This window comes from Lynx canadensis, chromosome C1, assembly GCF_007474595.2.
Source record: "Lynx canadensis isolate LIC74 chromosome C1, mLynCan4.pri.v2, whole genome shotgun sequence".
NCBI classification, from domain to species: domain Eukaryota; kingdom Metazoa; phylum Chordata; class Mammalia; order Carnivora; family Felidae; genus Lynx; species Lynx canadensis.
In genome coordinates, this window is record NC_044310.1 from 43,879,406 (window position 1) to 44,020,973 (window position 141,568).

Below are 141,568 nucleotides of genomic sequence, written 5' to 3' on the forward strand. Positions count from 1 at the left end.
GTCCCCTCCAGCTTTCCCTGAGGCTGCCCTTCCCCCCCTCCTTCCCCAGGGGAGCTCATCAGAATGTGGGGAAATGCAGCCTTGAGGTTCCCCAGCTAGGAAGAATGACTGATTGTTCCTGAATCCAGCTCACGAATATTCAACTCGCACTAGCTGGGGCCCACTGGACTTTGGGGAGAACAACGTGGACGCTGTTTCTGAGGCGTTTAGAATCCAGTTGCCGTGTTAAGGACGCGGGAGCAGAGAGAAGGCCCCTGGCCAAGACAAAGCTGTCTGGAAAGCTCCCTGAGGGAGCCGGTGGTTGATATGGACTTTGAAGGGTGGGTAGGATCTCTTAGAGACAAAAGGAAAGCTTATGATCTTCCCCCTTATAGAAGTGATATAAGAAAGATGTTGGAAAATTCAGAAACATGGAAAAAGGAAATTATTTGGAAATGAACAGTGAGATCCACTAACCAGCTGTAATTTGTCTTCATTTTGTTGAAGCTCCTTCCAGTCTTTTCAATGCACACTTATTATTAGTATTTTTGCTTTGTTTCGCCTTTTCTAGTGGGCGTATTAGTTTCCTATTGCTGCTGTAACAGCATGGGGCAGGGAGGGAGGCAAGAGAGGCCAGGGTAAGAATAAGACTCATTTCTGCGGCAAACACCTTCTTCTGCAAAGACCTTGGGTACCAGCTCTGGGCCAGGCTTTGGGTGCCAGGCAAGCAAAGATGAAAAGACATCATCTCTGTCCTTAAAACATCCTTGCTATAATGAGGGAAATAAGCAAGTGACTAGAAATCTACAGCATGCTGTCATAGGTGTTCTGAGCTATGCTGCAAGAGCAGAGGAGAAAGCCTTAACTCAGCTGTGGGGAGGGCATCATGGAGGGCTTCCTGGAGATGATACCGCTTGCATTTTGACAGACAGGTAGGAGTTATACAGGTGAAGTGGGGAGGAACTATCCGCAGAAAAGGGGGCCCCCAGAAAAAGAAAGACAAACACAGCTTTCTCGACAGAAGAAAAGGCACTTTGGGTCCTCAGCCGTCTTGTGAAAGAATGTAAAACAGCCGCCTCCAGGTCAGGACCTAGCCTCACCATATTCGGAAGTGACGACTGACCTGATGCACATTCTGAGTTCTCTCCGCAGGATCTAAACCCCTCTGAACACTGAGATACCGGACCGACCGGAGCCAGAGAATCGATGATGCTGACCCTTGCAGGTTCTTGAGATTTTGACCTGGACTCAGTCACCATCAGATGACTTTTGCCCCAGTGCCATGCTGTATTCCCCATTACACAAACCCTTTCATGGATTCCTTAGCTGAAGAGCTCCGCGATTTTGTTGTTTGAGGAGACACTGCTTTGGGAAAGGTCCCTGGTGGCCTCCTTCTCTTGTGGCAGGTAAAACCCTTCCTTTTCCTATTCTTTGCCTTGGCTGTGTCGTTGGGCTCAACACCAAGAGGTGAACCCAGTTTGGGGCAACAGAATGGAAGAGAAAGGAGACTCCAGATGGAGGGAGCATCGTGAGAAAAGACACCGAGGCAAGGATCATTACCATGAGTTCGGAGATACCACCGTGTTGCTAAAGCAGAAATTGTGGAGGAGGAGACGGTGGGAGATGAGACCGGGTAGCAATCCGAGCAGTGTAGTGAGCTAGACACGCTAGTGGACAAACCTCCCGTGAAAACAGCTTAAATGCTGGATGAAATATAATAATCTTTTAAAGTGTATCTCTAAGCTGATGAAAAATGACACACAAACAGGAACAGGAGCTCTAAGAGGCAAGCAACTGTGAAGGCTGACTTTTGTCCCGAGGAATTTGGCCAACCCCTGGTGATGCTGAGTTTCCACTCTGGTGGCTGTACAGATGGGGTGACAAGGGATAAAGCCTAGGGCCCCCTCCAAAGTGAGGATTTTAGTAAGATACATGAAAATGGAATCCAAAGGCTGCACTCTTGGTAAGGGTGCACCAAAACTGGTGGGTTTGGCCTTTGGTGGGTTAAAAATATTCCTCTGGGGGCTCCGGGCTGGCTGAGTCAGCAGAGCGTGCGACTCTTGATCTTGGGGTCATGAGTTCAAGTCCCACACTGGGCGTGGAACCTACTTAAGAAAAATAAACTCCTCTGAAAATTATTAACCACAGGCTGTCCCTCACACTGGTCCTTGGTCCAGATTCATACCGCCTAAGTGGTCCAAAACCACTAAATGGTGGAATTTAGTTTAAGGTAGTCGGTGGTGCCCCAAGGCAAGTAGCAGAAGAAAAAACAAGTCTTCTCATGAGGAACATAGCTTCAACCAGGACTTAAGGAATTCCCAGGCAAAGAGTCAAGGAAAATGAACAGCTCAGAGTCTGCAACCCCCAAAACTCATAAGAAAACAAAGCCCCATGAGTGAAAATTGACAGAAAAGCAAACAGCAGAATCAGACCCACAAAGTCTTTAGAAGTCAAAACGACCAGACATGGGATAAAATAATGTGTTGAAAAAAATTAAAGCTGGCTTGAAAATATGAACAAACAATAGTAGATTATATAGAGTGACCAAGCAGATTCAAGAGGGAGACAAACAGAACTTCCAGAAATGAAAAAATACAAATAAAATAAAAAAGCTTAATGGGAAGACTTAACGTAATTTAGACATAGTTGATTAGAGAATTAGATAAGATCTATCCAGAAATCAGCATAGAAGAACCAAAGAGATAGGAAGTATGACGGAGAGAAGGACTAGCATGCATGTAATCAGAGTTGTAGAAGAATCGAGAAAGAACAAGGGAAAGGCTATAACAATAGCCTATAGCCAGTAGCCTATAACAATTTGTGGAAAAGCCTCCAAATGATTGAACACCAACCCCCAGATTTAGGAATCACAATGAATCCCAAGTAGGAAAAAATACAATCAAAAGCAATCCATAACTACATACGTCATAGAAAAATTGCAGAACACCGAAGTCGAAGATCTCAGAAGCAGCCAGAGATAATAGGTCAATCACTCCATGGGGCGCCTGGGTGGCGCAGTCGGTTAAACGTCCGACTTCAGCCAGGTCACGATCTCGCGGTCCGTGAGTTCGAGCCCCGCGTCGGGCTCTGGGCTGATGGCTCAGAGCCTGGAGCCTGTTTCCGATTCTGTGTCTCCCTCTCTCTCTGCCCCTCCCCCGTTCATGCTCTGTCTCTCTCTGTCCCAAAAATAAATAAAAAACGAAAAAAAAATTAAAAAAAAAAATAGGTCAATCACTCCAAAGCTGGCAAACTGACTTCTCAAAGCATTGATGGGATCCAGGAGACAGTGTACTATCATTATTACTCTTGATAAAATGAAATAAAATAAAATAAAGTAACAGACACGCTAGAATTCTACATGCAGTAAAAATAGTTTCAAGAAAGAGGATAAAATAAAGTTGTTTTTCTCTTAAAATTTTTTTAATGTTTATTTATTTTTGAGGGGGGGAGGGGCAGAGAGAGGGGGAGACACAGAAACCAAAGCAGACTATAGGCTCTGAGCTATCAGCACAGAGCCCGATGTGGGGCTTGAACTCACGAACCGCGAGATCATGACCTGAGCTGAAGTCGGATGCTCAACTGACTGAGCCACCCAGGGGCCCCAAGGTGTTTTTTTTTTTTTTCCAAACAAAAAATAGCTTACCACTAACAAACTCTTCCTAAGGAAATGATAAAGGCCATTCTTCAGGCAGAAGGAAATTGATCCCAGATGGTGCATCCGAGATTCGATTTAAAAAATGGTCAGCCAATGTACTGGTTAAGCCTAAACAAACACATATCACATAAAACAATAATGTCTAATTGGTAGGATTGAAAAGACAGACCCAGACTAAAATAAAGGATGACACTAGCATAGAAGTTGGTAGGCGGCTGGCTGGACTGAAACTTGCGGTTTTCATTTGTTGTTTTTTCTGAAGCCGGATAACACTATTAGTTAAGTTTAGACTTTGCCAGGGAAGTATGCATGTTCACATGGCTAGTGTAACCCTGGGATAGGGAGCTTCCACGCAAGCAGAAGAGAGAAAAGCAGAGTGAGAGAAGGAAGGCAAATTCAGTAATCCTAAAGTGAGTAAGAAAAAAGAAAAATAAGAAAAAAATTTAAAAGGAGAGATTCTACCTTTAGTAATGGCAAAGTGCTCCTATTGGACCAACCCTCCTGGACATAACAACTGTGAACTCTGGACAAAATATGAAAACAGCTACCTGGGGGCGCCTGGCGGGCTCAGTCAGCAGAGCATGCAACTCTTCATCTTGGGGTTGTGAGTTCAAACCCCACATTGGGTGCAGAGATTACTTAATTGAAAGAAAGAAAGAAGAAAGAAAGAAAGAAAGAAAGAAAGCAAGAAAGAAAGAAAGAAAGAAAGAAAGAAAAAGAGAAAATTGTACAAAGAAAAGCAAAATACAACTACCTGAAGATTCTGGAAAGAGATAAAAAGCAGGAAGAGACAAGGGGAAACAACATTTGGAAAGAAGCTACCACATGCAAAAGTATGTGAAATCTCACAAATAGTATTCAACCAAAGAAGCTAGAAACAAAAGGGTATGCGCTGTATAATTCTACTTAATGGAGCACAGAAACAGGCAACTCTAAACGATGGTGTTAGAAGTTGGGACAGTGGTTGCCCTTGGTGGGGATAGTGACTGGAAGGTCTCTGGGGTCCTGGTAATGTCCCATTTCCAGGTCAGGGTGCTGGTTACATGTGTTCATTCACTGGACGAAAATTCATCAGAATGGGCATGATGCGTGCAGTTTCCTGCATGTATATTGTGTTCTAGCACGAATTAACAAAATCAAAAGGGAGCAGAAACACATAGGCAGGAGCAGACTGAGAAGGGGCCTCCACGCCAGACCCAAGAGCTTGGACATGACCTTGGGGGTGGTGGGAGACACTGAAGGCGTGGGAATGAGTTGTCAGGGAGGCTGCAGGATGGTGGTGGCTGTAGCTCGTGGGAGAGCTTGCCCTATGTGACATGATTTAGAAGACTGGCCAAAATCTGGGCTTCCAATGGTGAGGACCTGAGCCAGAGCAGGGGTGTGTGGGGTTGGCTTTGGAGACAAAATTGGAAGGACCTTTGGTTAACTGAGTGCCCGAGGAGAGAGGGACTCAGAGGTGGTTCTTGGCAGAGGCTTGTCATTGCAGCTGGAGAGCGGGTGAGGGGCTACTGGGGCAAGATGAGAGTTCCTGCCCGAGGAGGATTCTGCTGAGAAAGAAAACTTGGCCATGTTGGTTGGTAGGTCACGTGGAAGAGGCGGCAAGTGGGTGGGACCTCTAGACGGCACAGGCCCCTGCAGCAGCAGGTGGGTGGGTGGCACAGGGCCCCGAGAGGGCAAGACAGCAGGATGCAAGGCAGCGGGGTAGGGGCGGAAAAGGAAGATCTGAGGTGGACAGGAGGGAATTCACCGTAGAGCGCTAAGGCACCCGAGGTGGGGACTTGGGGTGATGAGGCCAGATTTAATGACCTGGGTAAATGGGAATACAGCTTAGTGGATAGTTCTATTACAGCTTTTTAAGTGGCACCCAGTGAAGTTTTTCTATGTAGTCACTGGTAATCTTAATCAGCTTAGGTTTTGCTCGCTACAAAGCTTTTCTTTAGCAAGATAATGGTTGCTCTATTTCCTTATCCTGGAATCTGGGTTTCATGGTCTGGGGCTCCTGACCCAGCCCTCATCCCTGCCCTACTCCAAACTGTTATCTGTGCCTTAGGTGAGGAGGCAGGGTGGAGTAGGGCAAAGATAAGGGACTTGCACAGTGTCTTAGCTCTTGACCTTGGGCCAGGATTTTCCATCTGTGGGTCTCAGTGTCCTCAACGTGGACTGCCTGATTCCAAAGCCCTTTGCATACGCCCCGCTACCCACAGGCTTCCCTTTCAGGTCTGCTGTGCCCCAGACCTGCAATGCTCCTCAGAACCAGGCTGTCACCCCAAGATAAACAAAGGCGTAAGATCATATGGTAAGGGGCTTTATGGGGAGGCTTGAATCCTGGGCAAGGGATTTGGCCTTCATTTGACTGAGGTCATTTCTAGGCAGTGGTTGAAGGTCCTTCTATGAAAGGATAGCTCCCTGCTTCTATCTACTGTGTAGCATGAGCAGGGGCCTCATTGGCTGGGAACTCCTGAGTCATGGTGACCTCACAAAGACCACAACACGGGCCTGGGCTGGGGGGAGACTAGGTAAGCTGAGGGGTGGCTCTGGGAAAGTCCCAGGGGTGGGGGCATCCTCCCCAGCCTGCACAAGGCAGTTACCACCTTGACCCCTCCCCCCTGGGGAAAGGTCTTTCCCTTCTGGCTGTAATTCCACAGTTAGAACTTCTTATCTTTGGCTTAAGGCTGAATTTTCTGTTGCCATGTGGATGCCCCAGGTGGAGGTAACACATTGAACTTTCCATCAGCAGCTCAAGTCTCATGGAGAAAGAGTTTAGGCTTGTTCTGAGAGCATGGCTGGTGGGAGTTGGGGGAGGTGAGAGGGAAGAGGATGCGGAGATGAAGGAGGAATGCCATAGATGGGGTGGTGGGGTGGGGGGTGGCGGGGGAAGAAGGCAGAGAACCTGGAAGCCAGACTTGGTCTTTATCTCAAGTCCCCCTACCATATCCTCACCCAAGAGATGATAAGGATGAGCATTCACGGAGGTACCATTGGGGGCCAAGTGCTATGATGATCATTATGTCCGTTATCCATTTTATTCCCTCCACTAATCTTGTGCACTGAGTATTTAGATTGATACAGAGCATGTTGAGGTTACCTGCCCTTGCTCACACCACTGGTGAGAGACAGAGTGGGTTTCAAATTCAGGTCTAGCTGACCACAAAACCCTAGATTTGTGCATTATAGCTGGGCATCAGGAGGTTGTGTTGTTTTCACTAGACTTTTCTTCTAGGGTTGGGGCCTAAGTGGCAGAGGGAATGGAGAATGGAAAACAGGAAGATGTGGCTTCACTGAGTGATTCATGCCTCAAAAATCTCTGGGGTGTTGTAGAAAAAGCTGTCAGTGGAGAGGACCTGGGTTTGAATTCTGGCTGCCATTTTCTGGGGCTTTGCAAACATTACTTTGGATTCCTGAATAGTCTCACTTACCACACCAGTAAGTGAAGATAATGATACCTATCTTGAAGAGTTGTCATCCACCCACCCATCCATCCATCCACCCATCCATTCCCTCACTCCATGAGCATTTCTAAACCTCCCCTGTGTGCTAGGTATTGTGCCACATGCTGGGGAAAAAAGAATAACAAGACAGCCAGAGATTGACCAAGCTCATTTTTTAGAGTAGAGACATACGAGTGAACTGAGTGATACACTAGAACAGAGTGATCACAGAAGGAGGGCACTTCACCCATATTTGAGCGTCCCAGGAAGACTTCCTGGAGGAAGGGACACCTAAGCTGGCATCTAAAATGTCAGATGTTAGGCATGCCTGGGTGGCTCAGTCGGTTAAGTGTCTGACTTCGACTCAGGTCATGATCTCACGGTTTGTGAGTTTGAGCCCCGCCTTGGGCTCTGTGCTGACAGCTCAGAGCCTGGAGCCTGCTTTGGATTCTGTGTCTCTCTCTCCCTCTGCCCCTCCCCACTCTCTCTCTCTCTCTCTGTCTCTCTCTCACTCAAAAACAAACATTAAAAAGAATTTTTTTTAATATTAGATGTTAGCCAGGGGAAGTGATAGAGGTTTGGTTGAGTAGTCTTGGAGAAGTTTGCAGGAAGTGGAAAGAATATTTACAAAGTCAAGAAGGAAGCCAACATATTTGAGGCACTGGGAGAAGTTGAGAGTGGTTCAGGTATGGGGTGGGGAAGGGAATGTACGTAGCTAGAAAGGTGGAGGGGCCAGGCCTGTGGGCTGAGGGCCCTGGTAAAAGAAACACAGACCTCAGACTGTAGATGAGGATGTCTCCACCCGTGGTCTGCACACCAGCTATGTGATAATCACAGAGGTGGTAGGGGGAGAGCTCAATAAAAGTCTAATTCCCCTCAGAGGTGCAAAGCAGAGGCCCAGAAATCTATCTTATAAAAAAATGTAAGTTTTGCCTACACCCCATCATGTGAAAGCCCGTGAGAAGTCACAGAGGGAACTTACAGGGGAATAACATGGTTTGATTTGCATGCACTTTTCCTTTGTCTGAGAATATCTATCTCCTCTTCATTCCTGAAGGATAATTTTGCCAGATACAGAATTTGCAGTTGACAGGGTTTTGTTTTGTTTTTTTTTTTTTTTTTCTTTCAGTGCTGGAAAATGTGTGCAACTTCTTTCTGGCCTCCCTGGTTTCAGATGAGAAATCCTCTGTCATTCGAATTGGTGTTCTCTGATAGATAATGCTTTCTGGTTGCTTTTAAGTTGCTTTTCATTGTTTTTAGTTTCAGAAGTTTAATCATGACGTGTTTGGTGTCAATTTCTTTGGGCTTATCCTGTTTGTGGCTTTCTCAGCTCCCTAAATTGGTATGTTTATTTCTTTCACTAAGTTTGGAAAGTTTTCAGCTATTACTTCTCTGAATATTTTCAGCATCTCTGGAACTCTGATGATAATAGTGTTAGATATTTTGTTTTGTACCAGGTCTGTTCATTTTTTTCAGTCCCTTATCTCTGTTGTTCAGGTTAAGTGAGTTTCATTGATCTGTCCTCAAGTTCACTGATTCTATCCTTTGTCACCTCCACTCTCTTCTTGAGCTCATCCAGCAACTTAAAATGTTTTTAGTTGTGCCTTTAAAATAACTTCTGTTTTAATTTCAATTATTGTATTTTCATAACTTCTATTTCTTTGCTGAGATTTTCTAGTTTTTCACTTGCTTCAGGAGGATTAGTAATTGCCTGTTGAAACATTTTTAATGGCATTTTTATTTATTTTTAAAAATTTATTTTTTAATAAAAATTTTAAAATGTTTATTTTTGAGAAGGAGAGGGAGACAGAGCATGAGCAGGGGAGGGGCAGAGAGAGAGGGAGACAAAGAATCTGAAGCAGGCTCTGGGCTCTGAGATGTCAGTACAGAGCCCAACGCAGGGCTTGAACCCATGAGATCATGACCTGAGCCAAAATCAGATGCTCAAACTGACTGAGCCACCCAGACGTCCCTTTAATGGCATTTTTAAATGTTTATTTATTTTGAAAGACAGAGAGAGAGAGAGAGAGAGAGAGAGAGAGAGTAGGGGAGGGGCAGAGAGACAGGGATAGAGAGAGAATTCTAAGCAGGCTCCATGCTGTCAGCGTAGAGCCCAACGTGGGGCTCAATTTCATGAACAGTGAGATCATGACCTGAGCCAAAATCAAGAGTCGGATGCTCAACTGACTGAGCCACTCAGGTGCCCCGAAGCATTTTTATAACAACTGCTTTACAATCATGATCACAAATTCCAACGTCAGATTCGTCTCAGTGTTGGCATTAGTTATCTTTTTTCAAGATGAGATTTTTTTAGTTTTTGGTATGATGAGTAATTTTTGACTGTGTCCTTGACATTTTGGACGTTATGTTAAAAGACTTTTGATCCTACTTAAACCTTCCCTTTTAGTTGGCAATCAACCTGTTAGGGCTTAGAATGTAGGTTCTGGCCTGCTTTTATGGACTGTAGTTCTAATGATAGTTTTCAGAGACTTGGTATACTTTTTTCTGCTGGGCCTCTTGTTCATTCCTGGTGATGCTGCCTGCAGGGGCAAGAAGGTGCTTCCCTTGATGGCTACCTGTTGCCACTGGGATGCCAGGAGCTGTGGGACCTAGTATATTCTCTGCCACTGGGTGGAGAGCCCCGAGATCCAAGGCTCTGCTAACACTCCTCCTGCAGGTGAATTGGCTTGCCACTGTCCTGGATATGGAATGGGGATTAGGGCTCCCCACTGGGGGCCCATCTCTGTTGGGCTTCCCCTTTCCTAGTCTTTTGGCCAATGGGAACAGGCTTTTCTTCCTCTGCATCTGTGTTGTAGTCCTCTCTGGTGCCCAGTTTGGGATATATGGGAGATAAAAAGAAAACCCTGGGGAACACACCAGTGTCATCCCTCAAGTCCTGAGGTTCATAGCTAGTCCACTGCCTTCTTTCTAGCTTTAAAAGTCTTCTTATGGTTGTCAGTTGAATCATTTCCAGGATATTTAGTTGTATTTGGAAAGGAGGAACAGGGAAAAATGAGTCTATACCCTCTTGCCTGTTACATGCATTAGAAAAAATTGTGGTACAATATACATAGCATAACACTATTAGTGACACTGAGTAACTTCATAATGTTGCACAACAACCATCACTGTCTAGTTCCAGAACATTTTTGTCACTCCAAAAAGTAAACCTGGACCCAGTAAGCAGTCACTTTCAATTCTCCTCTTTCCTCGGTCCCTGGCAACCTCTTTCTGCTTTAATCTGCTTTCAGTCTCTCTAGATATGATTATTCTAGATATTTCACATAAGTGGAATCATACAATATGTGGCCTTTTTTCACTTTGTGCAATATTTTCAGTTTATCCTTGTTTAGCAAGTACCAGCATGAGACTCTTTTATGGCTGAGTAATAGTCCGTTGTATAGATGTACCACTTTTGTCTATCCATTCACCAGTTCATGGACAGTTGGGTTGTTTCCACCTTTGGCTCTTGTGGGTATGCTACTGTGAATATTTTTGCACAAGTTTTCGTTTGAACACCCATTGTCAATTCTTTTGCGTGTGTGGTAGGAGTGGAATTGCTGGATCAGATGGTAATTCTGTTTAACTTCTTGCAGTACCACCAAGTTGGTTTTTACAGAGGCTACACCATTTTATATTCCTAGCAGCAGTGTTTGAGAGTGTCAATTTTCTATGTCCTTGCCAACACTTGTTATTTTCTTTTTAAAAATTTTTAAAACTTAAAAAAAAAAAAACATAACCTCTATGCCCAACGTGAGGCTTGAACTCTCAACCCTGAGACTGAGAGTCACATGCTCCACTGACTGAGCCAGCCAGGCACCACTTCTTATTTTCCACTTAAAAAATTATAGTGGGTATAAACTGATATCTCATCATGGTTTTGATTTCATTCCTAATGACTAGCGATGTTGAGCATATTTTTGTGTGTTGTTAAATATTTGTATATCTTTGGAAAAGTGTCCTATTCAAGTTATTTGCCCATTTTTAAATTGGATTGCTTGTTTTTTTGTTGTCCAGTTATGAGAGTTCTTTATGTAGTCTGGATCCTAGACTCATCAGAAATAGATCTTACAAATATTTTCTCCCGTTTTGTAGGTTGCCTTTTCACTTCTTGATGGTGTCTTTTAAAAATTTTTTTAAAGTTTATTTTATTTGTTTTGAGAGAAAAAGAGCACAAGCAGGCGTAGGGCAGAGAGAGAGAGAGAGGGAGAGAGAGAGAGAGAGAATCCCAAGCAGGCTCTGCAATGTCGCGTGGACCCCAATGTGGGGCTTGAACTCACAAACCGAGAGATCATCCCCAAGCCAAAACCAAGAGTCAGATGCTTAACTGACTTAGTCACCCAGGTTCCCCAATACTGTCTTTTGATGCACAAGTTTTTAATTTTGTTAAGGTCTAATTTACTCTTTTCTTTTGCTGCTTGTGCTTTTGGTGTCATATCTAAGAAACCATTGCCAGATCCAAGGTCGTGAAGATTTACCCCTATGATATCTTCTAAGAACTTCATAATTTTAGCTTTTATGTTTAGGTCTTTAATCCTTTTGAGTTAATTTTTGTATATGGTGTGAAGTAAGGGTCCAACATTATTCTTTTGCATGTTGAACCTAGTTGTCCCACCACCATTTGTTGAGGAGACTATTCTACCTCTATCGAATGGAATTGGCATCATTGTCAAAAATTAATTGGCCATATGGGGCACCTGGGTGGCTCAGTCAGTTGAGCACCCAACTTCAGCTCAGGTCATGATCTCAAGGCTCATGAGTTTGAACTCCGCATCAGTCTCTCTGCTGTCAGCACAGAGCCTGCTTTGGATCCTCTATCCCCCTCCCTCTGCTCCTCCCCCACTTGTTCTGTCTGTCTGTTTCTCTCTCTTTCAAAATAAATGAACAAACTTAAAAACATTAATTGACCATAAATGCATGGATTTATTTCTGGACTCTCAATTCTATTCCATTTGTCTGTATGTCTATCCTTATGTCAGTACCACACTGTTGAATGAAGTTTTGTTTTTTGTTTTTTGGTTTTTTTACTTTTATTTGCATTTATTTTATGCAGAATTTACTTCCGGGCCATAAGTTTTTGTTTCTTCAGTTTCTTCTGGGATATCTTTTTCTTCTGTGTGACTTCCTCTTCTGGTTTAGGAATAATCTGCTCTTTTTCAGTCAGGATCATCTCAGGGTGGCAGGGAGCACTCATGTATGGATTAATCCAACAGTGAGACCTGTAAGTTCTATGACATATCTTGGGGGCTTTGTTCACCTGGATGTGCTCAACGCTGAGAGAATCTGCCTCTAAACCCTTAAGTTCCGCATTACTTTCTGCATTTTTAAGTGTGTGCAGTAAAAATTCAGCACCCTTTGGGCCACCGACCCTGTGTCCAGCCCCACTATTTGGCCTGGGCACACCTACTAATTCCACGACTGTAGTTACAGAATGGCACACATTGCTTCTACAAAGTGACATCTTTCAGATACTTGGTGGCTTTTTGGATATGCATACCTTGATGGTATGAGTAGTTTCATGTATGTTCTTAAAGTGAACACGATTTCAACCTCCTGATTTATATGATTTTGTTGAGTTTTCTGGACCAAGTGAATAGTGAACCATTTTCAGAGATCACCTCAGGTCACTCTTGAGTGCACTTTTAAAGATAATTTAGCTCAGTTTGGATAATGGTTTGTTGGGAGCAGTCCTTAGATACAGGAACCCTTGTTTCAAGTGCAATTCCAAGACCCAGACTTAAGCAATGGAAGCTGCACTAGGGTCTGGCAGTGGAGATGGAGATATGGGATGGTATTTGGGAACTTTTCTGGAGCCAGAATTGGCAGAACTTGGCCAAAATTGGGTACAGCAAATGAGAGAGTAGTGAAGGATGATATCATTTCTGGCTGTGGTAGTGCCAGTTCCTGGAAATGGAAGAGAATAGGAAGGTCTGATTTAGGAGAAAGATAGCAAGCTCTGTTTTGTATTCTCTAGGTGTGAGGTGTCCCAATATCAGATGTGTGTGTGTGTGCACATGTATGTGTGTGAGTGCATACTCATGATTGCCTAACATATTCCAGGCCCATGCATCTAATAAACGTGTTCTGAATGAGGAGCTGGAAGATTCACTGATAGTTACACCTCCTGAGGGCTCCACCAACCCTTGTTCAAGTCCTGGAAGGGTTCAGTGAGAAAGGATGGGAATCAGTCAATGATTCTCTCAGTCTTGGACAGGATTCGCTAGCTGTTTTATGGCTGTTCTCTGCACTCCCTACTTGGGGCCCAAGGCTTGGAAGCAAAGGCCAATAGGTAGCCTGTGGCTGTTGAGTCAGTAGTGAGCTCCTTTGACTCCCTGTGTCCCATCAAAGCCCCAAGAATCCCACTCTTCCCAATGCACAACGTCCCTTTGGTGGAGGGTGAGGCATGGGCTGCCCCAGTCACTGGGGCATCTGCTGTGTCAGGGAGGTAGAGGTTACTCTTTTCCACAGCCCAAACCACTCAGGCCTTCCAAAATCCTACTCACAGCGTCATACGCTGCACTTGATGCATATTTTTCCAGGTTGAAAATGCCTGTCTTTGATAACTATGGTATGTGTGTGTGTGTGTGTGTTTGCAAGCACGCGTGTGTGCATACACACACACACAGCATGCACACAGGTGGGAGGGGTGACGAAGGGAAGATCTAGGGTTTTTGGAACCTGAAGATTTAAAAAAAATGTTTTTTAATGTTTTTATTTATTTTTGAGACAGAGAGATACAGAACATGAGCAGGGGAGGGGCAGAGAGAGAGGGAGACACAGAATCCGAAACAGTCTCCAGGCTCTGAGCTGTCAGCACAGAGCCTGACGTGGGGCTCGAACTCATGGACTATGAGATCATGACCTGAGCTGAAGTCAGACACTTAACTGACTGAGCCGCCCAGGTGTTCCAGAACCTGAAGATTTTTTTTAAGGCTCTTCTTTAAGTAAAAGAAGACAAAAGTGTGAACACAAACTTAAGTGCAGTACCCTTAGTAAAAGACTGTACAAGCAAGGAGTTCTGGATTTTTAAATTTCAGGTAGTATGTTTCAGGCCATATGTTCTGTGCCAGGCACTGAAACTATAACCACTCTAGGTGGCAGGCTTTACACTTTCCATGTTAGAGAATAGCAGGATGAGGGCCAGAGGGGGAAAGTCTCTTGCCCAAGTTCACTCAGACTAGTAAGAAGATGAACCCAGAACCATCTGACTCCAAATCTCTGGTCTTTTCAAAGCCAAGCGATAGATGCACAGCAAAATTTGTAGAGTGAGTAAATGATTTCGTGAATGGGTTAGTGTATGAGTGAATAGGAAATGAGTAAGTGACAAAATGAGCAAGTGAAAGAATAAATGAGCGAGTAAAGAAGAAATAACGAGATGAAGTAACAAACTTATTCATTGAACAGTGACTGTGTGCCAGGGGCTGTGTTAGACTCTTAGAGATCTTGCTGCCTAGTGGGGAAACGTGTGTGACGGGGGAAGTGGACCAGATACCATGAGAACTTACAAGTGGACCTCACCTGTCTGGGGGACCTAGAAGGCTCTTAAGCTGAAATTTGAAGGGTGAAGCCACAGGTGCTGGCCAGGGGAAGGAGTCTGGAGAAGGGTACGCCCAACCTTTGGAAGGCCCAGACCTAACCCGGGAGCCTGGCTCTTTGGAGACACACAGAAGAGTTGAAGGGTGGTGGAATGGAATGGGGAAGGGAGTTGGAGGGGCAAGAAGGGTTAAAGGGGAGTTAAGGCCAGACACAGAAGGGCCTTTTAGGTCCTGCTGAGGATTGGAGATGCTGTCCTGAAGACGATGGAAAGCCATGGAGGAGTTTAGGTAGATGGGTGGCCTAAAGAGATGGTCTTGGCTTCCCTGAGGGCCAGTAGGATGGGTGGCCTTCCTCTCCTTGACCTCCACTTCCTTAAGTATGTAATGGAACAATAGTATCTAACTTCCAGGACTCTGTGTGTGTGTTGAGGCGGGGCGGGGGGGGGCAGCATTTGGTTAGCAGGAGTCATGGCTGGCTTGTAGACTTTTCTCAGTAAGCATTGAGAAAACATATTTCACCTGACTCAGTCTTCTTCTGTGTCTCCTCCCAGGGGTCCACTCCTGCTTAAGAACACCATGAATGCAGGTGAGCTGTCCCAGTGAGTCCCACAGGGAGAGGAGCCCAAGTGTGGAAGTGGGGTAGGGTGGGGGCACCGGGGAGCTCACCTGGCAGGCCAATTGCTGGGGTGAGGCAGGCTGTGGTTTTGAGGATTGTCCTGGGTTCTCCTCCATGTGGCCTGCCTCACCCAGAACAGGCAAACTGTCAATGGCAGTGGGCAGCTCTACCAGGGCCGTTTTGGGAATCTAGTGTCACAGCCATTTGCAGAGTAGTTCTAGAAATTTAGGCTGGAAGTAGGGTAACCTGTAAGGAGGCTCCTCCTTCCCCTTTTCTACCTTTGATGAGTGAGGCCTCATTTGTCTAGTATTTGTGGACTTCTACTCTATACCTGGCACTGTGCTAGATGCTGGGGATGTCCCAGGGACTAAGGGAAGCACAGTCCTTGCCACCTCTAGCACAGGCTAGAACACTAAATGGGTCATTGGAATAAAGTAGGGTGAATATTTTGCTGGGAGGAGTGTGCTTGGGAAAGGACAGTGACACAAGGTTCCGAGCCAAGGGAACTGTATTTGTTAAGGGCCCAAAGCTGAGAGGAAGCAGGGTGTGGTCAGAGAAACCCAGGGGATACAGCTGGCACTGAGAGCACGAGGGGGAGAGCTGTGTAGATGGGGCTGTAAAGGTGGACTGGGCATGGTCACAAGGACCTGGGAAATCACACAAGGGCCTTCATCCTAAGGATAGTGGGGAGCCGTGGGAAGGTTTTAAGCATGGCTTAAAAGGTGAAGTGTGGCTGAATTTGCTTTTCTTCCTCTCAGGAGAATTGTAGAGAGTTCAACAGTTGGCTTTTGGAGAGAAGGGGCAGTGGCATTGAGAGACCTCCAGACCAGGCCTGGCTCTGAGCCCAGGGGCTAATCTGGTCCTCTGTGAAAGCTCGAACATGACTCCCAGTCTCAGCCTGGCAGAGGCCCCAGATTCAGGCTCCAGCACTATCTCTGGGCCCCACACAGACATGGGCCTTGTTCCTCTCTTGAACCCACCCTTGAATCCTGGCTCAGATCTTGTTCCAGACCTCAATTCAACTCTGAGTCCTGTCTCAGAGGAGGCCCCTGGCCTGGTGTTTGGTAACACCCCCAGGCCTGGTGACAGCCAGACTGTGCCCCCAGTCCCCCTCCAGATCACCACTTCCCACTCTGGTGAAGCCCTGGGCCTGAATTCAAATCACATCTCAAGGCCTGACTCACAAGGGGCCCTGGGTCCAGCCCCAAACCTTGTGCTGAGCCCCAGCTCTACTGAGGCCCAAGATCTGAGCTCAGGGAAGCACTCTGGGCTCAGTTCTGAGGAGGCTTTCAACTCTCTCTCAAGCAAGATTTTTGATGTGGGTCAGAGTAACTCCAGTCCTTCCAGGACTGATGCAAACCCATTTCTAAGGCCCTGTTCAAGAGAAGCCCTGGTGGTAGGCCACTGTGTCTGTAGGTCAAGCTCAAAAGCTCTCCTTATTCCAACCTCAAATTCTTCTCTGGATTCTGACTCCAACCAGCTACACAGTGTGGGCTCAAGAAACACCTCCAAGCTGTACCTCAATGTGGGTCCAGGTTCTTGTGGGACCCTGATCCCAGATGCCGAGACCATCACTGTGGTTTCACATAACAGCTCTGGGTCTGTCTCAAAAGGAGTTTTGGGTACAGCCTGGAACACGAGTTCCAAGGGAACCATCAATGTGGCTTCAAATAACAATCTCAGGTCTGACCTGAACATGACCATCACTCAAGCCTCATGCTTGACCCTGATTCCTGGCTCCAGCAATAGTAACAGCTTGCATTCCAGCACCCGTGGACCCAGCTCCACCCTTTCTCCACCCTCGTGTATGACTCTGATCTTGGGCTCCAATGAGACTCTCAGCCTGGGTTCCAGCCTCATCTTCAGTGACACCTCTACCCTGACACTGAGCAGCCAGCAGGATTATTTTGAGGACAATAGCATCCATGCCATACCCTTGGACAAGAATCTGGGGAGCTGGGATGAGATGGTTGGCACTGAGACAGGCCAGTTCTCGCTGGGGTTCCCCACCTATAATACCATGGACAAGGACACCACAGCCTTCCAAAGCATCCCAGAGGGTGAGTATGGCAAGGGTGATGGCCCCAGAGAGGGCAATTCCCTGGAAGAATTTTGTATTCAGTCTTGCAGGGCAGGGAGTTGGGGGGAGGAGAGGAGAGGAGAGGAGAGGGGAGAGGAAGGGAACAGCATACGATGGACAACATGCAATATATTAATTACCCACAAGAGATCCAGTGCTGAGACTCTGCTTGCTATGTGACTTGGGACAAACTACTTTCTATGAGCGTCAATTTCCTTAACTGTAATATCCCCATGTCATAATATTTTTATTATGTCCGAATTATGTGTCCAATAACTAACAATACATTTCTTTTGAAATGTATGCCTCTTTCTTTCTAGTTAAATTTCAGACCTGGCTTCTCGGGTTGCTAAGTTTGACGAGTGGAGGGGCTCCTGGGTGGCTCAGTCGGTTGAGGGTCCAACCTCAACTCAGGTCATGATCTCATGGTTTGTGAGTTTGAGCCCTGTGCTGGGCTCTGTGCTGACAGCTCGGAGGCTGGAGCCCACTTCCGATTCTGTCCCCCTCACTCTTTGTCCCTCCCACGGTCGCACTCTCTCTCTCTCTTTCTCTTTCAAAAATAAATAACATTAAAAAAAAGTTTGACCAGTGGCGCATGCGGACTCTGGGCTCAGCTCACTTCTGTTGAGTGTTTGATATTCCAACTTGAGCAAAGACTTGAAATCCTGTCTGGAGCCTGTACCTCACCTGTGATATGCAGGAGTTCTATAAATTAATCCCTTATCAATTTTTGATGTAAAGATCTTTTTCCAATTATTTATATCTCCAAATATTTTTGTTTGTTCACGAGCCAATTCCAGATTGTGATTTTTTAAAAAAATACCACGGCTTTGTAAATATGTCTTTATAAAGATATAGTATGTATCTGGTAGGGTGAGAATTCCTCTTTGAAGTTCTTCTCAAAATTATTCTGAGGACAACAGCATCCACACTGTGTCCTGGAGGTTATTAGTAGACCCCCTTTCTTCCATATACACTTTATTATTGTCTTTAATTATGTTATTTTTAAAAATTATTCATTTATTTATTTTTAAATTTTTATTTTCTAAATTTACATCTAAATTAGTTAGCATATAGTGCAATAATGATTTCAGGAGTAGATTCCTTAGTGCCCCTTACCCATTTAGCCCATCCCCCCTCCCACCACCCCTCCAGCAACCCTCAGTTTGTTCTCCATATTTAAGAGTCTTTATGTTTTGTCCCCCTCCCTGTTCCTATATTATTTTTCCTTCCCTTCCCTTATGTTCATCTGTTTTGTCTCTTAAAGTCCTTATGTGAGTGAAGTCATATGATATTTGTCTTTCTCTGACAGGCTAATTTTGCTTAGCCTAATACCCTCCAGTTCCATCCACGTAGTTGCAAATGGCAAGATTTCATTCTTTTTGATTGCCGAGTAATACTCCATTGTATATATATACCACATCTTCTTTATCCATTCATCCATTGATGGATATTTGGGTTCTTTCCATACTTTGACTATTGTTGATAGCGCTGCTATGAACATTGGGGTGCATGTGTCCCTTCGAAACAGCACACCTGTATCCCTTGGATAAATACCTAGTAGTGCAATTGCTGGGTTTTATTTTATTTTTTTAATGTTTATTTATTTTTGAGAGAGAGAGACAGAGACAGAGACAGAGCGTGAGCAGGGGAGGGGCAGAGAGAAAGGGAGACACAGAATCCAAAGCAAGCTCCAGGCTCTGAGCTGTCAGCACAGAGCCCGATGCGGGGCTCAAACTGCGAACCTCAAGATCATGACCTGAGCCCAAGTCATTTTTATTATTTTTTTAAGATTGTTTTTAAGTAATCTCTACACCCAACATGGGACTTCAACTCACGACCCCTAGATCAAGAGTCATATGCTCCACTGACTGAGCCAGCCAGGCTTCCCTTCTGTATGCATTTTATAGTATATTTGTCTAGGTCTTCAAAAAGCCTTTCTGGAATTTTTATTGGAATGTTATTAATTTATCCATCTATTCAAGTTCTTCTTTATGTTGGATATATCTTTTGCTAAAATTAAAAAAAATTTCCATATAGATCTAATGCCTTTTTTTTTGATAGGTTAATTCCTAGATACTTAAAAAATTTTTTTTAACATTTATTCATTTTTGAGTGGCAGACAGAGACAGAGCATGAGTGGAGAAGGGGCAGAGGGAGGGAGACACAGAATCTGAAACAGGCTCCAGGCTCTGAGCTGTCAGCATAGAGTCCGACACGGGACTTGAACTCACAAGCTGTGAGATCATGACCTGAGCTGAAGTCAGACGCTTAACCAACTGAGCCCCCCCAGTGCCCCTACATATACCACATCTTCTTAATCCATTCAACTGTTGTTGGATATTTGGGCTCTTTCCATAATTTGGCTATTGTTGATATCACTGCTATAAACATTGGGGTGCATGTGTCCCTTCAAATCAGCATTTTTGTATCCTTTGTATAAATTCCTAGTAGTACAATAGCTAGGTTGTAGGGTACTTCTATTTTTAATTTTTTTTTTTTGAGGAACCTCCGTACTGTTTTCCAGAGTGGCTGTGCCAGTTTGCATTCCCACCAACAGTGCAAAAGTGTTCCCCCTTCTCCACATCCTCACTGGTGTGTCCTGAGTTGTTAATTTTAGCCATTCTGACCGGTGTGAGGTGGTATCTCATTGTTGTTTTGATTTGTATTTTCCTGATGATGAGTGATGTTGAGCATCTTTTCATGTGTCTGTTTTCCATCTGGATATCTTCTTTGGAAAAGTGTCTGTTCATGTCTTCTGCTCATTTCTTCACTGGGTTATTTATTCTTCAGGTGTTGAGTTTGGTAAGTTCTTTATGGATTTTGGATACTAACCCTTTATCTGATAGGTCATTTTCAAATATCTTCTCCCATTCTGTGTCAGTTGTCTTTTAGTTTTGTTGATTGTTTCCTTTGCTGTGCAGAAGCATATCTTGGTGAGGTCCCAATAGTTCATTTTTGCTTTTATTTTCCTTGCCTCTGGAGACATATCAAGTTAAGAAGTTGCTGCAGCTAAGGCCAAAGAGGTTGCTGCCTATTTTCTTCTGTAGGATTTTGATGGTTTCTTGCCTCATATTTAGGTCTTTCATTAATTTTTTAATTTATTTTTGTGTATGGTGTAAGAAAGTGGTATAGTTTCTCATTTTTCTGCATGTTGCTGTCCAGTTCTCCCTACACCATTTGCTAAAGAGACCGTCTTTTTTCCATTGGACACTCTTTCCTGCTTTATCAAAGATTAGTTGGCCATATATTGGTGGATCCATTTCTGGGTTCTCTATTCTATTCCACTGATCTATATATCTGTTTTTGTGCCAATACCCATACTGTCTTGATGATTACAGCTTTGTAATACAGCTTGAAGTCCCAAATTGTGATGCCACCAGCTTTGGTTTTCTTTTTTTTTTTATTTATTTTTTGGGACAGAGAGAGACAGAGCATGAACGGGGGAGGGGCAGAGAGAGAGGGAGACACAGAATCGGAAACAGGCTCCAGGCTCCGAGCCATCAGCCCAGAGCCTGACGCGGGGCTCGAACTCACGGACCGCGAGATCGTGACCTGGCTGAAGTCGGACGCTTAACCGACTGCGCCACCCAGGCGCCCCTGGTTTTCTTTTCCAACATTACTTTGGCTATTTAGAGTCTTTTTGTGGTTCCATACAAATATTAGGATTGTTTTTTCTAGCTCTGTGAAGAATGCTGGTGTTATTTTGAGAGGGGTCTCATTGAATGTGTAGATTGCTTTGGGTAGTAACGATATTTTAACAATATTTGTTCTTCCAATCCATGAGCATGGAATGTTTTTCCATTTCTTTGTGTCTTCCTCAATTTCTTTCATAAACTTTCAATAGTTTTCAGCATACAGATCTTTTACATCTTTGGTTAGGTTTATTCCTAGGTATTTTATGGGTTTTGGTGCAATTGTAAATGGGACCAATTCCTTGATATCTCTTTCTGTTGCTTCATTATTGGTGTATAGAAATGCAACTAATTTCTGTACATTGATTTTATATCCTGCAACTTTTCTGAATTCATGTATCAGCTCTAGCAGTTTTTTTTTTCTTCTGGTGGAGTCTTTGGGTTTTCCATGTCAAACATCATATCATCTGTGAAGAGTGAAAGTTTGACTTCTTCTTTGCCAGTTTGGTTGCCTTTTTTTTTTTCCATTTTGTTTTCTGATTGCTGAGGCTAGGACTTCCAACACTATGTTAAACAACAGTGGTGAGAGTGGACATCCCTGTTGTGTTCCTAATCTCAGGGGGAAAGCTCTCAGTTTTTCCCCATTGAGGATGGTATTAGCTGTGGGCTCTTCATATATGACTTTTATGATGTTAAGGTATGTTCCTTCTATCCCAACTTTCTTGAGGGTTTTTATCAAAAGCGATGTTGTATTTTGTCAAATGGTTTTTCTGCATCTATTGACAGGATGATATGGTTCTTATCCTTTCTTCTATTAATGTGATGTATTATGTTGATTGATTTGTGAATATTGAACCAGCCCTGCAGCCCAGGAATGACCACTTGATCATGGTGAATAATTTTTTTAATGTACTGTTGAATTTGATTTGCTAGTATCTTGTTAAGAATTTTTGCATCCATATTCATCAAGGATATTGGCCTGTAATTCTCCTCTTTAGTGGAGTCTTTGTCTGGTTTTGGAATCAAAGTAATGCTGGCTTCATAGAATGAGTCTGGAGGCTTTCCTTCAGTTTCTATTTTTTGGAACAGTTTGAGAAGAATAGATAGTAGCTATACTTTAAATATCTGGTAGAATTCCTCTGGGAAGCCATCTGGCCCAGGACTCTTATTTGTTGGGAGATTTTTGATAACCAACTCAATTTCTTTGCTAGTTACAGGTCCGTTCAAATGTTCTTTTTCTCTTTGTTTGAGTTTTGGTAGTGTGTGAGTGTCTAGAAATTTGTTATTTCTTCCAGATTATCCAGTTTGTTGCTATATAATTTTTCATAGTATTCTCTTATAATTGTATTTCTATGGCGTTGGTTGTGATCTCTCCTCTTTCATTTGTGATTTTATCTATTTGAGTCCTCTTTTCTTTTTGAGAAGTCTGTCTACAGGTTTATCGATTTTGTTTATTATTTCAAAAAACCAGCTCTTAGTTTAAAAACCAGCTCTACTGTTTTTTTTTTTTTTTTGGATTCTATATCACTTATTTCTGCTCTAATCTTTTTTGTTGTTGTTGCTATTTAAAAATTTTTTTTAATGTTTATTTTTGAGAGAGAGACAGACAGACAGAACACAAGCGGGGAAGGGACAGAGAGAGGGAGACACAGAATCTGAAGCAGGTTCCAGGCTCTGAGCTGTTAGCATAGAGCCCGACACAGGACTCGAACTCATGGGCTGTGAGATCATGACCTGAGCTCAAGTCGCACGCTTAACCAACTGAGCCACCCAGGTGCCCCAATTTCTGCTCTAATTTGTCTTACTTCCCTTCTTCTGTTGGCTTTGGGCTTTACTTGCTGTTCCTTTTCTAGCTCCTTTAGGTCTAAGGTCAGGTTGTGTATTTGGGAACTTTCTTGCCTGAATCATCCTCTTAGGACTGCCTTTGCTGCATCCCAAAGGGTTTGGACTGTCGTGTTTTCATTTTCATTTGCTTTTATGTATTTTTAAAATTTCTTCTTTAATTTCTTGATTAACCCATTCATTCTTTAGTAGGATGTTCTTTTTAAATTAGTTTTCTTTATTTTTGAGAGGCAGAGAGAAACAGAGCACGTATGGGGGAGGGGCAGAGAGAGAGGGAGACACAGAATCTGAAGCAGGCTCCAGGCTCTGAGCTGTCAGCACAGAGCCCGATGTGGGGCCCAAACTCATGGACCGTGAGATCATGACCTGAGCCGAAGTCGGATGCTCAACGGACTGAGCCACCCAAGCACCCCTTTAGTAGGATGTTCTTTAGCCTCAATGTATTGGGGGGCTTTTAAAAGTTTTTCTTGTGATTAATTTCAAGTCTCATAGTGTTGTGATCTTAAAATATGCATGGTATGATCTCAATCTTTTTGTACCTTTGGGGGCTGTTTTGTGACCTATTATGTGATCTATTTTGGAGACTGTTCCATGTGTACTCAAGAATAATGTATATTCTGCTGCTTTAGAATGTTCATTTATTTATTTTTGAGAGAGAAGGAGAGAGAGAGGGGAGACAGAGGATCCGAAGCAGGTTCTGTGCTGACAGCAGAGATGTATTCTGTTGCTTTAGGATGAATGTTCTGAATATATCTGTTAAGTCCATCTGGTCCAATGTGTCATTCAGACCTGTTGTTTCCTTTTTGATTTTCTGCCTAGATGATCTGTCCATTGTTGTAAGTGGAGTATTAAAGTCTCCTACAATTATGGTATTATTATCAATAGGTTTGCTTATGTTTGTGATTAACTGGTTTATATATTTGGGGCCTTTCATGTTGGGGGCATAAATATTTATAATTGTTGGCTCTTCTTGATGGATAGACCACTTCATTATGTTATGATGCCCTTCTTCATCTCTTGTTATAGCCTTTGTCCTAAAATCTAGTTTGTCTGAAGATAGTATGGCTACTCTGGCTTTCTTTTGACATCCATTAGCATGATAGATGGTTCTCCATCTCCTTACTTTTAATCTGCAGGTGTCCTCAGGTCTAAAATGAGTCTCTGGTAGGCAGCATAGAGATGGATGTTTTTTTTTTTTTTTTTTTTTTTAATCTATTCTGATACTCTATGTCTTTTGATTGCGACATTTAGTCCATTTACATTCAGACTGGTTATTGAAAGATACGAATTTAGCGCTATTGTGTTATCTGTAGATTTCATGTTTGTTGTGAAGTTCTCTGGTCCTTTGTAGTCTTTGTTGCTTTCCACTCAGAGTCCCCCTTAGGGTCTCTTGCAGGGCTGGTTTAGTGGTCATGAACTCCTTTAGTTTTTGTCTGTCTGGGAATGTCTTTATTTCTCCTTCTATTTTGAATGATAGCCTTGCTGGATAAAAAATTCTTGGCTGTATGTTTTTTTCTATTCAGTACTTTGAATATTTCCTGCCACTCCCTCTGGCCAGCCAAGTTTCAGTGGACAGGTCTGCTACTTACCTTATGTGTCTACTCTTGTAGGTTAAGGCCCGTTTGTCCCTACCTGCTTTCAGAATTCTCTCTTTATCTGTATTTTGCCAGTTTCACTATGATATGTCATGGTGTTGACTCGTTTTTTGTTGATTTTGAAGGGAGTCCTCTGTCCCTCTTGGACTGGATGCCTGTTTTCTTCCCCAGTTTAGGGAAATTCTTAACTATAATTTGTTCAAATAAACCTTCTGCCCCTTTCTCTCACTCTTCTTCTTCTGGAATTCTTATGATACAGATACTGTTTTGTTTCATGGAATCACTTAGTTCTCTAATTCTCCCCTAGTGATCTCGTAATTTTGTTTCCCTCTTTTTTTCAGCTTCATTATTTTCTATAATTTTTATCTTCTACTTCACCTATTCTTTCCTCTGCTTCTTCCATCCTTGCTGTCACTGTTTCTAGTTTATTTTGCATCTCAGTTATAACATTTTTAAATTCATTCTGACTAGATCTTAGGTCTTTGATTACTGCAGGAAGAGTTTCTCTGGTGTCTTCTATGTTTTTTTCAAGCCCAGCTATTAGTCTTAGGACTATTATTATAAATTCTTGTTCAGATGTATTATTTACATCTGTTTTGAGCAATTTCCTGGCTGTGATTTCTTCTTGGCTTTTGGGGAGGATTCCTCAGTTTTGTCATTTTGGCTAAGTTTCTGGTTTTTGCATGTTTTGAAGGCTTGTTATGTTTCCTGCACCTGTAAGTACTACTGTATTAAAAAGGGGTCATACACTGTCCAGGACCTGGTGCTTCAGGAGGTGTTTTTGATATATGTGGGATGCATTCTGTTGTTGCATTTTCGCTGCTCTATCCCACTGGTCAGTTCTCTGCAGAGCTCCTCCTTGCTTGTAGTGGGGGTGGTGTGCTTTGATTTGTTCATGGAAGTAACCCTGGGGGAAAATAAGGAAAGCAATGGGGAGCCTTATCCCACAAAAAGAGAAACATGAAAAGAGAGAAAAGAAAACCAAAAAGAGAATAAAAAAACTATAAGGCTAAATCCAGAGAAAGAGACAGGAAAATAAAGAAGAAGAAAGAGAATAGGTGGAAAAAGAAGAGAATAAAAATGGTCAAAAAATTATATATTTATAATTTGATCAAAAACAAATCAAGGGCGCCTGGGAGGCTGTCAGTTGAGAGTCCGACTTTGGCTCAGGTCGTGATCCCAGTTTGTGGGTTCTAGGCCCTTGTTGGGGTCTGTGCTGACAGCTCAGAGCCTGGAGCCTGCTTCGGATTCTGTGTCTCCCTCTCTCTCTGCTCACCCCTGCTTGCGCTTTGTGTCTCTGTCTCTCAAAAATAAATAAACATTAAAAAATTAAAAAAAAATAAACTATGAGCCTGATTCCCAAAGAAAAAAAAGAGTGAAGAAAGAAAAAGAAAAGAAAAGAAAGAAAGGAAGAGAAAAGAAAAGAAAAGAAAAGAAAAGAAAAGAAAAGAAAAGAAAAGAAAAGAAAAGAAACAAATAGTTGTCTGTTGGTGCCTGGGACCTGTGGTTGTGCTGGTCTGGAGGAGAGGCTGGCTGCCTTGAGTCAGTAACTCTGGCTCCAGTAGATAAACACTTACCAGGTGCGGAGGGGCGGGGTTTGGTGTAAGCGGGTCTGCCTCCACTGGGGGCTGCTGTGCTGCTCTCTGAAGTCCCACCATATTGGTGTTGGGGGGAAAATGGCGACACCCCAATCTCTCCCCCACTGAACAGTTATCTCAAACCATGCTATTCAGGCAGCCCTCATTGGGGCAGGCGGCTTGCCCTGCTCCACAGTTCTCCCTCACTTCCCAGGCGCTCAGCTGGGATTCAAAACCCCAAGCCTTAAAGGGCCCTGCACCGTGTGGCTCCTCTTCCCTGTTCCGGAGTAGAGGCGCTCCGCCCTTCTGATAAAAGGCCTTTGGGTGGCACCTGCAGAGTCTTGGAGGCAATAAACTCTTCCCAAAGTACCTTGGAAGGGGACTGTTCTCTCCCAGTGTGCCCCTGAGATCCCCACACTGTGCTCTGCACTCCCGGGCCTTCTCCCTCCTCCCCAGGAGCGTGCACCATGGCTCCAAGCTTTGCTTCGGAGAGAGTCATGCACTTCTGAACCTCTGAGTTTCAGCTCATAAGGCTGTTTGCAAAAAAGAAAAGGGCACTCTCCATATTTCTCGTTCCCCAGTCCATGGTACAGAGAGGTTTTCCTCTTGTGCTAATCCAATGCTGCACTTTCACAACCCCTCTTTCTTTTTCTCCCTTTTGTCTCTCCACAGAAAGGGTTCCCTCCCCTCTGTGCCTATACCATTATATCTCTCCCAATTCACATACATGCACCTCGATCCTGCCAGGCTGTTTCCCTTCAACTGTGGAGATCCTCCTGCCACTCTAGAGATCAATTTCCTGGATGTTCCAAGTGATCTGACCTCAATACAGCTGTGTTTGAGGGATGAGGAAAATCTTGGTCCCTCTACTTCTCTGCCATCTTAACTCGCTCTATCATATGTTATTGTCCAACACAATTCCTATTTTGAATATTGATGGTGCTGATGATATAGAGGAGCTTTAGGCAGGTTGGTTTTTTCTTTAACCAGCTTTATTGAGATATAATTTACATAAAATTTATCTACTTGATGTATACAACTTAATGGTTTAAAAATATACACGGTGTTATTCAGCCATTACCACAATCAATTTTAGAACATTTTCATCATCCCAAAGAGAAACCTTAGACTCCTTAGATGTCATTCCCAACCCATGACCCCCAGCCCTAGTCAACCACCAATCTACTTCCTGTCTCTATAGATTTGCCTCTTTTGAACATTTCATATAAATGGAATCATACAATATGTAGTCCTTTGTGATTGGCTTCTTCTACTTAGCCCAATGTTCTCAAGGGTCATTCATGTTGTAGCATGGATCAGTAGGACTTCATTCCTTTTTATGACTGAATAATATTCCACTGTATGGATATACCACATTTTGTTTATCCATTCATCAGTTGATGGATATTTGGGTTGTTTCTGCCTTTTGGCTGTTTTGAGTAATACTGCTCTGACCGTTCATGTATAAACTTTTGTATGGATATGTTTTCATTGTTCTTTGGTATACACCTAAGAGTAGGATTGCTAGCTCATATGGCAACTCTGTGTTAAAGTGTATAATTCGGCGGCATTAGTCCCATTCACAATTTGTACAACCATTACCACTATCTAGTTCCAAAACTTTTTATTACTGTAAACAGAAGCTCGTACTATAAAGCAATAGCCCCCTTGCCTCTCTCCCTAAGCTCTGGTGAACTCTAACCTATTTTCTTTCTCTGTGAATCTGATCTATCTCTAGATATATCATGGAAGTGGAATCATGTAATATTTGTCCTTTTGTGTCTGGTGTATTTCACTCATCGTAATGTTCATCCATGCTGTAGCATGGATCAGTACTTCATTTCCCTTTATAGTTGAATAAAATTTCAAATGTGTATTACATTTTATTTGTCCATTTTTACCCATGGGTGGGCACTTGGGTGTTTCCACTTCTGGGCTATTGTGACTCAGGCTGCTGGTATAGAAACACCAGTGTGCAAATATCTGTTTGAATCATTATTTTCAATTCCTTTAGATATACCTAGGAGTGGAATTGCTGGATCACATGGTTGTTCTATGTTTAGCTTTTTGAGGAACTGCTAAACTATTTCCCAGAGTAGCTGTACTGTTTTGCATTTCCCCCAGCAACGTACAAGGGTTCCAATTTCTGCACGACTAATCTCCCCTTGCCAACACTTGTTATTTTTCAGAAACATTTTTATAATAGACATCCTAAAGGCTGTAAAGTGGTATCTCATCATGACTTTGATTTGCATTTCCCTAATGACTACTGATTTTGAGCATCTTTTCATGTGCTTATTGGCCGTTTGTATATCCTCTAGAGAAAAACAGCTATTCAAATCCTTTGCCCATTTTCAAATTTGGTTGTTTTTTGTTGTTGAGTTTTTCTTATATATTGTGGCTATTACTTCCCTATCAGATGTGTCATTTGCAACTATTCTCTCCCATTCTGTGAGTTGTCTTTTCTTGGTGGTGTCCTTTGATGCACAAAAACTTCAAATTTTGACGAAGTCCAATTTGTTTGTTTTTCCTTTACTGTCTGTGCTTTTGGTGCCATAGTTATGAAATTATTGCCATGTCCAGTGTCATAAAGTTTTCCTCCTATGCTTTCTTCAAAGCGTTTTGTAGTCTTAGCTTTTAAGCTTCGTCTCCGACTTAATTTTTGTATGTAGTGTGAGGTGGGGGTCCAACTTCATTCTTTTGCATGTGGATGTCCAATTTGACCAGAACTATTTCTTGAAAAGGCCACCCTTTCCACACCGAATGGTCTTGGCACCCTTGTCAAAAATCAATTGACCACACATATGAGGGTTTATTTCTGGGATCTCTATATAATTCCATTGGTCTATATGTCTGTCCTTATGCCCAAACCACACTGTCTGGATTCCTAGAGCTTTGTAGTAAGTTTTGAAATCAGGAAGTGTGAGTCCAGCACCTTTTTTTTTTTTTTCAAGATTGTTTTGGTCATTTAGAGTCAATCTTTGCTGTTTAATAGGAACGTTTTGTTCATTTGCATTTTAAAAGACAATGTACTTTCAAATTGTATTAGCCTTTTTTTTTAATTTTTTTTAACGTTTATTTATTTTTGGGACAGAGAGAGACAGAGCATGAACGGGGGAGGGGCAGAGAGAGAGGGAGACACAGAATCGGAAGCAGGCTCCAGCTCTGAGCCATCAGCCCAGAGCCTGACGCGGGGCTTGAACTCACAGACCGTGAGATCGTGACCTGAGCCAAAGTCGGACGCTCAACCGACTGAGCCACCCAGGCGCCCCTGTCTTAGCCTTTTAAAAACTTTTCCAAGATGGGGCGCCTGGGTGGCTCAGTCAGTTAAGTGTCCGACGTCAGCTCAGATCATGATCTCATGGTTCGTGAATTTGAGCCCCCTGTCGGGCTTTGTGCTGACGGTTCAGAGCCTGGAGGCTGCTTTGAATTCTTTGTCTCCCTGTCTCTCTGCCCCTCCCCCACTTCACATTCTGTCTCTCTCTCAAAAGTAAACATAAAAGAAAAAAAACTTTTCCAAGGTATATAACATGTATCAGTAAAATATGTAAAGTGTGCTACGAATCTCAAGCGTACAGCTTGGTGAATATTTACATCTGTATGCATCTTGGTAACTATCACACAGATCAAGACATAGCTCTTGGGTCGCCTGGGTGGCTTAGTTGGTTGGGCGTCCGACTCCGGCTCAGGTCACGATCTCGTGATTCGGGAGTTCAAGCCCCACTTCGGGCTCTGTGCTGACAGCTCGGAGCTTGGAGCCTGCTTCGGATTCTGTGTCTCCCTCTCTCTGTTCCTCCCCCACGCACACTGTCTCTCTCAAATGAATAAACGTTTAAAAAAAAAAAAAAGACAACCAATTTGACAATAAATTTCATAAATTAAAAAAAAAAAAAAGACGTAGATCTTTTCTGGCAGCCCAGAACCTCCCTTGTGACCTTTTCCATTCGATACCCCTTCTTCTGGGGCAGGGTTTCTCAACCCTGCTGTTATTGACATTTTGTGTTAGAGAATTCTCTGTTGTGTGGATGTGGGTGTGGGTGTGGGAGGGCTGTTCTCTGTGTTGTAAGATATATCCCTGGACTCTACCCAGTAGATGCTATTATTGTGATGCTCATATTGCCCCCAGTTTGGCCAATGGGATCCCCTTTAAGCAAGCTTTTGTGTCTCTCTGACATCTCCCCATCATTCCTTAAGTAAGCTCTCTTCCTTGTTTTCGGGTACAAGATGTCTCAGCCTTGTTCTGTACTTTTCTGCCCAAGTCCCAGACTCAGCCATTTCTCCACGGAGCCTTGTTCCTTTCAGTGGAAAATGGTACCTAGGAGACAAGATCTTGGAGGAAGCTGTGTTCACTATGCTTGGTGACTCTGCTTCTCCCTATTGGCTCCTCCAGAAGCCTCTAGTGGCCAAGGTGGCCCCGAATAAAGTTCCACGCACTTAAAGGCCCTCAGAAGGAGAGAGTCCATTCTCTTTTTGGGTTTTTAAAGCTCACCATTTCTTTTTAATGTTTATTATTTTTGGGAGAGAGAGAGAGAGGGACAGAGAGCAAGCAGGGGAGGGGCAGAGAGAGAGGGAGACACAGAATCCGAAGCAGGCTCCAGGCTCTGAGCTGTCAGCACAGAGCTTGACGCAGGGCTCGAACTCACAGACCGCGAGATCATGACCTGAGCTGAAGTTGGCCGCTTAAGGGACTGAGCCACCCAGGTGCCCCCACCCCCCTCAGTGTTCTTAAATAAAGGGCTCTAGTGGTCCTGTTCAGCTAAAAGCCAATCCCTGGGCCAATCACCATGGCTGGGGGCATGGGATGCTTTTACTGGCCAAGCTTGGGTTCCAGGCCCACCCCTATCTGAAGAGGGGATGATGGGTGGGCTTGCATAATTCATCACCTGGCTACGTGGAAGGGGTAGCCCATGGGGGAGAAGGGCCTCTTTCACCAGAAGAACAATGAGGAAATCCAGGGCTGACAAAACAGGGTATCTACTCTCACAAATCAGAGTTTAATTACACATTGCGATAACAGCCAAAAGAAGAGAATAGGATGATGCACAAGAGGACCATAGTGAGCCCTCCTTTACCCTGCAGGTCAGGGAGACCTCTCTGAAGAGTGGCAGGCCAGCAGAGATTTGAACAAGAGCCCTAGCTGGCCAATGGGTCACGGTAGTCGAGTGGCACCGCGTGGGGTGTGGGAGTAGAGTGACCACTAGGGCAAAGGCCCTGATGGGGAAGCTTTCCCTGGTCTGGAAGGAGGATAGTATGGCGAGAGCATGGCGAGCAAGAGGAGAGCAGCAGGAGGTGGGCTGGGGAGGCGGGACAACAGCGGACACTGAGGGCTTGGAGGCATTAACAAGCATGGCGGTCTCAGTCTCAGTGGAATGGGTGCCCCTGAAGCCTTTTAGGGAAGGGAGCTCAGTCTGGCTGCTGGGGGACTAAAGATTGGAGGGGCCCAGCGGGGGACGGGAGACAGAACTGTGGCACCAGAACTGCGCCGTATCCTTACTCTCCCTCTTATCTCCTCGTTGAAACTGACGTTCAGGAGCCTTCAGTGAAGTGGCCTCATGCCTGGTGGACATGCCGGGGAAGAGAGACGATGGCACCAAGATGGCTCTGGTATGCTTCCTGCCCACCCCCCAGATGACTTTCCTGGGATGCCCCTCCCGCATTCTTTAGCCCCAGCAGACCCCGTTTCTCTGCCTGGCTCTTCTTTTCTCCATGGGACTCATCACCATCTGATGTACAATATGCTTTGCTAGTTCATCTTACTTTTTGTTAGCCTATCACTCTGGAATGTATCCTCCATAAATCGGGGATTTTTGTCTCCTGGTCACAGCTCTATCCCCCAAATCTAGACCAGTGCCGGGCACATCGTAGGTGCTCAATAAATGTTTTTTGGACAACTGAACCAACTGAGAGAGGGTCTCTAAAAGGGGAAGAGGGGCGCCTGGGTGGCGCAGTCGGTTAAGCGTCCGACTTCAGCCAGGTCACGATCTCGCAGTCTGTGAGTTCGAGCCCCGCGTCGGGCTCTGGGCTGATGGCTCAGAGCCTGGAGCCTGTTTCCGATTCTGTGTCTCCCTCTCTCTCTGCCCCTCCCTCGTTCATGCTCTGTCTCTCTCTGTCCCAAAAATAAATAAACGTTGAAAAAACAAATTAAAAGGGGAAGAAAGGCTAGAAATGGCCATTTTCAGGCCACATTCCCAACCCAGGTCTGGGCGTTGGGAGGCCAGAGAAAGCCAGCATCTGCAGGACTTGGTGAGGGCCAGTGGAGGCAGACTGGACAGGTTGGTGGACGCGAGCGTGAACACATGCAGTGTGGGGGAGGGGGAGACTGGCTGGCAGACAGAAACTGGAGGTGGGGGATCCACCCAGGCCGGGCCATGGAAGAGGGAGGCCCTGCCCTCAGGCTGCTTCAGAGGCAAGCTCCAATCCCTGGGGTGGCACGGGGTGGGGGATGGAGAGAGGGTGACAGGACTAAGAAAAGGTCTTGCATTTTGGGAGCATTGGTCTTCATCACATGGCATTCTTCCAGTTGTCTACCTTACCACACTGGCCCTTCTCTCTTCCTCATTCTTGCCACACTCAATCCTGCCCCAGGGCCTTTGCACTTGTTTCTGCTGCCAGGAAGTTTCTTCTAATCTACGAAATGGGTGTAATAATGTTTTTTTGTTTTTGTTTTTTTTTTTTTTTGAGAGAGAGAGAGACAGAGCATGAGCAGGGGAGGGGGGGAAGGGGCAGAGAGAGAAAGGAAGACGCAGAATCTGAAACAAGCTCCAGGCTCCGAGCTATCAGCACAGAGCCCGATGTGGGGCTCGAACCCACAAACAGTGAGATCGTGACCAGAGCTGAAGTAGGACGCTTAACCGACTGAGCCACCCAGGCGCCCCAAAACAGGCATAATAAAGTTGAAGTGAGTGCACAGCACTGAGCATGGTGTCTGCAACGAATAGGGTTGATTATTGCAGTCATTCAACAAATCTTGTTGAGTCCCTACTATGTGCAAGGCATTGTTTCAGGCACTAGAGACGCTACAGCGAAGTAACATTCTAGTTTGGGGAAACAGGTGATAAACCTAGCTACCCCCTGTCACCACACAAAGTTGTTACAATATTGTTAGCTATTGCCTATGCCGTACATTGCATCCCTGTGTCGTAATTATTTTATAATGGGAAGTTTGTGCTTTTTAATCTCCTTCTCCTATTTTGCCCATCCCCCCAGCTCCCTCCCCTCTGGCGGCCACCAGCATGTTTTCTGTATCTGTGAATCTGTTTCTGTTCTCTTTCATTGGTTCATCTGCTTTGTCTTTTAGATTCCACATCTAAGTGAAATCATACAGTGTTTTCCTTTCTCTGACTTCTTTCACTTAGCATGTTGCCCCTTAGGTCCATCCATGTTGTCGCAAATGGCAAGATCTCATTCTTTTTGAGTGTGTGTGTGTGTGTGTGTGTGTGTGTGTGTAAATCCCACACATCTCCTTTATCCATTCATCTCTCGATGGACACTCAGGTTGCTTCCATATCTTGGCTGTTGTAAATAACGCTACAATGAACACGGTGTTGGCACATCTTTTAGAATTAGTGTTTTTGATTTCTTCAGCTAAATACCCAGAGGTGGAACTGCTGGCTTGTATGACAATTCTGAGATTGTCTGGGCTCAGTGAGGTGGCCCTTCTGCTCTGAGTGGTGTAGACTGAGGTCACTCGGGAGCAGGGGCCCTAACATCCAAGGTGACCCTCATCTTCCAGAGTCTCTCTCCACACAGTGTCCTCATTCCATATCTAGCTGGGCTTGCTTATAGCATGGCAGCTGGCTTCTGGAAGGAAAAGGCTGCCAGTTCCCTTAAGGGCTAGGCCAGGAACTGGCACGTCCTCACTGCCATGGCATTCTATTGGTCCAAGCAAGCAGTAAGATGAGCCCAGATTCAAGGGCTATCTGTCCTCTTGACTGCAGTGGGAAGAACTTGTGGCATCTTTCACCCACCACACCGCCCATCACGTTCCCTTGTTTCGCTTTCTTACTACATGAAGGTATTTTATCTATTTCGCGTCTTTTTTTCTTCTTCTACCTGAAAAGAATAAGAACGAATAGATTAATTGGACACTGGTAAAGGTATTCCCTCTCTCAGGTGGCAGAATGCCTTGATCTGACTAGGACGTGCCCTTAAGAGTGGATACTAAAGGGGGCGCCTGGGTGGCTCGATCAGTTAAGCGTCTGACTTCGCTCAGGTCATGATCTCACGGTTTGTGAGTTCGAGTCCCGCAGCAGGCTCTGTGCTGACAGCTCGGAGCCTGGAACTTGCCTCGGATTGTGTCTCCCTCTCTCTCTCTGCCCTTCCCCGCTCACACTCTGTCACTGTCTCTCTCTCAAAAATAAATAGACATTAAAAAAAAAAAAGAGTGGATACTAAAAAGCCCTTAAAAGGTTTTAATAATCGTGGGATTTCAGCCGGAAGTTCTCCGCACCTCTTCTGTTCCATCAACTCCTGCCTCTTCTCCCTCAGTTGACTGGAGAGGCGGAGTGCTGTGCACTGAATTCTGGTTCTCCTGCAAATGCTGCCCTTCAGGGATTATCCAACCCCCTAGTCCTCACTCTCATGGTCTTCTCAAATCTGCACCCCCACCGCGATTTCTCATTCCTCTGGAGCCCATGCTTAGGGGCTGGCGGCTGGGGCTGGGGTGGCGGTGGCTGGTGGGAGTGCACGGTGGTCCCTGAGGGCGGGGGTCAGCGTGCCTCTCACCCTGTGGCTTTGCCCTCTGCTGCCTCCGAGGTGGAGAATGTCATCACCCTCCAGGAGAGCCAGGATGCGCTCGAAGTGGACGTAGAGAAGAGGACCTTGATGAAGAAGATGATGGTGTGGGAACCTCGTGCGGGTCTGGAGAGCTGGGTGGGGAGGAGGTGGACGTCCCCATCCACCCACTGATGAGACACGGCTTGAGGTGGGAGGAGGACAGTGGAGGAGGCAGGACGCTTGGCCTCGAGCCTCAGTCCACCTCTAACTGCCCTCTGCCACCCTGAGGAGCTTGATGGGCCATTTCCCTTCTCTGAGCCCTGTGAGCCTTCTCACCTCATAAGTACCTGTGGTAATGCCTGCCTCACTGGCTTGTTTGTGGTGAGGACACAACCAGTGGTGAGTTCCCTGGAGAGCCTCGGGCGCCTGGGGCAGTCATTATTATTCAATACATTCTTTCCCCAGAAATTCCTCCTGGTGGGAAACTTCCAAGAGCTTCTTATCATCTTGCTAAATACAGTCCCTTCTCAGTTGTCCACCAGACTGGTTTAGGCCACTGAAGTCCCCGAAATCATGTTTAGCTTTGGGTCCTTTACATAAAATCCTCGCCCTTGATAACTTCATTTAACTAACGTTAATTGAGCACCTACTGTGTGCCGATGCTAGATCCAAAGTGAGGAGTCATTAGGACGTTTTTAAAGGAATCCACCTCGATCCCCCCACCCCCCAAGAGACATTCATGGTATTTTTTGCTTTGGGCCGGTCGGGCGGCCCAAATATACCTCCTTACCACGCGGCTGCCAAAGCAGTTCTTGCTGACCTGCTGAGCGCCACGTGTGAGGTGTGGCTGGTTAGGGTGCGGGGTGTTTTTGGTGGCCTTGACCTGAGAGCTCAGGACAGGGTTTGAGCAGTGAGCTGGCTCTCCCTGCCGGAGGCCCTGTGCGGCATGGAGGTGGGGAGTTCTGTCCAGGCTCAGGGGCTCCTGCGGCCTGAGCCCCCGGAGGAGAGGTGGCCTCGGTCCTGGGGGCCTGCAGTGGCCTTGCCCCCTCATTGGCCCCTCTGTGGTCTCCTGTCCAGAGGCAGATCCAGGAGGAGCCACTGGATTCCCTCTCGAGCACCGTCCGCTGGCAGGCCATGGAGACGCTGACCCAGCTGAGGTGTCCACAGCCCTCTCCCCGACCCCCAGCCCTTTCCTCACTTCTCTGGGCTCCGTCTGTCTCTCCTGAGGCCTGTCCTTGGTGCCCGCCCGGTCCTGTGACCTTCCCTCCCGCCTCCCCGAGGCCCTCCCCTTTCCCTCCTCCCCACCTCACCGTGCTCAGGCCAGGCCCAAGCCCCCAGCTAGGCGCCCTCCTCCCAGCCCTGCAGCCTTAGCTTCCCGCCTCCCGCCCAGGGGCCCCTCCCTCACTCCGCGCCCTGGTTTTCTGTCTCTCCCCCACCCCCCAGTCACACCCAGCCCGTGCTGGGTGTGCGAGAAAGGTCAGAGCTGGTCAGCACATGCGTGAGGAGCGTGTTCTCCCTGCCCTCTGTGCAGGCCATGCAGGAGAAAGACGAGGCCAAGGCGGAGGCCATACAGGTGAGCCCTCCGGGCTATCAGTTTCCTTCGAGCGAGGCGCGTTTCGGAACTCCCAGTGGGGAGAGAAAGGGCATTCCAGAAGGCAGATAGGACTCTTCACACTCCTGCTGAAGCTGCCTGACCTTGGGCAGTGTACCTCACCTCTCCTGGCCCGAGCAAGCCCTTGATAACCGTTTGGTGAATGAGGAATCGCTCACCGGGAGCGCTCTGTCCACTTCCGGGCCCTGCCCTATGAGGGGGATGTGAGCATGTGTTGCCATGGCCAGAGGAGGTGGCCACAATCGGGAGGAGGGGGGCTGAGGACGGGGTGAGCTGGGGTGAGGTCTAGAGAAGTAGAGAACCTTGAGGGGGGCTCGTGTGAGCGTCTTCCAACCTCGGCAGGGTTGTCCCAGGAGGAGTGGGTGGAGGTGACCCTTAGGGTAGGCGATAGGGTCAGTGGATGGGGTTCAGGGGGAGGAGTGTTAGCCCAGAGGGAGGCAGCCCATTTAGCCTTTCATTCAGCAAATATGAACAATGCCCACTCCCAAAGTACCACGGGGTGGGGGACGCAGTACAGGGGGGCGGGGGGGGGGCGGGGGGGGATGGACCTTGTCAAAGAAGCACACACATAAATGCAAACTAGCAACAGTGGTAAGTGTTGCAGACAAGAAGTACTCGGTGCTATAAAGAGCCTGGAATGGGTGTCCTGGCCTACGTGGGGGTCGGCGGTCCCGGTGTTGCAGCTGAGAGGTTAAAGAGAGCTGGTTAGCTGAGAGGGATGCCAGAAGGAAGGGCCTGCCAGGCAGAGGGAACAGCCTGTGCGGTGGCCTGAGGAGAGCAAGAATATGGTGACTGCAAGGATGACAAGGAAGCAATGTGGCCGGAGCCCCGAGGTCGGAAGCTAGAGCGCTGGGAAGCGAGGCTAGAGAGCAGTGGGGGCCAGGCCTCGCTGGCAGCATGAGGGCTCTGGGTCCTGGGAGGTGGGGCACTGAGAGAAGACCCAAAGGAGAGGTGGGGAATCCCTGCTGCCCAGGAAGAGAGCAGGCAGCCCTCTTGCAGTACCAGGCTCAGACAGCAGAGGTCAGTGCTGCACAGGGATGGGCTGCAGATGGGAGGGAAGGAGGAGGTAGTCGGCAAGTGAGGCTGGCTTGGTGGTTGTGGTGTAACCCGGCTGTGCACAGACTGGGGAAGCCTGGACAGTGGCAACCTGGGAGGCAGATGTGAGGAGCTGGCAGAAGGAAAGGAGGCAGGGGACAGAGGGTCTTCCCAGAGTGGCTCAAACCCACTACTCAGCCTTGTGTATGTGTGATGCCTGCACCTTCCTAGGACAATCCTGGGACTGTGGCGCGGCCAAGGGAAGAGGAACCTGGGGAGAGGTGTCCCTCTGAAGGGGCAGCCTGGAAAATCTATTTGGGTCTAGGAGTAGCACAGAAAAAAAGCATCGGAGCACTTCCCAGAGACAAGAATAAAAGCAAGGCTGGCCCTCCTGGTTACCTGGCTCCTACTGTCCTAGTGCCATTTTCCTACCCAGCCTCTCATTTGCTCCTCATGACTTGAAACCACCTTGTTGTGTGACGTTGGACAAGTGTTTCGTCATTTGTAAAATGAGAAAACCGCTTTGAGGACAAAGTGATATGGTGGTTCAAATCACCGGGCACTGAGTTGGCCCATGGTAGAGTCTCAGTAATGGTGGGGAGTTCTCTGCTTCCTCCTTGAAGGTAGGAGTACATGCTAATAATTATTAATTTGTTGGTAAGGAAATCGTAACCCATGCGGGGGTGGGGGGAGTAATTCTTCCCATATCGCACCTCAAGTTAGTCTCAGAGGTGGGACCAGAAAGCGGCTCTCATGGGTCCAAATGCCCCTCCACCCCTCACCCACAGGAGGGGTTGCCTGGGGCCGGGGTCTGCTCCAGAGACCCCCTAGTGGCTTGGTCCTCCTCCTGTCCCCACAGACACTTTACCGACAGACCCTGGATGCCCTGCAGACACTGCTCAAAGCCCTCTTTGTCGAGGACCCCACTCCTGCTGGGCTGAAGAGCATCTTGGAGGTGTGGGGGCAGGGAGGAGAGGAAGGACAGAGAGGAAAGGAGACCTGGCTGGGGAGCGGTGGGGAGGCTGTGGCCAGAAGGAGGGGTTTGAGTTCCGGGTGTCATCTCGTGCCAGTGTTCTGCCTCCCTGTCGCTCGTGCAGACCCTTTTCCAAACCCCTTCTCTGTCACTCTCTCCCTATCCCCCGTGTTCCTGTTCTAGCTGCCCCTATCGCTTTGCCTTCTCTACTCTCATCCCTGTCTCTCTCTTTATCGTGACTCCCCACCGTTCATCTCTCTCCCCACTGGCCTTCGTCCTCCCTCTGGTCTTTCAGTCCTGGCCCCCGTGCCTCCCTATGCTCCAGGAGGAGGAGGAGGAGGGCTGTGGACAGTTGCCTTTATGCCCTCCCTGGAGGCTTCCTGCTGATTGGTGAAGGTCGACCTGCCCACCCAGGCAGGAGAGACTGGCCTCCAGCCTGTAGCTCTGAGTCTCGTCCTTGTCCTCACAGCCCCTGGGGCCCTGGATGAACTCCGGGAGGACCCATGAGCGAGCACGGGCTGTGAACAGCAACGTCTCTGTGTTGAACCACATGTTTCTGACCCTGCCTTTCTTTGTGAGTGGCCCCTGGGAGGGGAGGACACTCATAGGGAGAATCTTCCTGGCTCCAAGGGAGCCCATGCATCTGTCCAGAGATTGCCAGGTGACCCTTGTCATCCTCAGAGGACTCTGCTATCAGGGCCAGACCATCCAGCTCTGGTCACTATTTACTGTATAGTATCATTGAACCTTTAGGACCCAGTCCCTAAAGTTATGACACAAACAGATGTCCTCGGGATTTCCGGCGCTGGGGCTTCTGCTGGGGAGGCTCATCCTTCGCATTGGAGATCCTGATGAGGAGATTGGCCGGAAGGCTCTAGACGGCATCATCATCCTCTACACTATCCTGGAGCTCCAAAAACGTAAGCCCTTCGGCGTGCCTCTGAGGCGAGGCTTCTGGGCAGGTGCTCAGCCTGGGAATCTGCTGGAGCCTCCCGTGGGGTCTGCAGAAACTGGTAGGAAGTCTCAGTCCCCACAGAACCAGAGGGGAAGGGCTACAAACAAACCTATTTTGATTTAAGCAATCCTTCTATCCGAGCCCCTCTTCGCCTTCCAGTGTCATTTTTTTTTTCCAACGTTTTTTATTTATTTTTGGGACAGAGAGAGACAGAGCATGAACGGGGGAGGGGCAGAGAGAGAGGGAGACACAGAATCGGAAACAGGCTCCAGGCTCTGAGCCGTCAGCCCAGAGCCCGACGCGGGGCTCGAACTCCCGGACCGCGAGATCGTGACCTGGCTGAAGTCGGACGCTTAACCGACTGCGCCACCCAGGCGCCCCTCCAGTGTCATTTTTAACAATTATTTTTATTTACGAAAAAATTTTTTGAGAGAGAGAAAATGAATGAGTGGGGGAGGGGCAGAGGGAGAGAAAGAGAATCTTAAGCAGGTCTCACTCTCAGCGCAGAACCCGATGCGGGGCTCCATCCCACAGCTCTGGAATCACGACCTGAGCTGAAATCAAGAGTCAGGCACTCAAGCGACTGAGCCACCCAGGCGCCCAAGTGTAATTTGTGACTCCCATTTGCACAGCCCTACGATGGCACCATATGCCCACTCGGGCACGGTAGCCCTCATGTGCTGAGAGCCGGGCAAGGCTGTGTCTTAATTCACCACCGCATTCCGAAGGCCCGGCCCTGGGCCTGGGCACGGGGTGGGTGCTCGGTGAATCTTCTATTGAACGAATGAACAAAGAACAGGTCCCATGTTAGCGTCTGGAGTAGCTAAGACCTGCAGGTGGGAGAACAATGCCGGATCCAGCTTTAGGGAGCCGGTGACGTGAAATGAGCTGACACAGGCACCCAGCTGGCACTGAACCTAGGGGCACAGAGTCTCCGCTGTTACCTGCCCTTTCTCCACAGTCCCGACCTTGCCCAAGGGACTTCGGCATGTTGTTTCAACTTTCCTGGCTCTGGAGGCAGAGTGACCGGGCAATCTGAAATCACATTTAACTGGGTATCTTGTATTTTCTCTGGTGACCCCCAGACCCGCACTGTTAGATTCTCAAGGGTGACGTGGTTTGTCCACGCCCACTGAGGGTAGCCAGCAGCAAAGCTTGGCTTTGAACCTGGGTCTGTCTGATTCCAGGTGTCAAGCTTCCTCCCTTTACAGACAACCCACACATCTGGTCCATATAGTCCCTCTGCCTCGACGGCCCTTTCTTCTGTTTATGTCTTGCATACCCTGGGGGGGATCCAGGTAGGACCCAGGCTGGGCCACAATAAGGCCTTAGGAAACGAGCCTGAAATATGTTTCCTTCAGCAAAAAACATGCCAGGTCTATTCTAGACACCAAAAATTCAGCAACGAAGTTAAATAATCCTCCCTATTGAACTTAGCTTCTTGTCGTCAGGAGACAACCAAATAAACAAGTAATACATAAAGTCAGATGATGATGGGCACTAAAGGGAAAAAAGGCAGAAAAGGGAGTGTGGGAAGGCCAGGGTAGTGTAGAGGTATCGCTACACACGCACCAGGACAACAAACGGGAAACGCACAGCTCGCTTCATGGGATGTGCAGCCACGGGGGCCCTCGTGCCCCGCCCGTGGACGCATGTCTGGTCCCCACCGGAACACCATTTGTCAGCATCCCCTCAAGCTGAGCCTAGATCCACCCTAGGGCCCAGCAGGTACACCCCTAGCTACGTACCTAACAAATGTGTGCCTGACATTCCCCAAAAGGCACGGACTAGGCATACCAGAATGTTCGAGCAGCACTACCGCTGGAGACGACCCAAATGTCCGTCGGAAGTAGGAGAGAGAAATAAATGCTGGTGTCTTCACACCGTGGAAAGTGACACGGCACCAAGACATCTAACCTGTGGGTTTAGGAGCCAGGACAGTGGTCACCCCGGGTAGGGGAGGGGACAGAGGACTGAAAGGGAGCCAAGAGGTGCTTCTGGGGCGCTGACCACATTCTGTTTCTTGGCCTGGGTGCCGGCTTACATGAACGTATTCACTACGTAACAATGGGCCAAGCTGGTTACCTACGATTTGCGTACTTCCTACATCTATGTTTAATAAAAAGTTAAAGAAAAAAAGGGGGGGGTGGTCGGGCCTTACGGAGCAGGCTTTCTTCTTGCAGGAGCCAGAGATAAGGAAGAGACCAATAAGAAGGAGCTGTATGAGAGCAACAAGCGATTCCTGGGGCCCTACAACCCTGTCTGCCCATGCCAGAATATTCTGCGTGTGATCGCGGTGACCGCCTGCTGCCCATCAGCCCCGGGGCCTTCCTGGGAACAGCCCGCCCCAGTGCCTTCTCCCCGCCTTCCCTCTTTCCAAGCTCAAGTCCCCTTTAAGGAAGCCTTCCCCAACCACATGGGCCCCACCCCGAGTGCCCCGACCTCCCCTGGTCTGTGCCCAGAAGCATACCCCCTCTTCTGGGAGCAGGGGCCATGTCGCCCCTTCTTTTGTAGCTCCTCCCCAAAGGGTTGGACACCCACAGATGAACGGAGTATGCGTGGCCTGCCTGCTGACTTCTGCGTGCGTCGCTAGGGGTCTGTCCATGGGTGTCAGTGCCTCTGTGCCTGTTTCAGGAATTTGGAGACTTCCTGGGACCCCAGCAGGTGAAGGACCTGCTGTTAGCAGCCCTGGAAGGCTTGAAAGGCAGCTCAGAAGCCCGGGAGAAGGACTTGGGGGAGATGATGCAGCTGGCCTCGGAGGTCACCATCAGCTCGGTGCTGGAGTGGTACCACCACAGGGTGGTGGAGGTGGTAAGGCCCCCTGCGGGCGGGGGCTGGGCAGGGAGACCCCGCAGGGCCTGCTCATCCCTTGGGACCGGCCATCTGGCAGTGGCAGGATGGGGGGTGCCGGAACCCCAAGGCACCAGGGCGGGGCAGGGGTGGTGGTGGTGGTGAGTTCTAGGTGCCTCGACTTGCAGGTGAGAAAGAACTCACTTGATCCGGTGGGGGTGGGGAGGGCAGTGAGGACCCCTGGCTGTCTCCCAGGGAAGGAACAGGCATGCCGCTCCCCCCTCTCTCCCCTCTCTCTCCTGGGGCCCTCCTCTCTCTCTCTCCTCTCCCCTGCCACTCTATCCTGTCACCCCCACTTCCTTCCTCCTCTCATCTCCATGATCTCCCCATGCCTGCCTCGGGCCTTCTCCAACCGGCCACCCGCCTGCTCACGGCCGCCCCCGGCTGTGCCCCAGATCCCAGAAATCATGCAGGCCATCTACATGCAGCTGAACCACATCCAGGAGCCACGGGCCCGCGAGGTGGCCCTGCTGCCCGTCTCCCTCCTGGCCAGCTCCTCCATGACCGAGGTGGTCGTGGCCCTGCTCACGTGTCCCCTCCCGCTGGACAGGTACCGACTGAGGGGTTCCCGCCACCACTCCCAGGTTGGAGCAGTCCCCATCCTGGGCTAGGAACCTGTCCTTCCACCCAGAGAAGGCCCTTGCCCTCCCAGCTGGTCGCTTTTCCGTAAGATCTGTGGTGCTTCTGACAGCCATTCAGCATTTCCAAAGCACTGGATATGTCCGTGCAGGGCGCTAATACCTTCTCTCCTTGGTACAACAACCCCATTCTACAGATGGGCAAACTAAGGGGAGGTCTCTTGTCCTCGGCACCCAGTGAACAAGCAACAGGATGAGGACCTAAACTCAGATTTGACCAGCTCCAAGCCCAGAGCTCTAGGGGTGCCATAGAAAGGAGGCTTGAGTGTTGGTCCTGCCCCTGCCTCCACCTGCTGTGTGGTCTTGGGTGGTTTACTTGCCCGCGCTGGGCTTCAGTTTTCCCCTAGAGGCAGAAGGGGAACCACTCCCTGCAGAATTCCCACCCCAGATGGCTGGCTGTGACAAGTAGTGCAGCCAGCTGAGCTAAGTGCCTGCCCAGGGCTGGACGCTGCAAGGGGCCTGAAGGGCAGAGGGGACCGTGGCCAGAGAGGCCAGACTGACTGCTCCAGCCTCCCAGTCCAGGAAACATGCCCACGCGTTTCTGAATGAACAGAACAAGGCAGCAAGTTGTGGGACCCACGCCTTAAGATGGTTGTTTGAGCATGAGGGCAGAATTGTGCAGGGCTGTGTGACGAGGTGTGTCTAGTGGGGACAGCTGGTACCATTCACAGAGGCCAGGGAGATCAGTTAGGAAGGTGAGGGCCAGGGTGATACATCCCCCTCCTCCCACCCGGAAGAATTTAACCCTTTTTGGCCACCCCACCCCCACCCCAGAGGGTTTCTTCTTGGAATCACTAAACCTTCAGACTCATAAGACCGGCGGTGGCGGGGGGCGGGGGGGAGGGAGGGCACACCTGACATCGGAGTCACTCAGGATATAGGACAGAGCAGTGACAGGGGCTCCTCTTCCCAGGAGTCCTCGCAGCAGCCCATGCAGCGGGCCAGACAGCACTGGGACAAAATTTAAGGTGGCCTGGCTCTCAGGGGCCACACCTCCACTTGCATGAGCCCCAGAGAGAGGGTCTCCTTACATCTTGTGCCCTGGAGGCCTCACATTCCCCACTCGGGGCTTAAGAGCTGGTCTCTTGGGCCTCTCTTGGGTATAGGAGCTGCCCTGGCTTAGATGGCTCAGGCCTCCTGGGAACCACTGTCTCTCACAAAAGCTCTATAGACTTGGCTTCTGGGGTCCCCACGGGGGGCGAGCCCCGTCCCAAGAGCCACCGCACCCCGGGAAGCTCAATGCTACAGCGTCCTCATCGGTTCTTAGAGTTAATTTATAGTTCCTCCCAGCCCAGATGCAATTTACCAATTGGGTCATTTTTACTATAAGCGATGTTGCCTAGCAACATAGTTGACATACTATCTTTATCATGTTTCCAGGGGAACAGAGCTGGAAAGTTAATGGAAGGTTCACATGCTCATGCAGAAGGGGGAAAGGGTTCTGTTAACCCGTTAGTGCACTGGCCGGTCAGTGCTTTCAGCTCCCCGTGACAGGAGTGCTCACAGGCTGGCCCAGATGCTCTCCCCTGCCTGGAGTACTGACTTCTAGGGGACAGGTGCAGGCACTCCTTGAGATTGTGTGACCAATGCAAGGTCCAGGTCCTAAGGGGCCCCCCTGGCATAGAGGAATGATCACAGGTTTTGAAGGCTGGTCACTTCCTGACTCTGTAGCTCATTAGCTGTGTAGTCTCGGACTGGTGATTTCACCTCTCTGAGCCTCAACTCCCATCTGTAAGATGAGAATAACAACCCACCTCGAGGGTCATTTGAGAATTCAGTGACCTTGAATGTCTTGAATATCTCGTTCACGGCTATATGCCCAGAGGTTTGCTTAGTGCCTGGCGTATAGCAGGTGCTCCATATTTGCTGAATAAGTCGTGTATAAAGCACCTGATACGATATGGGAAATAGGGTTTTCAATAATTGTTAGCCCCCTGCCTCTTAGAGAGTGTTTTCTGGACCATTCCTTGCTGACTCACCCATGGGTGCCATTTCGAGGGCATCTTGTCTTCTTCCCAAAACTGCTGAGAGGCTGGGTGGGGCTAGTGCCCTGGTCCCCACTAACCATCTCCCAACCCCTGACCTCCCAGCAATGGCGCAGAGATGTGGAGGCAGCTGATACTGTGCAAGCCCAGCTGTGATATCCGAGACCTCCTGGATCTGCTCCTGACGAGCCTGAAGGAGAAGCCCTTCACCAAGAAGGGCCGGGCCTCGATCGTGCCCTTAGCGGTGAGGACCCACCTCGCCTACCCCATGACTGCCTGGTCCTAGGCTCCTCCCTCCTCCCTGCCTGCTGAGCTGAGCTCAGCACACCCAGCTTCTAGTGCCCTGCTCTGCCAGGAACTAGTTGTGCACCTTGGGCACACTTGTCCATCCCTGGGCTCTTGTTTGTGACCCACTGGATGGCCCAGTACTGCTGCTTACAGGGACAGCAGCAGCCTGGGAGGAGGAGACCGAATGACCTGGGACACACAGACCTGAGTCTGAGATCTGGCTTTGCTGAGTTAGTATTTTGTGACCTAAGGAAGTCACTTCACCTCCCTGAGGCTCAGTCTCTGCATCTGTAAATGGAAATGATAAAGTCTGCTCCCTATGGTGGCTGAGAAGGTGGCTGCCAGACTCAGAGGTCAGCCCTGAGAACACAGGAGGCAATGCGACTGCAGGAAGGTGACTGGGTGGGAGGATAGATTTCTCTCCGCTTCTATCATTGGCACCTTGGTCCTAGCCAGCTAGATAATACCCCTGCTCATTTCCCTGCTTCCACTCCAGCTCCTCCTACAATCTGTACCGCAGCCAAAAAATCTTTGAAAATGCACCTCTGCTCTTCTCAATACCCTCAATGCCTTCCCATCGCCCTTGAGAATAGCACGGTGTCCCTACCTGTGCTTAAGGCCGTGCACCCTTTGCCAGCCTCACCACACTCCGTGGTCCCTCTTACTTAAGCCCAGCCTTGTTGTTCTTCGTCAGAAGTTCATACACACTATGCAATCTCTGTCACAGGGCCTTTGCACATGCTGTCTCTCTCCTGAACTTCTCTCCACTAACCTAAATCCTACTTATCCTCCAGCTCTCAAGTCAAGCATCACCTCCTTGGGGAAGCCCGCCCTTATCTCCCTGACATGATCAAATCTGTGCATCTTATACTTTGCTTCACATACTTTATCTTGGGAGAGTTTACCCCAGTTGTGATTTGACAATAGTGTGTGGAGTCCTTTGAGTAATCTGTGAGATGCACGAATTCAGTGCCTGAACCTGTTTTGCCCACCGGGATATCCCTAATGTCTAGCCTATACCGGTACATAGTAGACAGTAAAAAAATTGTTGAACTGATTCATTTAGTCAACAACAGTAATTGAGCACCTACTGTGTGCCGGGCACACATAAATTCTGGCGATTCAGCAGAGAACAAGGCATGCTGGTGGAGAGAAGCAAAGACATGGTGGGTGGAGGGGTGGGTGATGTTACCCCTTAACAGAGGAGGACAGTGTTGCTCGATGACATCCCAGGTCTTAGCCAAGGTCACAGAGCTAGTGAGTGGTGGGGCCAGGGCTTGGACCCTGATCTCCTAGCTCTGAATCCTGCGTTTTGCCACCGTGTCCCTTTGCCCCTCTCCCCCAGCACTGAGTTCTACGAATAAGGCATGGGCACCCGCTCCTTCCCTGATTTGGTCATTCATCGTTTCCTCTCTCAGTCGTTGTGTGTTAGTGTATTCTTGAGTCACCCGTTTGTGCTTTTTGTTCAAGCGTAGTCCGAGCATGGATACAGTGCGGACTCATTTTTATCTTACGGTGTTGACAAACCATTTGAGCAAGACTGAGCCAAGAGCAGAGCCCTGTAGCACATCACTAGAGACTTCTCTTTATCCTGCTGACCGTGTTCTTTGGATACAAGCATTATCTTTGGTCTACTGAAAAACGTAAAGGCTCTGAATCCCAGAAGCTTAGCTTAGCTTGCCGCTCCCTCACTATTTAACCATCTCTAGCCTTGGTATTTAGATCTGTAAAATGGGCAGTAATAGCTCCTGCCTTGTCTATCTTACCTGTTCGGAAAAGTGAAATAGTGTGTGTGGAAGGGCTTTCCGAGCTGTAAAGTACAAACTGCCATTCGTGGTCCCCACCCAGCCCTCCTTGTGTGACTTGTTTCCCTGGGAACATGCCAGCTTCACAATCCAAGGCTTCTCCCTTGGGCGGCTTCCTGGGGGTATGGATCTTGGCCATTTCTTCGTAAAGAAGGCTTCTTTCCCACCCCTCCCCTTATTCACCCTCCATCGCCTGTGGGGCTGGCGGGAAGAGGACCAGAGACCCCAGTTTACAGAGGATGAATGAATCTGAGGCCCAAAGAGGGCTAGGGAGTGGTGGGACCAGAATGAGCCATCCAATCTTGTGACCCCCGCCTGTCACCTCCCCCTGCCCCTGCACTCTCCTCCTGCCGGTTAGGCCTTAGTGGGCCGAGTGGGAGGTGGGCTCAGGCCAGGACAGATTGGATAGCAGGCGGAGAAGTTGGAAGGTGAGCACCCGTCAGGTCCCAGGGAGCATCGTGGGTCAAATACCAACAAAACCAAGCTTCCGGGACTTTGGCGGGCTGGTGTGGGGAGTCATGGATGGAAGGGGCAGGGGCGTGATCAGTAGGCGTGGAGTGACAGAGTCGAGGTCTGGGCCTCGCTGGCTCCCACTCAAGGCTGGGGTTTATTTCTCTTGGTTGCTGGGCACCAGGGGATCCAGTGAGGGTGGCCTGGTTTAATGGGCCAAACTGAAGGGGCAATGGGTGCCCCCTCACGGTCTCTGTGCCTGTTATGAATGAGGAAGAGGTAGGGCATCCTGTACCTGGTGTCTGAGTCCCAGACACCTGGGACTTGAGTCCCAGCCCTGCTCCCAAGGGCTGGGTGACCATGGGTAAGTGTCTTCTCCCTTCTGAGTTTGTCTCCCCACCTTCACAACGGGATCAAGACCCCGCCTGACAGGGGCACCTGGGCGGGGCTCAGGCGGTTAAGCATCTTAACTTTGGCTCAGGTCATGATCTCAGGGTTCATGAGTTTGAGCCCCGAGTCCGGCTCTGAGCTGACAGCTCAGAGCCTCGCATCTACTTCTCGGGTTATGTCTCTCTCAAAGATAAACAAACATTAAAAAATTTTTTTAAAAGTCTCCACCTGACAAAAGGTGGGAGAGGATCCCTCTACCATGATTGTTCCAGGGTTGTGTCAACATCAAGGAGGCAGGCTATTGTTCTGGTGTAGGGCCCACCCGGAGAGCCAGGAGTTGGGGTGCAATAGGGGGCGTAGAGAGCTGGGCTCTCCCAATTAAAAAAAATTTTTTTTTTAATATACTTAATTTGAGAGAGAGACAGAGCAAGCAGGGGAGGGACAGAGAGAGAGAGAGGGAGAGAGACAATCCCAAGCAGGCTCCACACTGTCAGCACAGAGCCTCATGCGGGGCTAGAACTCATGAACTGTGAGATCACGACCTGAGCCGAAACCCAGAGTCGGAGGCTTAACTGACTGAGCCACCAGGCGCCTCTGGTCTCTCCCAATCCGAGCCTGAGAAGAGCAAAGGTCCAGGTCCAGCTTGCTAGTGAAGCGACCCGGGCCCCTACCGGAGCCTGCAGCCAGCCTCCCCTCCGCCCCCAGGCAGCCAGCGGGCTGTGCGAGCTCCTGTCGGTCAGCAGCTGCGTGGGCTTCGTGAGGCGCGTCTACCCCCAGCTGCTCCTGGCCCTGCTCATTCAGGTCCATTACCACATCGGCCTCAACCTGCCTGGCCGCGTGGCTTTGCGCAAGGACGCCAAGAAGGACGCCCAGCCCTCCGTCTTCGTACCCGTGCGGTATGTCCACTGGGGGGGAGCCACCCAACGAGGGCCCTTTCGAGCGTCTTCAGGGCGATCGATCAGTAGAAATTAGCTTTGGGACTAAAGGAGAAAACAGAAGCACACTTTTACGAGAGCCAGTACATTTCTTCAACAACTGTTTGGGAGCACCTGCTGTGATGTGTGGGCCAGGCTCTGGCTGACACTGGACAACGGCAAGCAATCAGCTCACAGTTTCGTTTCTCCCCCGGGCTCTCTAGAGATATTATTTGTATTAGAGTTGTATCCACGGCCCACCATTTTATTTTCTATTTTTTAATATAGTACCTTTTCAAACGTTTATTTTTGATAGAGCAAGCCCACGTGCAAGTGGGGGAGGGGCAGAGCCAGTGGGGGACAGAGGATCCCAAGCAGGCTCTGGGCTGATGGCAGAGAGCCCGATGCGGGCCTTGAACTCATGAACCGTGAAACCATGACCTGAGCCGAAGTCAGACGCTTAACCGACTGAGGCCCCCAGGAACCCGCCCCCCCAGCCACCATTTTATTTTTAATTATTAACCGGTGTAGGTAATATACGCACATGGGTAAAAGTCTCAAAAGACGTTGGAGGTGAGTCTCCTTTCCTCTCCTTACCCAGTGACCCTCCCCAGAAAAACCGGGTTCTTTCATACCCTTCCCCAGCTGGTTTATGCAGAGATAAGCACACATTTAGATTTCTGTTTTTATACCAACGGTAGCGGACTTTACAGTTAGACATTTTTGCTTTGAGCAGCTACTATATCTTGGAGATCATACATATAGAGCTGCCTCATTATTTTTAACAACTGCATAATATCCCTATAAGTGCAGTTTCAAGGTACCATAGTCTATTTAACCAGGATCCTCTCGATTTAGGTACTTTGCAGCCCTTGGCACTTACAGACGGTGCTGCAGTGAGCTCGTGTGTATGTCTCTAGGCGTGACTGTACATGTAGGACGAATTCTTGAAAGTAGAATGGGCGTGTCCAAGGGTCCCTGCATCGAAATCTCGAGCTGGAACAGGCATGCGCAGTGGAAAGTGCTGGTGAGCAGTGAGTGATGAAGGGGAACACGGCAGCACCCCCTGCGGCACCCAGTTTGCCGAAGCGCCCTCCCAAGAGGGCACGGAGTACAGCCGTGTGTGAGAATGACTGTCCCACGCCTTTGCCGGCACCAGGGAACAGACACGTTTGTCTCTGCGGATCTGAAAGTTGGAAAAAACGCTGTGATTTTCATTCGCGCCCCTGTTATTTTGAATGAGGTGGAAGGTGAAATGCCGTTTGTGTTTCCTGTTCTGTGAGCGGTGTTTGCTCCGTTTTATACGGGACTGCTGGGGATTTTTCTGGTGAGAGCGTTTTCTGTGCTGAGGACGTTAAGTCTTTGTCACTCGTGTTCCAGTTTGTCACTTAACCTGCAACATTTCATGGTCGTTTGCCATCCAGAAGGTTTACGTTTGTGTGTAGTTGAGTTTATCAGTCTTTTTGTTTTTAATGTTCATTAAAAAAAAGTTTTGTTTTTTTTGAGAGAGAGAGAGGATGCAAGTGAGCAAGGGGCAGAGAGAGAGAGAGAGAGAGAGAGAGAGGAAGGGGCAGGGGGTGGGGAGAGAGGGAGAGAGAGAATCCCAAGCAGGCTCCACGTTGTCACGTGGGGGTCGAGCTCATGAACCATGAGATGGTGACCTGAGTGGAAATCAAGAGTTGGACGCTTAACCTATTGAGCCACCCAAGTGCCCCCTGTCAGTCTTTTCTTTTTTGGCTTCTGTTGTGTAATGCTCAGAGGGGTACACGTTGAGGGGCCGAGGGCGAGCCCTTGTGTGGCGGGACTTAAAGTTAGAGCACCTTGGATTTGAGTGCTGGTTCCATCATTTAGGCTGTGTCCGCTGGGTAAACTGCTTTAGCCTCTTGGCGGCCTGGTGTTCTTGCCTACGAAATGGGGGCAGTCTTCCTGCCCCACAGGTGTGCTGGAAGGACAAACAGGACCGCATCCCAGCGCGACACCGCGTGCCAAGGCCGGGCCACCCATGCTGACTCCGCTGGCACTCGTGAGGCCGGCACCCCTGACTCAGAAAGCCGGCGGGCTCCGGGGCAAACAGAATCAGAGGAAAGCAGAGGAGGCGCTGGGTGGGGGAGGGAAGGGGAGCACGTGGCAGAGAAGTTCTCGACTGTCTAACGATGAAGAGCGTGGCCTCCCTGAGCCGGGCTGTCCGGGGAGCGTCCCCCGCCCCGCGTAATGAAGTCCACTTCTGCGCCCTGCGGCAGCCCCGCACTTGGACCCTGCTCCGCCTTGGGTCGTTGCCCCCCCCATCCCGCTGTAGGGTCAGGGCAACACATGCTCCGCTTTGCTGGGAAAAGCTGAGAACCTTCCAGGGAGGTGACGCTCGCGGAGTGGGTGTTTGGGGGAGACAAAGGAGCCGCGCCACCGTCCCCAGACTTCCTCTTAGGGTCGCCTCCCCTTTTTTGCAAAGCAGCACAGACCTCACTTGGGGGCTCCTAGCGCTGTATCTTTGGGAGGGGGTGGGGAGGAAGGAGGAAGGGTAGCGGCATTTTTGTTAAAATTTGGAGGCTGTTGGAGGAAACGGTGGAAGCGTGGAGAGGCCGGACCAGGCCTGACGCGCCGCTGTTTCCGGGTCGGGGGAGGGGTCCTTCAGTGCCTCCAGGTTGGCGAATCACTCCTTACGTGCCCTGAGGGGGTGAAGGACTCGGGGCCAGCGCAGGTGACTATACAAGTGAGCAGAGAGGACTGTCCTGCAGCGCGCTGCCGGGTCATGGGCGTGAAGGAGTGGGGACGAGTGAGGCAGGACACCGGGGCTCAGCTGGGGAGGCCTGGCCCCCACCTCTCCCTCTAGGGAAGAGGCTCAGGAGAAACGGGAAGATAAAGCAGCATTTCTGAAAGGAAGGGAATTCTGCTTCTGTTTACTCTCTTTCTCAAAGCTAACAATCATTTTTAAAAAGCCTCTTTGTCTGGAGACACCAGTTATCGCTATCTAACAATCAGCATGGCCCAGAGATGCGGGTCTGGCCAGATGGGAGCTGCTGGGAGGGAGTCCCGGCCTGTGGGAGTAGGTGGCGGGAGATCTCAGCCCCCTTGTCTTGGCAGCTGGGTGGTCAAAGTGGTGAAAACCCTGCTGCTGAGGATGGGCTGCTCATACGAGGTCACCTTTCTGGAGGACCAGGGCGGCTGGGAGCTCATGGGGCAGGCCGAGAACCACCACCGCGGAGTGTCCCTGCTGGCAAGGTGAGGCTGGGGCTCCCTGGGGCAGGGGGTACAGGGAGGCAGAGACCCCAGCATCTTCACACACACGTGGCTTCGCGTCTGTCTCTGGGCCAGACCCTTCCCTCGGTCCATCACCTGTTTTCTGAACGGCGGGGTATCGCCTATCTTGGCGGGTGGATGCCACACACATGAATAATGGCACACGGTCCGTGGAGGCTGTGGCTATGACAGTGCCCGGCAGTTGTGGAGCACTTAGTATACTTACAAAGCACCTCTTCTCGCGGTCTTGGGACATCGGTGCCCACGCTAATACAGAAATGGTGGGGTGGTCTAGTATTTCCGTGTGGGGCCTTGGCGTCGGTCTGCCTGCGTCTGAGTCCCAGCTCATCCCCTCCCCGCTGTGTGTCTCAGGGCAAGTTCCTTCCCCTCTCTGTGTCTCAGTGTGCCCATCAGTAGTGTGGAAATAGGAATAGGACCCATCTCCAGGGTTTGGGATGAGGGTTGAATAGAGTACTTTGAACAGCCCCTGGTAATGGCAAGAGCTCAACACAGGTTAGCTTTCACTATCATTATGCTGACCAGTGGGCAGGGATTATCAACGCACATTTTAATTTTTTTTTTTTTCAACGTTTATTTATTTTTGGGACAGAGAGTGACAGAGCATGAACGGGGGAGGGGCAGAGAGAGAGGGAGACACAGAATCGGAAACAGGCTCCAGGCTCTGAGCCATCAGCCCAGAGCCTGACGCGGGGCTCAAACTCACGGACCGCGAGATCGTGACCTGGCTGAAGTCGGACGCTTAACCGACTGCGCCACCCAGGCGCCCCTCAACGCACATTTTAAAGAGCAGGATGCCAGGGTGCAGAGAGGGACAGTTATGCACCAAAGGTCACACAGCTAGGAAGTGGCAACGCTGGGAGATGACCTCCTGATCCAGACCAGGCTCTTCCCTTGCAACCATATACAGCCTCGCATAAGGTTGGGAAGGTGTACCTCGATTTCAGTGACGTGGCTCCTACAATCTGTTCTTTAACCCTGCGCCCTGAGTGCCCAGGATGGTGCGGTCCCCGGGGGTCTCATGATACAACTGCATTTATTGAGCACCTCCTGTGCTCTAGGCATCATGCAAAGGGCTGTATGCTCTGTGCTCTTGGGCGAGCTTTCTCACTCTGAGCCTCGGTTTCCCCATCTGTAAAACAAAGCAGTTAAACCAGGTGGCCTCTGAGAGCCTGTCGGGGTGGGAAATCCTGGGAACACAGGCCCCCAGGTGCCCCTGACTTGCCCAGAGTTTAGAGTGCCAGGCCAGACCCCGCCCAGCAGGCCCCCGGGGCTGGAGAGCCTGAGAGGACTGCTCGCCCCTCCTCACCCCCAGGGCCATGGTGCATTACTCCTGCCAGGAGCTCTGCCGCATCCTCTACCTGCTCATCCCGCTCCTGGAGAGAGGCGACGAGAAGCACAAGATCACTGCCACCGCCTTCTTCGTGGAGGTACCGAGGGGCAGCGGGCACCGGGCAAGGCTCCCCTGGGCCTCCCGGAGCACAGACCTCAGTTCACGTGACCAGTCATTTCTCCTGTGCAAACAGTACTTAACAACTGAGAGTTTCATGAGCGTGATTGCTCTAGAATACAAAGGCCTCATAGAATTTCCCTTTGGTCCTCCTCTTTCCACCCCTTCACCCCATTCTACTCTCCCCCAGACTCCCCTCATGCCCAGGCAACCCCAGCCTTTGCTGGGCAGTGCCATGTGCTGGGCACCAGACCTGCAAGGTTGGAGGTACAAATATGAAATTGACTCTGCCTAGCCCTCAAGGAATTTTCAATGCGGTAGGGAAGCCGCAGGACACTGTAATTATAACATGGGGTGCCATGGAGTGACCTGTGCTATGATGGCGGAAGTCCAGGCTGTGGCGGAAGAAAGGAGACTGGAGGTGGTGGTGGTGGTGGGAGCATCAGGGAGGACTTCCTGGAGGAAGTAACATCTAAGCTGAGTTGAATGTGTGGAGGGTACCAGGGGGTGCTGGGGGAGGTGAATCAGGAGGTTGGTTAGGGTCAGATCCAGAAGAGGACACCCACCAACAATTATAGCTAACATTTGCCTACTTATTTGAGGATAGATGGTTTTATTTCTTTATTTCTTTTTTTTAATAGGTAACATTTATTGAGCACTTATTATCCTCCAGGCACGTTCTTAGTGTTTTACACATATATTTGATCCTCATGATAATCCTGTGGTGCAGATGCTATTTCATCCCCCAGTTTAGAAGGGGAAACTGAGGCACAGATTTAAGTTAAGTTTTCCGAGGCCACACAGCTCGTAAGTGGCAGATCCAGGATTCAAACCCAGACACAAACCCACTCTCTCCCTCCCTCCCTCTCTTTAGTTTAAAAAAAATTGCGGTAAAATATACATAACATAAAAGTTGCCCTTTTAGCCATGTTTCAGTGTAGATCCCAGGGGCATTAGGTGCAGTCACATTCTTGTGCAGCTGTCAGCACCATCCACAGAACTGCTCGTCGTCCTTCCTAAATGCAGCCTCTGTCCCAGAGTGAAACCGTATTCGTTAAACACTATGCTGCCGTTCTGCCTCCCCAGCCCCTGGCAACCAGCACTCTGCTCTCTGTCTATGAACTTGGCATTGTAGGTTTCACATAAGTGGAATCATACAATGTCCTTTTGTGTCTGGCTTTTTTCACTCAACCTTATGTCTTCAAGGTTCATCCATCTTGTTAAAGGGGCTCAGAATTTCATTCTTTTTTAAGGCTGAGTAATATTCCCTTGTGTGTATATACCACCCTTTGTCTATCCATTCATCTGTCGATGGGGCTCTAGGCTTACCCTTTCCTTAACATTCCCCTGGAGCACTGAGCAGTGGCTCTCCACCCTGGGGCAAGTGTCCTCAGCCTGGTCCAGGCCTTCTCCTCCTCCCCAGAAGACGTGGGCTGCTCTCGGCCAGAGCCGGGCCCACCACGTTCACTGTGGCACCTTGACGTAGCTCACGTGTCCCTCCCCGGCTTCCCCAGCCACCTCTGCTGTGACTGTCTATGTGCGTGCTTGCTTCTTCCAACGGCAGGGGAGCCGTGTGACCCTGGCAAGTCCCGGAACCCCCCTGTGCCTGGGCTTCCTCGCTTATTGTATGGGGATAATAAATTGCCCACCTCATAAGGTTTTGCTGAGGATTAAATGAGTTCACGTGAAGCTCTGAGAATAGTGCTTGCACCTGGGAAGCACTGTCTGTGAGTCAGCTGTATTACTGCTGTTATTATTATCATCACCATCATCCTCATCAATACGCTTCCCTGCATCTCTAGCGTGTAGCCTGGAACCTGGTACAGAGCAGGTCTGAGCATCAGTTGGGTGGATGGGTGGAGGGGTGGGTGGAGCCTTTCCTGCCTCCTCCCCCTCTGATCCACCGCCCTGCCCCTCTCCCCAGCTCTCTCTTTTCATCATACAGACACAGGGCCTCAATAGTTACAGTGGAGGTAAGGCCAGGGAACGGATGGGAGAAGCATTCCTGAGGCTGACCAGGCAGGGGGCTGCCGTGGGTGGGAGGGTGGTGGAGAGAAGAAGGAGATGAGGGTGATGCCCAGTTTAGGGTTGGAGAGGGGAGGGCGGTGGTGCTAACCCCTGCCACGGGAACATAGGGGAAGGGTAGTTCTAAGGAGGAAAGGAACCGAATTTCGTGTTGGACCTGAACTCATGCACCGAAAGTGTGCTCTAAGCACATACTCTACCCCAGAGCTTGTGTTAGGTAACAGGGACCCAAGGAGAGGCACTCAGTTTGTGTTCTCAAGGAAGCCCCAGAGGGCAGAGGGGTGGCAGGAGGCAGACACATAAGTAGATAGGGGCACTGGGGTTTCCCTGTTCAGGGCTCCCAGAGAAGGGGGCAGTCCACCCAGACGAGGCCTGGGCACAATGTGAACCATGGCTTCGAGGGGGAGCCGAGTTTTAGTCGGAGCCATGCAAGGTGCTTGAGTGGAAGTGGGCGCCCTTGCAGAAGGGCATCCTGCCAACACAGAGAGGACAAAAAGCCTGGGTCCTTCCACAGACAGCGGGCAGCTTAGTTAGCAGCTGGTTGGCGGTCAGAGTGTGAGGATGGGCATGGCGTGAATGAGGCCCCAGGGGCAAGTAGGGCCCGATGGTGAAAGTCAGTGGGGGGCACAGGGGCTCTGAGCTGGAGAGTGACACGTTCAGCCTCTGGCAAACTGTTTTCCAAGTCAGGAGCTCTGGACGGCGCCATAGGCTAGAGACGGTGCCTTATGTGTTATATGCCTAGGGCTGGCAGTTAAAATCCTGAGCTGAGGGGCTCACTGAGGACGGTGGGCAGAGGGAAGCCAGGCAGAGAGGACAGAGTCTGGCGTCACCAACACTGATGGCTGGGTGGGGACAGGAGCCAGTGGCTGGTACTAACTAGACCAGCACTGTCCAATATGATAGCCACCAGCCTCATTGGGGCCTAGTCAGCCCCTGAAATGTGTCTGTCTGAATCGAAATGTGTTGTGAGTTTGAAATTCACACCGCATTTCAGACTTGATTCAAAAAAGGTCTTAGAGACTAAAATATGTCAATAATCTCTTTATTGATTACATGCCGAAATGATAAGACTTTGGATATATTGGGTCAAATAAGATGTATTACTAAAATTGACTTCATCGATTTCTCCTTTGCTTTTTTAATGCGGCTTCTAGAAAATTTAAATTTACGCACGTGGCTTGCTTTGGACAGCGCTGACCAGATAGCAATCGTTCATGCCCCACACTTAGCCCCTGGTCATCCAGCGTGCACTTCCCGTGCGTGGGGAGACGGATGGCTGCACTGGCCCTCGGCCCAGGGAGTAATTACCATCACCCCTGCAGCTTCTCCAGATGGAACAGGTGCGGCGGATCCCTGAGGAGTACTCTCTGGGGAGGATGGCTGAAGGCCTGAACCACCAGGACCCCATCATGAAGGTGCTGTCCATCCGAGGCCTGATCATCCTGGCCTGCAGGACTGAGAAGGTGAGCAGAGGACAGAGGAGAGCTCGGCCAGCCAGGCCCCGAGCTCAGGAAAGGGTGGAGCTTGGCCATCACGGACTCTCAGATGCTGGAACCCATTTCTGCCCCTGCCTCAGTTGCCCCATCTGTAAAGTGGGTAGATAGCCCTTAAAGATTCCCCATACATTTTATTCTTTTTGAAATAGTTTCCTTTTTAAAAAAATGTTCGTTTATTTATTTATTTTTGAGAGAGAGAGGGCATGTGAGTAGGTGGGGGGCAGAGAGGGAGAGAGGGAGAGAGAGAATCCCAAGCAGGCTCCTCGCTGTTAGCACGGAGCTCGATGGCGGGGCTCGATCCCATGAACTTAGAGGCCATGACCTGAGCTGAAATCAAGAGTCAGATTCTGAATCGACTGAGTCACCCAGGCACCCCTGAAATCGTTTCTAATCCAGATTTTTCACAATGACCCTGAAGGTAGTGTGTATAGGAGGGGTTGGGGATGGCAGTAATCATTCCCGTTTTACAAATTAGGAAACTGAGTCCCAGATTGTTGGTGCACCTTAGCATTTTTTAAAGAAATGTTTGTTCATTTTGGGCAGAGAGAGAGAGAGAAAGAGGGTGTTCACACATGAGCACAAGTGCGGGAGGGGCAGAGAGAGAGAGACAGAGAGAGAGAGGGAGGAAGAGAGGGAGACACAGAATCCAAAGCAGACTCTGGGCTCCCAGCTGTCAGCACAGAGCCCGACACAGGGCTCGAACTCACGAACCAGGAGATCGTGACCTGAGCAGAACTCGGATGCTCAACCGACTGAGCCCCCCCCCCCCCGGGCGCCCCCATCTTAGCATTTTAAAAAGTGCTTTGTTTTCCTCTGCCTGGTGCCGTTGCAGCTCAGGGTCTAGAGGGCCGAGGGGACAGGATGTAGACTGCAAGCTAACTAGCAACACAGGCCATCTACCTAGTGCCAACAAGGGGGTGGCCACAAAGGGCCTCAGGTCTCCAGGAAGGAGTGAGTGAGGACACAGAGGACTTTGGGGACGGGAAGAGCTTGAGTGAGGGCATTCCAGGCCGGTGGGATGGCATAACCAAAAACCTGGAGGGGTATCATCTCCACCAAGTTTATCTCAGTGAATCAGAGGCTGGGGCTCTCACCTGTCAGCCCAGGTAGGAGCCCCCATCCGAGATGGTCCTGCCCCACAGACTGCCAAGGTCCAGGCCCTCCTGCCCTCTATGGTGAAGGGCCTGAAGAGTATGGACGGGCTGCTGGTGGTGGAGGCGGCCCACAACCTCAAGACCATCTTCAGGGGGCAGGACCGGAAGCTGATGGACAGCTCGGTCTATGTGGAGATGCTTCAGGTCCTGCTCCCACACTTCAGTGATGTAAGGGATCCCACGGGGGTGGAGGGTGAGAGGGTTTGCGGGGGGGGGGGGGCTCTTTACTACTCTGGGGGATGCAGTAGCTGCCACGGCCTTCTGGGGGCAGGGCAGACCGGAGTCAGCCCAGGGGGAGGGGCCCCTTGTTCCAACTGGCACACTGTTTGTGAGTGGTTTGCATGGAGAAAGTTCCTTCTCTAATTGGTTCCCACAGAGAGAGCTCTTTTGTAATGAAGCCTCCCCAGACATGTGCCTCCTTGCAATTGGCCCACCTGGCGGGGGTGCATTTTTTAATTGGTTCCAGCAGAGGGGGACGTTTTTTTCCACTTGGCACTAAGGCACCTTTTAGGTTAGTGGGGGGCCCTGGCTGGGGAGAGAGGGCAGAACTCTGGACCTAGGCTTCAGTGAGGGGGATGCTGGCCCCAGATCAGCCCCACCAGGTGGCCTCCGCTTTTCTCCGTCCATCTCCATGCTTCTTGTGCCTGGAGGGCCCCGCCCCACCCCCCCAGAGTGAGTGGAAGGAAGGCTGATGCCTCTGCGGTGGGGCTCAGAGGCCCAGGCAGCCTCTGGGAGGAGGGGGCATGCCTGAGCCTCCGGGTCTGCCCCAGTCACGAGAGGACGTGCGCTCCTCCTGCATCAGCCTGTACGGCAAGGTGGTCCAGAAGCTGCGGTCGCCTCGCACCCCAGCCGTAGAGGAGCAGCTGATCGGCACCTTGGTGCCCCTGCTGCTGACCATGCAAGACGGCAATGCCAAGGTGAGCCAGGTGAGTGTGCGTAGGCCCCGGGCCCTGCGGCCGAGACTCCCATTAGGGAAATGAGGCCAGAGTCACTAACCACCTGTCATGGACAAGCCTGTTTCCCAAAGGCACCGTGGTGGAAGTCCTCCTCAAAAGGAACAACTGCACTTGTGCATTTCAGAGTGGTTTTTTTTTTTAATTTTTTTGACTAAAAAATTTTTTTTGAGTTTATTTGAGAGAGAGAGAGAGAGAGAGAGAGAGACAGAGCATGAGTGGGGGAGGGGCAGAGAGAGAGGGAGACACAGCATCCGAGGCACCTTTTAGGTTAGTGGGGGGCCTTGGCTGGGGAGGGCTCTGGCTGGCTCCAGGCTCTGAGCTGTCAGCACAGATGCGGGGCTCGAACCCACCAACCACGAGGTCATGACCTGAGCCGAAGTCAGACGCTTAGCCGACGGAGCCACCCAGGCGCCTCGGGCACTTGTGCATTTCAAACAGGATTTGATTTTCCAAAAGTCAGTTTCACCAAACTGTTTCTCTGGAGTATGTTCTGGCTGTCGTGGAGTTCCCCAGCGCTGGCATTGTCCTCCTCTTGGTCCCCAGAAATGTGTGAAGACCCTGTTCCGCTGTTCCTGCTTCATGGCCTGGGAACTGCCAAAAAGAGCTTATAGCCGGAAGTCCTGGGACAACCAGCAGCGGACGGTGGCCAAAATTTGCAAGTACCTTGTGAGTGCTTTCGAGACTGAGTGGTTCCTGATGCGTGTGCTGGAGGGGGCCAACTCTTCCCTTTTCTCTTCCTTCTGTTCGCCCAAGCATCCTGCCTGGCAATTCCACGACCGCCCACAAGTTGTCGGCTTCTGAACGTGCATCTGTATTTCTGGCTTCTCGCTTCTAGTGTCCCTCTCCGGTGGCTTACCGGACACCTCCCTGGTGAACCACATGCACTTCAAGCTCAGCAGGCCTCTCTGAGCTTATGGCCTTCCTTCCCATTTCAATTCTGTTCTGTCCCTCTAGACCCCCAAAGTAGACACCTAGAATTATCCTCGACTCTGTATCTGTCACCTTCCACATTTGATCAATCTTTAATATCCTAAATATCTCTGCATCTGGTTTTTCCCTCCCCATCCCCACTGTCCTTGCCCTTAGTTCAAGACACGGATGTCTCCCAGCTGGGCTCTGGATCCAGCCATCGCCTGGCTCTTTCAGCCTTGAATCTCATCTCTTCTGATCCCATCCCCACTCGGGCCACCAGAGCGGTCTTGTTCAAACACGAGTCTGTCTGTCTTATACCCCTGCTTTGAGAGCTTCAGCGGCTCCCTTTTCTGCATCAGCAATTGCCAGGGTGTATTCTCTGTGACACATTCCCACGAGAAATACCCCCGAGGGGACAAAAGAGGTTCTAAGATGAGTAAGTTTGGGAAACACTACCTCGTCATCTTCCTCTTGGACGGTTGTCGTGCCATCAGGTCATTAAAGGCTCTGAGATGTTCGGTGCTGAGATTTTTCACGGTTGTTGAATCTGTGGATTCCCCAAGTTATTTATTTATTTGTTTTATTTATTAATTTATTTGTTTAAGGTTCTCTGCCCCACATGGAGCTTGAACTCACAACTCTGAGATCAAGAGTTGGCTGCTCTACTGACTGAGCCACCCAGGCACCCCTTCCCAAACTTATTTAACCACAGAACCCCCTTTCTAGGTAACACCTGACGGCATCCTGAATTAGGAGCAGGCCACAAACACCCAGTTAGAACGGTAGAACGCGTCCTGCAGGATGCAGCCCTGTCCCTCCTCATAACATTTGGGAAGCTTTGCCATCTAGTCCCATCTACCTCCCCTGTTGTCACAGGCCAGGCTCCCCAGGACGCAGACTCAGAGACAGAGATTAGCATGCAGGAGGTTTATTAGGGTGCACCCTTGGGTTCAACACCTGCGGAAGGGAGGGCAGGGGGCAGGAGGAGAGGTCAAGCTGCAGCGTAGCTTTGGGAGAGATCTCAGCCAACACTGCAGTGAGATTCCCCAAACTGGGGCCAGGGACCAGGGCTCTACACCCCTGTGTCCGTTTGTTACTGGAAGCCAGCCACCCTGGGAAGGGACGTGACCTTGGGCCAGCAGTTCTCTTCCGCGGAGGCGTTGCTGGGGCAATAAATGCTTCACACCAATGTGGGCGGGGCAGGCCAGCACCCTCCACACCAATCTAGCGAAACGTGCAGAGTAACAGATTCCAGGATTACGAAAAGGGCTGGATACGACCCTTATCGGTAATGTTCAAAGCCTCCACGATGCAGTGCCTGATATTATTACTATCATATCCCAGTGGGAAAAAGAGGTCTGGAGGAGGCGTTTGGCCAGGGTGCTGGTTCAGATACCTACAGCGACCAGAGAATGAGCATGTGCAGGAGTGGTGGGGGCTGGGGGCAACCCAGAGGGCCCGGGCCCTCTTGAAAGCACGAGTGGGTGCTCCGCTTCACTGTGCAGGCTGTTCTTGCCAGGTCCTCCGGCTTCAGGAGAAAAGCTAGAAGCCCAGATTTTTATAAGACATTAATTAGCCATCAATTTAGCTTGTTTAAAACACTGCTGGTCACTGTTCTGCCAATGACTGTGGTTTGTGGCTTGTGACCTCTGTGTTAGACCCCTCTGGATTCTGTTTTGTTTTGTTCGTAGATTTTATTTATTTATTTATTTATTTATTTATTTATTTATTTATTTAATGGCGGGGGGCGGAGAGAGAGGGACAGAGAGAATCTTTAGCAGGCTCTGCGCTCAGTGCGGCGCCTAAAGCAGGGCTCGATCCCACGACCCTGGGATCGTGACCTGAGCTGAAATCAAGAGTCAGACGCTCAACCGACCGAGCCACCCAGGCTCCTCTAGATTCTGTTTTTGTTCTTTCAGCATCAACAGCGTCGCTCGTGTGAAGGTCAACTTCTAGCCGTAGCTTTGAGAAAGGACCAGTAACCCATTCATTCATTCATTCATTCATCCATCCATCCAATGCTTTCTGGGATCTATGCCACACCAACCTTTGTCCAGGGTGCTGAGGACCCTGAGCTGAGTGAGCTGGCCCCTTCTCTTGAGGGAACTCTGGACCCAGTGGGGGAGACATAGATATAAATAATTACAGCATGCTGTCATAGGTTGCAGAAGCATGAAGAGTGGCGAGAGCAGCTCTGTCTGAGGGTTGTGGAAGGCTTCAGGGAGGAGGTGGCTCCTGAGATGAGCCTCAAGGGATGAGAAAGATTCATGAGATGAAGAAGAGAGGGAAGGGCACTCCAATCAGGAGCAACTGCTAGTACCAGGCACAGATCCGGAGATAGCGGGGCCACTGGCACTGAAGCAGAGTGTGCATAGCAGGGGGGGCGGTGGTGGAAACTGAGGCAGAGGAGCATGATCATGAAGGCTTTGATGCCAGGCCCAGAGCAGACTGTCAACAGGAGAGTAATCATATTAGATTTTTCTTCATGTTTCTCAGCAGCCCCTTAGCAGGATGCCTGCCCCCCCATGCCCCCTAGTTTCTACTTGATCGAACTTGTCCTGAACACCACTCTCAGACTATTTTGCCCAAAACATTGCTTTGTCATTGCTCTATCAAGAATGGATGTTGGCTTCCTATTTTCTAATGCATAGGTAAGTCTTATTCCTGTCCGGCTTTAAGACCTTCCTGACTGTCCAGTTTATTCTTCACTGCTCTGTAACTCGAATCCTTCACGCTGATCAGACCTGTCTTTTTATCTATCATGTCCCTTGCATGCCGTGTCCATTCTCACTAGGCTGGACTTTTATCTTTAGAACTTTCCTTTGAGCTGTAGCAGGGGGTGGACTGGAAGAGGATATACCCAAGGCAGGAAGACCATGGAAACGATCATTGCAATCTGTTAAGAACAGATGAGGCCTGGTCGCTGGGGGTCTCAGACAGAGGCCAGGATGGTGGCAGAGACATTTAGGAGGCAAGCTGCCAGGGCTTGGCTGCCTGATAGGGTCACCATCCCTAGCTTTGGGAGGACTGGATGGGTAATTAGTGCCTCTGAGGCCCCAGCACTCTTGGGCTTTCTCTTCATCCCAGGTGACCACCCACCAAGACAGCGCCTTCACATTCCTCAGCCAGAGCCTGGAGTATGCCAAGAATCCCCGGGCCTCCCTCCGGAAGTCCTCAGTCACGTTCATAGGTAACCTGGCAGGGCTAGACTTGCACCTGGGGCGCTGCCTGCCCTCTATTTTGCTTCCTCCCCTTGGAAGGAAGCCGCCAGCCCTCCTGGCACCTGGGAAATGCCTCTCCTTGTGTGCACAACTTGGCCAGCAGATGGTCATGGTGCGAATTAGAAAGGTGTTTCTTCCTCTAGATCCCTGCTTGGGAAGTGGGCCACAGGGTGGATCCAGCCTGGAGTCCTTGTGCAGGTCACAACCTTGGCACCTGCACAGCGGAACTGCTGTTTCCCCCCTCCCTTCCCCAGTACAGCACGGGTCTGGGCCCAGCAGGAGCCTACCATTGACTGTGGCAAGAGAGGCGAAGCTGTGCGGTAGAAAGTGTGAAGTAGAATCTCAGCTCCATGAGCCCCTTTCTGTGTGACCCCAACTGAGTCATCTACTCCCATGGAGCCTCAGTTTCCTCACCTGTAAAATGGGGATTAACTCCTTTTTCACAGATTAGACGAGAATATTTTTTAATAATGTGAAGACTGGCTAGTCACGGTGCTCCCTCAACATCAGCTCACTCCACACTTCCCCGAAACAACTCGATTCCCCTCATTCAGAATCCCCTTCAGACCCTTCCGATGGCAGGTGGGAATGTCTCCTCCCAGCCACGCCCCTCCCCTCCCTCAAATATCCACACACTCCTTCACCAGGACCAAGAGACCCTGGTGCATAGGAGCTCAGACAGGATGATGTTCCCAGCCCTCACTTTGCAACATTTCTTTTAGTTCTTTCCCCCAAGTCACTTGTGGTTTTCATCCGTCCAGTCGTCCGTGCACCCATTCACTGGCTCATTTAGCAAACGTTGTATGATGCTCCCCTCTGCATCAGGTACCATCCAGGCTTAGTCTAGAGAAACAGAGAACCCTTCTGGAGGCGATGTGGATGGCAGGGGTGGGGGTGTGCCTTGAACCTGCTCTGTGCAGGGACAGAGGAGCCAAGCCCAGGACTGGGGGCATCCCTCAGAACGTGGGGGCCTGCTCAGAGGGAGCTTCTCACACAGAGTGACATTATTTGCCAGATGCTGACTTCCCTAACTCTTGCTCCAAATTAACCACATCTAAAAGTATTGGTGTTCAACAGCCTCAGGGGTGTTCTCTGTGCCAGGGATCTGTGCTGGGGAACCAAAGCAGGGTAGAGGCTGCATCTGCCACAGACGACCTCTGGCCTGGTACAGGGGTCCCTAAATTCTTGCGGGTTTGGGAAACCCTGAAAAAAGTTATGAACACTTCCCCCAGAAAAAATGCATACACACGTACAATTGTGCGTGTGATTTAAGATCCTCAGAGACTGCCCTTCCCACTTCCCCACTCCGAGCGGATCTAAGCTTGAGACCCCTGGTCTGGTGGGCGATATTCATGAGTCACAAAATTCATCACAGTGTGTACAGATGAGAGAAACTCAGATACTCTGGGAGCCCAGAGAGGCACGTAACCTAGCGTGGGCGCAGGGTCAGGAAGGATTTCCTGGAGAAGTAACCATGTTAAGCTGAATATTCAGGGATAAATAGGAATGAGCCAGGCAGAGAAATGTGGGGCGGGCCCAACAAGAGGTGAGAGGTACAGCCTGACCCATTCGAGGACCTGCAGGTACTCTGGGGACCAGGCATGTAGGCTGGGAGCCGGGGAGGGCTGAACAACGTGGCTGAGGAGCGGGGTCTCATTCCCTCCAGGACCCCACACTTGCCTGAAAGGGGTGCAAGGCGCTCTGTGTCCTTTACATTATTACCGCTCAAACACCCCGGGGAAGGGGCCAGCTGAGGCAGCAACCTCCCTGAGTCTCAGGTGAGGACACTAAGGGCCAACCTGGGTAAGGGACCACCTAGGGCCACACTGTCAGCGTCAGCTCTAGCCCAGATCCTGTCCCTGTCCCGGTGCCATTCCTGCCCTCCGGACCTGCCATCTCTCCCAGGACTCCTCTTGGGGAATCTGTTCCAGGGTCAAAATGAAGTTCTCTGTTTATGTCCTCCTTTGTGGGACTCAAGGAGGGCGGGAGAGCTTCAGAAGGTCTGGTCTGAGGGCGGGGGCCCTAGTCAGGAGTTGGATGCACTCACCTCTTGGCTTACACTCAAGGGTCCCTGGTCCCCTGCATGGAGAGCATGATGACAGAAGACCGGCTGAATGAAGTTAAAGCGGGTAAGTCCTGCCCTGCGTCTTTGAGATCTCAGGGGCCAGGGAGAGAATGAGTGGGCTCGCAGTGGGTGACAGAAAACAGAAGGACTAGGTCCCAAAGCAGGGGGCATCAGCTCAGTCCAGCTGTGCTAGTCTTCATCCCTGGCGAGCAGTGTTAAGTACCACGGGGTCACCAGGACACGGAACACACAGCCCCACCCTAGGGGAGTTTACAGTCTAGGAACCCCGGCTAGAAAACAAGCCCTAAACCATTTAGTACGGAGCAAGTGGTCCAGGCTCTTCATCGGGGCGGGTTAATTTTGTAACTGGGGAAACTGATGAGGTTGGGGCAATCCAGGAAGGCTTCCTGAAGGAGGCAGATTTTAATTCAGGCTTCGAAAGGCAGGCACAGTTTGAAGGGCTGGGAGGAAGATGAAATGAAGGGATGTTAAACAAAATCCTAAGCCGAGACACGGGGGTGAGAAGGGAGCATCCGCTGTGAGAACTTTGTGGGGGACCCGGTCTTAACAAGCGGCCTTTCTCCTCCCCCTGACCCAGCTCTGGAAAACCTAAGACACGACCCAGAAGCATCAGTGTGCATCTACGCGGCCCAGGCCCAGGACCACATCTTAGCCAGCTGCTGCTGGAACTCCTGGCCGCTGCCACACGGGGACTCGTGGGTGTGCGACCCAGCCACCACGCACCGCTGGAGCCCTAGCTGCAAGAGCCTGCCCGCTTCTCACCAGCGGTGCTCCTGGATCGTGCAGGCACTGGGCTCCTGGAAGATGGCCTTGAAGCAGTGATGTGCCTGAGCCCCCGGCCCTCCCCAGAGGCGGCCGCGGCCACAGCCATGCCCACTATAAATGCCACGTGGCTTACCTCTCCCCCTGCGTGTTTCCTCCTGGAAGACGCCCCGTGCCCTGGGGCAGCCATTGCTCCATGTGGCACATTTGTGAGATGAGTGTGGCCTTCATTGAGGACTCAAGGCCATGGAAAAAGTCCACCTTGTGCCTCGATGTCCCCTCCCCCACAGAGAGGGAGGAAGAACAACAGGAGATGATGATTGGGGTGTCTTTGGGGGAAGGAAAAGGACAGACTCCCCTCCCTCATGACGTCATGCACTTCCTGGAACTCTGACCTCTGAGTCCCACCCTCCGGTCCTTGCCCAGAGGTCAGCTGGCTGTCTTTCATTTGGGTAGCATTTACTGAGCACCTAACCGGGGCCAGGCCTGCTCTGGGTGCTGGAGGAGAACAAGACCCAGTCCCTGGCCTTAGTAACGCATAGTCTGATGCAGTGGTTCTCAAAAGGGGTGATTTGGACATGCAGGGAATATCTGACAATATCTGGAGACATTTTTGTTTGTTACAACTTGCGGAAGGGGATGCTATTGTCATCTAGCGATTAGAGCCCAGAGACGCTGCTAAACATCCTACAGTGCACAGCACGGCCCCCCACAGTGAAGAACTATCCATCCCAAATGGTTAAAAGTGCTGAGGTTGAGAAACTTTGGTCTAACGGAAGTATCAGAGACATGTAAAGACATCCGTGCCCAGCAGGGCGGTGCTGTGATGAAGGGGCTCATGGGAGCTTGTGAAGTTCAGGGGGTGTATGTAGGCCAGCCAGGAGTAGGGGTGTCAGGGGCAAGACCCCCCACTAGAAGGTTTGGAAATAGGACTACATGGTGGGCGTGAATGGAGGAGAGCAGGGCACACGGGACTGAGGACCAGCTGCTGATATGTAAGTTCAATGGATCCTAGAGTGTGTGTGTGTGTGTGTGTGTGTGTGTGTGTGTGGATCAGGGCCAGGGCCAGCTTGCCATGGTGGTGGAGGCAGTGTTAAGGGAGCAGCGGGAAGGCGTGGTGGGGTGTTAAGCAGGGGAGAGATGTGGACAGATGTCAGCTTTAGAAAGCTCCTTCCTCTAGAAGATACAGGAACCCTGCAGGCATTGCTGGTGGGAGGGCACATGGGTGCAGCCATTCCAGACACAAATCCATCATTATTCATTCCTATTAAGCTTATGCATGCCATGACCTGGCAGTTTCACTCATGGGCACACATCTCGGAGCTCTTCTCAGAGGTCCACAAGAAAAGATGTATGAGGAAGTCCCTTGCAGCATTATTTGTGGTGCCTGGGAGAGGAAGCCGCCTGGGTATCCGTCCTCAGGGAGTGAACGGGCACCACGGAGTCCCATGCAGCACTTAGAGGCAGTGGGGGTACGTGTAGCACCTTGGATGGGACCTAAAACCTTGTGCTGAGGGAAAGAGGACATAAAAAAATGTCTGCACAAAAGAAGTCACACTTTGCAAGAACACTTACAAGCTGAAAATACACATTAAAACACAGGCCGGTGGGAGGGAGTAAGGAGGAGGGCTCTGAGGCCTAAAAGGGGAAAAATGATAAAAGGGAGGGGAAGAAAGCTCATTCTGTGGTGGAAGGAAAGAGGGCTGGTGAACAAAAGCACAGGCAGGGAGACTTGGCTGGCAGCTCGTGGGGAGGAATGGAAGCCTGGATGGCAGGGCAGGGTGGTGAGGGAGGACTGGACCCTGGGGAGACAGAGGAAGGGGAAGTGTCAGAAGCCGGTGGTTGACAGAATGGAGGAAGGGGAGGGAGAGCAAGGCGCTGAGGGTGGTGCCTGCATTTCTGGGTGGATGACCTGGGTCAATGGTGTCCCCCACACTGGTTGGTCCCTTAGGATCAGAGGCAGCTTCACAGAGACAGGAGTTGAGGCTGGATGTGGTGAGCTTGAGAGGCTTGGTGTCGTGACAGTAGAGACATCTGCCAGGTGGCTGGCTGGCTGCACAGTGGGGAGTTCGGCAGAAGGACCCGGGATGGAAGCATGTTCGGGATTCCTCGAAGACAGGGCTGAGGTGAGATTCCCCAGGGCGAGAGTGTAGAGTACATTTAAGCTGCTGCTGGGATGAGGAACCCGGGATGCTGACCACACAATCCTCTGCCAATAAATGGTAGGCCAGGGCCATCAGGATTCTGGGCCTAAGAGAGAGCAGGAAATGGGAGTGCTCCTTGTGCATAACCTCTTTCATTGCCAAGAATGCTCACAAGCATGGCCTCCTTGGAGTGTCGCGGTAGCCACATGGAGTTGTGGCGAAGGCAGGCTGGCTTCACTGCCCTCATTCTACAGATGAGGGCAGGGCTCCAAGATGAGTGGGCTTTGTGCAAGGTCACCCAAGAGAATCAATAGAAGTGTGGGTCCCAAAGGTCTCCCAATTCCCGTGGCTCAGCCCTTTCTACCCAAAGACACTGCTGCTTTCATTGGCCAGAACCCAGGTCTGGGCTGGCCTTGACAAATGACAGCTGCCACATTCTGATCTGGGTGGCTTCGAAGCACAACAGAGGCCGACAGGGACTCAGTGATTGGCCAGCGCCCCCAAGTCATCTGGAGTCAGAAGGATCAGAGAGCGCTTGGCAAGTCACTTCCCTTTTCTGAGCCTCCCCCGACATCACCTGTAAAATGAATTCTCACCTCACGGAGTTTTATCGGAATCCAATAAAAAAATGGAAGCCACAGGATCTGTAGGCTCTGTACCCAAGAAGGGAAAAGATAATGAGGAGGAGAGTGAGAACGGGAACCATTAGGGAGCAGGCTGGAGGATGAAGGCAGAAAAGGAGGTGCTGAATTGGAGGAGAGGAGGCACTTGGACCAGGTGTCCTGCTGGGCATGGGCGGCAGCTAGAAGGGAAAAGCCACAGGCCCGGCCCTGGAAGCCGCAGCCCTCCGTGCATCCAGCCTTAGCCCTGCTATCTCTTTGGCCTGAGTATGAGATAATGGCTAAGCCTTCCAGCTCCACTGCTGTGCCTCCAATCTCTTCTCTTCCCTAGTCTCTCACCAGCATCTCCTCTCTTAATCCAGCCTCCTCCCATCAATTCTTCACCTGGCAACCCAGGCCTTCCTAAAACAAATCTGTCCTTAGGTCTATCACTGGCACACTATCCTCTGCCAGATAAAGGCCTGACTGCCCTCTGGCCCCCATCCACCTTGCTGGCCTTTCCTCCTGATTCGTGGCATGTACCCAGCATGCCAGGCTCTTACACACCTCCATGCCTCTCTGCACAGGGGCTCCCACTGCCTAAGATGCTCCCCTGCAGAGCCCATCCATCTGTGGAGACCTTCCTCTTCTGAATCCCCGAGGTAACACCCACTCTTCTAGGCCTCCACTGTGCAGACTTGTAATCGGCCCTGGTTTAGGTCTGCTGCCTGTCCATCTTTCCTTCCAGACCAGGCTGTGGGCTTCCTGAGGCTATAGCACCCAATGCAGGGCCCGGGTAGCCATCTGTTGGGTAACCCTGTGGCTGTAGGAAGGCACACCTCCCCTGAAGATCCTGTTTCCATCTCAGCTGGGGCGGGTAGGGAGGTGGTTAACCTCAGAAATAGGCATGTCTGATTACATAGCCCCTTTTCTCAAAACTCTCCAGAAGCTACCACCGCACGCTGAGGAAGACCCAAGTCAGAATCACTACTCATCATCCCTCTCACTTCACCTACTCACCCTACTTCTCATTCTGCACCAGCACCCCCTTCCCCCAACTCCCCTCCCTGCGGCTGGGCCCTGCCAATCCCCTCCATGGAGAGTGCTCTCTCCGCGCCCTCACCCCCCCAACAGGCCCTGGCCACTTCCGGCCTCCTCCTTTGCTTGCATGCCTGTACACCCAGTTTGAAACTTTCCCCTGATAGCTCTTGCTAGCACCTGACAACCTCTAACAAAGTATATGTTTACCGTCTGTCTCTCCGCACTACCTGATCAGCTCCTGGAGAGCAAGGGTTTTATCTGCTTTTTATCTGCTTTCCCCACTACTGTATACCCAGCCACCACAATAGGCCTGAACACACAAGGAGCTTGGGGAACACATGTTAACTGGCTGAACAAACGAGTTAACGGAGTGATAAGGGGGCACTGCGGGGCGCTGGGTTTATCCACCATCCCAAACACTGGGGGGGCGGGGCTGCGGCCAGCTGAGGGGAGGGCGGGGCGGGGGTGGTGCCGGCCGGGAAGGGGTGGAGCCGGGCCGGTTGTGTCCTGAGTAGGGCGGAACCCGAGGCGCGCCGGCGGGCGCGGGCCCGGAGGACTGAGGGAAGAGCACCCGCGCTGCCGGAAGTGGCCGCGCGTTTTTAGCCGCTGCGACCGTGGCGCGAGAGCCGAGGGGTCGCCATGGAGCAATGGGAGCCGGACGCCGACGTTGACGCCGACGATGCCATGGACGCGTTCCTGGAAAAGTTCCAGAACGAGCCTTACAGTGGCGGCTTCCACGAGGACCAGTGGGAGGAGGTAGGCGGCCCGGGGCCCCGCACGTGTGTGTTTTGTGTGTGTGTGTGTGTCGGGGGTGGGGGTGGGGGGGGTCGTCGCGACACCTGGGGCTCCCGGGCACGGAGACGCCTCCCTCATCCCCGGGCCTGGCGCTGCCAGCGGGTAGGTGGTTTCCACTTGGGAATGATAGAAAATCGGCCTCGAGGTTTTGAGGGCCTTCTTCAGCTGTCAGTACATTTAGGCGCCAGACCCACCTGTGACTCTACCACTTACTCGCTCGGCTACTTAATGTCTCTGAGCCCGTGGCCTCGTTTGTAAAATTTCCTAAACTGTAGCCCACAGTCTCGTAGGATTGCGGCGAAGATGAAGGGATATGGTGGGCACAGTGACGGGGACGCAGGAGCGCTCAATTAGCGGTGATTACCGCGGCCCTTGTAAAAACGCGAGAACCGAAAGAATCTTTAGAGGTCGTTACCCCGCGCTATCATTTTACAGATGGGAAACTGAGGCCTGAATAGGGAGAGAGATAGCTAATCCTGATTTGCAAAGCATGATGAGGAAGAAAACTCTGACGTAGAGACACGGAATTGGATCTGCCCAGTGGAAAATCTTATTCCTACAGTTCGTTCTTGTCTTAATCTCCAGGAATTTGAAAAGGTCCCCCTATTTATGAGGAAAGCGCCATCCGAAATTGATCCCAACGAAAATCCTGACTTGGCTTGCCTCCAGTCAATTATTTTTGATGAAGAACGATCTCCAGAAGGTATCTGACATGAGTCTAATATTTGTTTTGTGTCTCCGTTGGATTCAGGTAAAGAGCGTGTCAGAAAGGTTCTGATTGATAACAAGTAGTTAACCTGGTCTAACTTGTCACTATTTATTCCACGCATACCCCCCCCCTTTTTTTAAATTTTTGATACGTACTAAATGCTAGGCATTGGGAAATACAGGGGTGAGTGAGATGGCCCTCAAGGGTTATGCTCCCGTGGATGTCCAGATTGTCCTACGTGTATCTGGTAAGTGCCAAGACGTAGCTATATACTATGTGTTGCTGGAACACTGAAGAGGGGGAGGTAGGAATGGGCTCACAATGGACTGGAAATTTGAACTGATTCTTAACGATTTTGTAGGCTCTTACTAGGGTGAGGAGGGGAATTTGCACTCCTGGGATTAAAACATAAGCAAAAACAAAAGTAGAATTTCCCCCCATTTCTTCAATAATTAAAAAAAAGTCCATTCTTCAAGAGGTAGGATAAGTATACTTTTTTTGTAAGTACCTAATAATCTACCTCGTAAGATATTTGGAATTGACTGTAGCGTTAAGTATGCATGACTTATGTCTCTCCATGTTGATACCCAGTTTTATAGCATTAATTTTTGAGTTTTCTTTTTCTATTGGTTTCTTCTATTTGATTTATCATATGTCACATTATTGTATGGTTTGGAATCTATTTTTAATGAGCCTTTAAAAAAACAGGAAACAGTGATTATTTATTCTCTTCTTTGCAGAACAGGCCAAGACCTACAAGAATGAGGGCAATGATTACTTTAAAGAAAAAGACTATAAAAAAGCTGTGATTTCGTACTCTGAAGGATTAAAGAAGAAATGCACAGACCCTGATTTGAATGCTGTCCTTTATACCAACCGGGCAGCAGCACAGTACTATCTTGGTAATTTATTCTATTATTTAGTGCTTTCTAAAGAATTAACTTATGGTAAAAGCCATTATGTTGGCTAGTGCAGAGTTTGAGAGTGTCAGAAGCAGAGCTGCTTGTCTCAGAAACCTAGGCAAGTTTAACTGAACTCTGATCTTCCAGGTGGACTTGGTGAAAAGGGAAACCAGATAGATTGTATAATTCTTACTATCTGTTTTAATTTTTTTTTAAGCTTATTCATTTTTGAGAGACAGAGAGTGAATGGGGGAGGGGCAGAGAGAGAGGGAGACACAGAATCGGAAGCAAGCTCCAGGCTCTGAGCTGTCAGCACAGAGCCTGATGCGTGTCTCGAACCCACAAGTAGTGAGATCGTGACCTGAGTTAAAGTCGGATGCTTAATCAACTGAGCCACCCAAGCGCCCCATCTTACTATCTGAACCAAGCAAGTGACCTGCCTTAATAAATGAGTTGGTATGATCTGAGATTTGTTTTAGTCCAAATGCTTCTCTCTCAAAAAAAAAAAAAAAATGTGTTTTGTTTTTGGCCTTTTATCCTATTCTTAAGGATGCTAGAAGGATTCAAGAAATAGAGATTTTTTTAAGTGACAGAACTATATAACTCAAAGGGAGAATTTTTCAAAGAGCATTCTGTGGGACCTTTGATGTGACAAATACTCTTTAGACAAGGAAATTTGGAACTTGCTGCTGCTTTGTTGCAGATTTGCAGTTCACATTAGTATGTTCAGGATGCTGGGATGACCTACAGCAAAGAACCCTACCTTACGATTCTTATGTTTTTGTAAGCTCCTTTTCAAGTAATGCTTATTACCATGCAGGACTGTTGAGCAGATGTGACTTTGGGAAACACTGGTTATTCGGTAACATTATTGCTGGTGACTAGTCTTGGTCATGTTAGACCCATGTTTCTTATCATAGAGTTGAAAGACGACCTGGGGCCTTGGGCATTTCTGAGGGACTGGTAGAGCATAAGCCTTGCAGTCTAGCTGGGATGAGTCAGGTGGGACCATTTGAGCAGTTTCTCCCCAGTCATAGTCTGCTCCAACTGTTGTCTCCTTTAGTGTGTTTCATTATACAATCCTAAATAGTAAAAGTGGTATAGAACTTAAGAGATTATTTGGGCCAACCAACCCCTCGTTTTACATAGACCCAGAGAGGGACCCTCTGGTTGGTGTCAGAACCAGGACTGGAAACCCATTTTTCTAACTTCTGGAGGAATACATTTTCTTCTTCAGCGGACAAACTTGAGTTCTTGTTCTGTGCTAGGCATGGGCATTGCAGAGATGGGTAAGACCTGGCCTTTCCCTGAGGAGTTTCATTCATTTCCTTAGTCAGTAAATACACATAAAGCATTTACTGTGTGCTATGCATTTCACTGTGATCAATAGCTACATGTTCTTTGGGCAACTTTAAGACTGTCCTGTATAGGGCCAATAAGACCAGAGGAAGCACCTTGCAAGAAGAAAACCGTGTGTGTGTGTGATGCTAGAGGAGTAGAGGCTTGATAATCCCTGCTGTTCCTTAAATGATACCTCACTGGTACACCTCACAGAGCACTTCCACATTTGTCATCCCTCTTGACCTCATAGCAACTATGTAACGTAGGTGAGCTTGACTGCTTTTTCCCTAGTCAGAGTAAGAAATTGTCGTAAAATACAGTAAATGTAGTAAAATGAATTGTGTAAGGGTACACAGTGCTAGGATTAGTATGCAGAATCAGGTTTGATTCAAAGCGCACTAAATGGAAGACCCCTTTACCCACACTTCCAGAAGTACCTGGTGCTGTCAGTTTCTTAGTCCTGAGTACTTTTAGGTTCTGCAGTACCACTCACTAGCTTTGGGGCTTTCCCTTTGCTGGCTTAGAATTCAGTTTTCTTAGGCCTGATTGGTCATTTAGCCCTTGTCCCTTTGTTTTCTGGCTTTAAAATGTGTTCTGTATTCTTACTCTTTTTGTCTCTGTGGGTTTATGGCATCTTTGGGGGAAAGGGGAAAAGTAGTGGAGGTTGAGTTAAATCCTTATCTACCTTATCTAAAGGTTCAATCTACCACCTTTAACCAGAAGTCTTTGGATCTCTTATATATATATATATTTTTTTGTAGTTAATATGCTGTTCTTCCAATATTGTATTCCGTTCTTTTCACTTAATTTTATAACATATAAACAGTTTTACCTGTCATTAAAATTATTTGTGAATATTATTTTAATAGCTACATAAAGCTGCATCATTTGGACACACCAGTGTTTACACTATTGGCTTCACTGTTTGCTGTTATTAAATATACAGCTGCTTTTAGGTGTTTTAAAATAATGCAATAATGAACACAGTGTTAAAGTTTTCCACTAATTCTGATTCATCTTAAGGCTAAAGCAGGATTTGGCAGACTATGGCTCACACGCCACATCTGGATCCTTGGCTTCTTATGAGCTAAAAATGTTTTTTATATTTTAAAGAATTATAAAACAAGCAAAGACGAATATGTAACAGATCATATTTGGCCTAAAATATTTACTATATCTATATGGCCCTTCAGAAGAGGGTCAGAAAAATTTTGCTGACCCCTGTGCTAGAATTTTTAGAAGTGAAAATAATAGGTAAATACCAAACTGTTAAGTAAACTAGAAAGTGAAAATCTACTTCATGCCCTCCTAGTTTGGATAACCAGTGTGTGTGTGATTGCAGACCGTTTTTTTTTTTTTAATACATTTATAAATACATATGTGTGTGTACATATGCCTGTATATTTAGATTGGTTAGTTTTACAAAATCATATTTGCATTTTATACATTGACATTATACACATAGAACAACCACTTACAACTACGTAGTACAGGCATCCTATCATGTGCAGATCCTTTCACATGCAGATCTATCTTACTCTTTTTTTTAATGGCCGCATACTATGTAATAGTATGGATTAACCATAGTTTGTTTCCCAAATTTTTATTTAAATTCTAGTTAGTTAACATATAATGTAATATGGGTTTCAAGAGTAGAATTTATTGGTTCATCACTTACAATACCCAGTGCTCAACACAAGTGCCCTCCTTAATGCCCATCACCCTTTTAGCCCATCCCCCCACTCACTTTCCCTCCAACAACCTTCAGTTTGTTCTCTATATATAGTTAAGAGTCTCTTATGGTTTGTTTCCATCTCTTTTTTTTTTCCCTTCCCCCATGTTCTTCTGTTTTGTTTCTTAAATTCCACATGTGAATGAAATCTCATGGATTTGTCTTCCTCTGCCTGCCTTATTTCCCTTAATGTAATGCATTCTAGCTCCATCCACATTGTTGCAAATGGCAACATTTTATTCCTTTTTAAAAATTTTTTTTTTATGTTTATTTATTTTTGAAAGAGACAGAGCACAAGCAGGGGAGGGGCAGAGAGAGAGGGAGACACAGAATCTGAAGAAGGCTCCAGGCTCTAAGCTGTCAGCACAGAGCCCGATGTGGGGGTCGAACCTACGAACCATAGGATTGTGACCTGAGCTGAAGTCGGACACTTAACCGACTGAGCCACCCAGGCGCCCCAACATTTTATTCTTTTCGATGGCTGAGTAATATCTATGTGTGTGTGTGTGTCTTCTTTATCCATTCATTAGTCATTGGACACTTGGGCTCTTTGCTATTATTGATAATGCTCTTATAAACATTAGGGTGCATGTGTCCCTTCACATCTGTATTTTTGTATCCTTTGGATAAATACCAAGTAGTGCAATTGCTAGGTCGTAGGGTAGTTCTATTTTTAACTTTTTGAGGAATCTCCATACTATTTTCCAGAGTGGCTGCACCAGTTTGCATTCCCACCAACAGTGCAAACCCTTTCTCCACATCCTCACCAATATCTGTTGTTTCCTGAGTTGTTAATTTTAGCCATTCTGACAGTGGTGACATGGTATCTCCTAGTGGTTTTGATTTGTGTTTCCCTGATGATGTGATGTTGAGCATCTTTTCATGTGTCTGTTAGCCATCTGGGTGTCTTCTTTGGAAAAGTGTATATTCATGTCTTCTGCCCATTTCTTAAGTGGATTATTTGTTTTTTGGCTGCTGAGTTTGATAAGTTCTTTATAGAATTTTGGATACTAATCCTGTATCTGATATATTATTTGCAAATATCTTCTCCCATTCCGTAGGCTGCCTTTTAGTCTTGTTGACTGTTTCTTTCGCTTTCCAGAAACTTTTTATCTTGATGAAGTCGCAATAGTTCCTATTTGCTTTTGAGACGTATCTAGTCAGAAGTTGCCCTAGCTGAAGTCAGAGAGGTTGTTGCCTGTTTTCCCCTCTAGGATTTTGATGGTTTCCTGTCTCATATTCAGATCTTTCTTCCATTTTGAGTTTGTATATATGGTGTGAGAAAGTGGTCCAGTTTTATTCTTTTGCATGTTGCTGTCCAGTTTTCCCAACACCGTTTGTTGAAGAGACTGTCTTTTTTCCATTGGATATTCTTTCCTGCTTTGTCAAAGATTAGTTGACCATATATTTGTGGGCATAACCATAGTTTATTTAGTCATTACCATATCGAGGATAGTTAGGGTATCACCAGCATTTCACAATTAAAAGTAACACTGCAGTTAACATGCGTTTACATTTATCCTTGCACATTTGTCCAAGTATTGTTTTTTAATGTTTTTATTTTTGAGAGGGAGCGGAGGGGCAGAGACAGAATCTCAAGCAGGCTCTGTGCTGTCAGTGAAGAGCCCAGTGTGGGGCTTAATCCCACAAACTGTGAGATCGTGACCTGAGCCGGAATCAAGAGTTGATGCACACTTAACTGACTGAGCCACCCAGGTGCCCCTGCCCAAGTATTTTTAAGGATAAATTCCCAGAAGAATATTGTTGGGTGAGAGTATACACCCAAAGTACATGCTAATTTGCTAATTTATCCTTACACGAGTGCCCTTTTTCCATGTCTTCACCGATACGGGATATTATCTGTCTTTAATTTTTACCAGTTCCATGTTAATTTCAATTTCTTCAGTCATTGGTGATGTTGAGCATCTTTTCATGGGCTTGCTAGCCATTTAGTTGTTCTGTGAGCTTCCAGTGTTAGAAATATTGCTAAGACTCTTGATGAGCTCAACTATATTTTTTTCTAAAAACCATTGCTCTTTTTTATATTCCTCCAAGACTGTATAAGACTATGTCTCTACACACAAATTTTTGCAAATATTCTGATCTCAATCTTGTTTTCTCTTTTACTAAATGGTGACTATTAGGCAATTTTCGTTCTGCTCTCAATGATGTGACAGCTGCCAAAAAGCTAAAACCCTGCCACCTCAAAGCAATAATAAGAGGTAAGTATCATAGAACCACAGTATGATTGTCATCATGGAAAAGTTGGCACTTACTGCACCAAGAGTTGAGGAATTTTAAGCTTTAATATTAAGAGTCTGATATACTAATGAAGTCACCTTATTTTTGCATTCTTGATATTAAGTTCCTGGTTATTATCAATAGCAGCATGCCATTTTTAAAAGAATTTTCCAGAGAATAATATAACCCTTTATGGTTTAAGAATTTGTAGAGAAATTGAAACTCCTCGTTTTAAATTAATAATAAAATTAATTAAAATAAAGCAGTTCCAGAAGCTGCATTCTAATTTTTTTTCCAAATTAGCTGATTGAAAGGTGAGATTTTCAAATGCCATGTTAATTAAAAGGTAAGTTATTGGACCTTTGCTGAGAACTCTTGATGCTGAGATGTTCCCAGATTATATTTTCTTTTGTGGTCTGACCTTTCTATGTAATAATAGTGCTATATTACTTTTATATTTTACCTTTTCTTTGAGAAGCTCAAAAGTGCTTTGTAAACTTTAATTTATTCATCACATATTAATCTTCCCTACATCCCCATGGACCAACTGCTTTATCCTAAGCCAAATGCTTTATCAAAGTTCTGCCTCTTTAGATATGTGTAGTTAGGGGGTGGTAGGTAGATCCGTGTTCCTCAGCTGTAGGGAAAGAAGGTACTGTTCAAAGATTAGCAAGTAAATTCACTCTAGTCCTGTGGAATTGGCTCCAAGCTGGAGTCTAATCCTTGACTGAATTCAGTTTTACCTCAGCATGTGACCATGGCAAGACATCCACTCTTAGTATCAGTTTGCCTATCTCTGGAAGATGAGGTTAGATTCTGTGGACATCGAAGTCCTCACAGTTCTGATATTTTGAAATTCTGTGGAAAGTCTAAAGGGGCTAACTGGAGAAGAACAAACATGGCGAGAGGAGAGGCAGCTGCCTTTGGGCACCGTTTTAGGAGAGATCATTGTCTTTGGTCTTGCCACTGCGTTGATGAATGACTAATGTCAATTCTGCTTTCTGTCTCCGTTTAAAATATCATCTGAGATGGGCTTTACTCTGATTTGCAGATGAGGAACCTGAAGCTCGGAGGTGCTCAGTACCTTGTCTAATGTCTAGTTGGTAAATGACAGAGCCAGATTTCTAGCCCATATCTGTCTGATTCCAAAGTCTGTGCTCTTTGCCATTAAGCTGTAGCTTTCCCTACTTTAAAAGCCCTTAATACCAGGAATGCTTACAGGAGTTTTGAGCTGAATGGGCCCTAGAGATCTTTCTGATCTAAGATACACAAAATATTCTTCCTTGTCTGGAGAACGCAGTACAAGGGGCTTTAATCATGTTTTCCCTTCAGAATGCTGGCTGGTGGAGGTGGGGGTTCTTGTTTAAGGAGGCCTCTTTCCATGCATATTGTCCACGTATATTAAGGGTTCTGGGTTCTACAGGTGCCTTATGCCATTTGGAGCTGAAAAATTTTGCTGAGGCTGTGAACTGGTGTGATGAAGGGTTGCAGATAGATGCCAGAGAGAAGAAGCTTCTGGAAATGAGGGCTAAAGCAGACAAACTGAAGGTAGGTGGCAGAATCAGTAGCCAGTTGGCATTTGTTACTTTGCATTAATTATTTAGTATTTCCCAGATTGTATCTTTTGGGTTGCTGTAAACTTTTTCTTATTTTTTTTTAAATGTTTATATTTTTTTTGAGAGAGAGAGAGAGAGTGTATGCGCTTGCAAGTGTGCATGAGCAGGGGAGATGTAGAGAGAGAGGGAGAGAGAGAATCCCAAGCAGTCTCCTTGCTGTCAGTGCAGAGCCCAACATGGGTCTTGAACTTCTGAACTTCAAGATCATGACCTGAGCTGAAATCAAGAGTTGGATGCTTAACTGACTGAGCCACCCAGGTACCTCAACTTTTCTTCTTGAAAAACAAAACCCAGGGTGCCTGGGTCATGAGCTCCTGGTTTGTGAGTTCGAGCCCCACATGGGGCTCTGTACTGAGAGTTCAGAGCCTGGAGCCTGCTTCAGATTCTGTGTCTCCGTCTCTCTCTGCCTCTCCGCTTGCGCTCTGTCTCTCTGTCAAAAATAAATAAACAGGGGCGCCTGGGTGGCGCAGTTGGTTAAGCGTCCGACTTCAGCCAGGTCACGATCTCGCGCTCCGTGAGTTCGAGCCCCGCGTCGGGCTCTGGGCTGATGGCTCGGAGCCTGGAGCCTGTTTCCCATTCTGTGTCTCCCTCTCTCTCTGCCCCTCGCCCGTTCATGCTCTCTCTCTGTCCCAAAAATAAATAAACGTTGAAAAAATTAATTAAAAAAAATAATAAATAAATAAATAAATAAATAAACATACAAAAACAAAAACCAAACCCAGAACTATTCCCTATCTTTGGAACTCTGGAGAACACAAATAAGTTTATTGTTTATAGTTATAATGTGACAGAGGCAAGCAAGAATATATAGTATATAGAGTAGTAGTATGTAACTCTGCCCTGGGTGAGAGCAGGGCAGCAATGGGGATGGCAGAGAAGACTGGCTGAAAGAGGTGATGCTTCTGTCTAATCTCTTGAAGATTGAGCAAAAGTTTACTCAGCTGGAGGGTGGGGTGTGGGGAGTGGAGAGCATTCCAGACAAGAGAGAGCATAACTATGGGCAAGTTCTTGATATTTCTGAAACTCAGTCCCCTCTTTGAAAATTGTGGACATAACATATGCCTCAGGCTTTTATGAGGGTTGAATGAGAATGTGTGTGTTAGTACATTCTAGACTTATAAGGAGTTGATAAGTTTGTGGCTATTATGATTTGAATAAATAAGAAATGGCATAAGACTGCCATAATGTAGTCTGCACACTGGGTAAAGCTCTTGAAAGAGCTTTTGTTGAACATTAAACAAAACCTTAAGCTTCTGCCAGCGTTGTATAACTCCCAGCTTTAAGACACCTATAACTTGCTGATGAAATGCTATTTCTGGCACGTAGTAGCAACAGTGATGATAAAACAGTAATACTGGCAGAATACCATCAGTATGAAAAATAATGTCCAGCATTTAGATAGCATTTACTGGCTGTATCTTCCAGGTGCTATTTAAATATTTTTACTTAAATGAATTCATTTAAACCACACAACAACCCTACAAGGTAGGAACTATTCTGATTCACCTTTCAGGAGTAGGTAGCTAAAGCATAGAGATTTCCTAGGAACCTGCCTAAGTCACGTAGCTGTGGTGAAGCTGGGCGTCAGAGTCAGGCAGTCTGGGTCTAGAGTCCACGTGCTTAGTCCCTATGCGTCACTGCCTCGCATGTCTATTAATACAAAGCCGGAACTGGACTTCAAGTCTCCTGATTATTGTTCTAGGTCTGTCTGCACTGCTTATACTATGGAGGGGGAATTCTCAGTGCTATGGGAGCCTTCAGCTGGCCCTACAAAGGGGTAGGTTTTAGTCAAAGGTCATTCTGGACATATAAAATGATAGAAAAAGTAGATATCTGTTGACTCACATGGCTCAGTGACAGAATTCTGAACCTAGGTAACTGAGAGAATGTCTCGCAGGCTACTGTGTAAGGCCATAGCCAAGCTAATCCACAAAAAAACCCATAGTGGACCTAAATGAAAGCTGCAGGCTCTGTAGCACAGGCACAGTTAAAGGAAGATTTCAGGGCTCCAAAGCCTGATATTGGGTATAGGTAACACTGCTTGCTGAGTATCAGGATTATTCTATATCTGAGTATAAACTAATTCTGGATTCCTGTGTGCTTGGTGTGTGTACGCAACAGACCTCATATGGTGATGGTAAAATCAGACAAAACAGCCATCAATACCATCTGGTATTTATTACCAGAAATAAAGTATGGAATTTTTTAAATGATAAAAGCTTATCAAGAACATTTAACAATTCTAAATATGTATGTAAAGTAAGAAGAGCACTTCAAGATGCATGAAGCAAAAAAATTGATAAACGAGACAAATCTACAAATAGGTATAGATGTCAACATCACTCAGTAATTGATAGAACAAGTAGATAAATTGGCAGAGAGAAGTGACATCAGCAAAAATGGCCAATTAAAGACCTGCTAAAATTCTTTACTTGATAAAAATGTATGGAAAACTGGCAAAATGGTCCATCAACTTTTTCAGAACTCTGAAATGAGCCAAAGGCTTGCAGCAATCAGGGAGTGTTTATTCAGGAAAAGTGTCTGAACCTCCAATAAGCAGAGCAAGCTTTGTGACATTTTTACTTACCCTGTTCCCATCTCCTATTCCCTATTTCCATTTCCCTACTACCACAGTAGCCTTGAAAGAATCATGGTGAAAATGAGCAGCTTGGCAGCCACCAGAGGAGGCAGATAGGATTAGAGCCCTTTCAAAGCCCCGTTCCTAGAGAATTGTCATTATTTGACCATCTGGGTGGTTTCCAAGAAGACCCCACTCACCAGGCTGATTTAATTTAACTCATCTTCGAGCTATCCCAGTATGAAAAGCTTTTGGGGGTGGGGGAGCTGGGTGGGAAGAAGGGGTGTGTCAGAAATAATTAGAAGGAATTAGTTAAGATTGCCACTGCCTGAGATAGTGCATAACAGGGCAAACAGTAGGCTTACCAGAATACTTAAAAGGAAAAGCTGGGAAATGAGATTCTGCAGGGGCTTTGAAAAGCTCCAACATATTCCTGAAGATCTGCAAGGTGACATGTGTGTCCAGGGCTATGCATGTGCTCAGGAAAGATCTAAGAAGGCCCTTAGCTTTTACCTCTGGCTGACTTGGAGGCTCTGTGAAAGCTGTAAGGGAAGGCTAAGGCTGCATTGTAAACAGTGGGTGAGTGTTGAAGGTGTGCCACAATATGCACAGAGAGCCCTCCAGCAAAGAGTGGGAGACTTTTTGCCTTCAGGCGTTTAGGGAAATCTGTCCAATCATTGGCTGACCACTAAACTAACTATTCAGGGACTTTCATGTCACATAAAACAGAATACACGCTTTATAGAATTAGTTCAGGAAAGTAATTAAAACAATAGGAGAAGCAATATCAAAAACTGGAGGGGAAAGAGAGAGGAGAATGCAATTTCCAGAGTTGCCATATTGTATTATTTTAAATGTCTGGTTTTCAATACAAAATTACAAGACATGCAAAGAAATAAGAAAGTATGATCCATACACAGGAAAAAAATCAATAGAAAATGTCCCTGAGGAAGCCCAGACATGAGACTTATAAAGACTTTAAACCAGCTCTTTCCAGTATGTTCTAGAACAAAAGAAAGAACTAAAGAATTAAAAAAAAAAAAATGAGAACAATGTCTTACCAAATAGAGACTATCAATAAATTATAAAAAAGAATCAAATAGAAATTCTGTAGTTGAAAAGTATAACTGAAATGAAAAGTTCACTAAAGGGCTTAACAGCAGAACTGTGAAGATAGGTCAGTTGTGATCACCCAGCGTGAGGAACAGAAAGAAGAATAAAGAAACATGAAGAGAGACTGAGCGGCGTGTTGGATGCCATCAAGTATATCATCATAGACGTGGGAGTCCCAGGACAGGAGAAAGAAAAAGAGACAAAAGAATACTTGAAGAGATAAAGCCAAAACTTCCCAGATTTGATAAAAAGCAGTTATCTACCCTTCTAAGAAGCTTAACAAACTCCAAGTAGGATCAACTTAAAGAAATCTGTACCTGGACATAGCATAATCAAACTGTTGAAAATCAAAAACAAGAATGTTAAAAGCATCAAGGGAGAAGTGACTCTTCATGTATAAGAGAGCCTCAATAAAAGTAACAGCTGATTTCTCATCAGAAGCCACGGAAGCCAAAGGGTTCCATGGATTGTCATTCAAAGTGCTGAAAGAAAGACTGTCAACTAAGAACTCTATATCCAGCAAACCTATCCTTCAAAAAAGAAGGAACACTCTTGATTTACAAATGATACAATCTTATATATAAAAAATCCTAAGGAATCCACTAAAAATCTATTGGAACTAATAAATTAGTTTAGCAAGCTGTTGGTGAACATTCCAAATATGAAATTAAGAAAACAATTCCATCTATAATAGCATCAGAAAGAATAAAATATTTAGGAATAAATAAAGTAGCATAAAACTTATAATCCGAAAATATAAAACATTGTTTAAAGAAATTAAATATAAGAAAATAGGAAGACATTCATAAATCAGATCTTTTTTAAATTTTTTTGTTTATTTTTGAGAGAGAAGAGTGTGAGAGTGGGAGGGACAGAGAGAGAGGGAGACACAGAACCCGAAGCAGGCTCCAGGCTCTGAGCTGTAGGCACAGAGCCTGATGTGGGGCTCAAACCCAACTAACCGTGAGATCATGACCTGAGCGGCAGTCAGATGCTTAACCGACTGAGACACCCAGGCGCCCCTGAATCATCTTAATATTGTTAAGACGACAGTGCTCCCCAAATTGGTGTATAGATTCAACCCAGTGTGTATCAAATTTCTAACTGGCTGCTTTGCAGAATATTGACAGACTGATTCTGATATTCATATGTAAATTCGAGGTACCCAGAATAGCCAAAAACAATCCTAAAAAGCATTAAGTTAGAGCACTGACACTTCCCAATTTCAAATCTTACTAAAATTTCAATCTTACTACTGTAGTAATCAAGACATTATGGTACTGGCAGAAGGACAGACCTATAGGTGTAACAGAATTGAGAGCTCAGAAGTAAACCCTCACATTCATGGACAGTTAATGTTCATCAAGGGTACCTGAACTATTCAATGGGGAAGGAACAGTCTTGTCAATAAACGATGCTGGAACAACTGTATATCCCCATGCAAAGCATGAATTTGGACTCCTACCTCATTTCGTATGCAACATGGATCAAAGACCTAAATGGAAGAGCAAAGCTACAAAACTCTTTTTTTTTTTTTTTTTTTTTTTTTTTTTTTTTTTTTTTTTTTTTTTTTTTTTTTTTTTTTTTTTTTTTTTTTTTTAGAGAGGGCATGGGGAAGGGATGGGAGGTGGGGGACAGGGAGGTGGGAGAGAATCTCAAGGAGGCTTGGAGCTGTCAGCACTGAGCCTGATGTGGGGCTCAGTCTCATGAACTGAGAGATCACAACCTAGCTGAAATCAGGAGTCAGACACTTAACCAATTGAGCCACCCAGGCACCCCAAAGCTATAGAACTCTTAAAATGTTGGCATTAATCTTCATGACCTTGGATTAGGCAATGGTTTCTTAGATATGACACAAAAAGCACAAGAAACAACAAAATAGATAAACTGGACGTCATCAAAGGTAAAAACTATTGTGCTTCAGAGGCTACCATTGAGAAAGTGGAAAGACAGCCCACACAATGGGAGAATATTTGAAAATCATGTATCTGTTAAGGGTTGTTTTTTTTAAGTTTTATCTGTTTTATTTTTGAGAGAGAGAGCGAGCAGGGGAAGGGCAGAGAAAGAGGGGGAGAGAGAGAATCCCAAGCAGCCTCCACACTGTCAGCACAGAGTCCGATGTGGTCTCAAACTTATGAACCATGAGATCATGACCTGAGCTGAAATGAAGATTTGGATCCTTAACCAACTGAGTCACCCAAGCGCCTCCTGTTAAGGGACATTATCTGGAATATATAAGGAACTCTTAACATCTCAACAATTAAAAGACAATCCAACTTTTTAAATGGGCAAAGGATCTGAACAGACATTTCTCCAAAGAGGGTACGTAATGGCCAAAAAGCATATGAAAGATGTTTAACATTGTTAATCATTAGGCAAATGTAAATCAAAACCACAATGAGATTCTATTTCACACTGGGATGGTTATCATTTTTTAATTAGTTAATCAATTTTGAGAGAGAGCACAAATGGGAGAAGGGAAGAGGGAGAGAGGGAGAGAATCCCAAGCAGGCTCCACACTGTCAGTGTGGAGCCCAGTGTGAGACTCAAACTCATGAACTACAAGATCATGACCCGAGCTGAAGTCAGACACTTAACTGACTGAGCCACCCAGGTACCCCTGGTTATGATTTTTTTTTTAATTTTTTTTTTTTAACTTTTTTATTTATTTTTGAGACAGAGAGAGAGAGACAGAGCATGAACGGGGAGGGGCAGAGAGAGAGGGAGACACAGAATCCGAAGCAGGCTCCAGGCTCTGAGCCGTCAGCACAGAGCCCGACGCAGGGCTCGAACTCACGGACCATGAGATCGTGACCTGAGCTGAAGTCGGACGCTCAACCGACTGAGCCACCCAGGCGCCCCATGATTTTTTTTTTAAGGAAAATAAATGTTGAGAAGTATGAGGAGAAACTGAAACCTTTGTGTGTTGCTGGTGAGAATGTAAAATGACAGCCTTTATGGAAAACCGCTTGGCAGTTCCTCAGAAAATTAACCACAAAATTAACATATGAACCAGCATTTGTATTACTAGGCATATACCCAAAGAATTTGAAACAAATATTAAAATAAATACTTGTACATGTACATGTGCCACAACACTCCATTGTATTCCTGTAAATCAGAGTAAAAACAACAGGGGACAGAGTCTACATCATCCTTAATCATTCTCTGATGTGGACCAGACACTGTGATTGGGTGTAGCTCAACTGTAAAGGCACTGAATTGGACATAGTTTTTAGTGGTATCAGTGGGGTGGGGTACTCTGGATAGTGTATCCAAACTTCCTAACAGCAGAAAGGAGTTTTGCAGCTCTGTTGGCAGACTGGATTGGAGAAGGAATGGACAAGAGTTACCAGCCATTGTTAGCCTTTGTGGGGCTTTTGTGGGGAGGCTGAGGTATGGTTGGTACTATATTTTAGGTCAGAGGTCAGCAAACTAGCCAAATCCAGCCTTTGGCCTGTTCTTATACATTCTGTGAACTAAGGATGTTTTCACATTTTTAAAGAATTCTAAGCACCCAGACATGTGCTTTTAAAGTTTGTTTAATTAATTAGCTAATTAATTAATTTAGAGAGGGAGAGAGAGAATCCTAAGCAGGCTCCACACTATCAGTACAGAGCCCAGTGTGGCGCTCGAACTCATGAACTGTGAGATATGACCTGAGCTGAAATCCAGGAGTCAGATGCTTAACTGAGCCAGCCAGGCACCCCAGATGTGTGCTTGTGAAATGTTTATTGAACTGAATCAGGCCGCTGGTATTGCTTGACACAGGAGCCTGGGTTGGATGCATACCAAAGATCATAATTAAGAAGCAGGCTGGGGTAACAGAAGAGGAAGCAAGTTCCCTAAGATGATGGATCTCAATTTCATTTTTAGAGAACTGAACAGAGGGATATAAGAAAAGCAAAGATGAAAGAAAAGAAGGAGCAGAATCATAATAAGGCTTTACTCCAGGCCGTCAAGGTGAGTGCTCAAACGTCAGGCCCGTATGGTCTTGCTAAATCCACTGATCCTCAAGCTTATTGGGAACCTTTCTTGGGATGCTTTACCTGAATTTGTTCATTTTCTTTCTGCTTTGGTGAAGCAGTGTGGTGAAGGGGCTCTGGAGTCCCATCACCCGAGGTCAGTCAGCTCTCCTGCTTGTGTACGTGTGTTGATCTCAGGTAACCTACACTGAATAGTTGCTATGGGTTAAGCAGTATTTAATCTTCACAGTAGCCTTTTGAGATAGATCTTCCATCTGCTGCTTTGCTAGATGATCTTGTCTCAGAGGTGAAGAAACCTTGCACAGCTGATGTGTATCAGAGCCAGGTCCTTGCTCTGAGCCATTGCATCCTGAGAGAGTCTGAATTTTTAGGAAGCTGCTCCTTTATAACAAAAAGATTTGACCCTGTCCTTTCTTCCCTGCATTTTAAATGGATGTAGTCTGAGCCAAACCGTGTTTTCACCTGGATACCTAGCAAGGCACCCGTAGAGGTTTGGCTTGCTTGGTCTTCACAAGGGAGAGGATACCCGCCATGAGATTGTGGAGTAGGCCCTTGGTTTCATTTTTTGTTGAGTTAAATTATGCACCATTAAAGTTACTTACTTGGGGCGCCTGGGTGGCTCAGTCTGTTGAGCGTCCAACTTTGGCTCAGGTCATGATCTCGTGGTTCGTGAGTTCGAGCCCCACGTCGGGCTCTGTGCTGACAGCTCAGAGCCTGGAGCCTGCTTCGAATTCTGTGTCTCCCTCTCTCTCTGCCCCTCCCCTACTCATGCTCTGTCTCTCTCTGTCTCTCAAAAATAAATAAATGTTAAAAAAAAAAAAGTTACTTACTGACTTTGAGACCCTCATACTAAGATGCACTCCACTAGTCCCTCCCCCACAACAAGCAATCTGCTAATACCTGTTAACAGAATGTAATACTCTAGATTCTCCAGCTAATCATCCATAGTGAGGGATGTGGTCATATTCTAAAATATAATGTAGAATATTGCAATGCCCAGACATTTGTATACAGACCTGATTTCGACTCTCTCCTTTAGTCTGACCCTGCATCTTAAGCTTCAGTGTTCATAAGAATTGCTCTAACAGTTGTATACACAGAACCATATTTTACCAATGGTTTAAAACTGGGGTCAGCAGACTGCAGCCAGTGGATCACATCCCTGCCTATTTGTTTATGTGTCACATATGGCTGTTTTCACACTACAGTGGCAGAGTTGAATAGTTAATTTCAACAGAGACCATTTGGCTCAGAAAGCCTAAAATATTTCTGTCTGATCCTTTAAGGAAAAGTTTGCCAACCCCTGATGTAGGAGATACTAAAAGTAACTTGGATCGCATGTAACTTTCCCTGTGTGTGCTAGCCTCCACACACATACATAAAGAGGCAACTCTTCTGTTCAGACCTTTGATTTATCTTTATTTCCACGAGACAGCCAAGATTAAGTCAGTGTGCATTATTTTTAGTATTCTATGTCCTAGCTAAACCAACACACTTACCATTTTTGTATATGCCCGCTCTTGATCTTTTCTGTGCCTTTACATATGCTGTTCCTTGGGGTGGAATGACCTATCCTTCCCGCAGCCCCTGCCCAACTTCTCTGCCTTTCATAGTCATTGCTCAGGACCCAGCATACCCCAGTCATCTCCAGCCCCCAGGCTAAATTAATTATTGATGGTCTGCATTTCTGCAACTCCACTTCTTACCTTATATTGTACTTATTTCCATAGCTCTGTGCCCACTAGACCATGAGCAGGGTCTTGAGGGCAGGAACCATATCTATCTAGCTTGTCTCTGTGACACAGGGTCCAGCATGTGGTCCAGCACCTGGTCAAGGTGAGTTCTCCCTGCTGTGCCAAGCCTCAGGGGTAATGAAGATGAATCCTGTGTAGAGCTGGCCCTCAGTAAGCTCACAGTTTGATGGTTTCCCTGTTATTGAAATGGTCTTGGATCCTTCCACACGATAAGGTTTGTGTGTGTGTTTTTATGTTTTTAATCCAGGCTAGGAACATCAAGCTAGTCTCTGAAGCTGCCAGTGAGGATGAAGATTCAGACTCAGAAGATCTAGGTGAGCTTTCCCTGGATCGGCTCAGCTCGGAGAACCGCTATGGAGCCAGGCTGAGTGTAGATAAGCAGGGCAGGTTAAGCTGGCCCGTGCTCTTTCTGTACCCAGAGCACACCCAGTCGGACTTCATCGCTGCTTTTCACGAGGACTCCAGGTATTTACTTGCCCAAGAGCCCTTTGTTCTTGCTTGCGTGCTCTTTTCCTGCTGTCTCGGCAGAGGAAATTTTTGGTTGAGGAGGTCCGAGTATAGTTTAGAGGGTTAACAGTCTGGTTTGTCATAATCCCTCTATCCTGGAGCTCATTTCTCCCTTCACTAACTATAACTAGCTTTGTAGTGACAGACACAGGTCGCACTGTTGTCTGGACTGGGCTAACAAGCAGAGCACCACAGAAGAGTTTGCCAAGCCCTAATACATATCTCTGGTGAGATAGGAAGTCATTGTAGATAGTATATGCATGGTAACTGAAGTGTGTATTAGGAAAAATATAACTGGAAGTTTTAACATGTGATTTCATAGGGTTAATGCTTAGAATGCAGCTAAATGTAAGGTATGTTGTTAAGCCTGAGTTAGTTTAAAGAAAATTACTGTCATATAATAGGATAAGTGAGGGCTGCCTGGGTGGCTTAGTTGGTTAAGTGGCCAACTCTTGATTTCGGTTCAGATCATAATCTTACGGTTGGTTCGTGGGTTCAAGCCCCAAGTCAGGCTCCGTGCTGACAGCATGGAGTCTGCTTGGGATTCTCTCTCTCCCACTTTCTCTTTCTCTCCTTCACGTACTCGTTTTTTCTCAAAAATGAATGAATAAACTTGGGGGAAAAAAAAAAGGACGAGTGATACACATACACATTTTGGCTTAAGCCAGATGGCTTTGGATCAGAATGGCTTGGGCCTGCATTTCATGTTTTATACATTTTTGATACCTCTGTGTATGGGTGTCCAGGGCCTGTGATGTAGGAAAATAGATCATGAGTTACTGATACCCAGAAAGTACATGTTATATCCTTAGGTTTATTGATCATCTGATGGTGATGTTTGGTGAAACACCCTCTTGGGACTTAGAGCAAAAATACTGCCCTAATAATTTAGAGGTAAGACATGTTTTACCTTGTTCCTATATGGGATTTTGGGAGGGTGGGGTAGGTTTTTACTGCCTTTAGAAAAAATTGTGTCAAATTATACAGAACATAAAATTCGTTATTTGAACCAATGCATACTTTCGTAGCATGAAGTACATTTAATTTACATGGTTGTGCAACCATCCCCACCATCCGTCTTCATTTCATCATCCCAAACTGAAACACTGGACCTGTTAAACAGTAACTATTTTCTCCTCCAGCCCCTGGCAACCACCATTCTACTTTCTCTTTCTATGAATGTGACTACTCTAGGAACCTTCTAGAAGTAGAACCATACACTATTTGTCTTTTTGTGTCTGGCTTATTTCATTAGCATAATGTCTTCAGGGTTCATCCATATTGTACCCTGTGTCAGAATTTCTTTCCTTTTTAAGGCTGAATAATACTCCATTGTTGAGACCTTTTTATTATTATTGTTTTATTTTTTTATTATTTTTTGAGTGTGTATATGTGTATATGTGTATTTTTTATTTTTTTAATTTACATCCAAGTTAGCTAGCATATAGTGCAACAATGATTTCTGGAGTAGATTCCTTAATGCCCCTTACCCATTTAGCCCATCCCCCCTCCGACAACCCCTCCAACAACCCTCAGTTCTCCATATTTATGAGTCTCTTCTGTTTTGTCCCCCTCCCTGTTTTTATATTATTTTTGTTTCCCTTCCCTTATGTTCATCTGTTTTGTCTCTTAAAGTCCTCATATGAGTGAAGTCATATGATATTTGTCTTTCTCTGACTCGCTAATTTCACTTAGCATAATCCTCTCTAGTTCCATCCACATAGTTGCAAATGGCAAGATTTCATTCTTTTTGATTGCCGAGTAATACTGCCAGGGTACTCCATACACACACACACACACACACACACACACACACACACACACACACACCACACACTTTATCCATTCATCCATCGATGGACATTTGGGCTCTTTCCATACTTTGGCTATTGTTGATAGTGCTGCTATAAACATTGGCCAACTAATATAAAGGGTGCACATGTAAAGGGGTGCATGTGTCCCTTCAAAACAGCATACCTGTAGCCCTTGGATAAATACCTTGTAGTGCGATTGCTGGGTCGTAGCCTAGTTCTATTTTTAATTTTTTTGAGGAACCTCCATATTGTTTTCCAGAGTAGCTGCACCAGTTTGCATTCCCACCAGCAGTGCAAAAGAGATCCTCTCTCTCTGCATCCTCTCCGACATCTGTTGTTGCCTGAGTTGTTAATGTTAGCCATTCTGACAGGTGTGAGGTAGTATCTCATTGTGGTTTTGATTTGTATTTCCCTGATGATGAGTGATGTGGAGCATTTTTTCATATGTTGATTGGCCATCTGGATGTCATCTTTGGAGAAGTGTCTATTCATGTCTCTTGCCCATTTCTTCATTGGATTATTTGTTTTTTGGGTGTTGAGTTTGATAAGTTCTTTATAGATTTTGGATACTAACCCTTTATCTGATATGTCATTTGCAAATATCTTCTCCCATTCTGTCGGTTGCCTTTTAGTTTTGCTGATTGTTTGCTTCGCTGTGCAGAAGCTTTTTATTTTGATGAGGTGCCAATAGTTCATTTTTGCTTTTGTTTCCCTTGCCTCCGGAGACGTGTTGAGTAAGAAGTTGCTGTGGCCAAGGTCAAAGAAGTTTTTGCCTGCTTTCTCCTTGAGTATTTTTATGGCTTCCTGTCTTATATTTAGGTCCTTGATCCATTTTGAGTTTATTTTTGTGTACGTTGTGAGAAAGTGGTCCAGATTCATTTTTCTGCATGTCACTGTCCAGTTCTCCCAGCACCACTTGCTGAAGAGACTATCATTATTCCATTGGATTTTCTTTCCTGCTTGGTCAAAGATTAGTTGGCCATACATTTGTGGGTCCATTTCTGGATTCTCTATTCCATTGATCTGTGTGTCTGTTTTTGTGCCAGTACCGTACTATCTTGATGATTACAGCTTTGTAATACAGCTTGAAGTCCAGGATTGTGATGCCTCCTGCTTTAGTTTTCTTTTTCAAGATTGCTTTGGCTGTTCGGGGTATTTTCTGGTTCCATACAAATTTTAGGATTGTTTGTCCTAGCTCTGTGAAGAATGCTGGTATTATTTTGGTAGGTATTGCATTGAATATGTAGATTGCTTTGGGTATTGACATTTTAACATATTTGTTCTTCCTATCCAGGAACATGGAATATTTTTCCATTTTTTTATGTCTTCTTCAATTTCTTTCATAAGCTTTCTATAGTTTTCAGCGTATAGATTTTTTACCTCTTTGGTGTTAGATTTATTCCTAGGTATTTTATGGGTTTTGGTGCAATTGTAAACGGGATTGATTCCTTGATTTCTCTTTCTGTTGCTTCATTGTTGGTGTATAGAAATGCAACCCATTTCTATGCATTGATTTTATAGCCTGCAACTTTGTTGAATTCATGAATCAGTTGTAGCAGTTTTTTTGGTGGAATCTTTTGGGATTTCCATATAGAGTGTCATGTCATCTGCGAAGAGTGAAAATTTGACCTCCTCCTGGCCAATTTGGATGCCTTTTATTTCTTTGTGTTGTCTGATTGCTGAGGCTAAGACTTCTGATACTATGTTGAATAACAGTGGCAAGATTGGATATCCCTGTCTTGTTCCTGATCTCAGGGGGAAAGCTCTGTTTTTCCCCACTGAGGATGATATTGGTGTTGGGTCTCTCATATTATGGCTTTTATGATCTCGAGGTATGATCCTTCTATCCCTGCTTTCTTGAGGGATTTTAATTAAGAAAGAATGCTGTATTTTGTCAAATGCTTTTTCTGCATCTATTGAGAGGATCATGTGGTTCTTGTCCTTTCTTTTATTGATGTGATGAGTCACATTGATTGTTTTGTGGATATTGAAGCAGCGCTACATCCCAGGTATAAATCCCACTTGGTCGTGGTGAATAATTTTTTTAATGTATTGTTGGATCCAATTGGCTAATATCTTGTTGACGATTTTTGCATCCATGTTCATCAGGGAAATTGGTTTATAGTTCTCCTTTTTAGTGGGGTCTTTGTCTGGTTTTGGAATCAAGGTAATGTTGGCTTCATAGAAAGAGTTTGGAAATTTTCCTTCCATTTCTATTTTTTGGAGCAGCTTCAAGAGAACAGGTGTTAACTCTTCCTTAAATGTTTGGTAGAATACCCCTGAAAAGCCATCTGGCCCTGGACTTGCTTTTTGGGTGATTTTTGATTACTAGTTTAATTTCTTTACTGGTTATGGGTCTGTTCAGATTTTCTATTTCTTCCTGTTTCAGTTTTGGTAGTGTATATGTTTCTGGGAATTTGTCCATTTCTTCCAGATTGCCCATTTTATTGGCATATAATTGCTCATAATATTCTCTTATTATTGTTTTTATCTCTCCTGTGTTGGTTATGATCTCTCCTCTTTCATTCTTGATTTTATTTATTTGGGGCCTTTTTCTCTTTGATCAGACGGGCTAGTGGTTTATCAGTTTTGTTAATTCTCTCAAAGAAACAGCTTCTGGTTTCATTGATCAGTTCTGTTTTTGGTTTCGATAGCATTAATTTCTGCTCTAATCTTTATTATTTCCTGTCTTCTGCTGGCTTTGGGTTTTATTTGCTGTTCTTTTTCTAGCTCTTTAAGGTGTAAGGTTAGGTTGTGTATCTGAGACCTTTCTTCCTTCTCTAGGAAGGCCTGGATTGCTATACACTTCCCTCATATGACTGCCATTGTTGCATCCCAGAGGTTTTGGGCTGTGGTGTTTTCATTTTCATTGGTTTCCATGTACTTTTTAATTTCCTCTTTAACTTCTTGGTTAGCCCATTCATTCTTTAGTAGGATGTTCTTTAGTCTCCAAGTATTTGTTATCTTTCCAAATTTTTTCTTGTGGTTGATTTCGAGTTTCACAGCGTTGTGGTCTAAAAATGTGCACGGTATGATCTCAGTCTTTTTGTACTTGTTGAGGGCTGATTTGTGTCCCAGAATGTGATCCATTCTGGAGAATTCAATGTGCACTGGAGAAGAATGTGTAGTCCACTGCTTTACGATAAAATATTCTGAATATATCTGTTAAGTCCATCTGGTCCAGTGTGTCATTCAATGACATTGTTTCCTTGTTGATTTTCTGTTTAGATGATCTACTGCTGTAGGTGGGGTGTTGAAGTCCCCCACTATTGTGGTATTATTATCAGTGCGTTTATGTTTGTGATTGATTTATATATTTGGGTGCTTCTACATTTGGCACAAATGTTTACAATTGTTGGGTCTTTTTGGTGGAAGAACCCTTAATTATGATAGAATGCCCTTCTTCATCTCTTGTTACAGTCTTTTTTTTAAAGTGTAGATCGTCTGATGTATGTATGGGTACTTCTTTTGTCGACCATTAGCATGATAGATGGTTCTCCATCCCTTTACTTTCAATCTGAAGGTGCCTTTAGGTCTAAAGTGGGTCTCTTGTAAACAGCATATAGATGGTTCTTGTTTTCTTATCCATTCTTTTACCCTATGTCTTTTGATTGGAGCATTTAGTCCATTGACATTTATTTTATTTTATTTTATTTTATTTTATTTTTTCCTGGTGGAGAAGGGAGACAGGTCCATTGACATTTAGAGTGAGTACTGAAAGGTATGAATTTATTGCCATTATGTTTCTTGTAGAGTTCGGAGTTTCTGGTGATGTTCTCTGGTCCCTTCTAGTCTTTGTTGCTTTTGGTCTCCCCCCCACCCCCACCCATCTTTTCTCCCCTCAGAGAGCTCCCCTTAAAATTTCTTGCAGGGCTGGTTTAGTGGTCATAAACTCATTTAATTTTTGTTTGGGAAACTTTTAATCTCTCCTTCTATTTGGAATGACAGCCTCGGTGGATAAAGAGTTCTTGGCTGCATATTTTTCTGATTCAGCACCTTGAATATATCCTGCCACTCCTTTCTGGACTGCCAAGTTTCTCTGGATAGGTCTGTTGCAAACCTGATCTGTCTTCCCTTGTAGGTTAAGGACTGTTTTTTCCTTGCTGCTTTCATGATTCTTCTCTTGCCTGAGTATTTTGTGAATTTGACTGTGATATGCCAGTTGATGGTTGGTTTTTGTTGAATCTAATGGGAGTCCTCTGTGCTTCCTGGATTTTGATGTCTGTGTCTTTCCCCATGTTAAGGAAGTTTAGTGCTATGATTTGCTCACATAACCCTTCTACCCCTATTTCTCTCTCTTCCTCTTCTGGGAGCCCTATGATTGTGATGTTGTTCCTTTTTAATGAGTCACTGATTTCTCTAATTCTTAAATCATGCACTTTTGCCTTAGTCTCCTACTTTTTTTCTGCTTCATTGTCCATAAATTTGTTCTCTGTATCACTAATTCACTGCTCTGCCTCATCCATCCTTGCCACCGTGGCATCGAGTTGAGATTGCAGCTCAGTTACAACATTTTTTATTTCATCCTGACTGGCTTTTATTTCTTTTATCACCCCAGAAAGGGATTCTAATCTATTTTCGACCCCTAGCATTCTTATTATCATGATTCTAAATTCTGGTTCAGACATCTTGCTTGTATCTGTGTTAAGTCCCTGGCTGTCGTTTCTTCCTCCTCTTTCTTTTGGGGTGAATTCCTTCTTTTTGTCATTTTGATGGCAGAAAAGGAATTAATAAGGTCAAAAAAATTATAATTAAAAAATTAAAAACAACACACACACACAAATTCAAATAAATGATGCTAGATCCTAGGTGTGTTTCAGTCTGGTTGTTGAAAGATAGATTACAGAAAAAAGGGGAAAAAGGGGAAAAAGAAAAGAAAAAAAAGGAAAACGTTTGAAAATTAGAAAAAAATGAATACAGTGAAATAGAAAAAAATGAAATAAGTAAAATAGAATTTGAAAAATTTACAAAAATGTAAAAAATATAGTAGAAAAAAATTAAAATATTTTCAATAAAAATTGAAAAGACTAAATTTTTTCTCTTTCTGTACTCAAGAAAAAGAAACGAAAAGAGGAAAAAAGAAAATTGAATAGATGGACCAGTGAACAGACTGAAATACTATTGAAATTACATCATTTTCCCCTAGAAGTCAAACTATGAAGCAATTTATAGTCCATAAACTAAGCAGGCAGAGACACTTGTAGTGTTCCTGAAGAGTAAGGTTGGCCCAGTTGGGCGGGGCTTAGGGTAATGGTTCTGTTCCCCATTAGATGTCGCTGTTTAGCTTACTGGGGTGGATTGTTGTGGTGCTTGTAGGTATGTGCATATGTGGGAGGGGTGAAAGGCATATCCCAGGTACCCTGTCTCTAGTATCGGAACTCTGTTCTCCCCAATCATCAGTTGTGCACCTGACCTTTGTCATTGGCTACTGTCCACTCCCTGCTTTTATACTGTCCATGACCAAGCCCCAGGCAACACCTCCCTCCTGAGTTTTATCTCAGATGCAGCTGTTTTCCCTGACCCCTTATTTCTGAGGGACTGCGGCTTTGACCTGTTCTGCCCCTCTGCAAGAGGGTTTCACTGAGCAAGGGCCAGGTGCCCGCCCCCAGGAATGTTCATGGGACTGTGGTGCTGCTAATGCCAAGAGACTGCGTCTGGGTGCCAGCCCGCCCCAGAAAATGTTCACGCAATCATGTAGCAGCAGCATTTCAGGGATTATGGAAAATCACAATACATATCCGGGCTTCACCCTTAACGACTTTGTTCCAGCACCAGCAAATGTGGTTGTTCTCCGGGGTCTGCTGGCCCAAGGACCCCTGGGCCTCACTCTGCCTCTGGGGATTTGCCCTTCCCACCAGAGCACTGTCAGCTATCAAGCTGCGGAGTTTGAGACTCTGTGCTCCCCCTGTTTATATAGAGTCTTAGTGGAATTTAAACCCCCTCCTTTTTTCTCTTTTTAGTTCAGTCCCTGCGGCTGTTTCCACTTTCTCTCCAGCTGCTTTTTCTGGGGGTGGGGAGTGGGAGGTGCTTTTCCCATACTCTCCCTCTGTCTCCATCCTCTTACCACAAGCAAAAATAGCTCCCTGTCCTCCATGGCTTCTCTCTCCCCCAGTTAACCTTTCTGTGCCATGTACCTGCTGAGTTCTGTGGTTCAGGTTGTGCAGATTGTTGTGTTAATCCTAAAATCAGTTTTCTAGGTGTACAGGATGGTTTAGTGTTGATCTGGCTGTATTTCATGGATGCAAGATGCAAAACAACTTCCATGTTCTTCTGCCGTCTTGGCTCATTATTTTTTTAAATCACAGCTTAGGGTACAAAGATTTTGTCTTCTAACCATTTGAGAGTAAGATGCCAACTGATGCCCCAATGCCCCTAAATACTTAAGCATCATTTCCCTACAGACAAGGATATTTTCCTTCATAATCCCAACCAACCACCAATATCAGGAAATTAGTTTGATATATTAGTTCTGATTGTGACACCCCATCTCAGCTGTCCCCAAACAAGGACACCCTTCTCATCCCACATGGGCTCTGACACCTCATCTTGGACAGCTGTCCTAAAAGGTAGCCCTTATCACCTGGGTTAGGCTGGCTGGCTCCCAGCAAGCTTGCCCTCCACTGGCCGGGCTCGCTCCCAGCCAGCCCGTCACTCCCTCACTCCCTGCCAGCCCTCCTATGCAGACATCTTCCTCACTCTCTGTGGGCTTTGACACCTGCACAGGGCCGTCCCGTGTGGACATCCTTCTCATCCTCCTCGGGCTGTTCCCCTGCTTTGGGCTACTGTGCCTTTTCCCCCCCATATCTAAGAGGTCTAGGACTGATTGCTAGGGAAGCGAAGGCTCACAGGCCTAGCCTTGAATCTTGGTTTCTTTGTTTACTAGCTGAGTGTTGTTAATCATTTTTCTCCCCTGATCCTTGGTTCTGTCTTTGGAAAAAAGTGGATCCGATAATATCTTTCTTGGTGTTATGGGCAAAGACTGAGTGCTTTACATTCCACAACTCTACAGAAGAGTCATTCAACTAATAACAGTTGCCTTCTCTTTAGCTTTTCACTAGACTTGGCCTCAACATGTCTAGTGCTGCTGAGGCCCTCTGTGTCTGATTCCTGCACCTTTATTCTTCTTGCAGATCTACTTTGAGGATGATGGTGGGACAGAACTCTACCGGGTGCCTCTCAAGAGCACCCTGTTGCACGTGCTGCAGCACCCCAGGTGAGCCACCTTCATGAGGCTGAGTAGACCAGGGAAGGAACTTAGGCACCATCCCAGGGATACAGCCAGGTTCTCATTGCACTGCTGACTAATTGCCTTGTACTGCTTTCCCTACTGCCCTGGACATAAAACTGAGATGGCAGCCATGGAGACTGGTTCAGGTCATTGGCCAAATAGGCTTCAGTGTGACTCTGCTCATTACACCGCAGCCAGGACACCCTCGGACTGGGAGAAGCGAATGGTGCTGGTCTGAGAAGGGACAAGCTGCCTGGCTTTTGTACCTGAAAACAGCAGGGTTGGCGCTCTTTTCCTGATTGTGCCCGTGTCCCCTGATACTGTTATATGGAAAAGAACATTGGTTCTTCAAGTCAAGACACCATCATTTACGAGCTGTGGGGCTGTAAGCACATACTTCCTCCCTGAGGAGGTTTCCTCATCTTTAGACTGGGGCTGATAATTCTTGCCTACATTTGTCTCAGGTACTTGAGAGCCAGCAAGAGAGTAGGAGTCACAGTAGTTTTGTAAACTGTAAAGGGCAGTCTTGTTGTAAGTGCGTCTTTTTTAGTAGCTGTGGCAGCCAGTTGGATTTGGCTTCTGTTTGTTCAGCTTTAGGGTGTTCTGGACTATGAGAGAATCCCCTGGGTAGATTTGAGAGTTGACTCTTGGACTATTTTTCCCTAAGCTTTGAGCAAAGCAAATGTCTTGGATTTAGGCTAAAGAAGCCCACTGTGTTGGACATGAGGGTGGTTGGGTGTGCTGAGAAAGAGGCTGGAAAGCTGGGTTGGAGCCATGCACGAAGGCCTTGAATGCTCTGTTCCAGAGCATACTTTATCCTGATCATGGTGCATGGAGCCACAGGGGATGTTTAGGTAAAACAGAGTAGCGTACAGATCATATGTACTATTTGATGGTGAGGCAGGAGGTAAGGGGTGGATTGTAGAGAGATTTCAGAGGCAAACTGGGTAAGAATTGGTAATGTGGTGACTAACTCAGTAGTGGGGATCTAGCTGGTCTTGATGTTTCTGCTTTGGCTTGGCAGGTGAAGATTTCTTCAGATAATGATATGACTTCTCTTGGCAAGTGCTGTTTTTGTTTTTATTTTTGTTTTTTGGTGTTAAATCTCTCTTCCAGTCCGTAGACGATTTTTGAGCTATTCCTTTTTTCCATTATTAGCAAATTACTACCACAAATTTCTTTAAATGGGCTTCACACTTAGCATGGAGTGCAGGGCTTGAACTCATGACCCTGAGATCAAGACCAGAGCTGAGGTAGAGTTGGATACTTAAATGACTGAGCTACCCAGGTGCCCATTACCACATTTCTTTAAAGGCCTGAGGTCCGCTCTCTCCCCATCTCCAAAAAAGCTAAACAAAGCAGATCTGTAAAGGAAAGCCAATCTCATGCTTCTTAGAAAATGTAAATGCTGTTGGAAATGTTTACTTTTTAAATGATTGGCATAGGCAAGAGGCTACCCAGGATAGGTTTTGGGTAATTTCAGACGTTGAACCGGGTGAGCCAAAATATATAGACCCCTCTGTCCAGATCCAAGCACATTGGGTAATGCTAATACCCCTCAGTCTGGGAGGCCGAGGCCTTGCCCACCTCTCTAACCTGCCCCACTCTGCTTGCTTTATGCCCCAACAACAGCAAATGCTCTGGTGACCTGCACCTCCTGACATTTGCTCCCCCATGTCCCATCACTACTACCCCTTTTCTAAATTAAAGTACACATGGACACAGCATCTTCCAGGAAGCTTTTCCTGATTCCCCTTTCCTGTAGAGGGCATCATGCCCTTTGGGCTAATGCTGTATCTTTACAGCATTTGTAATCACAAATGCTTCTGCAATTGTCTTGCTGTCATTAATTATTTCTCTCTCTCCCTTCAGGACTTGAGCACGGGATGGTTTTTGTTTTTGACTATTTCGAGACAGAGAGCATGAGGCCGGGCAGGGAGAGAGAGAATCCCAAGCAGGCTCTGTGCTGTTAGTGCAGAGCCTGATGCGGGGCTCGATCCCACAAACTGTGAGATGATGCCCTGAGCTGAAATCAAGAGTCAGACGCTCAACTGACTGAGCCACCTAGGCGCCCCTTGTTTTCTAATCTCATTTCAGCACAGAGCCCAACTTACCCTGGGCACACACTGTTGAGTGAGTGAATGAATGAATTTGAATGAATGAAAGTTTGCTCTTATAGTCTTATTTGATGTTTAGCCACAGGCATGCATGATGCTAGAGGACTGGTCCAAAGGTTCTGGCTAGGTTGTAAGAGGGAGAGGGTCGTGCTAATTTGCCAGATATGTAAACAACCAAACGAATAAATGTGCTAAACTTGCATTTTAATGTTGACTCACACCCAAAGGTTCACCTTGAATGTTGTTGGGAAGGTGCATGGGTGATTAAGATTGCAGTTCAATTAACCCCTCTCTTCTGTTGTGTTCACTGCAGGTACTTTGTAAAAGCCCTGATACCAGCATTTTTGGTCTGTGTAGGAGCCTCTGGTTTTTGTAAGAATTACGTCCGGGGGAAAAAGGTGCATCAGGTAAAGTGACTGAGCCAGGCCCCTGGATCTCATCCCTCACTCTCCTCTGCCTGGAATCATCTGAACCCAACACTTTATTTCTGCCACCCTGGGGACAGTCCTTCCATGCATCATGGTGGGGGAAGAGCTGCTGACTTCCCTGAACTACATCGTCTTTGCTCAGTGCCAAGTTCCAGCTGGTCTCTACTCTCCTCTGTTGATACAAAATTGTACCTTGGTCATGGCATCCTTGGAGTCACTGTGAGCTGTGTTACCATCAGCCTCCATTCCCTGAAGGGACCATCTTACCATTACCACAGGAACTGACCTGAGGAAGTACTGACCTGTAGACACAGGCTCAGGATCCAGTGCCATGGTTCTGGACCTTAGTGGTGTTGGCAGCCTCAGAGAAGCTCTCTCAAACCATGCGAGTAATTTTAAGGCATTCAAGCTTAGAGACTCCAGCCTGCAGGTATTTCATGAGCAGAGAGGCTTGCTGTATGGGGACAGTAGACCCTTGGAGTGAGATGGGGTCAGGAAAGCCAGTTCCTGTTTCTGCACCTGTAAAGACCTATAAATGGGTCCAAAACCCCTAAAAAGTTGACCAGTTTTTCTGACCTGTATGGTAGGGAGAACTGTGACTTGTTCCCCTTCAGTGTTCAGATTTTAGGATTTTGCGCCTCTTAAAAATCTTTGCAGTTGAGTCATTGTCATAGGTTGTATGTTTGTCTATAGCCATTTGCCTCCTGCTCCCTAGGGGGTAGTACGTGGCCTCACCTGCAGCCCTGTGATGTCTTGCAGTACCTACTCCACCCACCAGGGGATGCAGAGGGATGTGGGTGGACGTGTCCAGACAGAAGGTTGGTAAGTTCATGTGCTTTTCCTTCTGTCGTGAACATATTTCCCAGGTAGGGGCTCTTCCATCAGCCTGGGTACCAGAATGGCAAGACACGTGGAGCAGAGCTGAAGCAACTGGCCTGTAGAGTCGATCGTAACGTGAACTAGAAATAAATGTTGTTGTAGTAGTAAGCAGTTTGTTACTATAGCAAAGCTAAATAATACATCATTAAACTGAAACCTGCTGCTGTCCTCAAAATCGAGTAATTTGAGGTTTTGTGCCGTGCGCTTCATCATCTTTGAAGGGCAATTATTTACAAAGAACCATGCAGCTTTCCTTCCAGGTGCAGGTGACTGCTTGTGGCTGGGAAGCAGAAGTCCAGTCTCCACCCTAAGCCCAGCTCAGGCCACACGGAGGCCATTCTCTCCCCCGCTGCCTGTCTCTCTCTAAGTCCGCACTGTGCAACAGGCCTAACAGCAACCCTAGCGGGCATTGCAGGCTTCTGTGGAGCAGCAACCTCCCTGTCCTGGGGTAGAACAGGCCCCCGTGTGCCACCTCACTCATCTTCACTCATCTGTGAAACAGACTGCTTTCCCTGCTCCCTTCTGGACACTCCTGAGAAACGAAGCTCCATGACTGTCATCCCCACCACCCAGCCCTTTCTTCAGGCTCCTGGTGGGCCCAGTTATCAGCCAGCTTCTGGCTGCCTTCTCTTTAGGCCCTGCCCCTCCATCCAGCTAGGGTGAGTGGGAGAAGCAGAAAAGGGAGGAAAGCGACTTAGCTTGGCAGACAGACCACAGCTAGGGTCCTGGTGGCTGCTGACTTGCTGTGCCTGGGAGGAAGGGATTGTGCTTGGAGCCTCCATCTGTAACATGAGTCACTGTACCCACCTCACAGGCTTATCTGTGTCACCTGTGTGCAGACTGGTAGCATTAGACCAGTGATTCTCAGCAGGGGTGACCTGCACCCCAGGGGTACCTGCCAATGTCTAGAGACAGTTTTGGTTGTCACAACTTGGTGAGATACTGCTAAAAACATTCTATGGTACATAGGACAGCCCCCACAACAAAAGTTATCTGGCCCAAACTATCAATAATGCCGAGTTTGAGAAGCACTGCACTAAAACTTTCAGAAGGCACACTCTCAATGGGCAGAGGCCAGATGGGGATTTGTCTCAGTGCCCAGGCCTGACACACAGTGAGTGTGACACACCGAGAGCTCCATGTGCATGAAGTGGATAAGTAAACGAGTGAAGGAAATGATGAGCAAAAAAATAAAACCAGAGTCCTGTTCTGAGGCCCCATCTATACATACGCAAACATCGGCATTCCCAGACTCAAGCCCATGTGCACACCTTACACCCCCTCCAAGAAGGCTTCTGGCCTCCCCAGCCTGTGGGCTCTGCCCCTTCTGACCTCTGCCATCCTCTTTGGTCTCCAGGGAGTGGATAGAGCACAAACTTAGGAATGGAGCACGGAGGCTAGGACTAGAGTTGGCTACGGTTAGGAGCAGGGGCCCCACTGGCCTGGCATGAGCCCGACCCCCTCCTCCACTCACGCAGCTGGGTCCCACGGGACATGTGGCCTGGCCCTCACCCTCCGCCTCACGGCCGCCTGTCCCTACCTGGGACTCCATCCCAGTCAGAGCTCCCTCAAAGACTCAACGATGGGACCACCTTATTTTACAAATGAAGAGGCCCAGAGGGAAGGAATGAGCAAGGCCAAGGCATCAGCATTCTTCACATCCCTGATTTGAGGCACAGCCTTTCCCACCACCCAGGGGCACCACCTGATCACAGGACCAGGGACACAGGTGGGACCGCCAGACTTCTGTGTGGTTACCTCTGTTGATTTGGGGTGGCAGCTGGAGAACCTGGGGGCGGGGCAAGGCCCCTTTAAGCCACCCCTGAAACACTGCTGGCAGGTACACAAGGGCAGGCAGGGAATGGGGAGGAATTGTGGCTGTCAACAGCGTTCTGGCGCTGTGCAAACCTGCTTTCTCTTCATTATGACAGCCACACTCTCAGGTCTCGATTTTGTAAATGATATAAAATGATCCCAAGTTTATAAAGGAGGTGGGGGCACACGGTCTCACTACTAGTGAGTGTCCGAGCCAGGATTTGAACCCAAGCATCTCACTCCACAGCCCACCTGCCTCCTCTTCCTTGTTCCTTTTATTCTGTTTACAAACACTGAACCTAACTGGCACCAACCAAGGACAGGGCATCGAGGCCCAAGTGCATCAGGCAGCCTCTGCCCTCGAGATCACGCTGTTGAGTAGATGTTACAAGTCTAACCCTGGACTGGAAACTGCTCCAAGGAAGAGAAATACAGCCACAACAAGCAAGTCCTCACCCCTGCTCAGAGCCCTCAGCAGCTCCCCATTCCCTCATAAACACTCTTGGTGTGGCACTCAGTGCTCTTCAGAGTCTGGCCCCAACCACTTCTGTGGCTTCCTCTTTCCAACTGCCTTAGCCCAGCCATCCTGGACACAGTTAAGCTATGGGGCAGGACAGTGCCGTGGCTTAAGTATTACCTCTGGACCCAGGCTGCCTGCCTGCCAATTCCAGCCCTGCAACACACTAGCTGATGGCCTCAGGCACCTCCTTGGGCACTGTGCCTCAGTTTCCTCACGTGCAACACGTATAGCATAATAGCACCTACCTCACACAGGAGCTGTAAGGATTATGTGAATTATTCTATGTGATGCACATGAACAGAGCTTGCCTCAAACTAAGTGCTTGATCTGTGCCACTTATTTCTTTTATTCTCTAATCATGCCACGCTCTTAGCTTTGGACCTTTGCACATTCTGCTCCCTCTGCCTGGAGAATTCTTACTCACTTACACCCTTGCCTCCACCCCCAATTTTTCCTTTTCTGTCTTTTCTAATCTTTACTCAGGCCTGGCTGCCTCCTCCAGGAAGCCCTCCTGGCCCCCTATCTCACATGTCCCATGGCACCTGTACTATTACCACACTTGTCACACTGCATTGTAATTAACCACTTACTGGATAGTTCCTCCCACGTCTTTGTAAACTGAGTCCGGGGCCCTGAACTGTACACTTTTGTACCGCCAGCACCTAGCACAGCACACAGCAGGTACCCAACAAATAGTTACTGACTGATGGCACAGAGGAAGGGGTGATAAATTCTAAACAGACTGGGGGGGAAGCCACCACACAAGATGGATATGGGCCATGAGGTTGGGGAAGGGACAGGGAAGGGTGGGGAGTGTGAGTTGGAAGGACCCCTCAAGCAATCCTGGCATATTCCAGGGGGAGTGCGTAAGTGGCCTGGCTCACTAGTAACAGCTGCCATCTACCGAGCACTTAGGATATGCCAGACAGCGTTCTAGGGTGCTTCGTGTGGGCTGACTTGCTCACTCCTGACACTTCAGGAGGCAAGTAGTTTACAGAACCATTTTACTGACAAGAAAACTGGCACAGAGAGGGTAACCTGCCCAGTGTTAGCTAGCTAGTGAGAAGTAGAGCCATAACTTGAATTCACAACTCCCCTAAGCCCTTCAGGATACATCCGCAGCAGTAAGACTGGGCCTCTGCCTTTCAGGAGTTGGCACTAGACCCAGCAGCCCTTTGCCTGTTCACTCCAATGTTGTCACAAAGTCTTGGCATTCACTGTCCTGCAATGTCCCCAGCCTGTCTGCCTGGGCAAAAGAGTCCAGGCTCCAGAGCCAGACTGCCAGAGCCCACAGCTGACTCCCCACAACACCTGACACCCTGCCAGTAGGGCTCCGGTCAGCCCTCAAGCTTTCTGAGGGAGGCTGGGCAACAAATTCTTCCCTTGCAAACGGCTGTCCTCAGTCACCATTAACAAGTGCTTCCTCTCACTCTCCTAGCCCTACAGAGTTCTATTTAGCCAAGGGCAATTAGGCTTTTAACTATGGAAGCTCATCACCCTTCAGAGCTGCTGGCTTAACAGGAGTGAACACCGACCATCCCTGCACCAAAGCGGTGCCTGATCAGGGGGACCCTAAAGGTGCCACCCCACTCTGTTGGCCCACGTGCACCATCCACCCACCTACTACATGCAGAGGGCTAACTGGCCAAGTGTAAAGGCCGCTGCCACTTACCCAGCACCTGCTGTGAGCCAGGCACTGCTGTCCCTGTTTTACTGCAGAAGCACAGGAAGCACCTTGCACAGGGTCATATAGCTATCAAGTGGCCTAGGCAGTCTGACTCCACAGTCTCTAGTGTGGGTCACTATGACGTAAGTCATTATTTTAAATTAAGAGCAATACCTTGATTTTTTTCAAGTATACCCTAAGCTTGCACTAACATCAAAAAAAAGTTTCCCATTTTCCACATTATCAGACTTTTCCTAACTCTAAAACAAAGCCTTACACACGCCCTTGGATGCATAACAATCCATTCTAAAAAGCATTCTGGAATCTTGGTGTAGAAACGGATGGTGGGAACTCTGTGAAGTTCTTTGGCACTCAGGTAGTTAAAGAAATGAGTTTCAACAGATTTCTACAAAGCATCTTTATTGATAGCCCAGCAGGTGTTTCTTCCATGAAAACAGAGTATTAATGGGGCCCTTGATCTACATTCTAAGCTTGATTTACACAATGGTTTTGTTATGCACCAGCTTTTGTCCCCAAGTATTAATTCTGCTAAATATTTCCCAGCCAGTTGCTTCTAGATCTCCCCAAGGAATGAACAATGATAATACATCCTGTACCTGTTATTTTGCCAGCATCCCCATTTCATCAGTTTATGGCAAGAAGTAACATTGGCAAGTTCAGAAAAGAGACAGTAAGGTACACAGTGTGAGAATATTGGTCTTTTCTCTAAGGAGATGGAGTCATTCCCCAGGCATCACTGAACTCCTGCCCGTGGCACTCCCCAGGAAGCTTGTAAAGCATCAGATCAAGAAAACAAGATTCAGGTCTTGAGACAAGTTAAGAGCAGAGCTTGAGCTTCCAATGGTGGCATTTCCTAAGTTGTCTGGAGTGAAGGAAGTGCTTGCTGAGAGCACAGGGTTAAGCATTTCACGTAAGTAATACGCTCAGCCAACCGCAGGCCACCCTGAGAGGGGCATGGCCATGAGCACATCTTAGGGATGAAGCTGAGAAGCAGAAAAGGCGAGTAATTTGTCTTCAGGTCACATCCCTGGTAAGTGCTGGATCTAGGATTATGTCTCTTCAAGGTTCTGATCTTCCCCCCGTATCATACCGCCCCTGGCTTCTTCCAAGACATGGTGGCTTAGTAATCAGGACACCTAGGTGTCAGTTCAGCTTGCCCTTGAGCAAATCACTGTTCTCCCTGGATTCATCTCCCTTGGAAAACAGAGGACGGTACCTGTTTTGCAGCTACAAGGCTTCTATAGCTCAAACGGTGATCCAGCCAGACCACTCTTGATGCAACAAGATCGACTGGAGGTAGCCTAATTCAGGGGACACAGCACTTGGCCTGCAATCAGGTGTCCTGCGGTCAGATGGTGTGTGACAGGTGAACTCCCAGTCTGGGCCTGCTTCCCTTCTGTGAAATGAGAGGTGGACAGGCGGGCTCCAAGTCCTCCTGTTCGAAACTTCCATGATTCTGTGTCCTCCTCAAATAACTCGAACATTTATGAAGAATTTAAAAGTTAATTGGTTCTCTCCTCCTGGACTCTGGTTTTTAAGAGTGCTTATATTAGGCTAGCCTTACATAAACCACCTTATGGAGCACAAATTTAAATTAAAAAAAGGAGTGGGAGGTACAGGCTTCTAGTTGCAGAGTGAATAAGACACAGGGATGAAAGGTACGGCACAGGGAATACAGTCAGTGGTATTGTAACAGTGTTGTATGGTGACAAGACGGTAGCTACACTTGTGAGCACAGCTTAATGTGTAGTTACTGAATCACTATGCTGTTCACTTCAAACCAATGTCACATTGTGTATCAACTGTACTTCAATAAGAAATTTTAAAAAATTAAGCACCAATTCACACAGATTCTAATTTCTCATCTATTTGAGGCTAACTGGATTAGAAAGGCATAAATAATTCAGTTTTATTTACTGAAATCACTTTCGTCTAGGCAGAGGCCATGTAGTTATAGCAGGAATGGCATAGGTTTTGGTCAATACTCAGATTCTAGCTCTGACACTTAAAAGATGAAGCTTCAGGTTCATCATCGGTAAAAGAACAGCATCCACCCCGCAGTTTTTGGTGTGAAAATGGTATATAAAAGTGCCTCACAGCACACCGGTGCATGGCAGGCCCTTAACAAATAAATGACCAGACCATTAAAAGCAGAGTCAGTCTGATAGCGCACACAGGAAATTACTCTAAGAAATGCTCGGCTACAAAGTGGCTCAGAGATGGTGGCTGCCCGTAAGTACACTGGGAACCCTGAATTGACTTCGTGCATCTATGGAGCTCATCTATGGAGCTTTCAAATGCAGGATGCCCAGGCCGTACCCCAGACTCTAACCAGAACTTTTCCGGATGGGACCTAGGTAATTCCAAAGTGCAGCCAAGGGTAAAGTCCCCTGACTTCTAATCCAGCCTTTCTAGGTCTGCTCTCAGAATACACATCTCCTGGCCTGGGGGTCATCAGGGCTTGGCATGTTAATGATGGTGTGTGCTGGGGTGTGGGTTACTTGAGCAGTGACAGCAGCAGCAGGAACACACTGCTGGGGAGCTGTTTGGGAGGTGGGACAACTGGCCAAGAAGTGTGGTACACTGGGAATCAGCCCAGGACCATGACCTTGGGGAGGTGACTGTCAACCGAGAGAGGGGGGTGCACGAACAATGAGCTGTGTGTGCTCCAAACAAGAATCAACGTCATCAGTGCTGAATGGGAGAGCGTGGGGGAGGCAGAGGGCAAAACTTTTCCAGAGGTGGTGGCCCTGAGCTTGACTGTGACAGAATCTTGTTAGCTTTGGACGTGTCGAGACCATAATCTGATGAGCAGGAGAAGTGAAAGCAGGTGGCACTGCTCTGTGGCTCAAGCCTGCTCCCAGTTTCCACAGATTATGGGCAGAGACCTTAATATGCACCCCTGGTGCGGCTCTAGGACCCAACTCTGGACCCAAGACAAATTCACCGTGGTACCTGAAGCCTGCTACCCCTACATTTGGGGGAGAAATGGTTTAAAACATATTCTCAGCCTTCGGAGGTGGGTTTTGTTTGTTTTTGAGTGAACTGTAGAAATAGTAGGATAAAAAAGGAAAGAAGAGTGTCCGGTAGGAAGCTGCTGCTGTTAAAACGGCAGGCATTACCACTGTTCCAAGTTACTATGCAAGGCTCATCCCAGTAGCTTACTTTATTCAATCAGTATAACACCAACTCCACACTAAGCCACCCCAAAAGAGCCAGGTCTCTGGAGGTGGTTTTGGGCCATTAGTTAATTCTATCAATTTTCTGTGTAGCTTAGACTACAGGGGATCAGAGGACCCAGATTTGCCCATCATGAACCTCTTTGGAACCACCCAGTGACAGCTTAAGAATTTTACAGATCTAGTTCCATTTTCTCATGTCACAGATGGGGAAACTGAGGCCCCAGCAGGGAAGGGGACATGACCAAGTGGGGGAGGGCCGGTGGGACTGCTCTCCAGACCAAACGCGGCAAGAGGCGCCAGGAGGGGTCAGACTGCTGAAGCCAGGAGGGCCTTGGCCATGGGCCACTCGCATCCTCCACACGGGAAACTCGGCAGAGAAGGGAAGCCACTCGCCTGAGGGTCAAGATGAGTGGCTCTCTCTTGCCCCTCTGCCCCCTAACCCACAAGCCTCCACAATGGAATATAAGAGGAATGCTATGTGGTAGCACTGCCAGTCCAGAGAATGGAATCACCAACTTCAAACACAAAGAGTAGGAACAAAGGACTGGATAAAGCACCTCGGTTTCCCTAACATGCTCCCCCTTCCATGAGCTGCCTTGTATCCGGAGAGGACGGCCCTGGGAAGGAGTGCAGGAAAAGACCGTCCGAATGAACACTAAGGCTGCAAGATGGGGTGGGGGTGGCTCGGGCATATTCAGACGACCTGCACTTGGCTCAGAAATTCCGTGACTCCTTCTCTGGTGAGGAAGACCACCTCACCGGTGTTCTGGCACCGGACTTCAAAATGGGCAGGGTCCTCCAGGGCCCTCTTGCCGGCGATGATCACAAAGGGGTACCCAAACTTGTTGGCGTCTTTCAGTCTGTTTCCGATGGTCAGATGGGTCCTGTCATCGAGCAGGACCTCACCACGGAGCTGAGGCACTGCCTCCGTGATGAGGTCATACAGGCCGCCCGTGAGCTCGGTGGCCGCCTCCTCCCTACTGCCCTTCTTCGGGGGGATGAGGCACACGTGGTAAGGTGCGAGGAGGCTGGGCCAGCGAACAGAGTCTTCGGTGGACAGCACCTCAATGCCGGCAGCCAGTATCCGCGTCACACCCAGGCCGTAGCAGCCCATCTCGGCCAGGCACGGTTTGCCGTGGGCATTGGTAAACTGGGCACTGAAAATGGAGGAGTACTTGGTGCCCAGGTAAAACGTGTGCCCCACCTCGATGCCTCTGCTTTCGGTCAGTGGTCCCCGGCAAGCAGGGCAGCTGGTTTGCGACGAGTGCAGCATCTCCATGTTGGCCGAGAAGCCGCAGCCGGGACAGACCGCAAACCGGTCCTCCCCGACCTCGGCCGGCAGCTGGAACTCGTGAGACGTGGTGCCCCCGATGCTGCCCACGTCCGCCTGGACCCTGACGCACTGCAGCCCCAGCCTGTGGAACAAGCTGCTGTAGGCCCCGCACACCAGGCCGTAGGTCTCCAGGGCGGCCTCTGGGGAGGAGTCGAAGGTGTACATGTCCTTCATGTAAAACTCCCGGCTGCGAAGAAGACCAAAGCGGGGCCTGGGCTCGTCCCGAAACTTCCTTGTCACCTGGTACAGCAGGAACGGAAGCTGCTTGTAGGACAGTGTCTGCTGGGAGGCGACCAGGGCCGTGATGGCTTCCTCGTGAGTTGGTCCTAAGCAGTATTCCTTGCCGTGTCTGTCTCTAAGTCTTAGCAGCTCCTTGCCCATCAAGTCCCACCGCTTGGTGGCGCGCCAGAGCTCTGCTGGGCTGAGGCTGGGCATGTTGACCTTCTGTCCCCCGATGGCCTGCATCTCCTGGTCTATCACCCGCTCGAGCTTCTCTATGGCACGCACGGTATAAGGCAGGAGGTGGTAACAGCCGGGGCTTGCCGGGTGGATCAGACCCACCTGCAGCATCAGCCGCTGGCTCTTACAGCTCAGGTCGCCAGATCTGCCCTCAGGAGAGAGCACCTGGTCTTCCCGAAGGTTCTGGGGCTGGAACATGCGGGACAGCACCAAGCGCTTCCCTCTCTCTGGGACACAGTGGTAAAACCTGTGAGGAACGTACCCAGAGAGCTGGCGGCCGCAGGTGGTCAGGGCGGGCAGTGCCCTGCATCTCGACAGCAGCCCTTCCATGACACCCCGTGCGGGGAAGCACTTGTGCCTGGAGGAAAACGAGCCGTGCAGAAATAAGCGTTAACTGTGCTCCGACGCCACGACGGAGCCAGCTCGGTCTGGTCTCCCACAGACTTCTCAGCCAGCCACCGACTTTGCAGGTGCAAACCCTTTCACCTCTAATTTTCTAGCAGATTCAAGTCCTACTTCTCTTACCTCTACTGCTATTTAAAAAAAAAACACAATTATTTTCCCATTTATAAAAATACAACAGCATATTGTGGAGAGACCCCACTGCGTGGGGAGTGCACAGCCGTGGAACCAGGCAGCCTGGATTCCAGGCAGGCTGCTTGCTGACGGCACCCTGTGTAGCTCGGGACATGTGACTTAACCCCTCTGTGCTCAGTTTCTTCATCTGTACGATGGGAATACAGTAAGACCTGTCTTGTAGGTTTCTTGTGGGAATTTAGAAGAGTTATAAAAAGTTACTAGGACAGTATCTGGCACATTCTATGAGTGCAATCAATATTTACTATAGTTATAATAGAGAACTGGGAAAAAACAAAAACAAAAAAGAAAAGGAAATCAAGTCTAATCCCTCGGCCCAGAGACAACTGCTGCTGACAAGCCCTCGTCCCTTTTGCCAGCCTTACTCTTTTGCCCACATCCCCACCTGGCTCCTGCCTTCGGTGTCTTGTGCCTCTCCCCGCCATAGCACTCTCTGGTCAGGCCTCACGCTCACGACTCTGAGTCGACACCTGTACCACGTCTGTCTCTCTCACACTTCAGACCTCCCTATCCAACAGTCTCCTGGAGAAGGAGCTGCACGGATACTCTAAACTCAGCACCCCAGAGGGAACTCCGCATTCCCCCCCACCCCCAACTGCCCTGCCGCTGAAACTGCTCCCCCTTCAGTGTGGCCTATCACTCACAATGGCACCAAAAGCCACCTTTGCCCAAACTAGAAGCCTGGGTTCATCCACTCTGTCCCCTCACCAACCTTCTCGGCCTCGTCATTCCTATCTCTTCGCTTGCTGTTCAGTCTCCAGAGCCTCCATCCAGGCCACCGCCATCTCTCCCCTGGGCCTCCGCAGCAGCCTCTGCACCGGGCCCCCCCCCCCTTCCATGCCCACCTTCCTCCAATCCATGCTCCATGCTGCAGCCACAGGGAACACGTCCCAGCAGATATGGTAACAGTCTTTCTTTCCTAAAGCCCTCCAACGACTTCCTGCTGCTCTCAGAATCAGGTGCAAGCTTTTGACCTTCTGGGCACACCTGTGAGCTGGCTGCTGGCCCCCTGGAGCTTAGCCTCCCCAGTCGCCCTGTGTTCCAGCTGCACCACACCCACTCTTAAACACACTGTGTGTGCCCTTTGCATACCAACACCTACTCATCCTCCCAGCCTCGGGATCACCATCCTGTCCTCTGGGATGCCTTCCACGTCCCACTCCCATGTCCCAAAGGCCAGCGTCTCCCACGGCAGTCCCAACTGATCACCAATCCCTCTCAGGAGTGACTGCTGTCTTCCTCCCAGGCACTCAGTTCCATGCGGCCAAGGACCAAATCTAACTGGCTCACCACTCAGCACGGAGCAGGGCTTTACCAGACACTGTCTACTAAATGAGCACATGTGTTCCACTACGATGTTACAAAATACTCACATTCCTGATGGCAGTACAACATTCCACCGAGTAGATCAGAAACGATGCTCCTGCTATCAGGGAGCTGTCATCTTCTCTGTTATGTACAATCTACAATGAACAGAAGGCTTTTGTTTGTTTGTTGTACATTTGGGAGAGATTCCCAGGAAAGGAATTACTGAGTCAACACACAGAACTCTTTCAAGGTTCTTTTTTTTTTTTTTTTAATGTTTTTATTTATTTTTGAAGGAGAGAGAGACCGAGCGTGAGCAGGGGAGGAGCAGAGAGAGAGGGAGACATAGAATGTGAAGCAGGCTCCAGGCTCCGAGCTGTCAGCACAGAGCCCGACGCGGGGCTCAAACTCACAAACTGTGAGATCATGACCTGAGCCGAAGTCGGGCGCTTAGCCGACTGAGCCACCCAGGCGCCCCTCAGGGTTCTCGATTTATGTTGCCAAGTCCAGGGAGGGCCCTACCTTTCGGCATCTCCCGTGAAGCAGAGCTGCCCTGTGGTATGCTGACAATGGGTTGCCGGCTCCTCTCGGCTCTGGGAGCCTGGAACCCCTGGGTGGCCCCTTCCAGGTCCTAGTGGCCTCAAGTCCTCCAGCTGGTCTTCTGCCACCCCAAGCAGCCTCATCCATGTCCCCCATGCACAGTACAAATATTATCATCTCCCCCATGGCCCGTGGCCTGAGACAGGTTGGCAGGCACTGCCGCAGAGCCCTAATGCGACTGAATGGAAAAGTGTTGGCTCTGGAGGCAAGTACACATGGTTCTCATCTGGTAAACCGCGAGCCAGTGGCCCACACCAGACACTCCTTCATCCTTAACTCCTCTGAAAGCAGAGGAGTCCGTCTCTGACCTCCCTCTCAAGTCCACCCTCTCCTTTCTGGCTCTTGCTGCCTCTACCCTGGGTTGGCCTCTCAAAACCGCTTGGTCCATTACGGTAGCCAGGTGGTTGTGAAACTTAAGTCGAGCGTTAGAATCACCTGGAGGGCTTGTTAAAACATTGACCGTGGGGCCTCAGCCCCAGACTTTCTGATTCAGTAGGCCTGGGGTGTGCGCAGAGAAACTGCCGTTCTAACAAGTTTCCAGGTGATGTTGATGCTGTTAGACCAGGGACCACACTGGGAAAAGCACAATAAACTCCATGCGGGCAGTGACCATGTCTGTCTTATTCCAAGTTGTATCCGTAGCATCCAGCACGGTGCCTGGACACAGTGGATACTCAATAAATGTCCACCAATGACTGAACTGAGTGACTCCTGACCCCTGTCTGTCTGGTCTCCATATTACAGCTAAAAAGATAATTGATCCAATCATGCCCCGGCTTATAATCCATTAATGGCTCCTCGTCATCATTTTCTTGGAATGGTACTTCCATTTACACGAAGCCTCTTTGTATTTTGATCCCAACACACCTCTTCCCAGCTTTTTACCCTACCACTCCCCCAACATGCCCCAGACTGCTCAGCATTCCTGGAATTGGCCAGCTTCACCCCAGCAACTTCATCATTCAAGGTTCACCTATTACAAGAAGCTTCCCAAACCCTCAGAGATGACCACTTCCTTCTCTGTGCTCCCACTGCACACAACGCTCTACAGTTTACTAGACTGGAATAATTTTCAAAGCTACTTCTGAGAAACTGCTGTGTGCCAGGCACTGGGAGTTGAGCAATATTTCAGGTCCCATTCCTCCATTAAACGAGGAGTTTGTGATGTTTTCTATATTGTCAGGCTTCAGGGCCTAGCATCACACTGAAGAGTTAATTATGTGTACTAATCAAATATATTAGTAAATGAAAAGCTAAGTGACAGGTGCAACAAAACAATTATCTGGATAGTTTAAATAAGAGCCTTAAACCCTCTGCCCTCACTCCCATCGTGTGCCTGTCCTCAGACCCCTCAGTTTACGCAGATGGGAGAATAATTATTTATCATCTCAAAATTTCAGCGTTATCTACAGACAGTACCTCTAAAGCAGTACAGTAATTAATGTATTCTGCACCTCAGACTCTAGCAAAGGGCCTCTGAGTCCTTTAGTCATTCACCAAATTTTTACAGAGGGGCGCGGCTCAATCTTTGGAGCACAGGCCTCTTTTAAGGTTAACTCACAATGGCCCCGCAATCCAATCAGGAAAGCTGGGCCTCAAGTGCTGCCGACAGTGCCTGGTATATAATAGTTTTGCCATTATTATCGTTATGTCCAACTCACAGAAGAGGTGAGCTCAGAGATGTGAGGCCACCTGACAAGCGACACAGCAGAGGAGTGCAGGGCACACGCGGAATGCTTAGGTTCCCGCCTCCAATCTCCAGTCTCCGTCTCGGACCGTGCTGCATAAAGCAGCAATGGAAGCCCAGGGACAGTCCTACGTGCTGGCTCGGCCTTCACTGGCTGGGTGACCTCGGTCAAACGACTTCACTCTCCGGGCCTCACTTTCCCCATACGTAAAATGGGAAGGTTGGCTGGGCCACCAGGTGATCCCAGAGGGTCTCTCCAGGGCTGGCACTTCTAGGAACGTCAGGGCACTCACAAGACCCGAGGTAGACAAAGGAGGAAGTCCTGCCCTCATTTTACAACAGAGGAAACACACTATCCCTGAGTTCAGGTGATAGCGACCCCTCCCCAAACCAAGGACGGGATGCACGTGGAAGCACGGCCACCAAGGTCCAAACACCGAGACCCAGCCCTCTCACCGCCCGCCCCGCCCAACCCCTGTCACCCACACTCACCAACCGAAGTCCCAGCCGAGAGCAGAACCGCGCAGAAACAACTGAAGTCCCAGCCGAGACCGCCGGCCCGACCGCCACGCCGGCCCAACGCGCCTGCGCCAGGGGCACGTCCGCCCGAAGCCCCGCCTCCTGCCTTACCTGCCAATCACAAAGCCGCTCTCACGGGGCCTGCCCCACCCACAACCCCCGCCCCAGATGCACGTGGAGGTTTTCCGGAAGTTTAGCCAAGGAGAAAGAGTCAGGCTCTCCTCCACAATCATAGATTGGTTTGGGCAGCAAAGAATAAACTGCTGTTCCGGAAGTGCCCTCTAGGAGGTAGGGAGGTGTAACTCTATGATAAAAGCCTGGGTTTTGAGCTTGCTGTTCCCTCCCACGGCCAGGGGCCACCCGACTCTGAAAGGAAAGGCTAGCGAAAGTGTAACCATGACAACAGTGGGACTTGCCTTTAGGGATACACCCGAGGATTTTTACAGGCTTTCAATTTAAATACATTAAAATTTTTTAATAGAAAAAAAAAAACCTTTATCACAAAGCGCAAGACAGTCTTTAAGACACTAGATCAAACTTTCATTCACAAAATATTTTTTTGAGAAGCTACCATGTACCAACCACTGGGAGAAACTGGGAATAGTGAACAAAACAAATTTCCCTGCCCTCAAGGTAGCTTGCATTCCCATGAAAAGAGTCAGTAAGTCAATATGAAATTTGGAAGGGGAGCAGGAACTTAGTAACCAAAGTAGTATTTTTATGCAATTAATTAAAAAAAATAAATGCCAAAAAAACCCATGGTGAACAAAATACCGAAGTTTTTAATAAAGACTGGATCCCTCGGTATCCACCCACAGAGAAAAGAATAAACTGTGAAAAGGAGATGCGTTGGAGGAAGAGCGGTTGCGATTCAAAATAGGATGATCAAGGAAACCCTCATCTAGAAAGTGACATTTTGGCAAAGACCCGAGGTTGAGAGAGTCTTGCAGATATCTGGAGGAAGAATGTTCTAGGCACAGGGAACAAATGACGTATCCTGAGGAGGGGGCTGTATATCATGGAACTCCAGCTAACTAATAACAGCTATAGTTCATTGAGCGCCTAAAATGTACTAGACCCAATGCAAGACACTGGCCCCAAGAAGCCCTCAGCCCCAAGATCTGCCAGGAATGACATCATATGATCAGTGGTTTAATAGGGGCTGAAGAAAGTCCTGTGGGAGTGCAGGGGAGGAGGGCTTCATTGAGGAGGTGTGCTTTGAGCTGAGCCTGAAGAATGAGTGGGGTTTACCAGGACAAGAATGGTGGTGGGAGTGGCCAGGCTGAGGGAGCAGGACATTCCGGCAGGGAAGCAGGAAATGATGAGCTGGTGTCAGGGAGTCATGGAATGTCATAGGGTTTCCATCTCCATCTCCCTCTTCTCCTAAAATAGTGCTTGACACACAGGTCAAAGCAGTGGTTCTCAACCTGCAGTGCACTGGACTCACCATATGCCCCAGCCCCCCAACCCTGCAGTGCTGGGTATCACGTTCCCTGGGGTGGGCCTGAGCATCAGTTGTCCCTCTGATGATCCTAATGTACAGCCTGGGCTAGATCCGCTGGTCTAGAGGAAAGGCACTGGACACTCTGTTGGGCCATTGGCTGGACCCGCAGGCATCGGACCGTCTGTTGGGCCAGTGGAGGAAAATAAAGCGCGGGTGGACCCCACGACTGACATCTCGCCCACCCCCAGCTAGGAGGCCAGGCAGAGCTGGACTGGGCCTGAGCTCCTTTGCTCTAAGAACGTCGCTGGGCTTCTGCAGCCCAGCTCTGTAGTCCAAGCTTTCCCTAAGGAGTGCAGTCCTAAAGGTTTTCCTGAGGCAATATTCCCCACGCCTCCTCTCTGGGGACAGGAGGTGAATAATCTTCAATATCGGGATCCACAGTAGCCTTATATTCCTCCCTGCTCCTATGCACGCTATTACATCCCTCCCAATCCTGGAAAAGCTAGGAATCCGGCCTCTGCACCCTGAGGTGTTAATTATTTCTCAATTAGCAGTTCCCAGGCTGTAGAGCATAGTGGCGTGGAGAGGCCTAATGACTTGCCATGTTTATACACCCCCACATCTTCAGAGCACTTTACCAATGGTAACTAATTAATGCTCACGACCCCCTTGGGAGACAGGCGGAGAACTGCATTTTACTGTGAGTTTGCAGCAGGCTCTGCAGCCTGGAGCCAGCCATGGTCAGAGTAGATGTGCTTCCCATTGAGAAAGTCCAGGGGTGGTGGAGGCCCAGAATCTAGCCCTATCGCCACAGCAACTTCCAGTGTGACAGTTCAATCGATCACTTGATCGGTCATTTGCTGGGTGTCCTGATTTACGGAGTTCATTCATGATTAGAACACTGCACGTTCCCTAAAACAGAAAAAAAAACCCACAGAAAAAAAGTCATTCATTCATTGTCATCAAAAAAAACAAAAAACAAAAAAAACAAAAGGACCCCATACCCCACACCTGCCTTGGTGTCCCCGCAGCTCTGGGGGCACACCATGGACTTAGAACTTTGTTTCCACTGGCCATTGGTCAGACATGCTCTTTTCCATATCCTTTTTTGTTTGTTTGTTTAATGTTTATTTATTTTCAAGAGAGAGAGAGAGAGAGAGTGGGGGGGGGAGGGGCAGAGAGAGGGGGAGACACAGAATCCAAAGCAAGCTCCAGGCTCCCAGCTGTCAGCACAGAGCCTGACGCGGGGCTTGAACTCACGAACTGTGAGATCATGAGCTGAGCCGAAGTTGGACGCTTATCCGACTGAGCCACCCAGGTGCCCCTGTATCCTTAACCTTAACCTTAACCAGAGGGCCTGCCCCAGCTGGGGATTAGCAAAGTGTTTTGCTTTTTGTTTGTTATTTTAATATATGAATGAATGAATGAATGAATGGTTTGTCTCTCCCTCAGATTGGAGTTCTCCAAGGACACACTGAGTCATTCCCTCATCCAGAGCCCATGGCCCTGGTACGGAGGGGCTCTGAGTATGTGCTGAATGAACAAGTGAAGTCAGAGTTCATAGTAGGCTCCCTGATCTCAAGTTGCTCATAATCTCTGGGAGAGGCTGCCTCTCAAAGTGAAGGTCCCAGCATCCTGTGGGGAGAAGCTGTGAAGAGGGGAGAGCAAGACCTGTGCTGAAAGGAGTGGGGAGTGGGATCAGGGAGGGCTTCTCGGAAGAGGGGATGCAGAAATGGACCTGAAAGGATAATTAGGAGTTCCCCAAGCTGACAAGGAGGGATAGAAAGATAGCGTAGTCGGAGCACAAGCAAGTGACCACTGGCGGTGAGGAAGAAGGCTGAAATAGTCGGGCGGGAGCACAGAGCACACCCGGGCACCCCGGAAGCTCCAGGCTGCGAGTTTCTGTTCATCTTTGAGGCCAGTGACATTTTTTTTCCTGAAGAGCGATACTCCTCTCCCCAACACACACACGTCTATTTTGAGGCTTAGCCCCGGACAACTCCTCCTCTGAGAAAATCCCTGGGCATTTTGCATTCCGCTCTACAGCGCGTATTTGTTTTGAAATAGACAAGTATGACTGTCACTCCAAGAAGATGGCTGTTTCCTCTGCGGAAGACGCGGGCCAGCGGGAGGACCCGGCCTGCGGGAAATGGCCGCCAGGCTTTACACCGGGGCAGGACACGGTCAGTTGTGTTTCCTTGCCTGAGTGGGGTGTGAACTCAGATGGGGGAAGAAGGTGGTGAGGGAGGCAGGGTGGGTGACTCCTACGGGGGCCCAGACTGGGACAGTGCGTGGGACAGACTCCAGAGACCTCCTGGGACAGGCCACCTGATGGATTCCTGAGCCCGCCCCGCCCCGTTAGCCCAGCTGGACCCAGACAGACTGGACAGAGGGTAGGAGGGCAGCCTTGACTTGGAATCCTGCCAGCCACTTCCAGCCACGTGCTTCTGGGGCCTTGTGCTTCTGGGCTCTTCATCAGTAACACAGGAACCGTCACATACATGTAGGGCCATTGTGAAGATGCGATGAGAGATGTAGTTGAAAGCATCTGACTCATCCCTCCATCCTTCCCAACTCAGGAGACCCCGTGGCTCCCCTTGCCCACCATACAGAACCATCATTCTGCTGCCACCTGTTCCCTTCAGAATCCCTACTCCTGCCACCATGCGTGACACCAATTCCTTTTGTCTTCAGGGACCTCTTCTCCTTGGGCCTGGAGTGCATCACTCATTTGCTTGTTTAGTGCCAAATCTCGGGTCATTAGAGACCAGGAGGGGGTGGGAAGGTGGGCGTCTTTTTTTATCCAGGTTCCTCAGACTTGATGAGTGTGGTCATCATTATCGTCGTTCACGTTTATAGAGTCTCTGCTATGTGCCAGGGGCAATATTGAACACTTTACGCCATATCTGATTAAATCCTCACCATAGTCCCAACAGGTATAAATAATCACTGTTCTATCCATACAGCGGACATCCAGTTTACCTTGGAAAGGTTGCTTAGCATTAGCTCGTCCATGGTCAACAAAACGAGTAAAAAGGAGAGAAAGAATCATCTCCAGGTCTGTTGGATGCAAAGCCTGATCTCCATGCTCACAACCAGCAATGGCAACTTCTTTCTTTCTTTCTTTTTTTTAATTTTGAGAGAGCACAAAGAGAGAGAGTCTCAAGCAGGCTCTGCGCTGTCAGTGTGGAGCCGGATGCAGGGCTCGAACTCACAAACAGTGAGATCATGACCTGAGCTGAAACCAAGAGTCAGGCGCTCGACTGACTGAGCCACTCCGGCTCAGTCACTTTGCCGCCCACTAACCACATGCCTATGGGGGATACTCAACCTCCCTGAGCCTCACATGCCGCAGGCTTAAAATAGTAGTGACGTCTTCCCTGTGGAGTTGTGATGGAGATGTAACTCAGCATAGCGCCTGGCACGGAGTCAGGGTTCGGTAGTGTTTGCTATTATTATTCTTACTGCTGATGAAAGTGCCCTGGCCGGCGCGACGGCTGGCACGCAGTAGGACAGCAGCACATACAAAAAATCCATCTCTCCACCCAGACTAGACTGCGGGCTCCCAGAGGGGCGGGCCCGTATCCTGTTCATTTCTAGCCCCGCCACAGTAAAGCTGTTCACTGTGTAAAAAGGTGCTGCTCTTTTCTGCACGTGGTAAATCTCAATACATATTCGCCAATTTAATGTCTTTCTAATTCCCTCAATTCCTGGGAATGCCTTGCTAAAACTGCAACAAAAAAAAAAAAATCACAGCAATAGTTCGTCTGTCAACCAGTCAGTCATCTTCAAGCACCTGCTTCGGGTGGGCTTGGCAGAGCACTGGGCGCAGCCTCAAGTGTGGGGCACAGAGCGGCTGCCCCAGGACAGGGCGAATCATCACAGCCCTGTGAGTGTGGGCGTGATTCCAGCACTTTACCGGGTCACCGTCATCTGGGAGGATGAAGGAATTGGGTTCCTTCCAACAGGCCCTTACCCTTTCTCTCTGGTCCACTGTTTGGGTTAAGGGTGAGTGGGGTGAGGGGAAGTGTGTGCCTTCTGAAGCTGATGGCTTCGAGGGAGGGAGGCAGCGTCTGGGTCCGGATCCGAACAGACCTGGGTTTGCTTTCTAGCTCCCTGACTTACTGGCTACGTGACCTGGGGCAAAGGACTCGACCTTTCTGGTCTTTGGCTGTAATACAACGGGGTCAGTAACGTCTTCCAAGTGCTGCGTTAGCGCAAGCAAACAACGTTACAAAACAACCTTGCAAACTGAAAGCGCTGTATGAATGTTAGCAACAGAAATATATTCAGATCATTGTTTTGTAAGATTAACTGTGTAATGAGACTTTTAAGTAATTAAATGAGATTATGCATGTAAAGCACTGGAAGGCTGTCTAGTACACGGTATTCAATACAGGATTAACTATTGTTAATACCTCCGCCTGGCCCTCACACCTGCTGTTCCTCCAGCCCGGCAGCTCTTTCCTGCCACATCCACGTGGCTCACCCCTCACCTCCCCAGGTCTTTGCTCCAATGTCACCCTTACAGCCAGCCAGGACTTCCTGACACCCGGGTTTTCACTGCAATCCCCACCCCTTCCCCCATCACTCCTGACACTCCCTCTCCCTGCTTTTTTTCTTCAAAGCATTTGTCACCATTTAACATAGTAAATATCTTACCAAGGTTTTTTTGTTTATTTGCCTAGAGCAGTGGACACCAAACTTCTTCTGTAAAGGCGCAGACAGTAAATATTTTATGCTCTGTGGGCCATACGGTCTCTGTCACAGCTACTTGGCTCTGTTGTTGCAACATGAAAGCAGCCTTATATACTTGTGAACAAATGAACATGGCTGTGTTCCAATAAAACTTTATTTACAAAAACAGGCAGTAGGCTGAATCTGGCCTGTGGACCATATTTTGCCAAGCTCTGGCCTAGATCATTGGTAATAAGCACATTGCAAATGCTTAATAAATATTTGTTGAATGAATGAATTAGTGAATAAATGCATGAATGGAGGAGCACAGGACACCTGGTACGGTGATTGGTACACAGATGATACTTCCTATTTTATACTTAATAAACACAACGAGATGGGCCATGGTGTTATTATATCAGAGGTACAAAAGAAGTGCGCTGGGAGCATAGAGGTGGCAGGATCTTTCCCTCGGGATGAGGCAGGACTCAGAATGTATTTAAAGCTGGGCTCCCCAGAAGCAGACCCCGAGTCAAAGATGCCGGGGCAAGTAGTTTCTTCGGGAGGTGATCCAGGAAACACCAGAAGGGAGGTGGGGAAGCGAGAGCAGGAGGGGCTGGAAGTGAATACAGGATGTGGTAACAAACTAGCAGTTTCCTGCTGTGGGCAATGGGGCATCGATCCCAACGAGGCCACAGGGAGACTGTGGCACACGCTTCAGAATTATCCTGTCCCCCCTCCCACCCCACCCCTGCTTCTGAGGCTGGGTATTTATCCTCCGGTTGCCACTCCCCACTGGTTGAAGGCTGCTCCCAGAGGCGTTGAGTCCCCAGTGCTTCCAGTCAGGTGGAGAGTGGCGGGTGCATGTGGTGGGATGACCTTAGCAGGTGCCTGGTGGGTGAGGGGAGAAGGGAGCCTGGGCAGGCACTGAGGTGATGTCTGAGCTAGCCTGGCAAGGTAAATATGCACCATCTTGTTGAGGATGCTGTTTTCATGCCACGGCTAAGCCTAATCCTAACGGGGACACTTGCTAATGGCTGTTCCAGCAGACAGAGAATGTCTTCTGTCCCTTGCACTGCGATGGAAAACTCTGCGGGAAGGACTCTGATTGGCCTAACTTGGGTCAAGTCAGCGTTTGTGGGCAGGGGGGCAGGATATCATGATTGGCACCCCCCTGCCACCACTCAGAGTGGGAAAGGAGCCCAGGAAGAAGGGGTGTGAGGTCCCCAGCAGGGCAGGCTGCTGGGCAGACGAAAACAATAGATCTATCTCCGCCACAGTAGGGATGTTCTTGTTTGTTTCTTTTACTTCGCGGATGACAAAACCTACAGAGGAGCTGCCGTTTAATGAAACAATTTACACGCCAAAATAGAACCAGCCCCATCACAGAGCTATTGACTGTTCGGGAAACCTAAACAGGAAAAAATGCCTTCAGATCGGGTAAGTGTTCCGTTTGTAGAACAACATAAGTGATAGAGGAGAGAGTAATCCGAACCCCCAAATAATTAAAAAGCCATTCAGCTGCCATTCCAGGTGACGCAGAGGGACCTCAGGAAAGTTATTTAGCGTCGCGGAGCCTCAGTTTCCTCATCTGTAAAATAGCGACACTGCTGATGGGCTCGTGTGGCTTAAATGGGGGTGAGGCGTGTGAGTTGTCCACCAGGGCGACTGGCCCGCGGCAAGTTCTCAATAAGCAGTTTCGATGGCGATGATGACTTTCTTCGACTTCCCTGTGGGAACGTCCCCTGCTCCAAATTGTTCTCCTGTGGCCATGTAGAGGCCAGGTGGAGCCTTTCCACATCTCCATAGCAGCGTTTGCTCACCTCTGTCTCACCGAGAACATCTCCCGTCTCTCCTCCTCATCACAACCCTAGAGGGGTAGGCGAGGTGCTCCAGGTGAGTGGACGTAAGATGACCGGCAGCAGGCTCACCCCTGTGCGGCCTGGAGCGGCTCCCCGTGGGCGAGGAGCTGGGGCAGCAAGGGGCTGGCCGGACTCGCTAAGTCCACCGGCAAGCCTTGCCGGTGACGTGGCCCCACGGAGCAAAGCCGGAGCCGGAGGGGGAGGGTTTCTCCCTGGAAGCACGCCTGCCAATGCTGGGGATCTGTTTCCATCTGCTCATTTTCCTGCTGAGTTGTAAAGTGCTAAATGTCATTATCCTCCCCTTCCTTAAACACGAAAAAAAGTTAACAGCCTGCGCAAAGGAGATATTTCACTTCATTTGGCACCCAGCCACCGTCATCGGCACAGGGTGCTCCCTCGGGGCCTGGTTCAGGACGAGGAGGAGTCCTGTTCTGTTCTGCCTTCAGCTGCTAGCACCCACTCAGTGTAGGCTCGAGGCTGGGCGCCAGCAGCTGGAGGCTGGGGCAGAGCTCGGGCCTGCCCCCTGGCCGAGGAGCCACCCGACCTCTGAACATCTCAAACGCTGCCGTGGGTGCCACAATAGGGAGAATGGGGGCCAGGGAAAAGTCAAGTTCAGCTGCGTGGCCCCTGCAGGTGAACCTGACAGAAAAGAAGATTTCAACTCAACAGCAGGACAGACTCAGAAGACTTAGGTCCGCTGAAAATTGAAATGCTTCCTTCACGGTCGTGAGCTGCCTGTCTTCCAGGGCCGTGCATATGGTTTAGACAGAACACTCACTGTTGAGAGGAGTTCTGATCTAGAAGGAGAGGCCGGAAGAGGGGATGACTAATGTTCTTTCCAACCCTGAGATTCTAGGAACCTGCAACTGCAAAGGCTCACCCGTTTTCACCATCTTTAACGTGCCTGGCTCGCATTGGCTAAACGGGAGTTTCTGGCTGCCTGATGCTGGCTGCTAGACCCAGAGGAAGGAGTGGGCAGGCAGCACGAGGTGTGACTCATCTTCATTATTCCGATTATGGGGTCGTTAAGGCTTTTACTCTGCAATGCTCCCCTAAGGAACCCCTGCGGCTTCAGCTATAGGACAGTTGTCCTCCCGGCCACCTAGTGGACAGAGGTGTTCTGCAGGGTTCAAAGCTGTAATTAAATAAAGATCACCCACCCACTAGCCTCTTCCTGGGGGACTTCCTTACCTATGGCCTTAGCAGTGACTTGCTGGACAGGTGGAGCCAAGGGCCAGGTTCCAAGTCCCAGGGGCTGCCATCTTGGGGAAAGGTCACAACGGAGGCTGAGTATGACTGGTGTAGAGGGGGAGGGGTGGGCCAGCACTGCCAGCTAAAACCTTTGAGAGCTTTCCATTGGTCTTCCAAAGTCCCCAGTGTGGCCCACAAGGCCCTGCATAGCCTGCCCTGCCTGGTCTAGACTGTGAGCTCCCTGAAGGCAAAGGCAGGGTCTATTTTGGTCTCCACTGTAGCCCCAGAACTTGGCACTGTGCTTGGCATTTGGCCAGTGCTTGGTAAATATTTGTTGAGTGAATGAATGGAAGTCCTGTGGTCTTCCTGGACTTAACAGAAATAAACTTGACAGAGGAGGCAGCTAGCTCTGAAAGGGCGGACAGCACTGGCCAAAGAGTCTGGAGGTGGGGTTCGAGTGTGTACCTGCCATCAATTTGTTGCTTGACCATGGTCAAGTCCTGCTCTCTCTCTTTTTATTTTTTAAATGTTTATTAATTTTGGGGGGGGGGGCATGAGCGGGGGAGGGGCAGAGAGAGAGGGAGGCACAGAATCCGAAGCAGGCTCCAGGCTCCAAGCCGTCAGCACAGAGCCCGACACGGGGCCCGAACCCACAAACCGTGAGATCATGACTCGAGCTGAAGTCAGATGTTTAACCAACTGAGCCACCCAGGCACCCCTCAAGTCCTGCTCTCTTGCCTTGGTTTCCCAATCGCAGAACTGGGGAATTGACAGAAGGTGGCAAGGAGGCGGCAAGAAAGCCCACGCTTTCTAGTTGAGCTCGAAGCCTCAAAGTTCTCTGGGCCGCAGACCTGGCCCTAACCTCAGCCCTCATGGACGTGGTGATGGAGTCACCTGTTTGGGGACTGAGGCAGCCATGTCACTGCTGAGACTTTACTCATTTCAGCGACTAACCTGAGCCTACCTTGTGTGCTAAGCTCAGTGCAGGGCCATGGGGTTGAATCAGAGGTGGTTACTGCTGTAAAGATTCCAGAATTGAGTCGGGGTGGGGGGGTGGGTGACAGACATGCTGAGATACTTATGACCCATGGAGAGAGGAAAAAAGGCAATGCAGTGGGGGGCACAACACCCCAAAAGCAATCCGTGCGTAAAAGAGAGTGATTAATGAGAACTGGGAGGATTTGACAAGACCCCCTGGAGGAGGCACCTTTGAGCCAAGGACTTGGGATAGAAATTACAGGAAAAAAGCCAGCAGAGGAATAGTATATGCAAAGGCACAGAGGTGAGGCAGTTTGGGGAGGGAGACCAGGACCCGGCATGGAGGGAGCAGGGCTGAAATGATGGGATGTGTTGATGATCACAGGCCCAACTCTAGACCACAGATGACACATCCTCCAGGAAGGGCTTTGTCCCAGGAGGCAGCACACAACAGGACAGGTCTGGTCCCAGTCCTGCCTGGCTCTTCCCATTTTTATCTGTGACCTTGTTCAGTGGCTCAGTGTCCTCATCTATAAAATGAGGATTATGGTGCCTACTCTTCAGGGCTGGTGAGGATTGCATGGTCAATGAGGTTGCATGTGTGAACAGCCTTGCACATAAGGAGGCAACCCCCAGAAATGGGGTTTCCTTTCTCTTTTTGGCTTCTGGCCAGAAGGCGGATACCCTTGCAAGAAGCTCTAGTGTGTGTATGTCAGTCGTTTATAGAGTTAGCTACGAATGAGAGTGGCAGAAAGAAAGTTTATTGAAAAGGCTTGACAGGAGTAGGAGGCAATGGAGGGAGAAATCCACGACCCAGAGGTCAGGAAAAGTAAGGAAAGCAGCAAACTGGAAAGCCTGGGGATGCAGACAAACTTCACCAACGTCCCAATTTTGCCCACAAACTGCCTTGAATTCAGTTTGTGTGTTTAGGGAAGCAGAAGAAACAGTTGGTTTTCTGTTCTAGGGAAGGTTCCGGGTCACGGTTGTGGGTGGAGAAGGGAGTGGGGGAGAAGAGGACAGGGCTGTGGAGTCACCTGCTGGACTCTGCTGCAGTGGAGGGGAGAGGAAGGCAGGAGGGAGAGAAGGTCACCACCCAGAGCGGGGAGCCATGAAGAGCCATGAGGTGGAATTTGGGGGCTCTGGTCATGATCTCATGGTTTGTGAGTTCAAGCCCTACGTCCAGCTCGGAGTCTGCTTGAGATTCTCTCTCCCTCGCTCTCTGCCCCTCGCCTGCTCACATGCACTCTCTCTCAAAATAAATAAATACACTTAAAAAAAAAAAAAAGGAACATTATCCTGATGGATATCAGAGTGCCCCATGTGACAGGTGACACATAAACCCTTAACACATAAACACATAATGCTTTAGTTCATCAGTTTATTGGTATTTTTCCAAACCTGAACATGCTGCCAGTAGGTTTGAAGTACAGGGGTGGGAGGCTGGGAGGTGTGACTTTGGGCAAAAGCCACCTCCTTTCCAGGGCTGTCAGTATTGTCAGCTACACACGGGATTGGAGTGTGTGATCTCTAAGGACGGCCCTTCTCAGTCTGTCCTCCATCTGTCATGGGAGACCTGAGAAGCAGTGCAGGGGTGCTGGCCTATCCCTGGTGAAGTTTGAGGATCAGGGATATGAACAAAGCAATGAGTATCACTCACTCTAAAGAAAGGGAAAAATGCCAAATAAATCACAAACCATTGCCGTTACGAACAGCCAGCATTCCCGGAGTCTGGAATTTTAGGTGAAATTGGCTCTTATACGTGGGACCACAAGAATCCAGCACGGCCATTCTAAGATTTACTGGCAATCAGAGCTTACATCTTTGACAGTAAACTTCTGCATCTAAGATTCTGTGACTACAAGTCCAAGAGCGTAAAATTCCAAGACTTTTTTCACTCTCTTGTGGAGGGTTCAAACCTCGGAGCAGGTGGTGCCTCCTGATGGGCGGGGAGCCTAGGTTCTCCTAAGCACAGGGAAGCCAAGCAAAGATTCCATTTGATGGGCTCTATGTCAGGGAGTTTGGGGGCCTTTCAGACCAAGTTCACCAAGGGTGAGGCCTGCTGGAAGACTGCTAGGCAGGTGGGGAAAAGCCCTGAGCAGCCGGGTGTAGACTTGCTCTTACCTGCCCGTTATCTCCCTGCGCAGTTTTGCCCTCTGCTCTGACATGGCTTTTCTGGCTGCAGGGCCTGAGACCCACTCCAGTCAATGTATGTACAGGGGGCTTTATTACAAGGATAGAGTGAGGCTCACGGCAACCCAAAGACAGGAACTCAGGCCTCAAGGATTGCGCACGGGGACTAAAGAGCCGCCAAAATGGGGGCAATTACCTTCGGTATCTTGCATCCATCTTACTTTTTCCGCATATTTGCACAATTCGGCCCTTCATCAGGCAGTTTCCCAGGGGCCTTACCTACCTCCCTGAGGTCCTTAATCAGCCCTCTGTGCCTCGCTGGGCATGCCAAACCACCCCGGTTTCTCAACGTCCCTCCCAATACCCGAAAGAGAATCTAATTGGCTCGGCTCAGCAGCCAGCCTATGGCAGGGCGGGCCCGTTTTGAGCGCCCAGACCCGGCCCAATCAGCTGGAGGTGGGCCTCGGCGGGGCGGGGCCTCGAGGGCCCTTAGAGGGAGAAGGCGCGGCGGCCCCGCGGCACGCCCGAGCCCTCGCCGTCCTGCTCCATGGTCTCGAAGAGCAGTCGCACCAGCGCCGGCCGTCCCTGGGCCACCAAGGCCCGGGCCAGCCCCAGCACCTCGCCCGTGTGGCCGCGCCACACGCGCTGCAGCTCCTGGCGCAGGCGCGCCGCGGGGTACTTGCCCTGGGCGCGGCGCAGCCACGCGTCCACCTCGCGGCCCAGCTCGGCGTCGCTCAGCTGCTCCTGGCTCCACTGCGCCAGCAGCGCCTCGAGCAGGCAGCCGAAGCCCTCGGTGTGGCTGGAGCCCGCGTCGTCCAGTTCCACGGCGCGCTTGAAGCAGGCCGCCGCGTTGGCATCCTCGCCCTTGATGCGCAGGCACTTGCCCCGCAGCAGCTGCAGCTCGGGCAGCGAGGCGCCCAGCTCCGACTCGCCGGCCTTGGCCAGGAAGACGAGCGCCTGGTTCAGTGCCGCCTCGTCCACCGCCAGCAGCTCCTGCACGGCGTCCACGCCCATGTAGTAGTAGACCTAGGTAGAGGTGGGGGGGCGGGGGCAGGGCAAGCCTTCTCTCTGCTCCTTCCGGGCCCAGGCTTGCTTTTTAAAAAAGTCCTTTCATGCATTCATTCCCACCCCTCCCTCCCCCACAATTCTTTGGCAAATTTCGGCCCCGCCCAGGGAAAAGGAGAGGAAGCGCTCATTCCGGTTCCAGCCCACAACTTTTGGTCATATAATCTTGAGCGAGGCAATCTCTGGGCCTCGGTTTTCTCATCTGTAAAATTATGATACTGTCACCTCTTGGAAATCGTCCGTTGTGCCCAGAAGACACCTCTGGATAGAGTAATGGCCCGAGTGCTTTAGAAAGAGGTTGGTCCTGTTCTAAATGCCCTATGTGCATTTTCTCACACAATCCTCACCACGGCTGTAGGAGGTGGGTAGGTTATCAGGCTGGGGGATAGCTGTATTTCTCCCTGTGTCCTCAGTGCTCAGGCCTAACTTGGCAGAGAGCAAATAGATTTGCACTAAGCCATTGGCTACTCAAGCCAAGAGGTTGCCTTACCTGGCCAATGTCCAGGTAGGTCTTGAGGCCTGGGCACACCTTGATCACTTCCTCCAGGTCGGCCTTGGCACAGGCCAGGTGGTTCCTGTCAGGCATGCCCCCGAGCCCCATCTTGGCTCGCTCCAGGTCGTGCAGGTAGGCTCTGAGGTGGATCTGTCCATAGAGAGTCAGCTCAGGGACAATGCTCCAAGCAAGGACCTCTGCCCTCCCTTCTGCCCTTTTTCTCAGCAGCAACTCAGGGGAGTTCTGTGGTGCAGTAGAAGGTCCCTGAGACTGGGACCCCAGAGTCCTACGTCCTAGTTCTGTGCCAGCTGTGCTCATCACACCCTTTCTGGGCCTTAGTTTCCCTATCTGTACAATGAGGGGGCGTTGGATGAAGCTAAGAGCCCCTCATTCATTCAACAAATACGTATTGAGTGCCCACCATATGCCAGGCCAGTGCTAGGTACTAGGGGTGCAGTGGTGACAAGTGGCTGGGGAAAAATAAACAGGGTGATAGGCTACAGGTGACTGGGGGAGGGGGCTATTTTAGATAAGATGCAGAACCAAACTTGTGAGAGTTCACATAAGCAGTTTGGAAGGAATGGCAGGTAGCCCCAACTTACAAGCATCAAATTACAAATAATTCCAGACTCTTACTTTCGTCCCCACTTCCTCCTTTCCCCCACACTTGGAACATTAAAAAAAAATCTAGAGGTTCTGAAGGGAGGCATGAGAAGGAGGAAGTAGGGAAAAGGGGTGATTGTTGTTGAAGGTATTAACGCTCTGGTTCTACGAAAGCATCGCGAGGTGGGGGAGGAGGGAGCTCGGGCTTTGGAGCCAGTTGGACTTAGCTGAATTCCAGCCCCCCACTTATTAGCACGTGAGCTGGGGAGGATGTTGTTCAACCTCTGTGAGCCTTATTTTCCACATTCGAACAATTAGTACACTAGTATCTTCCTTGGAGAGTTCCCATGACGGTTGAGAGAACATATTCTAGCCAAGATCTAGCATGGTAGGTGCTCAGTTCATTCATCCATTCACTCACTCATTCATTCGTTCATTCATTCACAAATATTCAGCCAGAGCCTGTTATGTGCCAAGTTCTGTTCTACCAAGAGCCTGTTCTACACACCCAGGATACAGTAGAGAGCAACACAACACAATTCCCTGTCCCCACGGAGCATGTATTTTAGTGTGAGGGAGAGAAAGACAACATACATGGTAAATAAATAGTATGTTGGGGAGTAATGCGTCCTAGGAAGAAGAAGTAAATTAAGAAAAGAGGAAACAAAATGTTGGTAAGAGGTTGGCATTTCAGTAAGATGGTGCTGGAAGCTTCCTTTTCGTCAAGACTTCCAGGAAGTGGGGAAGGAAGCCAGTCAGGGAGAAGAACATTCCAGGCAGAGGTCATTATCCATACCTCACAGTTTGGGGAATGGAGTTTTAGAGAAGTGGCTGGCCCCCAGTCCCAGAGTGATAGGTGGACAGGCCAGATTTCAACCCAGGTCAGTCAGACTATATTGAGGGCTAACCAAGAAGAGGCTGGACGTCATTGACCAGGTCATTTTGGAGGGATGCCTGCAGCGGGTAGGAGTCTCCTTCATTCTTTCATGCAACAACCTTACGGAATATAAACCTTGTGTCTTGATGACTCCTCAGCTCCTTTCTACCATGACGGCTCTGTGACCTTGGGGCTCCGGCAACACAGCCTTAACCCCGGGCCCTTGTTCTCTGATTCCTGATGGCAGGATGAGGCGAAGCTTGCAGGCTGACTCACCTTGGCCCTTGTGCAGTATGCCTGCCAGTTGAGCTCCGGATCCCGTAGGACATCTAGAGCCATGTTGCAGGTTCCAATGGCCATATCCTGCTTCCCTAGGAAGTGGAAGATTTTGGCCAGGCGATTCAGGATGGGGGGTTGGTCCTTGGCTATCTCAATGGCCTAGGGAGGGGAGAAGGGTAAGAGCAAACTACTTGTCTGGTTATTTGCAGGAACCCCATCTCTGGGTAGAGCCATGTCACTTCAATGTTCTTGTTCCCTAAATCCACCTGCCAGTAGGTTTGGTCATATGGAACCTAACACTTTAGGGTATGACTCACTGGCACCCAGCTCCCGAGAGTCAGACTCTCATGCTCCCCACCACGTTCATGTGTCCCATCTGGTGAATCCCCCCATACCCTAGGCAAACCTCTCTTCCTCAGACACATCCAGTGCAAGCTCCCCACTTTCCCAGGGCAGATGGAAGGAGGTGCCAGAATCAGCCTCTACCTCCCCCATACTTACGCAGTGCAGTGTTTCTCTCTGGGCCACAGCACTTGCCCCCTATATTGTTACTGACCACTGCCTGTCCTGTGTGGGTCGCTGTCTCTGAGATAGTGGAACCTGCAGGGACTTCCTCACTGTGCCCGGGCACAGAGTAGGTTCTCCAGGAGGGGTGGAGGCAGTGTGTTTGTTAAATCGGATAAAAGCTCTCCGAATCCTCATGAACCAGCCTTTATGTTCTGTTCTACCATCTCTCATCAACGACTTGCTCATTAGTCCACCCAGCAGCAAACATTAGGGATGTGCCCCGTGCAGGGCTCTGTGCTGAGTGCACAGGTTAATGAATACTATCCCGGGGTCTTGGGACTTGCCTTAGGGTCACATGGCCCAGGGGCAGAGCTGGCACAAGACCCCAGCCAAGCCCAGCTTCTTTCCACTATGTCACTGGGTGCAGGGAGGGACAGTGAGAACTACAGCCTGACCGGGAGAAGTCTGAGGGGATATCTGAGACATGGCGAATAGCTTAGAAGACAAGGCTGGAGAAGTGGGCTTGGGGTGGACGTGGGATTCCGGAAGAGGAGGCTGGGGGGGGGGGGTCAGGCTCCATCCCGGTTTGACAGGTGGGTGTGGCCAGGGGCCGTACCTTGCCAAAGCAGTCCAGGGGGTCAGTTCCCGAGTACCCGCAGTCGTGGACACCCATGGGGGTGGTGGAGAAGGTGTCCTTCCTCTCCAGCAGCATCCCGAGGTAGCACCAGGCCAGAGCTGGGGGTGAAGTGTGGGAGAGGGGTGTCTAGGAAGCAGCAGGGTGGAGACAGGGAGGAAGCCCAGGACGAGGGAGGGGGCCGGCTCCACGCAAGGTGTCAGCCCCGAGGAAGATGAAGGGAGCGTCTGTGGCCTGAAATCACCAAGCGAGGTGCAAGGTACCTGAGTTCTGTGAGATGAATCAACAAGTATATGGGAGAGAGGTGGGAGAGAGAGAGAAGCAGGATCCCCAGAGGGAGATGATGCCAGAGGTGGGGACAGTGATGGTGACCAGCAGGGCTAGTGACTGGAAAAGGGAGAGCCAGGCAGAGGCTGCTCTCGCACCTGTCCCCGTGGGTCCTACCTTGGTGGTGGGGGTCCGAGGACTTGAGCACTTGCCGGAGGAGGGCCAGCGTGCGGTTGAAGGCAGGCAGCCTCTTCTGCTCCTCACTGCCCAGCTCCAGGAAGATGCCATCTAGCCTGTGGCCAAGAAGGGGATGTGGGTGGCTGGCACCCCCTCCCAGCTGTCCCTGGGGTGCTGCGAGTACTCCCCAGGCCAGTGGCAGGGAGGGGAACTTGGGGAGCCCTTGCCATGGAAATGGGCTCAGCCGCCTCTTCCCCGGGTTCCAGGCCATGCCCCCCGCCCCCACCATCCAGTCCCCCGCTCCCCAGCCTGACCTGATGAAGAGCGTGGCCATGGTGAAGTACCAGCCCCTTTTCTCCTCCGCTGGGATCTAGGAAAGCAGAGAATGGCCCGTGGTGCTGTTATTGAGGTACTTGAGCCATTATTGTTCATAGATTCCCACACTCGCCCCGAACCCTGAAAAGCAGGAGAGGACACCTTTGATCATGGTCCTGGATCTGCCACTGGTGGCCGAGTGACCTTGGGTGAATCACTTTCCTTCTCTGACTATGGAGGCTTTGACAAGATAACCTGTGTGAATGTCCCGAGTACGGTGTGCATCGCGGAGCAGGAGTGGCATACGTTTCTTCCCCTCCATCTTGCTTTTCAAGCTCAGCTTCCCTCCCCCTGACTCCCCTCCCTGTGCTCTGGAGTCCCCCATTCCAGGGCCCACATGCCACTGGTCACCTTCTTGTCCTCCCCCCCACCCCCACAACGTCCACTCGCTCCTCCCCTTGGGCGCCTTCCCTCAGCTTCCCCCTTCCTGAGAAAGCCCCTTTGGGCTTGTTTTTAGAGTTCAGCTGAAGCCCAGGACCCCCCCCTGAACTGTTTTCCCATTGTTATTCTTGCCAACCTTGCCATGCATTTAGACCGACTTGGGCACCGGATAAAATATTTATGCTGTTATTTATGGGAGTAGCTGCTGCTGCCTCGGGAAGGAATTTTAATGAAAACCAATAAAACCCCTAGTGCATATCAGCAGCTCCGCTTCGGGCTCTGGTCCCTCCCTCCACTTTCGTCTCCTGGTGTGGGTCTCCGGGCTGGATTCTGTGCTCACCACCCCCCACCTACCATGGCCTCCTCAGCTCACGATCCCCATCCTCTCTCCACCCCGACTCCTAGCAGCAGTGAATGCATTCGGTCCAGCCAGCATTTCTGGGCATCTGTGTCGTGAGCCCCTGTGTTGAGTGCTATAGATAGGGATGTGGCCCTGAACCGGACCTACACCCTGGCCCAAACCGGTTCCCGATCTAGCTCGGAAAACAGACCCAGGCATCAATAACAGGGCTTGACTGAGCGCCTGCCATGTGCCACGATTCTGACACCCAACCTCTCAATCTCACCATAACTTATCAGGTACGTATCATCTGTCTCTTACAGAGGACCATACTGAGGCTCAGAGAGGTAAAGTGACTTGCCTGAGGTCACACAGCATGTGAGTGTCAGAGCTGGAACTTGTACTCCCTTTGTTAGGCTCCAAAGCCCAGGCTCCCCTTACACACCAGGTTGCCAGTGACACTAGTATGAGGCAGAGTTTGAACAACAAGGCCATGAAAATAATGTGGACAAGTGCACCGGGATGAGGAGGCCACTCCCAGCTGAAAGACTCTGAGAAGATCTTGCAGAGGATGGACTGTAAGGTGAGGCTTGAATAGCAGTGGTGTCTCAGAGGCTGGAATGGGGAGCCTCTGGGGAGGCTGTGGATGAGCTTAGAGGGAGAAGAGAGAAAGAGGGGCCCTGTGAGTCAGATCCCACTGAGTGGAGTGATGTGACGGCCCACTGAGGCAGGGGTCTTCACCCAGCACCCAGGCCAGATCACCTAGAGGAGGCCCCGCTAATCACACTTCTTAGCCATGATTCACCAAGTATCTTCTCTGTTCGGCCCAGGCTGGGTGACGCGGACAAGAGAGGAAAGGCAGGTCCCACCTTTAGAAGCTCCCAGTGTGGCGTGAAAGCCAGATGGTCTCACAATCAGAGTGGAAGGAACGCCAGGGGTTATGAGAAGTATCCTACACGATACAGGAGTGCCCACAGAGCGAGGGGAGGGCTTGCCGGAGCAGGGTTCTCCAGGACAAGTAGGAACCACCCAAATGGACACCAGGAGAGAAGGCATCAGATGGAGGGGACATCGTGTCCCCTCAGAGGTGGAGGGTGGAGGGTGATCCTGGCACTTAGGTGCGAATATGTATATGGGGCTTTAGCTGAGAATAGGGCTGTCCAGAGGGGAGAGCGCAGTTGCCAAGGGTTAAAGGGCATCCTGGAGGGCTCAGGGGGGAAACATTTGCCACAGCGGGAGGCCAGGATGGGCTTTAAGCCTTTGGCTTAGGACCGAAGGCATAAGTGCCTCAGGCGTCCTGGCTATCTAAAGTATGATCTCATGACCTCTGGCCCCATGCCCACTTGGAGGTCGGCCAAACTGAGTCACGGTGGGGAGACACAGGATCTGCTCCCTTGTTCAGGCTTCTGACAAGCAGGTATGGCCCCAAGCGAGAGCAGAGGCTCGGGTGGCCGACGGGCCTGGCCATATGAGGTGGGTGACCCTGGACGGATGAGTTGCCTCTCAGACGCTGTGTCCTTATGTGCAGAAGAGGATAATAACATAGGCCTCACAGGCATTGTGAGGGCAGTGGCCAGCTCAGAGTACATGCTCCATAAACATTTGATCCCTTTTCTTCTGGCGTGGGTTAGAGCTGAGCTGGGCTAGGGGTATCTAGGAGGCTGCTCTGTCCATGGGACCTATTTCAGTTCCCTGTGTGGCAACGAGGTCTCGGGCCCTGGAGTCCAGAGGTGTCCTGGCCCACCCTGCTGTCTACCACCCTGCCCCACCCCATCACAGTGCCACTAGGGCCTCAGATCCCCCGTGGGGTCCCAAGCACCTTTCTCCCCAGTGTCGGAGAGTAATGTGGTATCCTCAGGGCTCTCCCTGGTTCCTCTTGTTTGGCACTCAAGCCGCAAGAAAGTAAGTTATGTGCCCAAACCACAGTTAGTACCTGACAGAGCGGCACTTAAATTCATGCCTTCACAATCCTAGCCTGAAGCATTGTCCACAGCACTGTTACCTTGATTACTCTCCTCTCTCTGAGGATACTGAGACCACGGAAGTGAAGCAACGTAACCACGGTCACACACGAGTTAGTATCCGGACTTAAAACCCATTGGTTTCACCACCACTCTTGATATCCTGGAGTAATTCAAGAGCCTGGTTATGGTTTGCACTACGCAGGCAATACCACCACCTGGCGGCGGTATGCCTGAATTGCAGGGCTAACTCCTCATTCCCTTCAACTTGAAGGTTAAAACAGATTTTCAGAAAAGTAACTAGCTGAGCGACATCTCTACCACAAATCCCAAACATAGTCCCTCCTCAGATTCTGTCGAAGAGTGACACTTGCAGGAGAGCTTATGGGGTTGCAGATTCGGAATGGGGTTAATGACATAAACAGATCTAGTCTGAGGCCTCATCTGTCCGAGCTTTCATCTTCTATCCCTGTGATGAAGCTGGTGGACTCTGTTCACTCTGCTATGCAATCCTGGCCTGAAAATGGGCTGTCTCTTTAAAAATCCTTCTGGTTGTAACTGAAGCAGCAGCTGAGGCTGTTGCCAGGGGCAACCTGGCAAGCCACAGTGCGTTAAATTAAATTAAACAGGCCTCTGGCTGCCCCCCTCCCCTCCTGGAGAAGGGAGGGGCTGCTCCACCTCTCTCCTGGAGAATAAAATTGCTGTGAAACCTCTCAGGGCTGCAAGGCATTCATTTCCAGAGTTATAGCTCCCAGGGGCAAGGTGTTTGGAGGCAGCCCGGGAGTCCCTGAAAGGGCTTCTGCCAGAGGAGGAGTGTTCACTGGGGGGTCTGCCCAGCGTGGGCTCTGGGCAGCACAATACCCTTTCTCTTGTTTGGTCCTCGTCACAGACCTGGGAGCTGGGGGTTCCAGATCTGTAGAGGGGGCCAGCCCAGGCTTCATGCTGGAGGGGTCTCACATTAGGCTGCCCCTCGTGGCAGATCTGTGGGAGGGAACCGGGCAATGCCCAGGCACCAGCGCCAACCCTAAAGTGAAATCCTTAGATCCTGGGACCGAGTGAGGCACAGCTCTCAGGCAAGGGGTCCGCAGGACATTTCCCTACTCCCCAGAGGCTCGCACTATTATTTCCCTCATTTTAGAGAGGCAGAAACAGAGGCTCGAAGAGGCAGAGGCTTGCCTACTTGACCCGGCTCCTCTGACGTCAAGTTCATGTTCTTCCCACAACATCCAGCTGCAAGAGTTTGCGCGGTGCTTACCGCTTACAGAGTGGACTCACACAGATTCCATTCGATCCTCAGACCCTCCCGTGTGGAATGTAAAATGTGTCACCATTACTCTCTTAGCACAGATGGGAAAACTGAGATGGGCCCATGTCCTCAAGGTCACACGCCGGCCGTGTAAAAGCCCAGACTGAAACCTGGAAACGGTGCTTTTGTCGCTATACTGATAACAGCAAATTTTTTGGAGCACTTGCTAGGTGCCAGGCACATAGTTTGCGTGTTAACCCATTCCACCCCCAGGGTGACCTATGAGGTGGTGACGACGATTGGCCCAATGTTACGGAAGAGGCAACTGTGGCCCAGAGTGGCACAGCTAGAAGGCAGCAGAGCTGGGAACCCAGCAGCCCAGCCCCACCACCTTTGCATCTAATGACTCCAGACGAGTGGTTCTCAAAGTGTGGTCCCCGACCGACAGCAGCAGCGGCACCTAGCAATTTGATAGAAATGAGAGTTCTCCACTCGCTGAATCAGGAACTCTGCAGGAGGGGGGCGTGTGGGGGGGACAACCTGGGTTTCAGTAGGCCCTCTGGTGTACTAGGTCCTCCCGTACTGCACCACGGGAGCTCAGTGGTTGGTGGATCTCTTTTTTAAATGGGCCAGAGGGTCAGAATTGTGATCCTCAGGGAAGCCTGAAGATCCAAGGTCCTGCAGCCGCATGGGTGAGCGACAAAGGTAGGTGATCTGGCAGAACCGACAAAGAATAGTGTCAGCACAAGCCACTTAGCATCAGGACAAGCCATTACAGAGCTGGTTTGTGTTAGCTCGGCGGGTACAAGGATGGAACTTGGCCATCCCATTTACTTCAAAAGGTGGCCCCTGGAGAAGGAAATGTTGGGGTGGGGGGGCTTGGCTGTTTTAAAGGATTTCAGTAGAAGTAATATACGAAGGACCTACCAATCTATATGCGTCTGAATAGGCTCTCAGAGACCTTGTTGGTTCTTCGGGAAAATAATTGCCTTGCCATCTGAACTTTGCCCCTTTATGACATTGTACTCTGCATTTCGGATTCCTTTCTGACTAGTTCTCCTTCGGGAGAGGGGGAGTGTGAAGGACCAAAAAGAAGGAGCATTTCCGAGCATCAAGTCTCCACTGGGCAATTCAGGGCCTCTGAGGACTGGATCCTCACGGCAGCCTGCGAAGGTGGAAGGCATCCTCCTCCCCTCCTGAATGAGGAGACAGAGGCTAATAAAAAAGCCACTGCCCAGCCCCACAGCCTGGGGTGGAAGTGTCAGGATTCAAGTTCAGATCTGCTTCCCTCCAACGCCCCTGTTCTTTCCACCTCATCACGCCGACCCTGTGAAGGCTGATGCTGCAGAAATAAAAGTCACAAGGTGGCAGGCTTCAGGAATGTGTTCTTGCACAACTGGAACGTCCTCTGTGAGAACACAGAGCAGGCTCCCTGCTCTGTGCCCAGAGCCCTGCCTCCACCCCAGCCCACCTGTGGGACACACTCCAGAAAGGCGAGGGCAGGGGTCCTTCCTCCCCTCACCTAGCTCCTGCTGCGGGGGGTGTGGAGAATACACAGAGGGTTGGGATTGGAGTCCCATTCCTGCCTCTGCCTCCCCCAGGGATCCTGGAAAGGCCCCCGGCCCAGCCCAGGCTTCAGCTTCCGCATCTGGATGATTCCACTTGGCCTGACCGTGTCACAGGCCTGTTGGGTGGGGTCCATGTGACGGGTGGAGGGGATTTGAAGGAGGGGTGCTATGCCATGAGAGTAAGTCACCTATGCCTCCCTGGCCTGGCTTCCCTGGACGGTCTTCATGGATTTTAAGATTTGAGCAGATTGCCCTCAGCTTCCCACTATCACCCCTAGGTCTGGCACGGCACCTAGATGGGCCATCCTGGCCTCCACTGATTCCCTAGACTTGTGGGACCATGTTGAGCACTTCTCTGTCCCACTGTTTACAGAAAAGGGACCCTGTCTAGTCCTGAGTCCAAACCCAGCTCTAGCACCAGGAGAGACTGGGTGGGTCTGAGGAAGTCTCCTGCCTTCTGCGGTAATAACAGTGATGCCCGAATGTTCTCTGTCAGCTCCTCCCATGGGTCTGTGCTGTGTGCGCCTTAGCATTCTTTTCCCCTGTAGAAGAGGTAGCTGGGCCAGACGATGCTAAGGGCAGGTTTGACTCTGGGATCCTGTATCAATGAGGGGGAAGCCAGTTTCCCAAACTTGCTAGGTATGAAGGGAGATAAGCCAGCAGCAAACCCAGAAGGCACTAGATAGGCAAATTTGAATGGCTCCAAGGCCAGCAGAAGGTTGGAGCTAGAGCCCAAGAAAGCTGTGCCTCGGCCTGGGCTTTAAGTCCAAGAGACCGGAGTTCAGTTCCTGCCAGTCACTCATGGCTGTGCGCCCTTGGGCTAGTCACTACATCTCTCTAGCCTCAGTTTGCTCATCTGTAAATGGACTGATACCAGGTCTGGCTTCCCAGCATCTCTGCGAGGACCAAGTGAGGTCATCCGTGAAAAGTAAATGAACGCACAGCACCTAGCTCACTGTCCAGTGTTATCCATCTCTCTTTCTAGCTAAGCCCAATCAAACCACTCATATTTGTGGAGGTGTGTGTGTGTGTGTGTGTGTGCGCACACACATGTGTGTAATTTGCAAGTGCCACGGAAGGGGAGACCCTGCCATGATCGCCAACGCTTAAGTCCTCAAGATACTGTCCCCCACCTTCCCCAAGCTGTGGTTTCCCACATGTGCTTATGCATTTTCTTCTGCCAGGAAGTTTGTTCCTTCCCCCACTTCTCCACTTCTCCAAGTCCTTCCTGTCCCTGAATCACTCCAGCCACCACCTTAGTCAAGTCTTCTCAATGGATGGGGGAAGAAACAGAGGCCCGGGTCGGGGAGGTGACTTGTCACTAGCCCACGGCGGGTTGGGGCAGGGCTGGGGCAGGAGCCCCATCCTGGCCCCTGACTTAGAGTGGGGTCCTCCCCAGTGCTATTGTTCTTTTCCTAAGACCGGCTGGGGCTGGGGCGAGGGAGACCACAGGAAGGGCACAGAGGAGTGGGGGTGCTTGCTGAGGAGAGACCTGGGGGCTCCCTTGTGTCCTGGGTCCTAGCAGCCCCGTCAGGGGATGAGGATGGGAAGCCTGTGGCCACTGATGTCGCCAGGGCTAGGCCTTCCTCTGTGAGCACAGTTACACTTCCCACAACACCGTCAGGCAGGCATCTCGGACACTCGGCGCAGTTAAGCAGCTGGCCCAGGTCACCCAGGACATGGCCAGCAGGGCAGGGACTCCCTGAAGCCTGTGGACTCTCGCGCTGACACGCTGACCATAGTCACACCAGGGCACCCCCCCGCCCCAAGGCCCCGGGGTCTCAGCAGCTCTGATGCTGGAAGAGAAGGGGAGAGTGAGGAAGGAAGGCTGAGGGGGAGGGGACCACGTGGGAGGCCAAAGCACTGTCAGGGGGGAAGTTCGTGACTCCTAGGTCTGCAGCCGGCTTTCCTGGTGGTGGCTGCAGAGGTAGGGGTGTGTGTGTGTGTGTGTGTGTGTGTGTGTGTGTGCATGTGCGAGCGTGCAGGGGACCCTGGAGCTACTGACCAACTGTGCCCTCTTGGCCCTTCCTACCAGGTCCCCACCCCTCTGGGTGTGGTGACTGATTGGAATGACCACACCTTTGTTTGTGAGGCTGTGGACCAGGCCTCTAAGCTCTGCCTCCCTCTCTGCCCACCCGAGCCGGCAGGTGCAGTCTGGACAGCCGCAGTGCACTAGGTCACCTCGGGCGAGCCACTTCCCTCCCTGACCCTCTTGTGTCCTTGGTGTGATGGGAAGTCACAACACTCAACTGGCAGTGTGTCGAAAGTTTGAATAAAAATCAAATGCAGTCATGGGGGTGCCCGGGGGGCTCAGGTGGTTGAGCGCCTGACTCTCGATTTTGGTTCAGGTCATGATCCCAGGGTTTGGGATGGAGCCCTATGTCGGGGCCCCTCCCCTGCTTGTGATCACACACCCTCTTTCTCTGTCTCTCAAAATAACTAAATAAACATTAAAAAAAAAAGATTCTTTCCCTCTGCCCCTCTCCCTCATTTGCATGAGCTCTGTCTCTGCAAAGAAATAAGAATAAAAAAATCAATCAAAGGCACTAATGAGTGTAAAATTCTTTGCTGTGGGCCTGGCACCCACGGCGGTGGAGGCCCTCATCATCACCCCGGGGCCATGAGCAGGCGTAAAGGACCTGCATGTGTGGGGGTGGGGCAGGTGTGTGTTAAGCCACCAGTATTTGGGTAGAGGAGAAGAAAATCAAATAACTCAGGTAGCTTGGGACAGGGACATTTCTTAGAGAAAGGTTTAAGTTACCTTCTTTTAAAAAATTAGGGGTCTTGGGGCGCCTGGGTGGCTCAGTCGGTTAAGCATCTGACTTCAGCTCAGGTCACGATCTCACGGTCCGTGAGTTCGAGCCCCGCGTCGGGCTCTGGGCTGATGGCTCGGAGCCTGGAGCCTGCTTCCGATTCTGTGTCTCCCTCTCTCGCTGCCCCTCCCCCGTTCATGCTCTGTCTCTCTCTGTCTCAAAAATAAATAAATGTTAAAAAAAAATTAAAAAAAAATTAGGGGTCTTATCCAGATGGCCAACAGACACATGAAAAAATGCTCCACATCACTCATCATCAGGGAAATACAAATCACAACCACAATGAGATACCACCTTACACCTGTCAGAATGGCTAACATGAACAACTCAGGCAACAACAGATGTTGGAGAGGATGCAGAGAGAGAGGAACACTTAGGCACTGTTGATGGGAGTGCAAACTGGTGCAGCCACTCCGGAAAACACTGTGGAGGTTCCTCAAAAAATTAAAAATAGATCTACCCTATGACCCAGCAATAGCACTGCTAGGAATTTACCAAAGGGATACAGGAGTGCTGATACATAGGGGCACTTGTACCCCAATGTTTACAGCAGCACTTTCAACAATAGCCAAAGTATGGAAAGAGCCCCAATGTCCATCAATGGAT

At 48.8% G+C, this 141,568-nt stretch overlaps 4 protein-coding genes and 1 pseudogene across 4 annotated transcripts in view; 2 read left to right on the plus strand and 3 right to left on the minus strand.

The window, feature by feature from the left end:
• Nucleotides 1–12,118: 12,118 nt before the first annotated feature.
• On the minus strand, nt 12,119–12,667 carry LOC115520244 (annotated as a pseudogene).
• A 3,426-nt stretch (nt 12,668–16,093) lies between these two features.
• Nucleotides 16,094–66,310, plus strand: MROH7 (maestro heat like repeat family member 7). The gene is made up of 22 exons (XM_030323636.1): nt 16,094–17,273; nt 31,473–31,546; nt 34,697–34,780; nt 35,735–35,814; nt 36,101–36,230; nt 38,164–38,259; nt 38,747–38,851; nt 39,062–39,197; nt 41,416–41,528; nt 41,867–42,043; nt 42,478–42,632; nt 44,811–44,949; nt 48,344–48,534; nt 51,631–51,768; nt 53,120–53,234; nt 56,602–56,742; nt 57,918–58,097; nt 58,700–58,855; nt 59,429–59,551; nt 62,885–62,987; nt 65,085–65,147; nt 65,682–66,310. The coding sequence occupies exons 1-22, from the start codon at nt 16,094–16,096 to the stop codon at nt 65,924–65,926; spliced, it is 3,924 nt and encodes a 1,307-aa protein (XP_030179496.1). The 3' UTR covers nt 65,927–66,310.
• Nucleotides 66,311–70,182: 3,872 nt separating this feature from the next.
• TTC4 (tetratricopeptide repeat domain 4) lies at nt 70,183–101,565 on the plus strand. The gene is made up of 10 exons (XM_030324439.2): nt 70,183–70,406; nt 71,031–71,148; nt 71,895–72,056; nt 77,274–77,351; nt 78,794–78,918; nt 86,554–86,640; nt 88,665–88,882; nt 89,737–89,818; nt 97,869–97,951; nt 100,397–101,565. Exons 1-10 carry the CDS (start codon nt 70,290–70,292, stop codon nt 100,497–100,499), a joined length of 1,173 nt encoding a protein of 390 aa, XP_030180299.1. The 5' UTR covers nt 70,183–70,289; the 3' UTR covers nt 100,500–101,565.
• Nucleotides 101,566–105,794: 4,229 nt separating this feature from the next.
• PARS2 (prolyl-tRNA synthetase 2, mitochondrial) lies at nt 105,795–115,161 on the minus strand. The gene is made up of 3 exons (XM_030324438.2): nt 115,068–115,161; nt 112,357–112,446; nt 105,795–110,744 (listed from the first exon to the last, which is right to left on the minus strand). Coding segments are annotated over exons 2-3 (1,458 nt in total). The 5' UTR covers nt 112,359–112,446; nt 115,068–115,161; the 3' UTR covers nt 105,795–109,288.
• An 11,446-nt stretch (nt 115,162–126,607) lies between these two features.
• Nucleotides 126,608–141,568, minus strand: part of TTC22 (tetratricopeptide repeat domain 22) — a 19,412-nt gene continuing 4,451 nt past the window's right edge. The window contains exons 2-7 of the mRNA XM_030326961.1: nt 132,593–132,648; nt 132,279–132,394; nt 131,817–131,935; nt 130,691–130,852; nt 128,932–129,084; nt 126,608–128,402 (exon numbers count right to left, since the gene is read on the minus strand). Of these exons, the coding sequence (XP_030182821.1) occupies nt 127,866–128,402; nt 128,932–129,084; nt 130,691–130,852; nt 131,817–131,935; nt 132,279–132,394; nt 132,593–132,648 (1,143 nt within the window). The 3' untranslated portion in view covers nt 126,608–127,865. The remainder of the gene's footprint in view (nt 128,403–128,931; nt 129,085–130,690; nt 130,853–131,816; nt 131,936–132,278; nt 132,395–132,592; nt 132,649–141,568) is intronic.

Coding starts and splice junctions, on each gene's coding strand:
- MROH7 (XM_030323636.1), top strand. CDS start 16,094: ATGACTCCCAGTCTCAGCCTGGCAGAGGCCCCAGATTCAGGCTCCAGC. Junction 53,235..56,601: donor CCACCGCCTTCTTCGTGGAG/GTACCGAGGGGC, acceptor TCACCCCTGCAG/CTTCTCCAGATGGAACAGGT. Junction 62,988..65,084: donor GTCCTCAGTCACGTTCATAG/GTAACCTGGCAG, acceptor CTTACACTCAAG/GGTCCCTGGTCCCCTGCATG.
- TTC4 (XM_030324439.2), top strand. CDS start 70,290: ATGGAGCAATGGGAGCCGGACGCCGACGTTGACGCCGACGATGCCATG. Junction 78,919..86,553: donor CTAAAGCAGACAAACTGAAG/GTAGGTGGCAGA, acceptor TTTCATTTTTAG/AGAACTGAACAGAGGGATAT. Junction 89,819..97,868: donor ACTGCCCTAATAATTTAGAG/GTAAGACATGTT, acceptor TTCTTCTTGCAG/ATCTACTTTGAGGATGATGG.